Here is a 136614-nt window from a genome sequence, read left to right on the forward strand (position 1 = left end):
GGGCCCACAGAGCGTCTGAGAGTTCAAGGACTTCCTTACCATATTTTATGTCCTTTCCTCCCGAGTTTGTCAGACCCTTCTCCTTGTATAAGGCCCCAGGTACGTGGAGGGTGGTGAAGGCATATTTAGAGTCTGTGTATATATTAACACGTATCCCTGCTGCCAGTTGGAGGGCTCGGGTTAGACCAATGAGCTCTGCCTTTTGTGCCGAAGTCCCCTTCGGCAGGGGCTCCGCTTCAATGACAGAGTTCAGGGTCACCACGGAATAACCTGCAAGATGCTCTCCCCTCTTTACAAAACTGCTACCATCAGTGAAATATTCAGTGTTGGGGTCTTTGAGGGGCTGATCCCTCAAGTCTGGTCGGCTGGAGAACACCTCATCCATGACTTCAATACAGTCATGGTCTGGCTGGCCTGGCCCAACAGGAAATAGGGTTGCAGAGTTCAGGGCCCGCAGTACTTCCGGGTTCTCACATCACATTCCCTGATATCTGACCATCCTGGCGTTGGTTAGCCAGTATTGTCCCTTGTGCTCCATTAACGTCAATACTGAATGTGGCAACCGGACTGTCAATTCCTGTCCCATAGTTAACTTGTCAGCCTCAGACACTAAGAGGGCTGTGGCTGCCAGCGCCCAGAGGCAGGGGGACCAATCTTGGGCCACAGAGTCAAGTCGCTTGGAGAGATATGCCACCCGGTGATGCCAGGATCCCAACATCTGAGTTAGGACTCCCACTGCAATACCACTGCGCTCATGGACATACTGAAAGAAAGGCTTGGTCATGTCTGGGAGCCCTAACCCAGGCGCATTAGTAACGGCTCGCTTTATTTCCTCGAAGGCCTTTTGCTATACTGAGTCCCACCTCAAGGGTTCTCTCTCTCCCTGCTTTGTAGTCTTATAGAGGGGTTTTGCCAGGACTGAAAAGTTAGGTATCCAGATCCCACAGAAACCTGCAGCCCCGAGAAACTCTCGAACCTGGCGTCGGGTTGTTGGGCCGGGATTGAACAAACAGCCTGCTTCCTCTCTGGGCTGAGTTGGCGCTGCCCGTGGGACAGGTGGAAGCTGAGATAACCTTTTCCTGACAGAATTGGGCCTTTCTCCTGGAGAACTTGTAACCGGTTTTCCATGGGAGGGTAAGGAGCTGCTGAGTCCCTTCCATGCAGCCCTTCTGGGACCTCCCAGCCAGCACCAAAGTATCCACATACTGAAGCAGGACACAGCGGTACTGATCCCCTGGGAAGGCTTTTAAGTCAGAGGCTAATGCAGTGCCAAAAATGGCTGGGGAGTTTTTGAACTCCCGAGGCAACCTGGTCCAAGTTAATTGGCCCTTGTCACCATTTTCAGGATTCTCCCAGTGGAAGGCAAAGATAAATTAGCTCTGGGGGCCAGAGAGATGCAGAAAAAGGCATCCTGAAGGTCCCAACAGGTGAAGCAGGTGGCTTCAGCAGGAATGAGCCCCCAAAGTGTATAGGGGTTTGGGACCACCGGGTATATGATGACAGTTACCTGGTTTACTGCTCACAGATCCTGAACCGGCTGGTAGTTGTCTATGTCAGGCTTATGGACAAGCAAGAGGGGCATGTTCCAAGGCCACTGGCACGGCTGGAGGATCCCATACTTTAAAAGTCTCTCCAGGTGGGGCACCTGGGTGGCTCAGTCGGTTAAACGTCCAGCTTCAGCTCAGGTCGTGATCTCGCGGTCTGTGAGTTCTAGCCCCGCGTCGGGCTCTGTGGTGACAGCTCAGAGCCTGGAGCCTGTTTCGGATTCTGTGTCTCCCTCTCTCTCTGCCCCTCCCCCGTTCATGCTCTGTCTCTCTCTGTCTCAAAAATAAATAAACGTTAAAAAAAAATTTTTTTTAATAAAAATTAAAAAAAATAATAAAAGTCTCTCCAGGTGTTTTTGGATCCTGACCTATGCCTTGCAACGGATGAAGTATCGTCTCTGGCAGGTGGGCTAATGCCCGGACTTTAATTCCACAACCACTGGAGGTATGTTTTGGACTGACTCCTGGTGGGTTGTCTTCAGCCCACGATCCTGGGACCTTAAAGGGAAGCTCGGGCACCGGCTGTGGTTTTGCCTTGAGACTACAGAGACACTCCTTCCCTTGGGGAATCGTGAGAGTCAAAATCTTTGCATCTGGTTTCAGTAGGGTCAGAGCAGTCTGTCCCCGAGAGCTGAAAGCTACCTGGGCCTGCAGCTTTTCCCAATAGGTCACGGCCCATTAGAGCCATGGGGCAGTCAGGGAGGTACAGGAATTCATGATGACTTCATGGCCATGTAAATTGCATTGCCGAGGCAACAGGAAGGGACGGCATGTCGGACTGCCTGTGGCCCCCACGATGGTGGCTGTCTCTGTGAGAGGGGGCCCACGGGTCGGGTCACTACTGAGTGTTCTGCTCCAGTATCTACCATAAAGTCAATGGGTCGGCCCCCCACATTCATTTGGACCATGGGCTCCTGGGGGCCTAACCAAATAGAGCCCGGTCTGTCCTAGTCCTCCTCGTTGTCCTCTATGGCGGCTATCCTCACAAAATCATCTTTGGGGGCCCCATGAGGCCATGATGCTGGTTGGTACCAGCCCTAGACCACAGGGGCTTTTTTTTTTTCTGCCTGGGGCCTTGCTGAGAATTACCAGGTCGCTGGGGGCACTCACTGTTCCAGTGGCCCTCCTGACAGCAGGAAGCACACTGATTCCACCCTGATTTTCGTCCGGGGCAAGACCCTCCTCCTTGCCGCTCCCCTTTCTGGCCTTGGCCCTTTTCCCTGTGGGGAACTCTTCCGGGGGTGTTTCAACTGCCCCATCAAGGGGCAGCTAACAAGTCTGCCTGTTTTTGCATCCTTCCGCGTTCTTTCTTCCGTGCCACCTGGTCACAGTTAACAAACAACTGGGTTGCTACTTCTAGCAACTGACAGATATTCATGCCAGTGAAGCCTTCTGGTTTTTGCAGCTTGCGCCGAATGTCCCCCTGGGCCTGACCGACGAAAGCCACATTAATCATCTGCTGGTTGGCAGGTGCTTCTGGATCGAAGGGAGTATAGAGACGAAATGCCTCACATAGTCTCTCATAAAACTGGCTCAGGCTTTCCTCGGGTCCCTGGAGCACTTCTGATGTTTTACTCATATTTATGGCCTTCCCCCACCCACCCCTGCCCCGCCTTCTTTTTGCCATTTAGAAAGGCTTCTTGATATCATTCAGTCCTTGCAAACGCTCTACCTATACTTGAGTCATTTGGGTCCCTGGGTCCCTCCCCAGGGAAGTGAGCCCAAGCGTAGGCCTGGGGGTCTAGTGTCCCAGCCGGGGCATTCTCCTCTAACCATTTTAGGGCTGCCTGAGTAATTCAGCGACCGTCCTCAGTGTTGAAGAGGGTCAGAAGAAGTTGGTGGCAGTCCTTTCAGGTAGGTTTGTGGGTTTGAATTATGGACTGCATTAGGTCCATCATGGCCTGGGGCTTTGTATAAGAGGGGGTATGGTGCTTCCATTTTAGGAGATCCGTAGTGATACAGGGTGGGTACATAAAAACACGTTAGCCTCCTTGGATCTGGCCTTCCTGATCATAATAGATGGGTCCTCTGGTTTCCCTCATTGGCATCTGTAGGGCTCTCCGGTGTGGCTGCAGGGAGGGGCTGCCTCCAACAGTCTGATTCTCTAGTCGTCGTTCAGGAGTCATATACGGGGTTAAGACTGGCGGTCCAGGGGAAGTCGGTCACATTCAGGGGGGCTGGTGGTGCTGGGGGTGGTGAGGCCTCGGGGCTGGGGGCAGACTCTGATGAGGTTTCTGTAGTTAGGGCTGCTGGAGGCACAGGTGGCAGTAAGGGGTGCAGTGGGACATATGGTGTTTCTTCAGGTTCTCCCAACAGTATGGGCTTTTTAATCTCTGGCCAGTATTTGGAGGAAGCCATGATGTGAACCATCATAACTTTACAGCTCTCTCAACAGAGACTTTTTAGCCAAGGCGGCCGGGATAGGACCAGGTCTTGCCAACAGTCAATGTAAGGAAATTGGTCAGGGTGGCCTGGATCCCCCGGGGGATGACCCTGAACACTCGCCAACTAGTTCCTTATCAAGTGAACCCTGGGAGGGCCAGGCCACCCCAAATGATGGCCAATCAATTTCACAGAATGCCTGGAGCTTTTCACGAGTTAATTTCACACCATAATTTCCTGAATATCCCTTTTTGCAGTTTCTCAACATAAACTCTAGGAGAGGCGCTTTACTCTGCTTTCCACCCATTTCCTGCCCCTAACAGACGACTTTCACGCACACGAGGTGGGGGGGGGGGGGAAGGAAGGAGGGGGACTAGTTTGGAGAGGATGCACACTCACTTTGTCCGTTTCCCGCCCGCTCTCCTCTCGAAGATATTTCAGGCACCTCTTAGCATTGGCGGGTTCAGTTTCAATCCCCGACCAAGATCAGACTCCCGAGGAAGTCTGACACTGCCTTAAGCCTCACCACAGAACCTCGGACCAGGACTCAACACCCGCTTCGGCCCTTGGCCAGGTCGGAACCTTCCCGTTGTCATCTCATTCACACACATCCATACAACGACTCCAACCCACCGCCCTACATTCAGCACCTTTGAGTTACAGCTGCATTCCTCGACCCTTGTGGAGAGTTACTAGGGCAACTCTGAGAGGTGATCAGGCTCCCCTCTGCCTCTTAGGGGCAGGTCTGCCAAAACGAACCGGGTTCTTACCAGTCTGACGGGCGGCACTCGTTAAGCTGGTTCCTGGGCCTCACAGGTTTTGTTAGCCCACACGGGGTCCTCGCCCCTGCACCCCGGCACCCCGGGATAGGTTAATCTCCTACGGGTGAAAGGGTCCGCTGGCACCAGGCGAGGTGGCTTCTCCTGGGGCTCTGAGGCTGTACCCCAGTGGCAAAAGAGGTAGAAACGCACCATCTCCAAATCCCCGATGTGAGCCCCCAAGCAATGTAGCAAGATTCTCGCACAGAGACACCAAGGCTTTTTAATTTCCAGGAAGCAACTTTATTCATGCCGGCACCGCTCCGTTGGGTTCATACCCGAAGAACTGAGCACCGCGTGTCACATGGCATAGTTTTTTTTATACATTTTCTATTTCTTTGTCTCCCATATATGATATATGATATCATATAATATCATATGATATATGATAACACACACAAACATGTAGTCTGATTAAGTAGTCTGTCTACAAGGTCATGAGGGATGTCACGTAGGCACATAGCCAGGTTACCTTGAAGTTTTCTCTCTCTTTTTCTCGTTCCTTAGGGAGGGGACCCGACCACAGGTTAAACGTCCAACTCTTGATTTCAGCTCAGGTCATGACCTTGTGGTTCCACGGATTGGAGCCTCACATCGGGCTCCGTGCTCACTGTTCGAAACCGGCTTGGGATTCTCTCTCTCTCTTCCTCTCTTTCTGCCTCTCTCTCTCTCTCTCTCAAATAAATAAGCTTGATTTTTTTTTAAAGCGTCTAATTCTTGATCTTGGCTCAGGTCACGATCCTGCGTTTCATGAGATGGAGCCCCAAGTCGGGCTCTGCACTGACACCATGAAGCCTGCTTAGGATTCTCTCTCTCCCTCTCTCTGCCCCTCCCCAGCTCGTGCTCTCTCTCTCTCTCAAAACAAAACAAAACAAAACAAAACAAAAGGTTAAAATGGCAATAAACTCCAGACTTGAAATGCACAACTAGAGGAGCACCTGACTGGCTCAGTCAGTGGAGAGTGTGACTCTTGGTCTCAGGGCTGTAAGTTGAAGCCCCATGTTGGGTGCAGAGATTACTTAAAAATAAAATCTTAAAAATCACTACAGGGGCTCAACAACAGATTTGACATGACAGATGACAGATGACAGAATCTATGTCCATGAAGAAAGATCAACAGAAACTATCCAATCTGAAGAACTCAGATTCTTGCTTCAAAAGGCAAGAAAAAAATGAATCTTTACGCAGAGATCTATGGAACAACATCAGGTGTACGAACATAAACATAACAGGAGTCCCAGTAGGAAAGGAAAAGAGAGAAAAGAGCAGAAAGATTTGAAGAAAGAATCACAGAGCGTCCAAGCTGAGTCGCACCAGAGGCCACATACTGGGATGGTAGCACACCCCACTTTCATAGAGAAGCTCCTGAACTTGGGACCCCAAGCTCCAGGACCCCACCCTATGTACTTCTTCATCTGGCCGTTCATGTTGTCATCTGTATCCCTTATCATATCCTTTATAATAAGGTGGTAAACATAAAATAAGACTGTGGGGTGCTTGGGTGGCTCAGTCGGTTAAGCATCCGACTTCGGCTCAGGTCGTGATCTCGCGGTGGGTGGGTTCGAGCCCCACGTTGGGCTCTGTGTCGACAGCTCGGACGAAGCCTGAAGCCTGCTTCAGATTCTGTGTCTTCCTCTCTCTCTGCCCCTCCCCTGCTCACACTCTGTCTCCCTCTCAAAAATAAAGAAACATTTTTAAAATTTTTTTAAAGACTCAAAGCAATGAAGTGACTTGTCTGGGTTTACACAACTAATAACTGGCAGAGCTGGAATTCAAACCTGGGACACTGACTACAACACCAAAATCTTAAACATTTTGTCACAGAGTATGTCAGCACAGAAACTCATAGAGTACTGCATCAGGGAAAAGGAGGGAAGAAAAGGGAAACAATGGCCCAGAACTTCCAAATTTGTTGAAAAATTAATCTACACATCCAAGAAGCTCAGTGAATACGAGGTAGGATCAATGGAAAGGGATTCACAGTTAGACCCATCATAGCCAACCATTGAAAGACAAAAAGGGGGCGCCTGGTGGCTCAGGTCATGATCTCACATGATCTGTGAGTTCAAGCCCTACGGCGGGCTCTGTGCTGTCAGTTCGGAGCCTGGAGCCCGCTTCTGATTCTGTCTCCCTCTTTCTCTGCCCCTCCCCCACTCACACTCTGTCCCTATCAAAAAATGAATAAACATTAAAAAAATTCTTTTTAAAGAAAGACAAAGAGGGGCGCCTGGGTGGCGCAGTCGGTTAAGCGTCCGACTTCAGCCAGGTCACGATCTCGCGGTCCGGGAGTTCGAGCCCCGCGTCGGGCTCTGGGCTGATGGCTCAGAGCCTGGAGCCTGTTTCCGATTCTGTGTCTCCCTCTCTCTCTGCCCCTCCCCCGTTCATGCTCTGTCTCTCTCTGTCCCAAAAATAAATAAACGTTGAAAAAAAAATTAAAAAAAAAAAGAAAGACAAAGAGAAAATAATAAAAGCAGCAATGAAAAAGACTCACCATGTGCAGAGAGCATCAACACTGATCTACACAAACTTTTCATCCGAAACAATGGAGGCCAGAAGTCAGTGAGTAGAATGACATATTCAAAGTGCAACAGACCAAAAATGAAATTAAGGAAGTAATTCCGCGAACGACTTTGTGCCAGCAAATTCAATCACATGGATGAAATGGAAAAATTCCTTAAAACTAACAAACTGTCAAAGCACACTCAAGAAGAAACGGAAAACTTAAATAGCCTCACATATAATTAACGAAATTGAATTTCTAGTTAAATCTTCCCATAACGTTCATTGGAGCTCTGTGCCTAAAATAAAAACATTCTCTTTGGAACCAGCACAGACTTCTAGGTACTGAGAGACAAGGTTTTTCTCTTTCAATCCCAGAAATACTTTCTCATCATACAACTTTTTTTTCTTTTAGATTTTATTTATTTATTTTTAACTAAACTCTACATCCAACATGGGGTTTGAACTCATGACCCTGAGATCAAGAGTTGCACGCTCTACCCACTGAACCAGCCAGGCATCCCCATACAATGGTTTTGTTATTTTTCAGGAGTCAGCTTTCAAAATATTTGGAAGCCGAAAGGATTCACTCTCGGGTTTCGCATTGTTGCTTTGCTGGTGAACTTGATAAAACCAATTGAATTCCTTCATGGTCCCCATAAACTGGAGATAATACCTGAAAAAATTCAGGGGAAAAACAATTTCCCACAAAGAAAATTCCAGATACAGATGGCTCCTTTGGTAAATTCCACCAAACATTTAATGAAGAAATAATATCAATTCTACATAGATTTAACATTAGTCCCTTCAAATCCCAACCAGGTTTTTTGGGAAATTGACAAGCTGATTTGAAAATTTATTTAGAAATGCCAAGGACAGGGGCACCTGGGTGGCTCAGTCGATTAAGCATCTGACTTCAGCTCAGGTCATGATCTCACAGTTTGTGATTTCGAACCCCACATTGGGCTCTGTGCTAACAGCTTGGAGCTTGGAACCTGCTTCAGATTCTGTCTCCCTCTCTCTCTGCCCCCTCCCCCCCACTCACACTCTGTCTTTCAAAAATGAATAAAACATTAAAAGAAAGAAAGAAAGAAAGAAAGAAAGAAAGAAAGAAAGAAAGATGCCAAGGACATAGACTAGCCAAAACAATCTTTAAAGAGAAAAAAGAGGATGTTCACTACTTGATGTCAAGATTCACCATAAAGTTACAGTTACTGGGACACCTGGGTGGCTCAGTCGGTTAAGCATCCAACTCTTGATTTCAGCTCAGGTGATGATCCCAGGGTTGTGAGATCGAGCCCTGCAACAGGCTCCGCACTGACAGTGTAGTGCAGAGCCTGTTCGGGATTCTCTCTCTCTCTGCCAGCATGAGCACACGTGCATTCTCTCTCTCTCTCTCTCAAAATAAATAAATAAACTTTAAAAAAAAAAAAAGCTACAGTTATCAAGACAGTATGGTACTGAGGCGCACCTGGATGGCTTAGTCAATGGGACATGCAACTCTTCATAGCAGGGTCATGAGTTCAAGCCCCTTGATGGTCTGGCTTAAAGATTACTTTTTTTAAAAAATGAGAAAAAAAAAAGACAGTATAGTATTGGTATAGAGATAAACATAGAAACCAATGGAACAAAATATGTAATTCAGAAATAGATGAACATATATGTGGACAATTGATGTTCTGGAAAGGGGGCAAGGCAATTTTTCAACAGTGGAAAGGAGAATCTTCTCAACAAACGTGCTCACGTGACTGGCTAGCCATACACAAAAAAAGTGAAGTGTATACAAAAGTCAACACAAAGATATCATAGACCTAAATGTTAAAGCTGAAACTATAAGACTTCTAGAAGAATCAGAAAAGGTTGGTGACTCTGAATTTGATGAAGATTTCTTAGATAGGACACAAAAAGGCACAAACTATAAGGGCAAAAAATCCAAAATTGAACTTCATCAAAATTTAAAATTTCCACTCTTCAAAAGATACTGATTAAAAAGAAGTTAAAAACAAGCCACAGACCAAGAGGAATATTTGCAAAAGATATATCTGACAAAAGACTTGTATCTGGGATATGTAACTGTCTGCTACAAACTCAATAATAATAAGACAAATAACCCAATTTTATCATAGACAAAAAATAGGAACAGGGGCGCCTGGCTGGCTCAGTCAGTGGAGCATGTGACTCTTGATCTTGGGGTTGTGAGTTCGAGCCCCAGGTTGAATATAGAGATTACTTAAAACTAACATCTTAAAAAAAAATAGGAGCAGACATTTCACCAAATATTCTGGCTGGACTTCAGGATCACACACACCGGGTTCAAAGGCCGGCTTTACCACTTTCAGGCTGTGCGGCATGAGATAGATCACTTCACCTCTATGAGCCTCGCTTTTCTCATCAGCAAAATGGAGGACATTCGTAACTGAATAGTAGGTAGTCAGAAAGACTACACATAATATTCCTAACTTATTTAAATACTTAAGAAATGCCAGGGGCACCTGGGTGGCTCAGTCGGTTGAGCATCTGACTCTTGATTTCAACCGAGGTTGTGATCTCGTGGCTGACGTTGGCGCGGGGCCTGCTTTGGGATTCTCTCTCTCCCTCTCTGTCTGCGCTCCCCCCACCACCAAATAAATAAATAAACATTAGAAATGAAAAGAAAAAGAAAAAGAAAAGAAATGCCAGATGCCCTTTCAAATGCAGACAGGTTTAGTACCACATTTTAAGCCTGGGAAAAGCCGACATTGTATTTAAGCAAGTTGAAGAGTTGAGACAGAGAAATGTGTCCAAAACAGGGTAGTGGAGCTGACGCCCCTGGAGCTGCGGGGCAGAGATGCGTAGCGTAGTCAGTGGAGACAGGAAAACGAGGGCAAGAACAATAGCATCAGAACAGGAAAACCAGAGGCTACCCAAGCAAGTCTCAGGCAGCGCCAGCATCTACAGTGGGTTGTACAGGCTTGTCACGTGTGGTGTCTCCACAGATAGGTGGGGTCTTATCTACAGGGCAGACTGAGCCAGACAAGCTTCCTGGAGAACAAGGGAGACTGGTGGGGACAGGGTGAGCAGACCCCACTTGGCCAGAGGGAGATGTGTGCTGGGATGGCCCCCCGGAGGGGGCAAAAGGAGGTCTGGTGGCCGCTTGAACCGACCACAGAACGGCATACCCTTGAACCCGGGGAATGGCCAGAAAGGACCAAGGGGCAAGCCTGGCCTCCATGTGGAGTTCGGAAGAAACATCATCCACCCTTGGGCCTCGTGCAAAACATCCGCTTCCAAATCCGCCCTTGAAAGAAACTCCCCTTGGGTCTCAGTGTCAGGAAGAGCTGGGCATCTCCAGGGCTTCCACTTGGCCCTGGCTGGGAGCAGAATGGAAGGCAAGCCGCTCAGTCTCAGGCCTCCCCACTGCCTGGGAGCCTGGCTTTAGTGGCCCTGCAAAGAGGCATCAAACCAGCCAGGTGGGTCTGGAAGGGGTGACAGATGTGTCAAAGGCATTAAGGGACCCCCAAACTCCGTGGGCTTTGTGGAGCTTGACTCTTTGCCAATTTTAACTCCTTTTTGAAGTCCTCCTCCATCCTTGTCTCCCCAAGGACCCCACCAGATGCCCAGGGGAGGGTGTGACAGCCTGAGCCTGGACTCGCCTTCTCCCACTCTTGCCAGTCTTCTGGAAAATGGCCTGCCACAGACAAAAGGCTCTGGTGTCCCAGATACAGGGATGACATCTGCAGCTTTGACCTTGAGCCCCCCTGTAAATTTGCCCATGGCCTCAGTAAAAATGACCCTACTGATCCTTCAGCCCTGCTCCCTGAGAGACTATTGGGTCTAGACACCTGTACACTGCCCATCCAGGTCACACCTCACCCCTTCTGGGACAGCAAGGACAAAGAGTCCCACCGGGAAAGACTTGGTTCATCCCCTAGTCATTCATCAGCACTGAACCCCTGTCTCAGACCAACTGGTGGAGACAGGCCAGCAAAAACTGCTCTGGGTATGGGGCCAGACATCTGTGCTATTGGGCACAGTGGAAGAAACAATGAGCAACCAGGGGGGTGGGGAGTGGATTATTAGGAAGCCTGTAGGAAAGGGAGGCCTAGGGGTGCCTGGGTGGCTCAGTTGGTCAAGTGTCCAACTTCGGCTCAGGTCATGATCTCGTGGTTCACGAGATCGAGCCCCACATCGGGCTCTGTGCTGACAGCTTAGAGCCTGCAGCCTGCTTTGGTTTCTGTGGCTCCCTCTTGCTCTCTGCCCCTCCCCCCCCCCCCCCCCCCCCGCGCACGCGCGCTCTCTCTCTCTCTCTCTCTCTCTCTCTCTCAAAATAAGAAAATAAACATTAAAAAAAAAAAAGGAGACCTAGAATTAAGTACAACAGATCTATTAATTGGTCTTTCCCAGATAGATAGAGAAGAGAAAGGCATCACTGGCCAGGCCTGGAGAAATCAAATTGCCCTGTTCTGGGATAAGGCTGGAGCCTGGAATCAGGGAAGAAAATGGAGAAGGAAAGAAAGCAAAGGCAGATGTGGAGCTGGAGGGGCTGCATCGAGCGAGGCCCTGGAAGACCTTCTCAGTCACCTTCAAGCTTTTGAACTTTATCTCGAGGGAAATGAAGCCATTATAAGTTTCCAGTAAAAGGTTAGGGACTTCACCTCCATGGTCTCCCTCCCCAAAACCATAACTCAAATCCAATCACGAGAAAAATCCCAGACCAAAAAAAGCACCCAAATTTGAGGAATATTTTACAAAATACCTAACCAATTCTCCTCAAAACTGTCAAAAGTCAGCAAAAACAACTCTGGGGAATTGTCAGACCAGAAGTTAAGGAGACATGATCACTGAACGTAAAGAGGTGTCCCAGAAGATATTCTGGAACAGACAAGGGACAGAAGAGAAAAATTAGTAAAACTCAAAGAAAGTGTGAGGTTTAGTTAATGGTAATATACCATACCTTCATATGGTGGAATAGTCAACAATAAAAAAGATTACTATTGCATATTACATGGCTTAATCTCAAAAACTGGCTAAGTAGACACAGAAGACACAAAAGACCACAAATTGTAGGAGTCCGTTTGTACGAAATGGCCAGAATAGGCAACTCTACAGAGACAGGAAGTAGATTAGTGGTTACCAGGGACTGGAGGACGAGGAGGGTGGGGAGTAAGAGGGGCGGTTTCTTCTACAGTTGACAGAAATGTTCTAAAATTGTGGTGATGGCTGCACAACCCTGTGAATGTTCTAAAAAAAAAAAAAAACCTCCTGAACTGTGTACACTTCAAATGGGTGCATTACATCTCAGTAAAGCTCTTGGTAAAAAATAGTAATTTTATGTAAACACCTAACAGTTTTAGGAAAGGCAAAGGATTAAAGTGCTGATAGGGGCTTGCAGCAGGGCCACAGCCAAAGGGAAGAGAACTCCAGTGATGCTCGTGGAAGGGGAGAGGCATTTAGCTAGGTGGGGTATGTGTTAGTTTCCTATCAGGGCTGTAACAAATAACCACAAGTTGTGGCTTGAAATAACACAACTTTATTAGGATTCTGGAGGTCAGAAGTCCACAATGCTTTTCACTGGGTTCAAATCCTCAGTGGGGCTGTCTTTTTTTTTTTTTTTTTTTTTTTTTGGTAGCAGCCCAGGAAGGACTGTTCTCTTGCCTTCTCCAGCTTCTCCAGGCCACTGCATTCCTTGGCATATGGCCTGGTCTTACGTCTTCGAAGCCAGCAGCTGTTTGACCCTCCGCTCTTTTACTTTATAGGCCCTTTGTGATGACATTGGGCCCACCCACCTCTATAATCCAGGATAGCACGCCCCCCTGCCCACCTCAGTCATTAATCACATCTGCAAAGTCTCTTTTGCCACGTAGGGTCCCATATTCAGATTTTGTTGAGGACATGGACATCGCCGGGGAACCATTATTCTGCCTACACAGCCTGACATCAGGAAGGTGATCACAGGAGGACACTGTGAGGGGTAGATGGGGTGACATCTGGATGTGTGGAGCCTGAGGTGCCAGTGGTACATCCAAGGGAACCGCCCCCTTGGCTTTCATCTATTCACCCAACAGTAAACACCTCCCATGAGTCAGTCAGTCATTGGGGTTATAAAGGTGACCAGCTGTATTGCTTTTCACTTCTGAAATCCAGATGCACCTTTTAATCAAGGACATCTTACAAATGCAATTGGCAGGGTTTTCTTAATGACACATAAACACTTCTTACAACTGAAGGCATTTTGGAATCAGTGACCACTAAGTCTGGACTGGCACCGGCATGGACCCAATTTAATACAGAAGTTGGAGGCCTCATAGAGCATCAAGTATCCCCAACCTGCTGTCTTTCCTACTTCCAAGCCTGGATCCTTCCACCTGGGGTCCTGGTGCTCAGCAATCCTGTTTCAGACCAGCAGAACCCTGGCCACACCTGCTCAGCTCTGCCACCACAGCAGGACCTGGGAAGTGGCCCCTCTGGGTGTAACCTCAGTCCTGAGTCATGCCCAGTGGCTCTCCACCTGTCCACACGTTGGAAAACACCTGGGAGCTTTCAAAAAGCCCCACCCACTGAGCCACTATCTAGACTAATTCGTTTAGAATTTGAGGAGTAATTTTACAGCTCCCCTGAGACTCCAATGGACAACCAAGGTAGAAAAGTGGAGGGTTCAACCTAGTTTGGTACAAGAAAGAGGCAGAAGGCAGCACTGGCAAGAGGTGGGAGGTGCTAGGTCCAGACAATACAATTATACCAATCTCCCTCCCAACCACACCCCCCAGAATCTGAATTCCTGGAAGAGGACTAACCCAGTTATCTCAGCTCCTTCACCGCACTTGCCCACGCACACTGGGAGCTCAGGAAATGTAAACCTCACAGGACTTCAAGGGTGCGAAGAAAGGGCTGGGAAAAGAAACCCACTGGGGCTGGGCCAGCTCTCTGATTTGCTGTGTGAGCTCCAGGGAGGCACTGGCCCTCTTTGTGCCAGTTCAGGGGTTGGCCCAGGTGGCCTTGAAGGGGCTTTCAAGTGCCAACACTGAGTATGCACTTCCCCTACGAAGTCTAATACAGTGGAGTCAGTGGATACCAGGCTTCCTACTCCCCCCAAACAGATGTCCCAACCCCCAAGGCCTAAAATCTCCACTTCTGGTGCTCTACCTTACACCGGCTACAAAGACAGAGACTCTGAGGTTCTGAAGGCCAAAGACCTAACAACTGCAAAATAGGAGTCCCCTCTGAGGATACCGGAGGATAGCATGTGAGTGAAAGGGATTTTTAGATGGTGAGGAAACTCCAGAGGCCACCTGACAGCCCTGGTTCTGCCCCCAGAGTGACAAAGGTGAAGTGGTTCAAATAACTAGAAACTCCCAAGAAGGAACTTCATGAGAAAACACTCATGAGGCGAGTCCAAAGGGGTCCTTGGCTTCTGGCCATCAGCACAGCCAAGGCCCTAATATGTAACCAAAGGCTTTTATTGGGAAAGGGAAATTGACTGAAAAGTGGCCCCTCAAGTCCTCACTGCCTGAGGCAGCTGGGGCCTCCTCCAGAGAGTTCAGGAAAGAAGGGGCCACCAAACCGGGCCCTCTGCAGGCTCAGGTATAGAGGTCAAAGTCAATGCGTTTGGAGTTGTAGAACTGTCCACCAGGAGGGTCCAGCTTCCGGCAATAAACACCATCTGCGAAGTAGCCTTCGTTCACCCAGGTCTGCAGGAAAAGAGAGCAAGAGCTGAGAAAGGACTGGTATGGGCGGTGGGGGAGGAGAGACGTGGCAGAAAGAAGTAGAAAGGGGCTTACCTGCATCTGGGTGCTGGTGAAGGGCCCATACAGCTCAGCATCCCCTGTGTTCTCCCACTTATATTCCCACATCACGTCCACCAGACCATCTCCTGGCAACTCTGCTTCTAAAACAACAGACAAGGCCATCTGGGCCTCAAGTTCCCTGGCCCCTGCCCCTGCCCCCAGCATTCCTCCTCTGCCCTCCAGTCTTACCGCCCTTCTGCGTAGGAGTTGGGGTCTCCAGCTCCCCCTCTGCCACTTCTTCAGCAAACATGTCCAGAGACGGAGGGGGTGTGGGCTCAGGGGGTCCCTGGGTCCGGGACCCCAACCCCTTCAGCCGCATGGCTAATCGTTCCCTTGTCTCCTGATACACGCCAAGGTTGCCCCGGGCCACCATCTGGTCAGCCAACCCAGAGAGCCGATCCAAGCGCTGGGGGGAACTGGGCCGCCCACCCCCTTTGCTGCCCCCTTTGCCTCCTCCTCTGGCCCCCAGACGCCTCAGTGCGCCAGCTACGGTCTCTCTTGGCAACAGCAGCTCCAGAAGGCCCTCCAGAAGGGCTTGGGCACTCATTGGTGTCTGGCCCAGGCTGTCCTCTTCCTCTGAGTCGGACGGTGGGCGCTGATCAGGTGGCCGCTCCCTGATTTTCACCTGTGATGTGAAAACAGGGGTGGAGGTGGTTATCTCCTACAAACCGTGAGCAGGGCCCAAGCCCAGCACTGGCTGCCTCCAGGCCCCCACCACATCAGCCCCTGGGCCACACCCAGTCAATGTTGTCTAGCCAGCTGTCTCGGATCTGAGCATCCCGGTTCAGGAAGTAGTTGCCATCAGCATCAAAGTGGCCTTCCTCCATCTCCTCCTGCAGGTTGAAGGGTGTGATCCGCACACCTCCCTCACTGGGGAGCGTGGCTGCTTCCTGACCTGCATGAAAGACACAGGCATCCCGTGCTGGGTGCACACACGCGCACACGCACACACACACACACACGTGCACGCGCGCGCGCCCTTGTCACCCCCCCATCCCCAAAAGCTCTATCTGTTCCTCCAGCAGAATCAATTCTTGGGTTTAGCTCACCTTCCACATCCTCCGAAGCCAAGATATCATATTTGCTGGACCCCTCCTCTTCATCATCATCCTCCTCATCACTGTCCAAAGAGTGTTTGCCTTTGAAGCGGCTCCCAGGACCTCCTACCCCAGCCACAGGATCCACTGGCTGTGAGGAAGGGCCAGCAAGTTGAGAGACGCAGGTTACTGGCTATTCCTCAAAATACTCCAGGTAGATTTTTCTTCAAAACCTTCCCCAACTGGAAATTCTCCAAACCCATTTCCCAGAGAACATGGAAAAGCTAGCCCCCTCTCTGCTTTCTTTGCCCCCCGCCCCCTTCTTTCTCTTCTGGCTTCTAGTTCTTTCTCTCCCTTCACTCCTCCTAAGAATGCAGGAGTCTGGCCCCCTCACCTTCTTCTTGGGAACACTGATTTCATCCTCATCATCCTCATCTCCCACACCTTGGAAGGTCACTTTCCTCTTTGGCATGACTGGACTGAAGAGCCTTCCCTGGGCTGAGCTGAGAGAAAGGATGCAGATAAAGGGAAGTGGGCGAGGCTACTCACCGCGGAAGAGCCCCAGCACAACAAATAATCACCCGGTGCGCACTAGATCCAGCTCGCACTAGATCCAGCTCGAGAGGAGAGGGAGCACAGAATGAGGGGCCGAAAGGGAAGCTGGCCGCCAGGAGGCCCCCAGGACTTGGTTCGGCATCCAAAAGAGTTGCTGGAGCGGGGGCGGAGGGGCGGTGGCGCAGACGGGCTCCCCACGGGCAACCCCCACCCTTGACGAAAAAAGGCAGGCTCCCCCACATACCCCCCCCAATCCCTAGCCCCCGCAGTCCTGGGTGCGACGGGGATCCGCGGGCTGACACCCTCTCCTCCACCCCCAGCTCCCTCAGAGCCCGCGGGGCCTGGAAGGACCCACCCCCTCCGCCCCGCGCTGAACTCCCAGCTCCGCGGGGTGACCCCCAACTGTCCCGGGCTAAGTGTACAAGCCTAAGTGTACAAAGAGAGGCGGCAGAGCCGCGGGGATTCGAGCAGCCCCACCGGCTCGCGCTCACCTCAGGATCCACGGGAGGCCGTGGGGGAAGAAAAAGAGAGACTTTCACCAGGGCTACATCCGGGGCGCCGGGCGCCATCACCCGGAAGAGAACTGCGGAAGGCGCCAGAGAAGGCCGGAAGTGGCTTCACTCCGATTAGATGACTAACTGGAAAAGCGGGCGGAAGTACGCCAAGAGCGGGGAAGACAACCCCGCCCTCCCCAGGGTGACGTGAGCAGTTTGGGGACGACAACGGCGAGAACAGGCCACAAATGAACGCCTAAACCCTGATCAGACGATAGGGGTGGCCGGATGCGGTTTAGATTCCCTCCTACAGCAGTTAGAGACTCTGGGGAGAAAGTGAAGCACACTACTTAAAGGGGCGCCCAGCATCATGGAGGGGCGAAGTGGGACAGTGGGTTTCGGCCCGGTTCCCTTTACAGAGTTGAGTCACCTTTCCCCAGGGTTGGCCAAGGGCTTTGTGCCCCTCACCGTCTCCATAGGAATCCTGCTTTCCCAGTCAGCGTCCAGTTCTGTCCTCTCCTAGTCCGAGGTGCGGCCTTGCTCTTCTCCCTGAGGAGAGACCGAGTTCCCACGATGGCCCGCCTGGAGCCCCCAGCTGGCTTTGGGGGCACTTTCCGAACCCAGCTCTCTTTAGGACCCAGGGGAAGTCATTTACCCCACGCCTGTCCCCTGGTTGAGTTCCTGGTTTCAGAGGTGGGAAGAGCCATCACCGTACAGGTGACATTGGTTCCTGTGTCCAGAATCCAGGCTAGAAGCCTCTTGTGCCCCGATCTCAGGTAGGCCTGGAAAGAGGCAACAATGCCTCTCTCTCAGACCACAGCCTCAGGATAAAGCCCCACTGCTGGCAAGTAGGACCCCAGCGGCCCCAGCCCAGAATCTGTAAGCTGGCCCAAGGGGGGGATGGGGGGTGGGTATGGGTCCCTGTGCTGTGGGGACAAGACCTCTAGCTCTTTAGGACAGTCCTGAATCCCACTAGACTAAGGCTATGCCCAGGAAGAACCTACTGGAGCCCCAGGAGGGCAGCATGGGGTACCCATGATAATAAGGAGACCACCCCTCCTCTCTCCTGCCCCCAGGGTTAACTCCCAGATTGAACTACCATGAAACTGCACCGAAAGTCCGTGCTCAGTTTCTTCCACGGATACAGAACACAGGCTCCAGACCGGGAGGGCATCTTGCTAAAGAAGGGAGCCCGAAATATCAGCTATCAACGCCGCTGGTTTGTCCTCCAGGGAAACCTCCTCTTCTACCTGGAGCACCAGGCAGACCGCACACCCCTGGGCCTCATCCTCTTAGAAAACTGCCAGGTGGAGCCACGCCTCGGGGCCACAGAACCCTATGCCTTTACCATCTTGACCCCCTGGGTTGAGGGCACAGAAGGTGGGCGGACCTACAAGCTGGCAGCAGAAAACCAGGGAGAGCTGGCAGCATGGCTGTGGGCACTGGCTGGGGTGAGCTGGAGGCGGCTGGTGGCGCTACTACCCCCACTGGAGGCCCAGTACCGGGAGCTGTGCCAGGCAGCTGGCCAAGAACCCAGCGCACCCCCAGAGGACTGTGGCTTCCTAGCCACCCTCAGTCCCCCCTCCAGCTTCCAGGAGTTGCACGAGCACTTTGGGAAAGAGATCCGGGTGCTGCAGGTGGTGCGTAGAGGACTCCAGTCCAGTGACAACAGAGGCAGCAGATCCCAGGCAAAGAGGGAGCAGGAGCTCAACAGTTGTTGATGAGTGACTGAAAGATGGACCAAAGGCCAAAAGGTCCCTTCCTGCCAAGACCAGCTGAGTGCTTCAGCAGACACCCAGATCCTGGCCTGCTCCATTGTTTCCTCCCCACCCCCACCCCACCTAGTTCTTATTCTAACTCCCTTTATCAAATAACAAGGCAGGAGACAGGCCCAGGTACAACAGCAGGTTCTTTTCTGATTCCTCGAAGCGCCGCACAGGGTGGGAGCAGAGACAAGAGAATGTAAACATTGGGTTCCGCCCCCCGGAGCTCAGGGGAAGACCCCTTACCCAGATAGGGGCTGGAGGGGAAACAAGGTGGAAGGCAGGGGCCCTGGTAAGACAAAGCAGGAGAGGCCTGAGAACACAGAGGAGGGTGGGTGAAAGAGAACAAGGAGAATGGTAGGTGGGGAAAGGGGGGACATTTCCTGTGCCAGTGCATGTCCCCTTAAATAAACGAGTGCAAGAACATTATGGAAGGAGAACCAAAGGATAGAAGACAGAGCAAGCACCCCCACCCTGGGCCGACCAGCTGCTCTGTACCTAATTACAATAGAGATGTCCAGAAGTAGAGCAAGGAGAGCCGTGGCCCCCAGCCAGGAAGTGGGGGAGACCAGCAGGGCTGAAGAAGGGAAAAAGGAACCCAGCTCCACTCATGGATAAGGGGAGCAACTGGAGTGTAAGAATCTGAAAACTGCTGATTCCCATTGCCAAGTCACCCCTGAGGTGACAAAAGGCCAATCAGGACTGCACCTGGGAAAGAACCCCAAAGGAAATCGGGGCAGGAGTGCCAGAGACCCCAGCAGGACCTAACTGGAGGTGAAGGGGCTCCAGACTTGTTCACACCTGCCCCGAGGAAAGGCAGCTGCCCCATGCACTGTCACTGTCCCAGCTGTGTAGGGATCAGCAGCTGGCAAGGAGATGGGAAATCAAACCACTTTCCCCAGAAGGACAGTCTGCCCAGGAAGCTCGGGGCAGCACCCCAGGCCAGGCCTGCTCCTGACTGAGGGGAAAACAAGGGAGGCCATGCAGTCCAGCCCCGGGGACAGAGGTCAGAAGTAAGCATCCTGCCGGGCCTCAGATGCGGAGGACCTGTCCCCACCATCCTGGGGGCCTGGGGGTCCATCTGCCTTTCGACGCAGTGAGAGCTTCCTGCCTTGGGCCTTCTTTTCCTGCTTCTGCCGTTCCTTTTCCTGCTTCTGTTGCTCCTTCTCCTGCTCTTTTTCCCATTTCTGCCGCTCCTTCTCCTGCTTCTCCCGTTCTTTCTCCTGTTTCTGCCGCTCCTTCTCACGTTCCTTTTCCTGTTTCTGCCGCTCCTTCTCCTGCCTCCGAGTCTCCTTGGTGGGACCCAGTGGGGTGCTGTTGCCGGTAGGCGAAGGAAGGGATGGATGCAGTCCCTCAGCGGTGACCACAGGTCCTGGGGCAGGCCCAGCACTGGCCCTGCGGACAGGAGGGGGTGGGGAGGGGGCCCCTCCAGCTGCCCGGGAGCCTCGGCTCTTGAGGCCAGGGAGGCTAAGAAGGCTGGAGGAGGGGCCCAGGGGTGGCTGCTGCCGCCGACGCTCCTCATGGATGGCCCGGGAGCCATGTAGTCGCCGAGAGGGCCGATACTGCAGCTCCCCCCGGGTTTCTCGCCACTTCTTGAGCTGGGCTGCGTTCTCTCGCTCAATCAGTGCTTCTGTCACTGGGAGGTTGGTCACCTAGACGGAGAAGAAACGGGTACCGCAGTGAAGGTGAGGATGGGGATGGGCTGAAGCAGGTGTGGGTGTGCTAAGGCCACGGCCTACCTCGTGCACCAGGAAGTCCTCCTGCATGCACTGCTGGGGCAGGTTGCGCAGCTGCTCCATGGTCTCATACATGCCTTGGCAGGAGCGCAGCTTCTCCACTGAGCCCAACGTGTGACGCAGCAGCACCAGGGCCACGCGGAAGATGATCTTGACGCCTGCAAGGTCAGAAAGAAGAGAGCGTGGGTGATCAGGGCTGGGACCTCAGTGTGTCCCAGTCAGAAGGGACTCAACAGGCCCCATCCCTGTCTACTGCCAACCGTACAGATGAGGAAACTGAGGTCCCACGAAGGGAAATGAGCTGCCATGGGTTTCGAGTTCCTGAGAGGAACAGTAGGTTCTGGACTGATAGCAGAGCCAAGACTAGGCCCCAGTTTCTCCAGCCCCCAGACTGCTTACAGGGAAGCCTAGGTCCCAGAGGTAACTTCGGGCAGCAGGCCACTCTCTGGCAGCCACCATGGAAACCCCGGCCCCCTCATGGCCTGAACGGCTACAGAAGTACCTTCACAGAAGAACATATCCCAGACACGCAGCACTGAAGCCCAGGGCAGGGTGCGGGCAAAGATGCACATGAACCATTCTGTCATGTAGAGCACGGGGTCAATGCGTTGCCGCCGCAGGTGTCGGTGTGCCAGCGGGGAGGCCCGGCGCAACAGTGCAAAAAAGATTTCTCCGTCCAGCTGAATGGCCTCCTGGAAGTGGGATGAGCCATGAGAAGAGGCCTACTGTGGCTCCCGTGGGGTAGGACTGTCCCTAGTGGGGGATCCTCACCTCAGTGGGAGAGGCCCAGAACAGAGGGACAAAAGGACAAAATGGGGGGGGGGGGGAGAGGGAGGAGGCAGGACAAGAACCTCCCTGCAGCCTCAGGAGAAAGTCACAACCTTGGGTGCACCCAGCCCCCAGACACTCACCAGCCCTGCACTGTAGTAACCGGGGAGGTACTTGTCACAGATCTGCACCAGGCACCAAAAAGCTTGCTGAGAAGAGCGAGAACAAGGAAGGAGGGAGGGGCCTGAGAAACAGGGAGCAGAGAGCTCCCCCATCACCACTGTAGGCCAAGGTCCTCCCAGTCCCTCCCCAACCAGGACCAGCGTATGCTGACCTCAGCAGGCATGTGCATGAGCAGCACGGCGGCCACTGGGGCCTGGGCCTGGCAGTAGCCCTCATCGGGCCGGTAGATAGTGTAAGCCTTCAGGATTCGATACAGGTCCTGTTGCCTGTGGGTATTGGGAAAGACCATGAGGGCAATCACAGGAGTTGGGGGCTCTCTGCCCCAAACTAAGCCTGCCCCCCACAACCAGCCCCAGCCCAGACCCCTCCTAGATCCAGTTCCAGATTAACCTCAGAGGTTCACCACCACGCACCTCCACCAACCTTCCTAGCACTGTTATCAAGGTTAAGCCAACGACCGAGACCATCATCAAAGCATTCCAGGCTCCAGCCTTCCACCCTTGCCTCCACATCCTATGTGCTCCCTACCCGTTCCCCAGCACAGGATGTGCTCTCTCTCCATCCTTCATCTGCCACCACCCCATAGACCTTCAAGGTCACCTTCTTCAGAAAGCTTCCACTGTCCACAGCATCAGACCTCCCGTAGCACTGTCTGAATTCTTTGATCATCCCAGAGCAGGGCCTGCCCTATCTGCCTCAGTGGATTTCATCAGTTCTCTGCCGGCATGTCCATTGGGCCCTGGTTCTTGGTGAAGGCTTGAGAAGCCAGCTGTGCCTCAGACCTTTCTCGTGTCTCTGTATCCCAAAGAATAAAATCTCTGCCCTAGACCTGTCCTCTTGAGGGTGCCCATCGCTGTGTCTGAGAATTCCATTCACTTAGCCCCATGTTGGAAAAGAGAGCCCTACATCACTCCCTGTGGCTAATCAAGTCTTATTAACACTACATGTTGAGTTTCATTCATGCCTGTTCCTTCTCTCTACCTCCACAGCCATTCCATAGCTCAGACTTTCATTTCTTACCCAGAAAAAGGTAAAAAGTAATAACCTCTTACATCCCCAAATTCAGTCATTGAAGTGTGATCTTGTGTTTTACCTGCATACCTCCCCAGTACTATTTACTTAATATTTTTTCTCCACTTAGCAATAGCATCCATGAAATGACAGGTTTGATGTACTAGTTATTTTACCTAATACCTATTAAACATGTAACTCCCACAAGCTCCCATGCTATTTTTACCCACCTACCTGCATCTGTGTCCCTGCTTTCTCCCTGTTTCTGTGGGTGAACTGTCTGTGGTCCTGGCCAAACACAGCTTTTCCACTTGGGTACTGTGTCCCATCCCCTCTCACCTACACAGTCCATCACTCCAGCAAGCCTCCCACCTCTCCTGCATCATCAGTTTTTCTCTCCCTACTAGATCATTCCCAGTGGCATACCAGTATCTGTTATTTCCTCTATGTTACAAAAAAAGTCTCTTGACTACCCCCCTTCCCCTCCAAACATTACATCATTTCTCTCTTTACCTAGTCAGCAAAACTTCAGAATACAGACTTGCTGTCTTTAATCTCTTTCCTCCCATTCTCCAGTCAGGCTCTACACTACTGCCCTGTGCAAACTGCCTTTATCAAGGTCACTAATGACCTCTACTGTGCTGAGTCCAGAGGTCAATTTGCAGACTTGACTTTACTTGACCCATCAGCAGCATTCCATACAACTGGTCCCAAAACCCCTCTTCGATTTGCTTCCAGCAATCACACTGCCCTGGTTCTCCTTCTACCTCTCTAGTTTCTCCTTCCTGTGCTGGTTCGTTCTTATCTTCCCATTCTTGAAATGTTAGAGCTGCAGGGCTCAATCTCTGAGTTTCCTTTTGTATCTACACTTGCTGCCTTGATGAGCTCGTCCAATCCCACAGGTGAAATTTAGTCCCATCTAGAGGCCAATAACTCTCAATCTCCAGCTTACCTCCAGTTTAAACTGCTCCCCAAATTCCAGACTTATACAGGTCATGCATCCAACTTTCTCGACATCTCCATCTGGATGTCCAATTAGCATTTCAAACTTCACATTCCTAAACTGAGCTCTTAACATACCGCCTAACCTCCTTTTCTCATCCACACCAATATATGGACAACTCCATTTGTCTAGTTTCTCAGGCCCAAAACCTTCAGAGTCGGCCTTAATTCCAATCTCTCTCTCTCTCTCTCTCTGTCTCTCTCTCATACAGTCCACATCTAATCTATTGGCAAATCCTTTTGGCTCTACTTTCAAAATATAGACAGAACCCAACCACTTTTCCCCATAGTTCATGGCTACCATTCTGATATATCTATCATACTCTCTCTCCTGGATTATGGAAATAGTCTTCTAACAAGTCTCTCTGCTTCTGTCCTTGTCTCCTTATACTATTCTCAGCACAGCAGCCAGAATGATCCTTTTAAAACACAAGTCAGATCATTATAACCACAGCTCCATTCACATTCTCTATTCCCCTTTCTTGCTTTAAACTCCTCTTTAATACTTACCACCCTTTCACATACAACATACTTTCCTTCTTTGTCTTATTTACTTATTGTCTATCCTCACTAAAATGTAATAAGCCCCATAAGGGCAGGAGTTTTTGTCTTGTTAACTGCTATCATCTGTGACTAGACCAGTTCCTGGCAGATAGCAGGTGTTCAGTTAAATATTTGCTGAAAAGATGAACCAACTGATGAAAAATGTGCATCTGAGAGTCACCTAATACCATCTTGCATACTACTAAGGAGTGATATATATACATCTTGGGGAAGTCTAGCATATAGAACAAAAGTACAAGTGCCTCAGAACAATTTTTAAGGCCCTCTGGTGATCTGACCCGAAACTGCTTTTCCAGCCTCAGCTCCACTCAACCCCACATCCCAGAGACAGCTTATATAAACCCCCAGCCAGGAAAAACCTGCCCCTGGCTCTGCTCCCATCTAACCTTCAAAATCCAACTCAAATGCAACCTCTTCAATAAGTCCTTGTTGTGCCTCTCCATCTCCCCTCCAACAACCCCCCAGCCCCGAGTCAGAATCTCCTTCCCAGGACAGTTCCCTCAATATGGCTTGACACTCAATACATTAAGGACCACTTTCCTAGAAGCCCTGGAGGGCAAGAACAGCTTTCAACCCAGCCCTGTATCCACCTGGAGCCTTCTACAGACTGACCCACGTGATCAGGCCATCTTACCCATGCCCTCCTCGAGCGGCAAACATCTCATGGAAAGGGAATTGGCGGTGCAGGTCCTTCTCGATCACATCCAGCCACTTGGGGTCCCCAGGAGCCCGTTCCAGCTCCTGCAGTGGGACATCAGGGATTATCTCAGGATCTAGGGGGACTGATGATACCCTTCACACAGTATCACATGTCCCCATACCCTGGACACACCTCAAACTTGCCAGGGTTCTGCTCCAGGAGTTCCTTGCTATTGGACAGGTACTGCCAGGCCTTGGCTCTGAGGGAGGAGGGGATCCCCTTCCGGCAGCGCAGCTTCACCTAAGGCAGAGTGGCAGGCAGGGTGACAGCTTCAGGGGCTGGCATAGCCTCCAGGCTTTCCCCAGCAGTCCTCAGGCTTTCTGGGACAGCCCTCCCACATCTCATTGGCTTGACTCCACTGGACCTGGCCTGGCCTTCTATCTTTAAAACTACTCCTCCCCCCAGGCCCAAGAACCACCCATCCCCAATGTGGTCTAGAGAACAAATACTATCATGGCTTCCCTGGAGTATATGAGCTCTCCCTAACCCCCTCCCAACTTGTCCATTGCCCTGCCCACCAGTCAGCCTTCCAAACCTTCTGGAAACGCCGTGACAGCCACTTATCCCAGTTACTGAACATCTCCAGCCATTTGAGTTCCCGCTGCCGAGCCACATCTACAGGAATGGAGCTCTCTCTGCAGGATGAAGAAAGCATGGAAAGGGTCAATAGCAGTGGTATAAAACATGGATTGCTGGAGGAACTGAAGCAAGCCACCCACCTCCCCAGGCTCAAATGAGAGACTGGATGTAAAAGCATTTTGTGAGCTACCAAATATCAGGGTATCTGGCCACTTAGCCATCGAAGGGCCTAGTTCACCACACTGAAAGGACTTCTTCCCTTGGAAGGAATCTCTGTACAGAGATGGTGTTCTCATGTTAGATCTCTGTACATGTTGGGTGTGTTCAAATCCTGCTTATGGCACATACAAGTTTGGGGAGAGGGTACAGAATATTTAAAAGCCACAGTTTGCATTAGACCTGGGTCCAAGTTCTAGCTTTGCCACTTACTCATTGTGTGACCTTGGGCAAGTCATAGAATTCCTCTAAGCCTCGATTTCCTCATTTGTAAGGTGGAGAAAAAAATAGGATCTACTTGAGAGGTTATATAATAGCAAGTGCTCAGTAAGAGCAATTGTTATCCATAAAACAGAATACAGAACAAATATAAATATACTTCTCTGCTTCCTTAGAAGCAACTGAGTTTCCTCCTATCAGACTCTTGAGATCCCCTGGGCCACCTGCAATTCCCTCTACCTCCTTCCTGAAGTCACCCGAGATTCTCAAGCAAATGAAGCTTTCCTTGCACTGTTTGCCCATTGTTCTGTCACAGCTTCCCACTCAAGATACCCCAGGAGTCTTGAAACAGTTACTTGTAGGAGCCAGTACCAGGAAATGAGTGGAATGGAAGAAAGCGCTTGAATTTCCAGACCAACCTGACCTCAAATCCCAGTTCTGTCCATTAGAAATTGGGAAATCTTGGCAAGTGATAACCTGAATCTCTTCCTCATCTGTCAAAAAGGGATGCCACCATCTACATCACAAAGGTATGAGAGAACTACTGAGAAACTGTACATAAAGGACTGGCAAATGGATGGGCTCATTAACCATTAGTTTCTTTTGTCTTAGAACCACTTAATCATTGCTCATTAATATTTTAAAAATATTTATTATGTATTTTTGAGAGAGAGAGACAGAGCGTGAGCAGGGAAGGGGCAGAGAGAGAGGGAGACACAGAATCTGAAGCAGGCTCCAGGCTCCAAGCTGTCAGCAGAGAGCCTGACACAGGGCTCAAACTCACAAACCTCAAGATCATGACCTGAGCCAAAGTCAGACGCTTAACCAACTGAGCTACCCAGGCGCCCATCATTGCTCATTAATTTCTATCATAAGTTGGTTCCAAACCCTACTAAGGATCAGGAAGAATTAGGTAATATCTTTCCTGCCCTCAAGAAGGTCACAAGCTTGCAGGGGAGATAACTGCAATGTGGTGTGGGAAATGCAATAACAAAAACGCACAGGAGAGGCACTGACTGGAGTAGGGGCAGTGGATATCAGGAAAGGCTTCCTAGAGGAGGAGACATCTTCATTATAAGCCAGGAGGGACTGAGTAGAACATACCAAGACAAGAAGGAGGAGAAAGGCATTCCTGGCAGGTGGAACAGCCTGAGTATGAAGGGGGAGAGACTACAATCAGTTCAACAGGACCACAGTATTAAGTGCATGGTGAGAAGTGGTGGGAGAGAAGACCAGAAAGACTGGCAAAGGCAGAAAATAAGGAGTCCATCTGCAGAATAAAGCACATGGGACTTTATCCTGTGGCCAGGGGAGAGCTACCATAAGTTTTTAAGGTAACATGTGCCCCAGTCAGCCTGGCCTCAGAAGTATGTTCTTCCAGCATGGAAGATAGATTTTAGAGGGACAAAATTACAAAGCAGAGAAACATAATCGAGCAACGTGCCTGGCACACAAGAGGGGCTCACTGAAATCCAATTCAATCCAAGTTCCTCAGGGCAGCAGAGTATTGAGGAGAAAGCCACTGGTCACACAGATCCAGGTGTGAGTGGGGCAATTCACTCAACTGCTCTAATCCTGTTTCTTCATCTATACATTGGGTACAACAGTGCATCCCTCCAGCATGGGAAAACACCAAGGTCAAACTTCAGTTGCCTTCCTAGGACCATGAATGTTGGTGCTCAATCAAAGGTTTTCTGTTTTTTGTTGGATTATAAAACACCTAGAATACCTTCCCACAGTGTTTTCCCCAACTCCAGGCAGGTGCCCCCCACCCCAACACACATAACACGATTAGACTAAATCCTACTCATTCTTCAGGATTTGGAACAGACTCAGTTGAATTCTGAGTGGGCAAAAGGTCCCTTCCCTAGTACTCACAAAATCCTGTGAGGATCTCTAGGCTAAACCTAAAATACATTGACATCAATTGTTTAAGTATTTGTTTCTCCCTTTTGACAACGAGTGCCTTGAAACAACTATTTTATCCCTAGTACCTAGCACAGGGCCTGGCACCTGGGTGCTCAGGTGATGCTGTAGGTTGAACTGACCAGCAGGTTAAAGCGGTACATGAACAATGGGCAGGATCCTTCCCAGAGAGAGGGAAGGAAGAAGTCAGAGGCAATCACACCCCCACATCAGGAGTGACTCAGGCCCCTGGAGGGAACTAGGAAAGAGTAAGCCCGGCTGGGGAGATGAGGAAATGGGGAAGAGGCCTCCCCCAACCCCTTCCTTCAGTAAAAACACAAGATTGCCCTTCTCTGTTTCGCAGAGGAGCCTTACCCTCACGGTCTCCCCTCTACCGACCAGGCCTCCCCCAGCTCATCATCCCATCAGACCTAGGGCTATGGGGGAGGGAAGATGACTGCATCCCTCCCAGACTCCTTCCCTTTCAGGGACCAAATATCTCTACCAGAATCCCTGCCCAGCCAACCCTCCAGAATATCTGACCCACAGCTGGAGTTTTTCACATCAAGGAGCTGGGACGACCTTAAGTATCACCTCATTCAACCTTTCACTATATAGAGATGGAAACTGAGACACAGAAATAGGGAAAACACTAGCTCAAGGGCACACAACACACTAAGAGCAAAGCTCAAACCCAGAAGTCCTGACACCTAGCCTGAAACTCTAACATGCAAGTGCCACCAAAACCTCAGGATGCTCTAGGCAGGACAGGGATCACCAAGTAGCTCACTCCTGCTGGAGCCACTCCCCTGGAGCCTTGGAGGAGGCTGAGCTGCCAGGATCTGGGCAAGGTGTATCATTTCCTCCTCCCCAACCTCTGCTTCCCTGAAGCCCCACGGGGTGCCCACTGGGTACTCACAGACTGCCCGAATACTGGCTGCCCCCAAGGAAGCCATACTTGTCCGTCTTGCGAAGGGCCAGCCCATTTATCTCCGAGTCTGAGCCCATGGAGCTCACATCATCTGCCAAGGACTCCAAGGTCCCAGACATGAGGCTTACAGAGTCCAAGTAGCTCAGAGTGTCCGGGGCCTGCCCTCGAGGCCCAGAGATGCCAGGTCCCAGGCTGGACGTGGAGCCTAGGTCCTGAGAGTTTTCAGCAGACTCCGGAGCTGGGGTGACCGTCACGACAGTTACCAGAGCCTCACAAGTTCCTGAAGGGCCTGTGCCAGACCCTGAGGGGTCCTCTGGAGCCTGTGCAGTTGATGCTGATGTTGCTGCTGCAGCTGCATGTCCACTTGTCACCTGTCCTGCTGTCACTGCTGCAACCCGCGCGGTCACTCCTGAGGCAGCTGTGGTTCCCGGCTTGGGGGCAAGCGGGGGTTTGGCGGTCAGAACCCCAGGAACTGTTCTGGAAGGGGTCCTGGTGGGGGTACCTGGTCCAGGGGCGGGTGAGGTTCTAGCCTCCTCCGTCTTCGGAGAATCTGTCCCCGGGCCCAAAGCCATGGACATCTCGGCTCCTGCCACTGCCGCGGGAACCAGGGGGTCTGGGTCAGCGGAGACTTGCGCCCTCGGGGCTTCGGATGAGGCCTCCAGAGTCAGCACCACCACTGTGCTGCCTGTGACGGTCGAGGCCGGGGCCGAAGTCTGGGTGGGCCCAGGGACCCAGGCGGGCTTCGCCTCCCCGGGGGCCACCAGGGTGACGGGGGCCGAAGTGGCCGTGGTCACTGGCGGCCCCGGAGCCACCACCACGACAGGCCCGGCCCGGGACCCGCGGGGCGGCGGCGAGGGGGCCGCGGGGGCGCCATGACGGCGCGGCGGGGCCACCAGGGGCGCCGGGCCCGTCTCCATGGCCGCGGGCCACCCCTCACATCACCCCGCCGGGGCGGACGCAGAAGGCGCCGCCCCTCAGGCCGCTCCGCGCCGCCCGCCAAGGAAGAGGAGAAGGCGAAGGGCGCGGCCCGGCGCGCGTCGCAGATGAGGGCGGCGCGCGGGCCGCCGCCGGGCGCCCGGAGGCGTGGCAAGGGTCCTGGGGCGCCAGGCGCCGGGGTCTCGCTCGCGCCCTCTCACCCCTGGCGCTCTCTCGCCGCCGCCCCCTCCCTCCTGCTCCGGGCGAGCGGCCGACCTCGCGCCTGCGCACACGCCTCAGTGCCGGCTAAGCGGCCAGCATTTCGGCGTTTCACGCCTGCGCGCGGGCAGAGCCGTCGCGCTCCTTTTTTCTCCCTCCTCGTCAGAGTGTTTGGGCGAATAATAGGAGAGAGGGAACTGGGTTTCTGCCAATCGTTGGAAGGGTGGGTGGGGCTGGAGGTGGGAAGGGGCTGGGTAATTTGGGAAGAGGAAATGGAGAAGAAGAAGGGCTGGAAGACCAATGAGAAGGGGGGTGAAGGCAGGAGGAGGTGGGACGAAAGAAGTAACTAACAGAAAAGCGCGAGGCTGAACGCCCTGGCCAATAAAAATGGCTAAAGAGTGAATGACCGCGGAAGGAGGCGGGTGCTGTGCGAGAAGAGGCTAGCCTGGCCAATAGGAATACTAAAAAGGGAGCCAATGAAAAGGGCGACTAGGTGGAGGGCAAGTTGACAGACAGTGGTGTCTATTTGGGCAGTGACAGACGGCATCCGCAGTCAATAGGAAGGGCTGAGGAATTCTTAAAGTCTCCCAAGAAGGTCACAAAAGAATGACAGCTGGGGGGGGGGGGGGCGGGCCAAATTTGCAATTAATTTGCACTGTCAGCCAATAAACGCATTCCCTCGCTTAAGCAATTGGGAGGAAGATAGACGGCTGTCTCAGCCAATGGAAGCATCCAAAGTGTAGGGGTGCTGCCAGCAGGCGGTGCCAGCCCAGGGATATCGGTGACAACCGGAGACAAGCGCAGAAGGGGGGTGACAGTTGGGGATAGCACTGTGAGGGGGTGGGGGCCAGGCACATTACTGCAGCCCTTAGCCAATAAGAGCATGGCGCTGCTTTGTTTGAGTCCTTTCTGGGCCCCCATTCTGTCTGTCTCTCTCCTTTTTAAGTAGGCTCCACACCCAACGTGCGGCTTCAACTCACGACCCCGAGATCAAGAGTCGCATGCTCTACCAACTGAGCCAGTCAAGCGCCTCCTAGGTTCCCCTTCTCCATCCAGCTTCAGAGCCACCTCACTCTCGTGGTCTGTGAGACCCTACCACAGATCCAATGCCTTGATCAAGTCCTCTCAACCTCCACTCCGTCTCTAGTTCTCATCTCGGTCTCACAACCAACTTCAATACTCCAAAGCCCAGGCGACTATAACCAGAGCCTCCAAATCCTCTAAGCGATCCATTTCTCTAGATCCTCCCAAGCCCTTAAGTCCTTCTCCTAGCTCCCCAGCTATCTGAGCTCCTCCCCAGAATCCAGGCTCTAATTCCTTGGACCTCATCCTCTGAGTGCCGCCCCCCCCCCAGCATTCTAGTAGGCATCCTAGACCCAAACTATGAATTCCCAGTAACAGGAACTCCCATATCTGTATTCTTATTCTTTTGGGTATCCAGGACCTATCCCATCAACTCCTCTCCCCTCACTGCCACACCTCTTTATACTCCTCATTTGCTAAGAAACCAGACCCCAATCTCCTGAGCCCCCCCGCCCTTGCTACCCTAGACCACAAACACAAAGCCCTGACTTTACAAGCCTCTCCTTTCTCTGACCCACATCCCTCTGAGCCTCAGGGTTAGAGGGCCCAAATTTCCATACAGAGTCCACCATCCTGAAATTTCAGTCAGACCTAGCTCCCAATGCCCAGGTCCTCCTTTGTTTCTGAGTTCTCTTAGGCTACTCACTCCCAGCTCAGACCCAGATCCTGTGTATTCTCATTCAGTGTCTGAATTAGATGTACAGCTCCTGATCTCCTCCTCAACTTCCCCACTTTTCATTTGGCCCAAGCTACCTGAGCACTTTCCCTTTTCCCCTCTTTGGAGTTTTCCTCCCCTCCCAGAATCCAGGAATAAGGCTCCTCCCTGGGCCTAGACCCCCATGGTAACCTTATAAGGTGAGACAGCTGTCCACTGAAGTAGGGAGGGGCCAGTGCAGGAGGCCGAGGGCAGCTGCTAAGTCTAGGGTGGCTCCTTCTCTCTTCTTAGAGACAACAGGTGGCTGGGCCCCAGTGCCCAGAAAAGAAAATGTCTTAGAGGCATTGGCATGAGGCTGGAGGAGGGAGACGGAGGAGGCATCTTCCTCAGGACACTGGGTCCTAAAGGAAGCAGATGAAGGAGGAGATGGGTGTCCTCGCCAATCGTGGCCTCCTGGGGTTTCCTCAGCCACCAGGAGAGGGCACCTCAAAGTCATACAGTCAGCCAAACTTGTTCTTGCCCAGAATGGAGAAAGGGGCCACTGGCCAACCCAGCCCCCCCGGCGGAGGTGACCAAGTAGCAGTCCTCTTGGGGTCTTTGACTCCCCTCCGCTCGGTTCCAACTTTCATAATAGGACCCAAAGAAATGATTACAGACTCACATTCCATTATGTTCTCCTGTTTCAAACCTTTCCAAGGCTGCCAAGTTCTCAACCCTCAGCCTGGCATGGAAGCCCCTCCAGTCTCTGGTCTCCAGCCCCTTGCACCCTCTGCTCAAGCCCCATTACCATTCTGGCAACCTGATCTTTCACTTCTCCAGGCCTTTGCCCGTCTGTGCTCTCTGCTTAGCACACCTGCCCCTCCACTTCCACCTGACCCACTTCTCCTGGCCTTCATAAAGTCATCCCCATACTCCCAGACACGGCTGCTATGCTCTCTACTTCTGTACTCCTGACCAAATGCTGTGAATCATTCTCTGCATTTATCCTGTCTCCACAGCTAGACTCTAAGTCCACCAAGACAGGGCCTAACTATTCATTGTAATGATTATATTTCACTAAACTGTTCCCAAATGGTGTTCATATCCACAAGTTCTGTGGGATGGGAATTAATACCCATTTTATAGAGGGTGGAAACAAGACCCAGGGAGTTGAAGCACGAAGCCCAAACTCACAGAGCAGGCTTTCTGTCTAGTCTCTAGCCCCTGGTCATTCTATGCTTGGCGTTTTTTTTTCTTGAAACACCCTCCCCTCCACCATGAAGGGGAGGTAGAAGACTTTCCTATTCTCCAGCTTTCCCAGACAGCTGTCTCCCTTTCAACTCTGCCACTACCCCACAGGCATACATACACTTGACTGTGAACTCCACAATGGGAGTTGAGGGATTGTGCTTGCCAAAATGCACCCATGAAGCACAGCCCAGTGCCTGGCACAGTGTAAGTGCTCAATAATTTTACTGGGTTTAAATCTGGAGGGGTGCCTGGCTGGCTCAGTTGGTAGAGCATGCGACTCTTGATCTCTGGGTTAAATTTGAGCCCAACATCGGGTGTAGAGATTACTTAAAAATAAAAAATATATATATTTAAAAAAATAAGTAAAACCATAAAAAATTAATTTCAAAATAAGGAATGTTTCAAAAGTAAATAAATAAATCTGGACCCACCCACTCAGGGGTACAGGGGCCTGGTTCATCTCTCCCCCAGTACTGTCCCTCAGGTTGGGTCCTCTCTGAACTCTGGCACATTCCAGCCCGCTTTTGGGAAAGAGAACATCCCTTTCTGCCCAGGTCCCAGTGAGACATGCATCCCAAGACCCACTCCCTCCTCCCTCCCTGGGCTCCAGCTGCTGCTTGGCCCTCCAAGAAAGGAGAGGCCCTCAGCTGGGCTATTTTGGTATCTGGGGTGGGCACCGAAAGGGCTAAGGTTACCTTGGAATGTTGAGGGCTCCCTGGGGCAGGACTATATAACCCCAGAGGGACTGCCCCAGGCTGACTCTGCTCCTTTCCAGCCAGAGCCACTGCCTTGCCCCCAGGAGACCGAAGACATGGTGAGTGAGAATCCCCCAGACCCCTCAGACCTCAGGGCATCTTCACTTTTGAAAAGAACATAGCCGATTCCCAGTCCAGTAAGAGAAAAAAAGATGAATCCTCCCTTTCTTGGCATTACTAATGGGGATCGTACAGAATGATGGCTTAAAGGACCCAACCAAGGATAATCTGCCCAGACTCTCCACTCACAGACCTGTCCCTCTGAAAGCATCCTCTGCACCTTTCTGCACTCCCTCTTCCCCAAACCCTCTGGGACCAGCCAGGCAAGAAGTCCAACTCCCACTTTATAAATGAGGAAGTAGAGGTTCAGACAGGGTGAATGAGTAGGTTAGGTCACACAACAAGTCTGGGACTCAGAGGAGACAGGCTCAGGGCACAGAGAAGGGGACTTGTTGAGAAGTCCCACTTGTTTGGTAGGATGAAGGACAGGAATTTAGGGATACAGATTTAAGCAAGTCCCCTCAGCAGAGGTCATAAGGAAGGGGAAGCCTAGAGCCAGAACAGTTGCTTTAGAAAAATGACCCAAAGAACCCTGAATCTAATCCACTGCCTCCAGAAAGGAGTAGGGATTGGCCCATAGACCCCTTTGCCCATCCCTCACCCCCCAGGCACCCAAGAAGGCCAGGAGAAGGGCGGCAGCAGAGGGCGGAAGCTCCAGTGTCTTCTCCATGTTTGACCAGACTCAGATCCAAGAGTTCAAGGAGGTGAGAGGAGAAGGGAGACTGAAGGCTGACCAAAGGCACCCCCTGCTGTTCCTCCCCCCTCCTACCCCTCCCTGGAATGTGCACCTGTTTGGGGGGGGGGAGGGGAAGGGTTTAGAATTCCTTGCTCCCCTCCCTGCTTGGCATGTAAGAAGACAGCTGGCTGGGGGCCAGAATCTGATCTGCCTGGGATAGGGATGCTGAAGCCCGGCCATAAGGGACCTAACCCCTCCCTGCCCCTACCTTGCGCAGGCCTTCACGGTAATTGACCAGAACCGTGATGGCATTATCGACAAGGAAGATCTGCGGGACACCTTCGCAGCCATGGGTGAGCCCCTTATCCCACCCATAAAGACTCAAGACTGAGGAAGTACTGGGAATATGGAAGCCTTGGGTTTCAGCCCTGCTAGCCCCACCTTGGGCCTCAGCCTGCCCAGGCAAAAAGTGGGTGGGATGATCTGAAATTATGGGAAGGATCAACCCTTGGCCCCAGGACCCCACTCCAGCTCCCCCCACCCTGCTCCAGGGCGCCTCAATGTGAAGAATGAGGAGCTAGATGCCATGATGAAGGAAGCCAGTGGTCCCATCAACTTCACCGTCTTCCTGACCATGTTTGGAGAGAAGCTTAAAGGTGAATGAAGTGTCTTGGGTCTAAGCCCCCAACCGCTCCTCCCCAGACCTTTCAAGGACAGACCGTTCAGGGACTCTTCCGCTTCACATGCCCTCTGACCCTGCAGGTGCTGATCCTGAGGACGTGATCACTGGAGCCTTCAAGGTCCTGGATCATGAGGGGAAGGGCACCATCAAGAAGCAGTTGTAAGTGACCCTCTCCAGCTGCTCACACACAGAAAGCCTCCTTAAATTCTTACCAAGGGTTAGGTATAAGGGAGGGAATAAGGGAAAAATTAGAACTGTGGAAATGGGCAATAGGAGTACATTTTGATAGCACATTCGGGAGGGGAAGAGCAAAAGCAGGGAGGCCAGACTGGGAGACCAGTGAGGGATCTACAGTGACTTCGGTTTTGAAGATGATACCAGGAATGACAACAAGGATGAGGTGGGAGGGAGTGGAAAGGAACCACGAAGCCCAGTCTCAACTCCCCATATGTCACCTCTCTCCAGCCTGGAGGAGCTGCTTACCACGCAGTGCGACCGCTTCTCCCCGGAAGAGGTGAGTTGGGGAGGGGCCCGGGAGACGCAGAGGGAGGGGTGAGGGGAGCGTACGCAACCGGTAGAAGACGCCCCTGAATCTTTTCCCAGATCAGGAACATGTGGGCAGCGTTCCCCCCAGACGTGGGAGGCAATGTAGACTACAAGAACATCTGCTACGTCATCACGCATGGCGACGCCAAGGACCAGGAGTAGGGGACCCTCTTAGGCTTCTGCTGGCCAATGCCTCCTGCCAGTCCGACCCCCCACCCCGACTCCTAATAAAACTCAACTGGTCTTTGTTTATTAGCTGCGGCGCCTTCGGTGCATTTGTGGGAAAGGGGCTCAGGTGGGATGCCCGGCTGAAACACTGCCTGGCACCAAGGCAGCTCCCAACAAATGAATGAGTAAAGAGTGGCCCGGAGGCCTGGGTGGGGCGGTTTCACCCGCTACTTATTCCCGCTGGGAAAGCGAAGACGCGAGTGGCTTCAGGGAAACTTTTTATTGAAGTCACAACTTGGGGGAAGAGGAGCGGAGATGGGAGTCAGGGGGCGGGGTGGGAAGCGCGGGGCGGGGAGGGGCGGGGCCAAAGTCGGAGCTACAAACTCTGGCATTGCGGGAACCTGTTAGCCCGAGAACCCAGCGCCGGGGCGGACTTCTCAGTTTGGGGCTCTGGGATTAAGCGCCCGGCAGCCAGAGGCTCGGGGATTGGACAAAAGACGGACTGAAGGCGGAGCCGAGGTAAAGCAGGGCCGGGGCGGGGGCCTCAGAGTGCGTCCGACTGCTCGCCCTGAGTCTGGCTCTGCTGCATCTGGGCCTGCATCTTCTCCAGCATCTCCTGCATGCGGCGCAGCTGCGCGGGGCAAGATTGCAGGCGGTGGGACCGGGCGAGGCCAGAAAGGGACTTCGCAGAGGACTTGGGTTCTTGGTCGGGGAGGGGGGGTGGGAAGCGAGGTACTTGCTCACCTCTTCATCTTTCTCGCGGATCAACTTCTCGGTCTCGGCCAGAGGCAGCATGGGCAGCGGGATCTCTGTAGCGCTCTGGCGGGAAAGCTTACTAGAGGGCGGGGGGGTGGGGGGGAGGACAGGGAATCAAGGACGGGACCCTTGGTTGTGGGTCACAGCCGCGAGGCAGGGCGTGGGGCGAGGTTGGGGTCTAGGAGGCGGGGCCTTGTCCTTCCAATGCCGTCAGCAAAGTGGGTGGGGAAAGATTCTGGGGGATCGGTCTGGATGGTGAAGGCGGGGTCCGGGGTAGTGAGGGCCGGGCCTTGGGAGCATCTAGGACTGAGCTCGGGCTCTCACCTGCGGCTGGCTCGATCACGCGCCCCAGGCCGGGCCAGGCTTTGTAGGCAGCTGGCCCGGTAGCCCTCATAGAGAATATCGTGGGTCACCTCCTTCAGGTCCTGTAGGTGTGTCTGCACCAGCATCCGTCGCAGGTTCAGGAAATCGCAGTGATGTGGGTTCTCCACTGAGGGGCGGACCGGCGAGCGTCAGGGAGCTTTTTGGCCGGGTCAAGTCTGCCCGGAGTCCTGCCCCCACTCTAGGTGAGGGTCTGCAGTCCAAGGACCCCTCTTTTGATTCTTAAGATCCCCGGGAGATCGTCCCAACTTCATATGTTGGGTGCTGTTAACTCAGAGGCGTTCTGGGCTCCCTGTTGGCCTCAGAACGCGTGCCCCACCTTACTCACCCTCCACAGTACCCCAGGAGTAGCGGCGTCCCCTCACTGGACGGGTCCCACCGTCCCTCACTACCTCGCAGGAACCGACGACTGCGAAAGGGATGCTTTCCTGGAGGGCAGAAGTCAGGGAATCACCGTTGGCCCCTCCTCGCCAGAAACCTCTTTGTCAGCTTCCACCAACACCTCCTCCTCCCCTGCTTCTCTGCCCCTTCCTCCTTTTGCCTCTGCACCTTCATCTCTGCATCCTGCCTCTTGAAGTCTTCATCCTCATCAGAGTCACAATCGGGAAACTGGTAGATGTTGATCTCCTCCTCCTTCAACTGGTCCCGGATCTGGGAGCAGACACAGAGAGAAACACAGAGGCTGTGAGCAGCAGACATTGCCTGGTGGGAGACAGTGAGATACAGGTCCCAGGTGGTCAGAGACAGAGAGAAAGACATGAAAGACAGAGATGGTGAGAGATGGACATATAGGATACCCCAAACCAAAATCTCAAAGGGGTTCCTGGCTGGCTCAGTCCGTGGAGCATGTGACTCTTGATCTTGGGGATTGTGAGTTTCAGCCCCATGTAGAGATTACTTAAGTCATTGGAGTGGGGGTCATTATCCTGGGGCTGGAGGGCTATCAAGAGTGATCATATCTTTGCTGTCACTCTCAGGCCTTAGCAAAGCATCCAGCCCAGGGGTTCCATTCTGAGCCTCCAGAGACACAGCTCCTTCAGTCAGCTTACTCCCCATCTTCCTCAGGAATTTTCTCCCACAGACTAGCCTGACACATCATGCTTCCAAAAGGCTAGCCCAAGATCAACGAAGTCAAAGCTGAGTTCAGGTTTGATGGCGACTTTTGGTTTCATGTAGGGCCAAAGGTCAGAGGTCACCAGACCTACCCTCTGCTTGAGGGCCTGGGTTTCCTTAGGCATCAGGGCATCTGCTTTGGCAATGACTGGGATGATGTTGACCTTTTCGTGCACTGCCCGGAGAAAGGCCACATCTAGGGGACGGAGCCTGCACCGAGGGATTTGGTCAGGGTTCAGTCTTAAGCCACTGAGACCCTCCCCCACCCCTCCCCAAACACCCCAGCCCCCCAGGGTATCCCCCCAGACCCTCGGCCAAAGGGTGAGATGAAGTAGAGGCAGCAGTGGACACGGGAGTCCTGAATGTTCTTCCGGTTCAGGCCACTCTCATCCCTAAGATACTGCTCAAATTGCTCCTCAATAAAGCGCACTACAGGCAGCCAGCTAGGGTATGGGAGGAGAGAGTACAGTCAGAGATGAGGGGCCACAGCATAGGGAAGGGGCCAAGGCTAGCCAGGACTTGGGGGGGGGGAGGGGGGCTTGTTTCTTTGGCTCCAACTAAAGACATCAGAGGAGATTGGCAGGGTGTCAGGAAACACTGGGCACTTTGGCTGCATGGACACCAGAAACAGACCCCACCTTTTGGGGAGGGCAAGGGCAGAGCAGACCAGCCCTGTAACTGATCCCTTAGTCTTCATAGAGTAGCCATACCGGGAAGCTTAGCCCCCGCTCCTTCCCCTGCTCCTCACCAGTCTGAGCAATCCACTGAGTCCCCAAAGCCAGGTGTGTCCACCAGGGTCAGCTTCACCTTTATACCCCCCTCCTCGATCTCCACGCCCCGGCGCTCAATGGTCAGCGTTTGTGTCAAGCGAGCTGTGAGGACAGAGAGAGGACAGGGAGGACAGGGAGCTGGGTAGGGGCCTGAGACAGGACTGATCTCCATTCTCAGAATCACAGTTGCCCCCAGCCATTTTTCAGGGGAGTCTCAAGAAAGCAGCGAGCTGCCTGAGTCCCCCAGAAAGTCATGGGAGACCCAGATGAAAAGAAAGAGAGTGCAGCCTGGGGATGGGAGAGACAGAGAACCTGGAGAGGACGGGAGGATCTTACCACTGGCCTCTGGCAGGTGCCGGTCCTCATAGAGATTGGTGAGAAACAGGCTGTTGATGAGGGTGGATTTTCCCAGGCCTGACTCCCCTGTAGACAGGACAGGTCCTCCTGGTCAGGTGAGGAGACAGCCAGAGTGGCTTGAGGACCCCCTCCCCCCACCGGTCCCCTATACAAAACCCATCAGACCTGCCACCATGAGTGTGAAGTCAAAGCCTTTCTTGACGGACTTGCGGTGCAGCTGGTTGGGGAGGGCGGCGAAACCCACATACTCCTTGTCCTGTTGGTGGGGGGTAGACAGTATGAGGCTGCTGGGGGCAGCAGGAAGGGCCCTCCGGTATAACCTGACCTCAGGAGCGAGAAGTCAGCCTACTGTGGGTTGGTAGGATCTGGCTACTCTGGGGGCTGGGGGCTGAAGGCAGAGATGCCTGTATTCCTGGGCATAAGGACTCACCATGGTCCTGCTAGCTGTCGCTGCACCTGCTGTCTCTCCCCACTTCCTCTGGTGAGGCAGGAAGTTGAGTGTGGCAAAAAAAAAAAAAGGGGGGGGGGCGGGCAATGTAGGAAGCTGAGATGCTCAAACTGGGCCGGAGAGGTGGGGAAAGCCAAGACCAAGAATACCTGGAGTTCTCACTTACGGGATCCCTTTGGCAACCCCCCCCCACCCCCCACCATGGGAAGCTTCAACCCCTCGGTTCTCTACACACCTTTTTCCCAAGCCCCCACTGTAGCCCCATCACCCTGGTGGGAGGTGGGTGTAGGCAGAGAGGAAGGAAGCAAGTTAGTATCTCTAGTAAGTGAGATGAAGGCTTTGACTGGGATGGTTAAAATTTTTTAAAGTTCCCACGGTCTACGTGGACCAAAAGTCATAACAAGGTTAGAGGTGGGAGGGGCCATCAATTTTCCTTACCAGCTCCACTGATTCTTAAAAGGACTTCAAGTCTTTGGACACCCCTGGCAGAGATACCTTACTTTAGAATCCTGGCCAAGGCACTCACCTGCTCTAGCCCCTTCAGGGGCTTCCCAGTGGCCTCAGAATTAAGTCTGAGTTCTGGCCTGGTAGTCAGAGCCTTCCACATCTGGACTCATCACCCCTTCTCTCACTTGCCCTTGGAGAGTGCCCACATCCTTTGTTCTGCCCACATTGAGTTTTTTCTTCTGGTACTCTTGATCTTTCAAGGGTTTGATTCAAAGATCTTCCTCTAAGAAATCTTGTGCAACTACCCCAGGCAGAGTCATTTTCCCTCCTCCAGACCCTAACACCTTTCACAAGCCTCTCCAATGCTCTCATTTGTTTATCTGGCTATCTTTTCTACTGGCTGAGCTTTCTGAGGGCAGGGACCATGTTCTCTTCATTTCTATGTCTTCGGTGTCTTGCACAGGGCCTGGCACAGAGAAGGTGCCAATAAATAATATACTCGATGAATGAGTGCGTAAAATAACAAGTGAATGAAGTTGGTCAGGGCCAAAGGCTGGGAGGCTGCGGAACATATAAAAGGAGCCTTGCTTTGGAGGCAGAAAGAACTCTGCAAACCTCAGTTCTACCACTTACTACGTGACCTGGGCAAGTCATTTGACTTCTCTAAACTCCATTTTCCTCATGGTAAAATGAAATACATGCATTTCCACTTAGTTATCAGGACTCAAGCAGTTTCAGATGACATGTGCTTTGGACTCAATCAGCTACATACACAAACCCTGGCGTTAGACTTTACGAAGTGAGTGACCTCTCTGAGCCTTTACAGATGATCCCCTTCCTATGGCCTATTGGGCCCTGCTTGATCTGGATCCTGTCTACTGCTCCAACCTCATTTTCTTTTCCCATTCCTTGTGGTTCTATTTATTACTTCCCTGTTAACCCCTGTTGCAAACTCAACTGTGTCCCCCCGACCCCAAAATCATGTGATGGAGCCCTAACCCGCAATGTGATTGTATTTGGAGATAGGGCCTTTAAGAAGGTAATTGAGGTTAAATGAAGTCGTAAGGGACTTCAATCCAGTAATAGGTCTGGGGTCCTTATAAGAAAAGACACCTGTGATCTCTGCGCAGGCCCAGAGGAGGGGCCATGTGACCATGTGAGGACACAGAAGGTGGCTCTCTGCGACCCAAGGAAACCAGAAATCAACCTCGCCAGAAACCAACTCTGCTAGCACCTTGATGTTGGACTTCCGGTCTCCAGAACTATGAGAAAGTTGATGTCTTTTGTTTAAGATTCCTAGTCCGTGGTATTCTGTTATGGCAGCTGAAGCAGACTAAGGTAGCCTCATAGCTCACTCCTATCCCTCGCCCTAAGGCAACCACCCTAATGTGCTTTGTGTGTAATTTTTTGCTTTGTATACATTTTGAAAAATGTGTAGTATGCAGTGCATGTTGACGCAAACGGTTATATATCTATGAATATGTATTTGTTAACTTTTTCATTCATCACTATTTAAAAAAAAATTTTTTTTTTACTTTTTTGTTTAACATTTATTTATTTTTGAGACAGAGAGAGACAGAGCATGAACAAGGGAGGGTCAGAGAGAGAGGGAGACACAGAATCCGAAACAGGCTCCAGGCTCTGAGCTCTCAGCACAGAGCCCGGGGCTTGAACTCACGGACCGTGAGATCATGACCTGAGCTGAAGTCAGACGCTTAACCGACTGAGCCACCCAGGCATCCCAAGACAGAGTAAAAATTTTTAAAGTTTTGTTTTCATAATCCCTACATCCAACATGGGGCTCGAACCCATGACCCCAAGATCAAGACTCGCACGCTCTTCTGACTGAGCCGGCCAGGCGCCCCCATTCAGCATTATTTTTTAAGATTCATCCATGTTGCCATGTGTCTATCTTACCCTTACTTCACACTCATTTCTATTACTGTCCCCTTCATGTAACCTTGGAGAAAACCTCTCTGAGCTTTACTTTCTTTATCTATCAGATAGGATTGGAATCTCCTGCCACACAAAACTCCAATGTTGTGCGACAGTCCTAGGATTATGGAGACATTGTGATTAAGAAATGTGTGATCGTGGCCATCTGACTTTAACTTCTCTGTGACTTAGTTTCTTTATCTGTTAAATGTTAATAATTCTACCTCTTAGGGTCACAGTGGGGATTCTATGGCCTAATCCACATTAAGCTCTTAGTTGCGTACCCAGCATATGAGATGAGCTCACGCAGAATGCTAGTTATTGCTAGCATAACTCGAGCCGAGGGGTGTGACATGTCATCATCTCAAATCTGCTCCTTGCTGAGGATCCAGACAGTGAATCAGTCAGGGTTTCGGCCCTCTGGGGAGACAGAGACAGCCACAAGTAAGTGTGTCACAGAGCACTGGTGCTAAAAATGTAGTGTAACAAGAAGATAAACAGAGTACTTTGAGAAGCCAAGGGAAGGGCTAATTATACCCCTCCTCATGCCACCACAGCTCTTCCTCCAGCGTTTGTTATCTCCCCGAGCAGCCTTAAGGTCTTAATTAAAACTCTGAGCTCCTGCCCGCTGGTCTCCACAAGTGCAGTTGACCCTTGAACAACACGGGTTTAAACTGTGCAGGGCCATCTATATGCAGATTTTTTTCTTTCTTTTTTTTTTTTTTTTTAGTGTTTATTCATCCTTGAGAGAGAGAGAGAGAACACAAGCAGCGGAGGGGCAGAGAGAGGAGACAGAATCCCAAGCAGGCTCCAGGCTCTGAGCTATCAGCACAGAGACCCATGTGGGGCTCGAACCCACGAAGCATGAGATCATGACGCTAGCCAACGTCAGACGCCCAACCGACTGAGCCACTTAGGTGCCCCTATGAAGATTTTTTTTTTCTCAATAAATACAGTACAGTACTATAAAGGTATTTTCTCTTATGATTTTCTTTTTTCTTTTTTTATTTTGAAGAGAGAAAGAGAGCATGTGGGGGTGAGGGAGGGGGCAGAGGGAAAGAGAGAGAATCCCAAGCAGACTCTATGCCCAGCGTGGAGTGTGATGGGGGGCTTGATCTCACGACCTCGGGATCATGACCTGAGCCAATATCGAGTCAGAAGCTCAACCGACTGAGCCACCCAGGAGCCCCTCTTAAGCTTTTCTTAATAATATTTTCTTTTCTCCAACTTACTTTATTGTAAAAACACAGTATATATACACAATATGGGTTAACTGTTTATCTTGTTGAGGCTTCTGGTCAACAGTATTTCATTAGTAGTTAAGTTTTGGAGAAGTCAAAAGTTGTACGTGCATTTTCAAACTGTGCAGAAGGTTGGCGTCCCTAATCCCTGCATTGTTCAAGGGTCAATTGAATATCCACTTGGTTTCCAGGACCTTCCTATCAGAAATAATTGGCCTCCTTCTCTTTACACCTTCCACCCCCTTGCATCTGCCCTGGGTTCAAACTGATCAGGTCTTCCCTGAGTTATTGAAGAGCCTTTAAGAAAATAACATGTATATTCATTTATTTGCTGTATAATCAACACATTCTTACAGAAAAAATAGAAAATGCAAATGGAATAGAAATGTGTGCATCTAGGGGCACCTGAGTGGCTCAGTTGGTTAAGCATCCAACTTTGGTTCAGGTTATGATCTCACAGTTTTTGAGTTGCAGCCCAGCGTTGGGCTCTGTGCTGACAGCTCAGAGCCTGAAGCCTGCTTCGGATTCTGTGTCCCCCTCTCTCTACTGCTCATTTGCTCTCTCTCAAAAGTAAACATTTAAAAACAATTTTTAAAATGATATATACATCCAGTATCACTACCATGGTATAACCCTATTTTGATGTTTATCCTTCTAGATTCTCTCCTAGCTCTATAAATGTGAATAAACATATTTACAAAACTAGGATCATACTATAACTTTGTTTGGAATCCTGTTTTTGTCACTTCATATGTTTTGTACACTGTTCTATAGTGAATACACATCTATATATTATTTTTTGACATGTTCATTTATTTATTTATTAAAAAAAATTTTTTTTAACATTTATTTATTTTTGAGACAGAGAGAGACAGAGCATGAACGGGGGAGGGGCAGAGAGAGAGGGAGACACAGAATCAGAAGCAGGCTCCAGGCTCTGAGCCATCAGCCCAGAGCCCGACGCGGGGCTCGAACTCACGGACCGCGAGATCGTGACCTGAGCCGAAGTCGAACGCTCAACCGACTGAGCCACCCAGGCGCCCCTGTTCATTTATTTTTAGGAAAATGACATTTAACAATTTGATAAGAGTGCTTTTTTTAAAGTTGTTATTTTAATTCCACTCAGTTAACACACAGTGCTATATTACTTTCAGGTGTACATTATAATGATTCAACAGTTCTACACATCACCCAGTGCTCATCACGACAGGTGCACTCCTTCATCCCCATCACCTATTTAGTCAATCTCTCCACCCTCCTCCCCTCTGGTAATCCCATCAATTTGTTCTCCATAATTAAGAGTCTGTTTCTTGGTTTGTCTCTTCCCCCTCCCACCCCCGCTTTGTTAATTTGTTTCCTAAATTCCACATGTGAGTCAAATCATATAGTATTTATCTTTTTCTGATTGACTTACTTCATTTAGCATCATATTCTAGCTCCATTCATGTCATTGCAAATGGCAAGATTTCATTCTTTTTTATACTTGAATAACATTCCATTGCATATACATATCACATCTTTATCCATTCATCAGTTGATGGACATTTGGGCTCTTTCCATAGTTTGGCTATTGTTGATAATGCTGCTATAAACACTGGGGTGCATATATCCCTTTGAATTAGTGTTTTTTTAATTCTTTGAGTAAATACCCAGTAGTGCGATTGCAGCATCATATTTCTATTTTTAACTTTTTGAGGAAACTCCATTTTTTTGTTTCCCACAGTGGCTGCACCCGTTTGGATTCCCACCAACAGTGCACAGGAACTCCTTTTTCCCTATATCTTAGCCTACACCTGTTGTTTCTTGTGTTGTTGATTTTAAACTTTTTTTTCTTTTAAGTTTATTTTTGAGAGAGAGAGAGTGAGCAGGGGAGAGGCAGAAGAAAAGGGAGAGAATCCTAAGCAGGCTCCACACTGTCAGTGTGGAGCCTGATGCAGGGCTCAAACTCACAAACTTCAAGATTATTACCTGAGCCAAAATCAAGAGTCAGATGCTTAACCGACTGAGCCACCCAGGTGCCTCTGATTTTAGACATTGACAGGTGTGAGGTGAAATCTCATTGTAGTTTTGATTTGCATTTCCCTGATGATCAGTGGTGTTGAACATCTTTTCATGTGTCTATTCATAGATATTTGGCATTTAGATTGATTCCCATCCTCCCAGTGATAAACAATGCTGAAATGGGTTGGGCCTGTTTGTGGTGCCATCATTGTGTACTTGTCCCATTTCCTTAGGGGAAGGGGAATTACTGAATCAAAGGAAGTCATGTATCTAAGGCATTTGTGCATATTAACAAATTGTCCTGCAGAAAAGGCTCTCAGTTTGTCTAGTATAGAGATGACATGAATTACTAGTGACATAATATTCATTAACATGCTTATTATTCAAACAAATGTGTCCAGCCATTCATGTTATAAGGTTTGGGGCCTGTTCAGAGAAAGGAAGATCCTGTCTTGACATTCCTACGGGCAATATATGGTGGACAGTTTTCTCATTTAATTATCTAGATTCGTTCTTTTTCATCTTGCCATCAAACCTGCATAGCTACCTAAGGCCCCACCTGGTGACCCTAGAAGGGCTTCTGTATCTTTAGACCGGAGTTCAGGTTCGGACTTAGTGACTCCAGGCTTTCTCTTCTCAAAGTCAAAGCTAGCTCCAAGAGTGAGTATGGTGTGTGGGCTGGCCGCCTTTCAGGGGAGGGTTCCTCCGAGAGGGGCTAGCTCTTTGCCATTTGGTACCCTCTTACCTCTGTTTGCCGGTACAAGTGCCTGACACATGGGGGACCCCCAGGAAATGTTTGTGGAGCAAATGAATAAACATACCACTCTAGCTTCCACTGCTTTCCTATTATGTAAACTCATGACATCGTGACACATTAAAACAGAACTATTCTCTATTTTCCTCTTTGAGGGTAGGTCTTAGCCATCTTTGGATCTCAAGCTTCTAGCACATAGTAGGTTTTCGATTAGTGTGTAGGCAACTGTTGATGTGGGGACACCTCTCTTCATTCAGCCCCCACCTCAGCCAGCTCTGGACTTTGTCGAAATCTTAGTTCTGTCAGGATTAGCTCAAAAATGCCACCTTCTTTCTTGGTTACTCTAGCCAAAAGAGTAAAAGCTGATATTTTTTGGCTCAGTGTTTTATACATATTACACATATTAATCCTCAACCATTCAAATTTGGTATTATCATCCCCATTTTACAGTTTAGGAAACAGAACTAATTTCCGCAGTGTCAAACAGTAGTTAAGTGACAAGGTCAGGAATCAGACTGCATAAATGGCCTTAAAGACAGAGTCCACAGCCACTAAACTCTACAGAAGGTATCTCTCTGCACTACATTCCTATTATATTTTGTTCGTCAGATTGGTATAGATCTGTCTCATCGTCGCCACATCTCCATATTCTACTGGATCAAGAGCTCCCTGGAGAGTTTCTTTGTAAGTCCAGGGAGTAGACAGTGTCTAGATATTGGTTCGTGATGCTTAAGTATGTACTGATTGATTTGTGGTCCTAGTTTCTGTGTCTAATACCCATGAATAGGAGGCATCGAGAACCATGCAGACTCACTCCCAATTTAGAATTCTTCCTGCTCTCGCACAGTATCTTGAACTGGTCCATGTAACTCACACCCTTACAATTCTTTTTCATGGTTTGTGTACTTGCCCCTTAAAACTGGTAGCATCCAAGGATATATCTTACATGTCTTTCACCTCCTTATCCCAAACTCTTGGCTTAGCACTGAGGTGCTAATAAATTGTGAATTGATATACAAACCTCTGTCACCCCTCACTTATCAGATAATAAACACTTCCAAGCACTCCCCCCTTCCCCAAAGGCAAGCTTGCTGAGTACAGATACTGGGGATCACGCCCCAGGGTCCACTGGAACGGCCCACCAAGCTGGGAACGATAGTTTAATGTTTCAGCCTCTCCCTGGGTGTGGCCTTTGTAGGGTTGTCGACCTGTCCCGAGTCTCCCTGTGGCCTATTTCTTTGTGTCTCTATCTCTTTGTCTCTGCCAGTTTCTCTGTCTTTTGTTTCTCTGCCTCTGGGCCTGTTTTCTCTGCAGATTCCCTTCCTTTTCTTATAGCTCTTCCGACTGTGCTCCAATGATTTCATCTATCTCTTATGTTTCTACATCTCTTTGTCTCTGGAGGCCAATCTTTTGCTCCTGTATTTTTGGTTCGCCGCTCTCTCGGTCTCTCTCGGCTTTTGCGTTCTGACTGGGGGTTCTTAGGTTACGACTTTGTGTCTGGCTCAGGGTCTCCGCCCCGGGCCTGATTTCAAAGGCTGACTCTCCCCAGCATTTCCCAGGCGTCTGCCTCTAGCCTCAAGCTGCTGCTCAGGCTTCGGTCTCCCCCAGCCCAGCCCCCATCCCCACCCCACCCCACCCCCGGCCCCAGGCCTCTCGGACCCGCCGCGCTTTGTTTCCTGTGTCTGGGCGCCCCGCCCCCGCCCCGTCTGGGGTCTCCGCCGCCCTTTGTTTGCCTGGGTCTCTCCCCCACCCTTTTCCCTGGGTCAGTCTTCGATCTCTCTTTGTCTCTCCGGGCCAGGGTGGCTGGCGCAGTCGGCCAGCCCCGGGGGTCGGCGCAGGTGGCCCGACACAGCGACAATTAGGAAGAGTCTTCGGCCCTCATCACCCGGCTCCGGCCCAGGAGGTACACGGTTAATACCACCGAGTTCGGGCAACTGTCCTCGGCTTAGAGTAGCCCTCTCCGCGGCACGCGGCCTTCCGCCGGCCACCGAGCGCCGACAGACGCGGGCGGCCTCCACAGGCTTGCAGCTCCTCCCAGTTCCTAGAGCGGCTTGGTGCGGCCTGGCGCTTCCGCTTCCCGTCCCCGCCCCCGGCGCCCGCCCCCGGGACGCCTGGGTCCGAGCCCCCTCCCCATTTGGCGCGGAGCCCGCATACCCCGGCCGCCGGCGGCTCCGGCAGCGAAACCCCGCCAAGGAGCTCGTGAGGGCGCCGGTGTGGCACAGCCAGAGGCGGCTGGGAGGAGAAGGGGGCGCTGCGGGCCGGAAGGAGCAGCAGGTGCAGGGACGGCCGGCGGCGCGGGCGGGGGTCACCGGGAGCCGCACCCCGCACCTCGGACCCGGCCGCTGCCCGGTGCCCGCGCTGGCCGGCAGAGGGCAGCGACAGGGTGCCGCGGGCCGCACATGGCTGTGTGACCGTGGGATTGTGTCTGTCCCCTTGCTCAGGGCGGCGTGCGGGCGATGGAGCGCGCGGTGGAGCCCTGGGGCCCGGATCTCCAGGGCGCAGAGGAGAGGGAGCAGCTGAGAGGCGCCCGCACAGGTGAGGGCCGGGGCAGTGCCCCGCCACGGGCAGGTAAAGGCTGGGTGGGGACTCCGGTGCCGGGCTGTGTCTGGCCGAAGCCCAGAAAAATCGGACGTGAACTGTGCTTCCAGGGGGAGGGGGAGGGGAGCAAAAACCGAGGGAGGGAGCCAACGTTTCTGAGCACCTACTGTGCGTCAGGCCGTGAAGGGGCATCATCGCAAGGACTCTCCCCACTCCTGGAGACTCATCAGCAGCCTCACAGCCTCTGCCCTACTTCAGGCCTCGTTCTGTCTCGTCTTGACAATTGCAAAAACCTCCCCACAGCCCTTTCTCTTCAGTGATGCACTCAGCAGCCACATTGATCCAAGTCCAGATGTAATCCTGTTTGCCTTCTCAAAAACCTTCCCTAGTTCCCTTCTGCCTGCTAATTAAAAGCCTTAATGTAGTGTTCGATCTAGGCCTTACATGCCTAGTCTAGTCCCAACATCCCTTTCCAGCTTTATCTTCCATTCCTCTCCATGGTTTACTCTTTTCTGTGCTGTGAAAGCTTCGCCCTATCTCCTTATTTCCTCTTTCTCTTGTGACCGCAGTTTTTCTGAGCCCATAATTATAATTATTTGTGCTTGATCTTACCTCTCCTAAGCATTTTGAGGGACAGGTGTGGGTCTGGGTCCTCTCAGGTATATGCAAGATAATTGAAGTAATACATTACACAATGGGCTAATATAAGAAGATATAATAGAAATAGTAAATAGTAGGTGTTCTATATAGAGACAGTATAATGTAGTGGTTAACACAGGCCTGGAAATCAGACAGACCCGAGTGAGAAACATGGCTTTAATACTTCCTAACCCCATCGCTGCTTGGCCTTTTGGCCAAGTGTAGTATCTGTTCTTACCAGCGTGATGCTTTATAACCTTAAGCAAGTGGCTTAAGTTCTTGGAATCTCCATGTCTGTAAAATGGGAGTAGTAGTAGCATTGTATCATAGGATTGTTTGCAAGGATTCAGTGATGGGTAGTTCAGTGACCGGCACGTATTAAGGGCACGTTGACAGGAAGTTACCATTGTTGATGAGAGGCAGCAATAATAAGTATTTCAGAAGTTCAGAGGAGAGAGGGAGAGACATCCTTGTGACTACAGATCACCAAGGAAGCCTTCCTGGGGAAGGTGCCATCAAAGATAGGAGCTGAGCCAAAGGGCAGGGTCTACTACTCCCTTTTGTCTCCCCAGGTTTAGGGAGTGAGAATGTGGAGATTTCTCAGCCGGATGAGTTTGAACATCCCCCCCAGGAGGATGACTTGGGGTTCAAGGAAGAGGAAGATCCGGCTCCAGGTCATGAAGTAGGAAATGCCTCTCTCAAACCTGAAGGCATCCAGACCTGGGATGACTTGTGGGTCCAGAGAGAGGGACCGGGAAAACCTCAGGCTCAGGACAGAGGTCCCCGGCTCCTGGGAGAGCCACGCTGGGGCCAGGCTAGCGATCGGGCTGCCGTGTGTGGTGAGTGTGGCAAGAGCTTTCGGCAGATGTCAGATCTGGTGAAACACCAGCGGACCCACACAGGGGAGAAACCCTACAAGTGTGGGGTCTGCGGCAAGGGCTTTGGGGATAGCTCTGCCCGTATCAAACACCAGCGAACTCATAGTGGTGAAAAGCCCTACAGAGCCCGACCACCAGCCCAGGGTCCCCCAAAGATTCCTCGGTCCAGGATCCCGGCTGGTGAGCGCCCCACTATCTGCGGTGAATGTGGCAAGAGCTTCCGGCAGAGTTCTGACCTGGTGAAACACCAGCGGACACACACGGGTGAGAAGCCCTACAAATGTGGCATCTGCGGCAAGGGCTTTGGTGACAGTTCTGCTCGTATAAAGCACCAGCGGACACACCGGGGGGAGCAGCCACCCCAGCCCGTGGTGCCCAGACGGCAGCCTTCTCGAGCAGCCACGGCAGCCCCACAGGGACCCAAGGCCCAGGACAAGCCATATATCTGCACCGATTGTGGCAAAAGATTTGTGCTCAGCTGCAGCCTTCTGAGCCACCAGCGCAGTCACCTGGGGCCCAAACCTTTTGGCTGTGATGTGTGTGGAAAGGAGTTTGCCCGGGGCTCAGACCTGGTGAAGCACCTGCGGGTGCACACAGGAGAGAAGCCCTACCTGTGCCCTGAGTGTGGCAAGGGCTTTGCCGACAGCTCTGCCCGGGTCAAACACCTCCGCACCCACAGTGGGGAGAGGCCTCATGCCTGTCCGGAATGTGACCGCACCTTCAGCCTCAGCTCCACCCTCCTCCGCCACCGCCTCACTCACATGGAGCCCCAGGACTTCAGCTTCCCAGGCTACCCTTTGGCCCCCCTGATCCCCAGCCCACCCCCCAGCTCAAGCCCACCCCCACCTCCTCTTGGCACAAGCCCCCCACTGACACCTCGAAGCCCTTCACACTCAGGTGATGGGCCTTTTGGCCTGCCTGGCTTGGAGCCAGAGCCCGGGGGCCCACAGGCTGGGGAGCCACCCCCACCACTGGCAGGTGACAAGCCCCACAAGTGCCCTGAGTGTGGCAAGGGCTTCCGCCGAAGCTCGGACCTGGTGAAACACCATCGTGTGCACACAGGGGAGAAACCCTACCTCTGCCCTGAATGCGGCAAGGGTTTTGCTGACAGCTCGGCCCGAGTCAAGCACCTCCGCACCCACCGAGGTGAACGGGCTCGGCCACCACCACCATCCACTCTCCTGAGGCCACATAACCCCCCTGGCCCAGCACCCATGGCCCCTCGACCCCGAGTCCGAGCCCAGCCCTCTGGACCCAGCCAGCCCCATGTGTGTGGCTTCTGTGGGAAGGAGTTTCCCCGGAGCTCAGATCTGGTCAAACATAGGCGAACACACACTGGGGAGAAGCCATATAAGTGTGCAGAGTGTGGCAAAGGTTTTGGTGACAGTTCTGCCCGAATCAAGCACCAGCGTGGGCACTTGGTCCTGAGGCCCTTTGGGACAGGGGATGGTCGGGCAAGGCCCCTCAAAGAGGAGCCGCCAACAGGACTGGAATGATGGGGTCCAGGGAAGGTGGAGGCCCAGGAGACCAAAGGGAGGGTATCGGCTGCTTAAGCAGAGAAGAAAGGGCCGGGGAGGTGGTGGGAGGGAGAAGAAGGGGAAGAAATGGGAGAAAGGAGTGAATAGATAGAAATAGAGATTGGAGACAATGACCTTGAAGCTCAGGAAACTGTCCTGGCTGGGCTCAGTCAGGATCTTGACAGTGTGGTCTATACCCCCAGCTTCTAGAACACTGCCTTGTACTCTGAATAGTGTAGGCACTCAATAAGTACTTGCTGAATGAATAAACTGGCCTTAGCCTGCTGCCTCTTAACCTGTTAAGGATTGCTCCTACCCAGCCTTGCCCTTAGGAGACCAGCACCCTGGCCAGCACCAAACAGGGTTTGACCTGTGTTTACAACAGTGAGACTTCAGGAGTTTGGGGTGGTAGAGAGGCAGGAGCATCTTGAACCTTCTGATGGGGAGAGTGTTGCTGTGTGGACTCCAGTACGCAGGCTCAGGCCCCTGGACATGGCCTTAGCCAGGAAGGGTGCTCTTGGACAGCCCAGACCCATCTGCCCTGGAGAACCCCAACCTGCCCTGACACCTGGACACTGGCAGAATAGACCAGAGACAGCAGAAGGAGCACTCCTACACTCGATGCCAAGCCCAGGTCCTGGTGGACGTCAGCAGAGACAAACTGGCTGGGAGAAGGGCAGGACTGGAGTGAGGAGAGGCCAGGGAAGCTCCAAGGCAGGACAGCCACATTTCCATGTATCTCCTTGCCAATAAACTTTCTTGTCTGAAGCTTGGACTCTGTGCTTGTGTGTGTGCGCAGGGTGAGGGGTGGAAAAGATGTCAAAGCCCCACCACAGGTGAAGCCATGTGTAACCCTGTGAGGGTCTCTTGTCTTCTTTGAGCCCAGCAAATGAAGTTGGAATAGTCTGCCGCTATCTAGGTGTGACATCTGGTTGAAAAAACAGCCACCAGGTTTGTCAGCTGATGCTCCTGACTGACTTCTGGCTGTCCACGGGCGCCACCTACACCACAACGTCGAGCGCGGCCCCTAAAAGAAAAACTCGGCGCCACAGGGCGGGCTGGGGTGGGGGTGAGCGGTCCGTGAGCGCCGTTGCTATGGCGACAGGTACCCGGGGAAAGGTGGCCTTCCGTCTAGTACAGGCACAGAAGTCCCCGACACTGATGCTGGGCCTACTGGGAAACCCCACCTCCCTGAAGCCCTTTTTTATTTATCGGCAAACAGGTCGTTTGACTGCATAGTCCAAAGAGAGGGCAAAGGGGATGCCTCTTTAGTCCCTGGAAAAAAAACAACCTTATATTCTCAGCGACCCATGCGTCATTAGGAGCAGGACTACAATTCCTAGCTTTTTCCGAGGAGGGCGCCAATGGGGAGGAAAAGAGGAACTGACCTGATTGGCCAGGGACAAAGAAGACGAGGGCAGTTAACCCATCTGAGAAATGAAGTACAAGACCTCTTAGCAACTTCGCGAGTTGGGCGTCTCCGCTATTCTGCGTGGGGGGAATGGTCCCCGGATAGACGCTCTCGCGAGATCGTAACCATCCGCCGGGCTTCCCTAGAAACCAACGAAAGCTTGCTAGAGCGCCCTTCCTCCGGGTCTTCCCACTTCTGCCAAGTTGTTAAATACACTCTCGAAACCCTAGAATGCTGCATTCAAGCCTGGGGTTCTTGGAGACTTCGGTCCTTAAGTGCACACACACCCACAGACCTGAATGGAGGTCTCCGGGGGCGTTTGGAAGATCGCCCCTGCTGGGTTCCGTGTTTCCCCTCCCAACCAGTCGACCTCCAAGCCAGCCTCCAGCGAACTTTGTAAAATTACATCTGACTGTGTCGCTCCCCTATTAAAAACCCTGCCGTGTTTCCACATTTCTCTGTAAAACGTAACTCCTTGGCATTCAAGTTGGCATTCAAGGTCTTCCATTTGTGTGGTTTCCGCCCTGTGCCTCTCAAATATTGCTCCGTTTACATGGAATGCTCATCCCCATCCCCACTCCCTCCCCCTTGTTAACCTCTCCAAGTCAGAACACTTCAAGCATTACTTTCCCCCACAAGCCTTCCCTGAACCTCCAGCCTGGGTTAGAATCTACTTATTCTCAATACTTAACACCTGCAGAACTTCTTGAGGCTAATTAGTCACTCAACAGCATTACCTACTGTGTGCTGGGTATGGGGGATAGGAGGATGAATAAGACAAAGTCTCTGCCCTCGGTTTCTATGCAGAAGATGGACGTTGGCCAAATAATTCCAAGTGTAGTAAGGACTCTACAGGAAGCAAACACACAGAAGAGAATCCTGCCCGATTCAAAGGCCTCGCCAAAGAAGTGGCAACTAGAAGCTAAGAAAAGGAGTGGGGGATAGGATAGGAGCTGGAGTCTTCTAGGCAGGAAGAAGAGTATGCACCAAGTCTTTGGGCACCCAAGAATTGAAGTAAAGTTCTAGTGAGTCTGAAGGCAAATAGTGAAATGGAGAGGGGTGAGGTGTAAGATGAAGCCTTTTCCAAATTCAACTTTCTACCCCACCCTCCCCCACCCCCGCCCCGACCTAACAGCAGCCTGGCACACAATAGGCCTCACTGAATACTTCGGTGAACGGTGTCCTTGAAACATGATGGGCCCTTCATAGGAGTTTACAATCCCATAAACTGCTACTTCCTTGTCAATATGGCAAACTCCCACTCATCTTTGAAGGTCCTTCACATTTTTCTCTTCAGCGAGGGCTGCACCCAATAACCACTCCCTTCCAAGGGGGTTATTCAGTTATTCACTCATCTTACTATGCTGCCGGAACACTTATATACCTATTGTTTTCCCTTTCATATATGTATATGTATACGTATTCATATATATATATCACAATCTTTTTTTACTAGACTCTAAGATTCTCAAGCACAGAAACTAGATCTGAGTCCTGGTATATGCTTGTACACATTTGTAGAGCAAATGGACAGAAGCCCTCTTTTTCCTTTTTCGCAAGCATCTATTCCAAAGCCTTCCCACAGCAGGAGACCCTGCCAGTGGTGACTTTCACTGTTCCCAGTGGAGTCTCCTCACTGACTGAATCAGGGTAAGCAGGCCTTGCCTTTTGCTAGAAGTGGGGTTCCAGCCATAACCTGGCCCCTCCCTACCTCTTCTCCATCACTCATGTTAGATTTACCCTTTTGCTAACTCACTTGGCTCCAGTCACATAAACCTCTTTCTGTTCCTCAGATATGCCAAGCTTATTCTCACCTTAGGCCTCTACAGTTCTGTCTTGAACACTTTTCCTCCAGATTTTCAAATGGCTAATCCTTTCTCCCCATTCAAGATTCATCTCAAGTATTATTTCCTCAGAGATGCTCCCCCTATCCACATGAAAGAAACCCCCAATCACAGCCACACTCTCTACTAAATTATCTTGTTGACTTACTTGCTTACCATTTTTACACTCTTAAAAGCTCCATAGCAGCCAAGATTTTTGTCCGTTTTGTTCACTACTACATTTCCAATACCCAGAATGGTGCCAGGCATGTAATAGAGCCCAAGAAATACTTGATAAGAGAATGAACACAACCAAAGTGGGTCTTGGTGATCTTGAGTGTGAGTATCCAGGCACACTTTCTCTGAGGAAGAACAAAAGTTTACCAGATGAAATCCCAACTTCCAAATTATGCCCTGGCCTCTGAAGACTGAGACTCAGGTTTGAGTCCTAGCTCTGCCACCAGCTTCCCCACATAACTTCATTTCTGAAAGATAATTTGGTGAAATCGAAAGGACGTGAGCTTCGGAATCTGGTACTTACCAGCTATGTGACTTTGAGTAAATCATTTAAGTTCTCTAAGCTTTTGTTCTTTCGTTTGTCAGAGGGAGACATTATTATTGATTCCCACTGGACTGATATATAAAGAGACATAAGGATTATAAGCAATTACTGAATGTTAGTTCTCTTTTCTTTCCTTTCTGAATCTTAGTTCCCCCGTTCGTAGAATGGGAGAATTAAGTATCTTTTTCAGAAGTGGGACATACAGCTCTTCATACAAAATATCTTAGTTTTTAAAATTTTTATTTATTTTTGTATGTAGGCTTCACACCCAGCAGAGAGCTTGAATCGAGACCTTGAGAAGCTGAGATCAAGAGTTGGAGGCCTAACCAACTGAGCCACCCAGGTGCCCCCATAAAATATCTCAATTCTTAAATGTGGCAAATTAAAATGTGTAAAAGACCTGTATTTTTTAAAACTATTTTTTTTTTTTAAAGTAAAAACACCCTGAGAGTCAGACAAGATACTTCTGTGGACTGGGTTTGACCCGTGGGACTACTAATTTCCCACTTAGGCTATTACTTGTCAGGGACGCTATGCGAATTCTTACTGTATAACTTGCGCAAATCGGTTTTATCTCCCTCAAGTTCTGATAGCTGATCTGTAAAATGGACCCACCGTTGTGCAGATCAAAGATCATGTGTGTAAAACACTTAGCATAATGCTGGCGCATAGTAGGCACGCCACACCCTAAGTGGCTGCGGTAGCTTGGGTGGCTGTTGATTTGCGAAGTACATATTCAAGGGGCAAGACATCCCAGACACCAGGAGACTGGGAGGGCGACGCCGGGAAAGAAGAAAAAAGAGGAGAGGAGGAAAAAAGAGGGAAGGGAAGAGGTGAGCAGGCAACCGGGTCCGCCCTCCAGGCGGGGCGCCAGCGAGAGGCCCAGGCCGGGGCGGGAGCGCACGTGGCCTATTTTGGGCGGAGCAGACGCGCTTGGCCGCAGCGGAGATCTCCGAGGCGGCCACAGGAGACGATCCTTGAAGGTAGGTAACAACTGGACTGCGAAGACCTTGGACGCCGGGATGGGGTGGCCAGGGGTTCCTGGGAGTTGGGGTACAGCGGAGGGCGCCAGATCTGGGCTCGCCACCCTCCCGGGGCAGTTCTGGCCGGACGCCTGGGTCCTCTGGGCCCCTCCTCCTCGTGGGCGGGGTTAGGTGACCTGACCAATGACTGGCCGTCTGCGAGGCCCCGCCCCACCCCGCCCCCGGAGCCGCGGCCTCGCAGAGTGCCCAACCGCCCGGCGCCCTGGCCAGGGGCTGTGAGAGCGCCGAATCTGCGGCTGGTGAGTGCGCACCCCACCGGGGTCTCCGCCCCGATCCCGCCCCCAGACCATGCCCTAGAGCTCAGGGCCTCTGGCCCAGACGCGGGGGAGTGACTCAGCGTGGGGAGGGTGCCGACTTGCTGGGGCTGGAGATTCGTACTGCACAGGGCCTTGAATGCCGGGATGAGTGGGGAGAACGAGTGTCTTCGGAGCTGGTCCTGGGGCGTGGGGCTGGGCTGGGCTGGGTGGAGGGAAGAGGGCAGACCCAGAGACCAGGGCAGAGCGGGAGAAGCCCAGGCTTCACCGACTTGCTGGGGTCAGGGCCACGGGGCGGGGTGGGAGTGGGTGCAAGTCCTGAGCTTTTGACCCAGCCCCTCACCCCAGAACACCAAGATGCCTGGTGAACAGCAGACAGAGGAGGAGGAAGAGGAAGAGATGCAAGAGGAGATGGTGCTGCTGGTGAAGGGTGAGGAAGATGAGGGAGAGGAGAAATATGAGGTGGTGAAACTCAAGATCCCCATGGACAACAAGGAGGTACGTGTCCCACACCAGGGGGCCTGGTTTCTCTTATGTCTGGTCGGGTCCAGCCACCCTCAGACAAACCATCAATCCAGCCTAAACTTTTCTCTGCATCTTAGACCTAGAATCTCAAGTTGGTGGCCCATCCTTCTGCTCTTTTGCCCATGCTGCCATCATACAGATGTCACACTTGCTCTGCCAGGCTCTGTGCTGGGTGCTGGACAGGGAATGCTCTCCTTGGTTCCCCCGGTTCCCCGTGGAGCTCGAGGACGAGACGGATTAAACTGACAAGTAACCACACAGCTACAATCCCGTGTGATGGGTGCAGGCACAGGAGGTGTGGAAGTCCAGAGCTGGGAACTTAATGCACACTTAGGGGTGAGGAGGGGGTCGTTAGGTAGGCAACAGCATTAGGAACACCTGACTCTTAGTAGCATTTGCTATGCACCAGACACTGTTCTAAGTACCGCAAATCTGTACCGTAGTTAGGATTTGTTCCATTTCACAGGTGAGGAAACTGAGGCCCAGGAAACTGGACGGTTTGGTGACTGGCCCAAGGTCTCAAAGTTAGGAAAGGGATGGCTTAGCTGAGGCCAGTGGGGGTCTGAGATTTAAAAGGAATGGCCCCTTACGTGGCCCAGGGGAGTGGGTGGGGCACTGGGAGAAGGGAAGGCACTGGGAGAAGTAGTTCAATCAGGCTGTAGCATGGATGAGAGTAGAGTGGCTGGCAGCCTGGGGCGGGGGAACCTCTGGTTTTACCCTGAGGGTTTTGAAGGTTTAAAGAAAGGAATTTTTAGGAGATCTCAATATGAGTTAGATTTCCCCACTGGAGATCCTAACTGCCACCAGGTATATATTTCCACTTCCAGAACCCTAGAACTCTCACCCCAAGCCAGAGGAGCCCTGAGTCCAACTGGAGGGCTCCTGTTGGGCGGGGTTTCTGGGCCCAGGCTCCCTCTCATTTCGTTCTGCTAGGGGCCAGTTCTCTGGGAAAGACAGTTCTGCTGCCCCCTAGTGGGTGTGGTGGGCCTTAGGGGGCGGGGGCTGGCTGCTTTGGCAACTGCTTCCAGTGAAAATAACTGTTTAGTTCCGTTTTCCTCAGGCCTCCTTTGGCCTGTCATCCTAGTTCAGCCTGTGTCTCTGGCTCTGTGGATGCCCTCATCTCCACCTTTGGCCTATAATTTAAGACCCCAGACTCCAGGGCTTGGTGTAGACTTCCAACTCTATCACTTTCCAGCTGTGTGACCTTGGGCAAGCTTCTTAACCTCTTTGTGGCTCAGTTTCCTCATTTGTAAAAGGGAGATCATAACAGCACTCACTTCCTGAGGTTGTGGGGACTAAGTGAGTTAATACATGTAAAGAGTCAGAACTGTGTCTGGTGCATAATAAACACGACGTAAGTATATGCTGCTGACCTTCATTCTTCTCCCTGGGGTTCAGGACCGGACACTAGGTAATCCTTTTGGAGATGTTTCAAGTCCTTTCTATCAAAGAACTTTGTGGGCTGAAACCTGGGGCTGGCAGTGGACAGAGAAGCCAACGGAGGCCTAGACAGAGGACGGAGAGCAGACAACTCAAGGCAATGGGGAAGGCTTCAGGGAGATGACTTGGTCCTTCAAGACTTGGTGATTGGAGGAGGAGAAAGGCCTCCCAGAAGGAAATAGCAAACGCAAAGGCTCAGAGGAGAGGAGGCCAGAGAAGTAGGCGGAGCCAAAGTGTAAAAGGCATTGGAAGCCAACATAGAAATTTAGACATAGTCTCAAATCGGAGGAGGGACATGAGTGATTTTCTCTTTAGAAGAAACACTGGCTGCCGTGGGGTACCAAGCCAGGTAAGGCTGGTAGCCTAGTCTAAGGTTTTGACAGCAATGGGGAAAAGAGGGAGAGACGGGGACATTTGTGAATCCTGATTGGACTGGCTGGAGGTAAGGATGAGAATATGGGGAGTGGGCATGTCTAGTCATCAAAGGTATGTAGGGCTAGACTCTAAATGGTATCATGTAGCAGTGAAAAGCATTGGTTCCAATCCTAACTGCCAGTCACCAGCTTTGCCTTGGCTTTCTCGTCTGTATAGAGGAGTCATGAGAGTTAAAATCCTTGACTGCCCACCTGAAAGGTATCATCTGGGTTACTGGATTTGGGGGGGTGGCGGGGGTTGGGATTGAGGATGACACACAGACATCCCACGAACTGTGCCCGCAGCATAGCTCATTAACTTGCTGTGTGGTCTCCCTGAGTCTCAGTTTCTATGAAATAGTGACCTCAAAAGCTCTTCCCAGTGCTAACATTCTGTGACTCTTAGCTATCACCCAGGCTCATGGCCAGTCATTGTCCAAAATGGGCCTTAATTATGCTGCACTCAGGGTCTGGAGTATCCTGTCACTGCCCATCAAAATCCAATCTATCTTTAATGAATAGAAAAGATTTTCTCAGAGGGCTCTATGCACATCCAATCCTCTCTCTCTTTGCTTAAACCCTTGAGTGGTTTTCTGTTTCCTTCACGATAAAGTCTCAGCTCCCTAAGCCTGGCATTCAGAGCTCCTCACCATCTGACCTCATGTCCTGGCTTATCTCTAATCACTCAGCTCCTATCCCAAGCCCTGACTTCAAACACACCTGACCCTTTCTCATCTCTAAGACTTTAAGTAGAGATTACTTAAAAAAAAGAAAAGAAAAGAAAAGCCCATATGGTCTTTCAGCCTGTAAACCCCTCTTCACCTTTTCTACCTGTTTTCTTCGGGAGCTGCTCTTGTCTCTTCTAGATCAGATTTCTTAACTTTTAACATGCATACAAATCACCTGGTGATCTTGTTAAAATGGAGATTTTGATTCTGCAGGTCTGGGGTGGGACTTGAGAGTCTGCATTTCCTTCTTTCTTGTTCTTTTTTTTTTTTAATATATTATTTTTTAACGTTTATTCACTTTTGAGAGAGACAGAGACAGAGACAGAGTGAGAGCAGGCCAAGGGCAGAGAGAGGGGGTCACAGAGTCCAAAGCAGGCTCCAGACTCTGAGCTGTCAGCCCAAAGCCTGATGTGGGGCTCGAACCCAGGAACTGTGAGATCATGACCTGAGCTGAAGTCAGACACCCAACTGATTGAGCCACCCAGGCACCCCATCTTTTTTTTTTTTTTTTTACTCTTTATTTTCGAGAAAGAGACAGACAGAGCATGAGTGGGGGAGGGGCAGAAAGGGAGACACAGAATCCGAAGCAGGCTCCAGGTTCTGAGCTGTCAGCAGAGCCCGACGCAGGGCTCCAACTCAGGATATGTAAGATCATGACCTGAGCCTAAGTCGGGCGCTTAACCACCGAGCCACCCAGAGGCCCCAAGATTCTGCATTTCTAACAAATTCCTAGTGATGCTGATGTTGATCTGTAGACCACAGTTCCTGTAGCTAGGAGCAAGAGGATAGGGTCTTGTTTTATACTTTGTACCAAAAAGAGGGGAGATTCTGATTGCTAAAAGAGTCCAGGGGAGGGAGACAAGCTGTGCAGATGATCTCAAACTTGTCAGTGAGATAGAATGGCATCATGGCAGAGAAGAGGTATTTTGGATGATGACAGACTTTCAGTTCAGATCCTGGCTCTGCCATTGATTAGCCATGTGGCCTCGGGTAATCACTTTACTGCCGAGTCTTATTTCCTTACTCAGAAACGGAGCAGATGATACCTAACCCAAAAGGTTGTGAGAGTTTAAAATGAGAACATGGATGAAAAGCACTTAGCACAGTTCCTGGCACATAGTGAACGCTCAGTGAATGGTAGTAGTAGTTGTTGTTGTTGTTGTTGTTAATTAGGAAAGTAAAGGCTGAGGAGAATATGAATTTTAAAAAGTGATTACAAAAAATACTTAAGCAAGGGGGCGCCTGGTGGCTCCGTCAGTTAAGCATCTGACCTCGGCTCAGGTCATGATCTCGCGGCTTGTGGGTTCAAGCCCCACATCGGGTTCTCGGAGCCTGGAGCCTGCTTCGGGTTCTGTGTCTCCCTCTCTTTCTCTGCCCCTCCCCTGCTCACACTCTGTCTCTCTCTCAAAAAATAAATAAACATATTAAAAGTTTAAAAAAAAATACTTAAGCAGGAAGACAAAAATCACAAACTTCAGCTACCTGGATTTTCATATTATTATATTTGTCTCCTCATAGTACCCTCTTGTTAGAGTGCAAATGCCATTCTAATGTCTAAGTCTAATGTCTAAGTCTACTAGTTGCAGAATTAAAGGCATGGAAGGACCTTTAATGATCCCCTAGTCTGGTACTGGCCAAGCCTCAGTGACCTGTGTGTCGCTCACCTGTTGTGCTCGTTTATGTTCTCTTTTCTTCCGATAGATTCACATCATTTTGTTAAATAAATCTGCCTTCATCTAAACAATAATGCTGATGGAATCGTGGATTTCATGTGATCTACTGTTTTTCTAATGTCCATGAAAATAAATACACAATGGTTATAAGATAGTTTCCCTACATAACACCTAGAGTACTCTTGCATGTACGGGGTGTGCATCCCTCAAGTTGGGAAATTTTTATCTCACCTAGCCTATCCCGCCTTCCTTGGGACACTGAGGCAGGGGAAGGAAGTGACTTGCTTGGGGTCTTAATGAGCTAGACCCTACCTGTCTTACCAAGATTCTTCCTGGAGGGCTCCTGGCTGGCTCTGTCAGTAGAGCATGTGACTCTTGATCTCAGGGTCATGAGTTTGAGGCCCCCGTTGGATGTAGAGATTACTTAAAAAAAAGAAAAGAAAAAAAATTCTTTCTGGGGCCCTGAGTCCTTAAGCTGGCGATACTAAGGTTACTCATGTGAAGATTTCCTTTCACCTGAGTCAGTGAGCCCAGCATAAGAAAGCCCTCAGGCTGGTCAGTCATCTTATAGAAGGGTGCCAAAGAAAAAATGGGCCCCAAAAATGTAAATATAATGAGAAAAATTCTCTCCACAATGGCCGACATGTTTAAACAAACACAACAGATGTCAAAACCAGGGCAAGACTGGTATGACCTTGAATTCAGACTGTGCCAAATCTGCTGTGCGGAGTTTCTTGATTTAAAGTATCAAGTTGTATTTTAACCTCGAATCCCTCTTGGAGAGCACCAGAGGCTTGGAGTCCAGCCTCTGTCACGTCTTGGCTGTTCTAGTACAGGGAAGCAATGTAGCCTGGTTAAGGGCGAGTGCTCTACAGTCAGTCCTGACTCCCTCTGGCTTTGTGAATCTGATCTCAATGAGCCTCTGTTTTCTCAACTATCAAGAGATAACACCCAATTCAAGGGGATGACAGGAAGACTTAATACAATAATGTACATAAAGTAGCACTGTCAAAGCCTTAACTGTATCGCTATCACTGTTATCATTATATGTACGTTTAAACCAGAATTCCCATGGCTGATCATTAATTTCCAAACTGCCTTGTTTTCCAGTTTCTGAGTTGGTTACAGAAAAGCCACTGACTATTTACAAAGGATCTTGAAGGACCTGAAGTTGCTATCCTTGCACTTCAGAAAGAAAAGAGCCTCACTGTTCTTGTCACTCACCCTTTTAAGAGAGTTTCTTTATCTATAAAGTGAGAATAGTAGTAACTACTTTGTGGAGATTGAATATGGGGAGCAGCTAACACTTTCTTGTCCTTAATATGTGCCAGGTATTTCATTTGGTCATGAATTAATGTGCCTGTTTGGTTCATGGTAGGTGCTCAATACCACTTCTGCTGGGGTGAGCATTCTCTTTTTCTTTTTTAATTTTTTTTAATGTTTTAATTATTTTTGAGACAGAGACAGAGCATGAGCAGGGGAGGGGCACAGAGAGAGGGAGACACAGAATCTGAAGCAGGCTCCAGGCTCCGAGCTGTCACCACAGGGCCCGACGCGGGGCTCAAACTCACAAGCTGCGAGATCATGACCTGACCCGAAGTCGGACGCTTAACCGACTGAGCCACCCAGGTGCCCCACATTCTCTTTTCTAAGGAGGAAATAATGTGCCCCCAGTATTCCCCTTCACTCTGCTGTTAGTAAAAAGTTTTCTCTTCACCTGCCTCTTACAAAGCATTTCTTCTGATTTTATCTCTGGAGGCTCAGACCTCATGAAACTGGCTCATTTTCAAAACTTTCCATTTCAGGCCTTGCCTTCACAACTTAAAAAATGATAGGTGCTTGCTCTGAAAAGTTTATTAAAGAGCCTGGACTTGGTCCTGGCCTGGCTTCTAAGACACCATACCATGCCTTCCTGGCTCTCCTGCCTCACTGACTGCTCCCGTTCAGCCTTCTTTGCTAGCTGATCACCTTGCTGCCCCAGGTTCTCTCTCCCCATTCCTGGGGTGATCTCATCCAGACTCAGCTTTAAAAACCATCTGTAGGCTGCCGGCTTCCCAATTAACATCTCCAAGCATAGGCTTCTTTCTTGAGCTCCAGATGTGTCCAGGAGAACCACAGATATGCTCCAGAACAGATTTCACCTACCGCCTTGCTCCTACCGCCCTCATCTCTGTAGATGGCCATCCCACTTTTGCAGTGGCCAAACTCAAAATCTGGGCGGAGTCATTTTGACCCCTCTCTTTCATTATACCTCAGAGCCACTCTATTGTCAAATCTGTGGTCTTCAACTACACGATATACCCAGAAGCAGGCCACTTCCACTTTCCACCTGTCACCTGGGTGTGAGCCACCATCTTCAGAGACGGCTGCAGTATAGCGGTCTCCTCTCTGGGCTCCTGCTTCTGCCCTCTCCCTTCCTTGCTTCTGTTCTCAACCCCAGCAACCTGAGTCTGATCTGTTCAGGTCCCTGCTCCCAATCATCTGACATCTCCTCTTTTGGTTCCCCATCTCATTCATATCACTTGACCCTAAGCTGAGAGAGTCCCAGCAAGACCATCCCATTCATCACTCTCCCCCTCAAGCATTCTGCCCTAGGCACTTTTTCTTGCCCTTCGTGGAACTCAACAGGCAGACCCCCTGCAGGGCCTTGCTTCCTTGTGTAGCCTGTTCTCTCACCTTCTTTAGGTCCCTCTGCTCACGTTTTATCAGTAAGGTTTCTTAACAATCCTATTTAAATGAAGCCTCCCCCTCCCTGCCCCAATGCCAGCAACTTCTTATCTATCCTCCCTGTAGCGGGACTTTTTAAATTTTAATGTTGAATCCCCAGTGCCTAAACATAGTCCGGCATATCTTGCGCACTCAATAAATATTTGTCGAATTAATAACAAAGAGCTTGAGTATCACTAGGCCTTGTGATACGTGCGTTAACATACTGTCTCATTTAAAGCGCACAACCGTCCCGAGGCGGGCACCGTTGCTTTTTCAGTTTTACAACGGGGAACTGAAAGGCTGCGGCTTGCGGAGACCCGGGTCTCCGGCTCCCGCCGCCCGCAGTCAGGGCTGACGTCTCCCCCCCCCCCCCCCGCCTTCTCCCCGCAGGTCCCGAGCGAGGCGCCAGCGCCGTCGGCCGACCCGGCGCGCCCACACGCGTGCCCGGACTGCGGCCGCGCCTTCGCGCGCCGCTCCACGCTGGCGAAGCACGCACGCACGCACACGGGCGAGCGGCCCTTCGCGTGCACCGAGTGCGGCCGGCGCTTCTCACAGAAGTCGGCACTGACCAAACACGGCCGCACGCACACGGGCGAGCGGCCCTACGAGTGCCCCGAGTGCGACAAGCGCTTCTCGGCCGCCTCGAACCTGCGGCAGCATCGGCGGCGCCACACCGGCGAGAAGCCGTACGCATGCGCGCACTGCGGACGCCGCTTCGCGCAGAGCTCCAACTACGCACAGCACCTGCGCGTGCACACGGGCGAGAAGCCGTACGCGTGCCCGGACTGCGGACGCGCCTTCGGCGGCAGCTCGTGCCTGGCGCGCCACCGACGCACGCACACGGGCGAGAGGCCGTACGCCTGCGCCGACTGCGGCACGCGCTTCGCTCAGAGTTCGGCTCTGGCCAAGCACCGACGCGTGCACACCGGCGAGAAGCCGCACCGGTGCGCCGTCTGCGGCCGCCGCTTCGGCCACCGCTCCAACCTGGCGGAGCATGCGCGCACGCACACAGGGGAGCGGCCCTACCCGTGCGCCGAATGCGGCCGGCGCTTCCGCCTCAGCTCGCACTTCATCCGTCACCGTCGCGCGCACATGCGGCGTCGTCTCTATATCTGCGCTGGTTGCGGCCGGGACTTCAAGCTACCCCCTGGCGCCACGGCCGCCACTGCCACCGAGCGCTGCCCAGACTGCGAGGGCAGCTGAGCCGCCGTTCTCGTCCCTGTGGGGCCGCTAGCGTCCGGCTGGGGGCAGGGACACGCTGGGACCCCTACCTGGGGCTGCATTACCCTGGATCTCCCCGCCCCACTGGGAAAGGGGTGGGACAGCAGGCCTGACTGCCTTGGAACTGGGAGGCCGGGAGAACGCCCTACTGCGGTATCAGGAAGCAGTGCCCACTCCCTCTCACTACAACCCCTTGGCCCGTGTTAGTGAATAAAGTATTAAATCCTCACCCCACCCGTGCCTGTGAGTGAGGTGAGGGAGGGGAGGAGGAAAGTTGGGGTTTTCCCCAGGCTTGAGTGATATGAATGAGTTACCATGGAGCCAAGTGAGGCTATAAGCCCAAAAGGATTTCTTGCACCGGCTTTACGTGGGGGGATTGGCCCTTGATTGTCCTCGTAACTTCAGGTCTGGAAGGTTGCACAAATCCTGCACATTCTGATCAAACAGCCACTGCATTCATTGGTGAGCAGGCATGAGCTTCAGTCTAGGAGAGATCGGCTGATTTCATTTCTTAGCTTGGATGACGGGCAGAGTCAGAGATGAGGGCACAGGATGAGGAGCAGGGCAGGAATTGTGGTGACAATGGTTACGCCCCAGTCTGGACATGTTGAGGGTGAAGTGAACGCATAGGGGTCAGAGAGGTGATTGGAAATAGTAGTTTGGGGATATCAGGTCTGGAGTGGATGAGAGGGTACCCAAGAAGAGTTCATGAAAGGGCAGCCACAGCTAGAAAGAAAACCAGAAGTGTCTCGTCTGGAAAATCTAGAGGAAAGTGTTTCATGGAGGGAGTGGTCAGCTCTCTTAGATGCTGTATTTGTAGCTCCGGGAAAGTGGTGAGAAGACGCGTGGGGGTGAAAGCCATCCTTGAGTGGGTTAGAGTATAAATAGGAGAATGAGGAAGCCCAGCGGATGGGTGTAGACAATCCATTTTAAGAGGCTTGGCTGTGAAAAGCAAGAGCGCAGTGGCTGGAGATTTGTTGGGGGTTTGTCAGTAGGAAAGAGACTCGATGATGCTTTATATCTGCTAGTGGAAAGGAAGGGAAGTTGCTTACATAGAGGAGATAGGAGAGAACTCACCATGGAGAGGGTATGTGATAAGAGATCAATCAGTAAGGATGAGAGTCCTGCTGTCACTGGTAGGGAGGAAAGGTGGGTTTGGGAACACAAAGCTGAAGCGGTTCCAATCTGGATTGTGTTTTACCTGGCAAGTAAGAGGTCACTGGTTAAAGGAGTGAGGTCATCAGTAAAAGGAATGCCTTATTTTGCTGATGTGGAAATGGCTCGTAGGGGCAGCAAAAATAGTTTAAAAGTTTTTTTTCCCCAGCATTACTCTGCACTGTGAGGGAGACAGGCTGTGGGTATCCCAGAAAGGGAAGTGATGTGCCCGAGGTCACACAATGGGTAAATCATACACACCCAACACTATCTTTAGGTATACAAGTGGAAATTGGCCTTAGGAGGATGGGAGGAGGCAAGAGACCCTCTCCAAGAGGAGGGGGATCCCTGTGATGGGGGCCCACAAAGAGGGGCATTCGGCTCTCACAGGGTTGGGGTCCTGATGGACAGGGATGGGTTTTAGGCCCAGCTCCAACTTAACTGTTGACATTTCCTGCTCTGGGGGCCTGAAAATTCTGAGTTGAAAAAGCAAACAGGTAACTGCAGACTTGGAAAGTCCCTGCTATGTGCCAGGCACTGTCCTAAGCACTCTACTTAAAATAGCTTACTTAAACCTTACAGCATGATGAGATAGATCTCATTATTTTCATTTTAGATGAGGAAACCAAGGTGCAGAAAGATGAAGTACTTTGATGAATGTCATCCAGCTCATAACTATCAAAGATGGCATCTGAACCCAGACAGCCTAGCTCCAGAATCTGGGCTCTTAACCAACTCTACATACAGCCTCCAATCCCCTTTAGATGCCCAGACAGGGTCAGGGAATTGCATGACATCAGTGATCTTGGTAGAAAGCAGATCTTTCTGCCCTATAGGTGGGAGGTACACTAAAGAAACATGGGAGCTGGGCTCAGAGACATCCCTGGTGCCCTTCTCCAGTACTTGCTGGGATAGAGCCTTCCCAGTTATTCCAGAAAGAATCTAGAAGTTGCTAACCAAAACTTTTATTGAGAGAGAAAATTCCAGGAGGCTGTCTTCTGGAGGTTCTCGGGCCTCAGGCCTTAGGAAGTAGGGCCCCTTGGCCCATGACCTATTAGGAAAGGACTAGAAAAAGTTCCGTGACCAGGTCACTCTCTGCTTCTCAGATGCCATGCCGAGTTGCAGGTCCTGTGCGCATGGTTCTAGGTTGAGGCCTGGCCTGTGGACTCACAGGCAAGGTCTGCAGGCCCCCCAGCTTGGTCTTCAGAGGTGGCCCCATGGGGTAAGTCTGTATACTTGAGGGCAGAGCCACGGGACAGATGTGCTGGGTAGCGCTGTCGGTTGATGTCCATCTTGGAGAGCACCGCTTGGGGCAGATCCACATGGCAGCGTGCTGCTAGTGCCACCAGGTAGATGAGGACATCACTAAGCTCCTCTTGAAGGGCTGCCCGTTCCCTGGGGGGCCAGGCTTGGGGGCCAGGCTCCTCATCAGGTTTCCACTGACTGGAGGCAGAACACACAGGCACAAACACAGATGCTAAGACCACAGACTCCACCTCTCTTGGGAGCAGCCTAGTCCTTGCAGCAAGGAAGGCCCACCTCTTAGGAAGTTCCTTCAAGGACAACTCAACCCACCTGCACCCTAGGCAGAGTCAGGGTGGGGAAGAGACCCCGATAGATGACTCATCCAGACCTGTGTGCCCCAACCCAAGCCAAGGAGTGGTCAAGAGAACATTTCACTTGCTAAGACCCAATTGTACTCTCTCCAGCCCTAGCCACTGCCACTCCAGACTAATTCTCAGACCTGTGAAAGCTTGCTAGCTCATCTCCTACTCTTGCTCAGTACCATCTTTCATAAGCAGAAATTACACTTTGTCCCTCCCCTGCTACAATTTCCTCCAACCGGGCTTAAAATAAAATCCAAACGCCTGACCATGCCCTTTAGATCCTGTATGAGCTGTCTCCTGCCTCTTCCAAAGTCATTATCCACCACTCTCCCTCCTGCCCCCCACCTAAAGCCACTCTGGCCCGTCCTGTCTGGCAAACCGGCCATATTGTCACAGGGCCTTTGCACTTACTGCCTCCTCTGCGTTAAATGCTCTTCTCCCTGCTCCCCCACCAGATTCTTCCTGTGGCTGGCTCCTTCCTGAGGTCTCAGCACAGATGTCATCTGCTCAGAAAAGCCTTCTCCTTGTTACTTTCTTTTTCATCACTTTGGGTTGTTTTCCCCATAGAACTTTATCACAATTCCTGGTCTTTTAAAATTAGTTTGCTTATTTATTGTTAGTCTCCTTGCACTCTGAAGACAGGAACCATGTCTATTTTTTTTTTTTTTTTTTTTTTTGTTAATCCCCAAGATTTTAAGTCATCTCTATATCCAACATTGGGCTTGAACTCACAACCCTGAGATCAAGAGTTGCATGCTCCACTGACTGAGGCACCCAGGCACCCCAGGAACCATGTCTGTCTTGTTGAAGGCTATATCTCTTAATTCTAGAAGACCTAGCACATAGCTGATGCTCACAAAACCGCAATAAATGAATGGTTTGCCCTTACATCTCTGTGCTCTCGTTTCTCCATTCCCAAAGTTCAGGCCTTGATTTAGGCCTTCCCACCTCTTTGAGGGATCTGTATCAGCCTCCTCACAGGTCTCCCCTGCCCTGATTCTCTTGGTGACCCAATCCACCCTGCAGACACCGTGATCTTTCTACCCTTCAAATCTGTCAGGTCTTCTGTTCAAACTCCATCACTTCCTAACTCCAACTTTGTCACTCTGGGTTCATACGCCACCTCTCTCTTCCACGGCCCGCCACTCATTCTGTTATGTGTGAGGCACTCGGGACATACTAGACAACGAAACAGATACAAAATCCTGCTCTCTCTTGAAAAGCTTACCCTGGAGGAGTCTCAGGATCTTCCTGAATGGGGTGCCTGGGTGGTTCAGTCAGTTGAGCATCTGACTCTTGATTGGCTCAGGTCATGATCCAAGGGTCGTGGAATCAATCCCTGTGTCCAACTCTGCACTGAGCATGGAGCCTGCTTAAGACTCTCCCTCTCCCTCTCTCTCTCTCTGTCTCCTCCTCTGCCCCTCTCCCCTGCTTGAGCTCTCTTTAAAACAACAACAAAACAAAAAACTCCCTTAATTTAACTTGCCCTTTCCCACTCACTACCTTGGGAAAGGATTCTTCGGTCTGGAAGGCCACAGGCAGGTCTCCTAAAGAATACTCTCCTTTCCACCCCAGAGGCAGAGGTCAAGGTAGGCTGTCACCATCCCTTCTTAAGACCTGGACCTGCCTTGCTGTTTCCACACCTTTCTTTCCCAGAAGAATGGATGCCCCAAGAGGGCAGGGACAGGTGAGTCATTTCTGTATCCCCAGACACAGCCTGGCATGGATATTTAATGATCAGATAAATGTTCCCCTCCCCCACAACACAGACTCTTCCAAAAAGACTTCCATCTACTCACAAGAGCTCTGCCAGCTCCCCCACTTCCCCCACCAAGGCCAGTAGGAGGTTCCGAGGCTGGTGGAACTGGCCCCAGTCTCGTTCAGCAGCAAATTCAGCATGGAGGCGGCGGCTGGAACAGAAGAAAGGAGTAGAAGCCCAGGTCCCAGGGTTAGAGAATGCGGACGACCAGGCAGGTATCTCAGTGATACCTAGTGGGGGCATTAGTTCCGCACCTAATTCTTTGGATGGCCTTAAGCAAACCGTTTCTTCTCTATGGGACTTGGACTCCGCATCTCTAAAGTGGGTGCGCCCTACTCAGACCCTGAACTCTATCAAAACCTAACAATAGTGTCTTTTCCATTATTCCACCTCTTGATGCTGCTTCCGCTGATTTTACAAAGTGCAGCTCCAGGAACATTTCCCCTAAGAAGCCCTCCTTGATTTCCTCTAGTAAAAAATAATGTCACCCACCTCTCAGCACTGCTTTTGCCCCCATCCTACCACCCACTCCTGGAGGGCAGGGGCCGGGCGGAAGCAGCACCGGAATAGCCATATTTCCCCAAGGCTGGTTCTAATATCACTCACCGGGCATCACCATTTCCCCTGCCTCAGGTGTGCATCACTAAGCCCATTTCGCAGATAAGGAGGTTAACATGGCTCGCCCAGGACAGCCAGCCGATCTGGGCCCCCCAGCATAGCCTTCTTCCAGACCACGTGGAGTGACCCGTCCCAATAGGAGGGAAAAAGGGGGAGACCTCCCCAGGCTGGGGCAAGGACGGCTTACATGTCCTCAAGCGTGGGCTCCGGGCTGAAGCTGAAGGGGCCGGCAGCAGCAGTGCCGTCTCCCCCCGTGTCCCCACGCGCGACCCCATTTGGCCGAGACATGCCACCCACCACACAGCAGCCGGGATGCGCTGGAAAACACCGCGCCAAGCTCAGAACCTGCCTCCAGGACCCCCGACCAATCACAGGCGTTCACGACTACTTCCCGGGGCGGAGCCACGAGAAAGACCAATTACTTGTGTGGAATTTACACTCGCCTCTTGCCCCAGTCCCTAGATTCCTGCGACTTGGCCTGGCATCTTAAAGGTATAGGGGCCAGATTTGCCCGGGAAGAGACAACGGTCAGAAGGCGAGGAGAGCGCAGGCGCGTCATTTCTCTCGTGGGCGCCAGATGGCGCCAAAGAGAAAGGATGGGGCCGAGGTGAGGCTGGGACGCCCAGGGGAAAACCCCAGAAATGGAGAGTTTAAACAAGAAAGGGAAATTTATTATAAGGATACAAGAATGTCACCAGGATACAGGAACTAGGTAGGGTAGCCGTTCTAAGCATTTTACATATTTAATCTTCATAACAACCTTATAAGGTAATAGCATCGTCATCCCCATTTTACAGGTAAAGAAACAGAAATTAATTTTTTAAAGTTTATTTTTGAGAAAGAGAGAGAGCACAAACAGGGGAGGGGCAGAGAGAGAGGGGAGGCAGAGAATCCCAAGCAGGCTCCGCACACTGACAGTGCAGAGCCCCATCCAGGACTCAAACCTATTAACCGTGAGATTGTGACCTGAAACGAAATTAAGAGTCCCAGGCTTAACCCACTGAGCCACCCAGGTGCCCGGAGAGATGGAGTAATTTAACTCCGCAGCTAATAATGTGGTAGCCAGGTTCCAAATCCAGGCAAATTGGTTTTAGAGTCTGTTTTATTAACCTCTACACTATATTGCCTCAAATGATAAGTACTATGAAAAATAAAAGTGTTGGGGCGCCTGGGTGGCTCAGTCAGTTAAAAGTCCGACTTCAGCTCACAGTCCGTGAGTTCGAGCCCCGCATCGGGCTCTGTGCTGACAGCTCAGAGCCTGGAGCCTGCTTCAGATTCTGTGTCTCCCTCTCTTTCTGCCCCTCCCCTGCTCATGCTCTGCCTCTCTCTGTCTCAAAAATAAATAAAAACATTTTTAAAAGCTATTAAAAAAATAAGAAGAAAAGTATTTAAACACTATGGAAGTGGGAGTAACTTTAGATTGCATGGTCCAGGGATGAGGCGGTAAGCGCTGTTGGTTACCAGCTCAATTTCACTTTCCCCTTCTCCATGCTTGCACAACTGTGGTTTTATTCTCGGGTTCACCCTCCTCTACTTGATTGATCGTGTCCCATTGCCCTGGCCTGATCAGTTTATGGGTGAGCATGTGGCCTAGATCTTGACAATGAGAAGTTAGAGCAAGTCTGCTGGAGACTCCTGGGAAAGATTCTCAGTTCTTTTGTTTAAAAAAGCACAGGATGTTTCTGCCTTTAGATGTTAGTATGTGAAGGAATCTTTGTGTGGAGAGCTAGCCCACAAACGGGGATTGGCAGATAGGAAGATAGAAAGGACCTGGATCCTTGATAAAATTGTGGGGACACTTATTTTTACAAGTTCCAGAAAAGTCCTAATTCAGGACGCTGGTTATATAAGAAAATAAATCATTTTATTAATCAAACCACTTTTAGTTGGGTTTTCTGTTACTTGTCATTAAGAAAGTGACTTTTAATCTGAGTAAAAATCAAGGGGAATAGAGTTCTAGATAGAGGGAACACCAATGCTTAAAGCAGAAAAATCTTTGCATGTTCTAAAGACAAAAAGAATTCCAGTGTAGCAGGAATGTGGTGAGCAAGGAAGAGTGGTTGGATATGGTATTAGGGAAGTGACAAGAGGCTAGATCAGATCAACCAACCATGAATTTTATCCTATATTTGATTTGGAATTTTAAGTATTATGGAAACCCTTTGGAGGGTTTTGGCAGGGGGGTTATATGATGTTGACTCTGGGCCAGGTTGATAGTGAGTCAAGATGGAGAGAAGTGGATGTATTGGGGAGATATTTTTTGGAGGTAGATCTATAGCCTTTGTTGATTTTGAATTAAGAGTCATGGGAGAAAGGGTAGAGGCAAGTGTGGCTTACAGGTTTTGAGTGTTGAGCAACATGGTGGATGGACGGTGACTCATACTGGGATGAGGAAGGTAAGGAACACATGTGGCATCAGGAGTTTGGTTTAAAGCAAAGCAAGGGGAAGCTACATATCAATTTGACAGGTGGATTTGTGAGCCTAAGTTTTAGAGGAGAGATCAGGGCTCAGACTCAGATTTGGTAGTCTCAGTCATTAGATAGCACTTAAAGTCATGGGCCTGAAGAGGAATAATTAATACAAGAGTCTAGATAGACAAGACTGAGATTTGGGGTACTTCTGCATTTAGCAGTTGGGCAAAAGAGAAAAAGCAGGTGAGACAGGAGGAAAATCAAGAGAGTGTGGTGTTAGGGAGGCCAAGAGGGGAGAGTGTTCCAGAATGAGTAAATATCTGATTTGGATGCTACTAAGCCGCTGGATAAGATGAGAGCACAGAAGTTGCTGATAGATGAGGCAACACAGAAGTTGGATATGGGAGCTGGGAGGAAAGAGGAAGTTCTGGGTTACTCCTGGGTTTCTGGCTTGAGTAAATAGATGGTTAGTTTTGCCGTTTGCTGGAATGAGGACACAGAAGACCCAGGAGTTGGGGTGGAAAGGAAGATAATGAAATCAGTTTGGAGCATGTTCGGGTCAAGATGGCTCTAGAACATCGGGATGATGTCCAGTAGGCAGGTGGCCATACAGGTCTGAAGTTCAGAACATTGAGCTGCCTATGGACCTGGGAACTGAAAGTACCTTCCCTAGCACCTACCCTTATGTTCGCTAAGCTTCTCTGCACAAGAACCCAAAGTCTTTTACTGGAATATAAAACATAGCTTTCTTAGGAGTCCTCTGCATCTCAGATTTTTGAAGAATCAGGGACCAGAACCTCTAGAGCTCACAGGTCAGATGGTCCTTGGTGATTGACAGGAAGGAGGAGGCACTTTTTGTGGGAGGCACAGTGTTGGAGGGGTGGGGAAGGCCCTCATGCAGGAGAGGGAACAGACGCGAACATATCATTGGTCCCCTGATCTGGACCCCTCATCGAAACTCTTTCTGCACCCTCACCCCCATGTTAATTCACCTTTCTCCATTCTCCTCCGACACATCTTAGCAACCCAACCTCCCTGCTTTCATCAGGGCCTCAGTGTGCGTGGTCTTGGCTTTTGGTTCATGTTTGTGATTAGCCTTTCATGAGCCTATCTCTCCAGGGACTGGGTGCCCTAGTCTTCAAACCAAAGGTGTTTTCTCAGTGTAGGCCAATAAATGTTTGATGACAGGATGGGCAGGCTGGGACAAGCAAGCATTCACATGCACATGCCGCCCTTCTGCTACTCAAGAGTTTGGCCGCCTTCCCCACTACAGCCAAGCCGGTGCAACTGGTCCCAGTAAGGCTTTTGAGAAACCCTGGAGTGGAGGAGATGACAGTGACTGGAGAACAAAATAGCAGAGACCCATGGTGGTGTTGGGGTGGGGGAAACTGGACTACTGAGGTCCCAGAGACAATAGAGTATCATGGCAAACCAAGAGTCAGGTGATTGGGAAGATTGTTTCTCTTCTCTGAGCTTCGATTTCTCTACCTATGTAATGGGGCTCTGGCCTAGGGGGCCTCCAAGGACCCTTCACGTGTGTGCTGGGAGGACAGGGACAATGTGTTTTTCTGTCTGTACCGCAGTGCTGTTCTTATTGGAAGTAGAGCCATAGACCTTGTTGGTTTTGAACTGGGGGGTGGCAGTGCTGCTACAAGTATTTGCTCTTATTAAAATTTTCAGCGGGGAGTCATGACAGAGGCTTTGAGAAATCTGTAGACTAGCCCATTCAGGCCAAGGAATCCCCACCACCTTCAGAAGTCCTTCCTGGAGCATCTGGCTGGTTCAGTTGGTAGAGCATGTGACTCCTGCTCTAAGGGTAATGAGTTCAATTGATTTTGGGGTGATGGATGTCCCTGTTCTAGATCTCCTTTTAGACTGAGTCTCCTGGAGAACAGAAGCATTGTCAGGCTTTTATTTCTCCAGGGCCTGGTACTTGAATAGATCTAATAAACACTAATTCACAGGAGCACATCTTATGGGATCTCCTCCATGACTTCCTCGCTGTAGGTGGATATGGCTATGCCTATTTTACAGGTGAAGAGACTGAGGCCCAGAGACTTATCTAAGATCACCCAGGAAGGTGAAGGCTGAAATTCACCAGCATCACCCCGCCCCAGCGCTTCTTAGCAGGTGAAGGTAGTCTCCCTACCCCCCTGCAAGGGAGTAAAAGAGGCAGCTCCATATGCTTGGTATGTGCTGAGGTCACCTTGCCTTTTCTTCTGCCCTTCTGTCCTATCTTTTCATCTTCTTTCTTTTCTTCTAGCTTCAACTTCTTCTCCTTTTTTTTTTTTTTTTGCGTTGGTTTCCTTTCTCTTTTCTTCCATACCCCTTTTCTTTTCTTCCTTACCTCTGTACCTGTGATTCCGTTATGATTTCTCTCCAAGGCCCTGTCCCCCACCCCACCTGCTGCCCAGCTCCTCCCCAAGGAGAAGTTGGATGCCTATCTTGCTCTCCACCCCTAACCCTTTCTAGGTTAACTAAGAGAACTCAGGCCAGGGAAGCACCCAATCAGTTTCCTCCTTTTGTACCGCCCACTCCAACCTGTTGGAAGAGCTGTGTATGAGAACAAACAGAACTAAGGTCTGAATTCGTCCTCCAAAACCTGGTCTTAAGAGCTTGGTGGTACCAGCCTCCACCACTAGGAGACACCAAGAGCAAGGAAAGTGTGGACATAGAGGGTGCTAGGGTCCCCAGTGTGTACCCCTCACTCACTCACTCACTCATTCATTTATTCAATATATTCTGAGCACTGACTACAGACCAGACAGTGATCTAGGTACTGGGGATACAGAATATACCCTGCCATTGTGGAGCTCACATACTGGCCAAAAGGGACACTTATAAAGTAAACGAACACATTCTCAAGATAATTACACATAATTACATATTAGGTTGGGAGCTATGAAGCCAATAAACAAGGTGATGAGTTGGAGAGTAGCCAGGTGTTGGTTGACGTCAGAGAAAGCTTTTCTGAGGTTTTATTTTATTTATTTTATGAGGTAAGCCTGAGAGGTGAGGTTCTAGACAGAGGGAACTGCAAATAAAAAGGATCCTGATTTGTTTGGACCTACACAGAAAGGCTAATGGGCTAGAGTTTAGTGAGAGAGGGAGGGAGAGTGCCATGAGATGAAGTTGGAGATACATAGCAGGGATTTTATGGAAGCGATGTAAGAGCTTTGGGCAAGAGAAAAACGGATTGAATTTTTTTAATTGATTAATTGTTGTAGTTAGTAGGCTTTTAGTTCTCCAGGGCCTGGTACTTGAGTAATCTAATAAATACTAATTCATAGGAGCATGTCTTATGGGATCCCCTCTATGACTTCCTCGCTGTAGGTGGATATGGCTATGCCTATTTTACAGGTGAAGACTGAGGCCCAGAGACTTATCTGAGATCACCCAGGAAGGTGAAGGCTGAAATTCACCAGCACCCCCCCCCCCCCACCAGTGCTCTTAGCAAGGTAGTGAAGGTAGACTTCCTTCATACTATATATGATTACATCTCATTGATCACACAAGGTTCCATTTTTCATTGGCGTCCTTTTATTTTCCTCCTTTTATTTTCATTTGCTAATTTTCTATATAATTAGCATTGATCCACTTTACATCTTCCATTAACCTTCCGATTTTCCACAAAATTAAATGTATCAATACTCTTATCAGGTCCATGTTCCTTTTTCTGGGAGCCTTCAGGCTCCTGTTCCCGTGTGCTGTGTCTGTTTCAGACTGGTTGGTGTCTAGGCCTGCTGTAGAGCCATTACCTTGAGACCTCCCTTCACCTTCTCTGTGCTGGCTTGGGTTTTTCTCTTTCCTGGTTTGCCCCCATGTTTTCCTGGAGCACATCTTCCAGTGGTTTCTTGAGAGAGTCCCTGGGATTAAACCACTTTGACACCTTGCATGTCTAAAAATACCTTTATTCTACTTGTTTGAAAAATGTGGCTAGGTATAGAATTATACAGTGAAAATCATTTACCCTCAGAATTTTGAAGGCATTACTTCATTGTCTTTTAGCTTCCAATTCCCTGTTGAGAAGTCTGATACCATTCTTATCCCCAGAACTTTTTTTTTTAAGTTGTATTTATTCATTTTTGAGAGAGAAAGAGAGAGAGAGAGTGAGCAAGCAGGGGAGAGGGAGAGAGAATCCCAAGCACGCTCCACACTGCCAGTCTGATGTGGGGCTCAAACCCATGAACCGTGAGATCATGACCTGAGTCAAAATCAAGAGTCAGACGCTCAACTGACTGAGCCACCCAGACACCCATCCCCAGACCTTTCTATGTGTTCTTCCCCTCCCTAGAAGAATGGGCTCTGGAGTCACACTGCCTAGCAGATGGCTTGTGCAACCTTGGACAAATTTCTTAATGTCTCTGCATCTCAGCTTCCTTGTTTGCAAAATGGGATTGTTCGCAGTTCAAATGAATTAATATATATGAAACAGTTCTCTTTACCACTGGCATTTTAAAGTTTAATACAATTAGTGTACGTCATTTTTCACTCACTATGCTGGAAAGTCAAAAGATGTGTGATATTTACAACCTTTTAAATTTTAGAAAACTTTTTTATTTTATATAATTTTTTCTTCCATTTGCTTTATTACCTCTTTTTGGAATTCCTTCTAGATGTTGAACCTCCTGACTTACCTCTAATCTCCATCACATTTTTTTCTTCTATTGTACATCTTTTTGTTGTTATTCTACTTTCTGATAAACTTACTCAATTTTAAGTTAATATTGTTTTTTAATGTTTATTTTGAGAGAGACAGAATGCGAGCGAGGGAGTGGCAGAGAGAGGGAGACACAGAATCCAAAGCAGGCTTGAGGCTCTAAGCTGTCAACACAGAGCCAGGTGCAGGGCTCGAACCCATGAACGGCGAGATCGTGACCTGCGCCAAAGTCAGATGCTCAACCGACTGAGCCACTAAACTTCCCCAACTTTATCGAGAGTCTTCTACTGATTTTTTAAATTTTAGTAACATTTTATATTCTAAGTGCTTTGTTCTCATATCTTTTTATGGACACTTTATATTCTTTTACCTTTTTGTTTTTCTTCTGCTCCCTGTATTGTCTCTTTATTTTCTTTTTGCTTTGACTTCTTTCACGTTAGAGGCTTGCCTCAAATGTCTGGTGATCCTTAACTGCTTATATTTAAGAATGAGGCATCGAAAAGAACGTGCTTGGGTGAAACTGTCCATATGAGAGTCTTCCTGATATAGGGATTTTCACCGGGGGCTCCCTAAATACTTATAGGGTTTTTTTCTGGGCACATTCTTTTTCTCCAGAGGAGCAAAAAGTGGTATAAGCTTCCTGGACGGTGTTTTTAGTAGCTAGGGGAGGGGGCTGGGACAGTCTCATTTTTGTCTTTATTCTTGTTTTTGGTAAGGCCTCTGTTCTCTACTGCGGTGTCTCTGACTATGCAGTATTTTTAAAACTCATTCCTCAGAAAGTAAACCTCCCTTTACCTACAGAGGTGAGAGGCAGTCATCTGGCTATGTGACATGGGGGAAAGGTTTGAGAACTTCAAAGATCTCATTGTAATTATGCTGTATATAAACTTTCAAAAAGTAGCTGTCTTTATCCCTCCCCTTAACCCCTTAGTACCCTCAGAGCCTAGCTCCTTGCTTCCTATTTGTATTCCCCAACTCTGAAAGCATTTACTTTGGCTTCCCCTATTCTGCTAAGTCAGTTGTTACCCTTCTCCCGCCTATTTCCAATGTTTAAAGAATTGTTGATACCTTTCTTTTGCGATTTCCTTTCCCACCCTCTAGTCCTTGGGCTTTCTGCCTTTTGAGTCCTTTGCTATCAACTGAGGGGGAGGGCACAAAACTAAATCTAGGTGTTAAATGCTCTGGTCCAGGATCAGGGAAAACATTTTCACTCCCAACTTGCCAGAGTCCAAATGTATCAATTGGCTCATTTTATAAGACTGTAAAAGATTCAGAACTCCCCAGAATCCAAATAGTAGTCAGAAGAATTTTTCAACAAAGTCCCTTTTATTTATTTCACTAGAAATTACTTTATTGATTAAATCACCAGAAATTTTCAGTGCAAGATTTAACATCTCAATGACCATCAAGGCTTGGGCTCTGGGGCTTGCTCTGCCTCCCCCAGTCCTTAAAGGGGTTTAGAGGGAGAGACGTCATTAACAGAGACCAAATCAGATGGCCGCAGGTCCTCCTTTCCCAGTCATTGGACAAGCTGCTCAATTCTTGCCCAGAGCAGGAAAGAGCCAGTGTTTCTGAAAACAAATCTAATAAAGAATTTGACATTGCAATGTAAGATCGCTCTTAACAATTTAGTTCTATCAACAGTATTGGTCCAAACTTATTTGCTTCTGATCTAAATCATTTTGCAATTTACCTTTTTTGGTATGTATGTCATTTCAATAACCTCACCCCCTGTGCAGACATGAATCAACCCAATGCTAAGAAAAATCCCTCAAACCAGAAGAGCCTCATCTTGTTCTTGGAAAGAAGTAACAGAGGTTTTTCTGCTTCTCTTCCATGTAAGAGATGAACAAACCCCGCCTTGAAGTCCAAAATGTTACTTCTGGCCTTGGAATGTGCAGCTTGTGATGAGCCGATTCAAATCACCGAGAAAGGGCAGCCGGAACTACTATGCAGGCAGCCTTCTTTGGAAATTTCTTCTTAAAATAAAGTTTTGAGAATCGTCCATGATTGTGTACAAAGACTCTAAGGTCCACACAACTTCTGCTATTCCGTCTCAGGAGCTAGGTTCAGAGGCAGCATTGGAATTGTCAGGAACGAGAGCAGTAGCAGTGGCCCCGCGAGGTAGGACCTCAATAACTCGAGGCTTGTCAATGATCCGAGCTGTCCGGTTTCCCTTTTCCACAATACCGACGATCCATGCTTGGTGACCCTCTCCATACTTGGAAGATTTGATTTCAGAACAAAAACGAGCTGCCTGTTCTCTCGGCAGACAAATCAGTAATCCCCCAGAAGTTTCTGCTGAGGTTCCTTGAAGGAGCCCAAAGCGCCCACTGGCCTTGCTGATGGCAGCCATCTTGGCAATGATTGGCAGATTATGAATGACAAATGACACCTCATTTCTTTGTTGTTTTGCAAGGTTCTGAGAGTGTCCTAGAATGCCAAAGCCTGTGATATCTGTGGCTGCGTGTGCATTAAACGTGTGCATTAGTCCAGCAGCAGTTCTGTTTAGGGTAGCCATATTGAACATGGCTTCCTGATAAGCTAGCTCTACCTCTTCTCTGGAGACCACCATATTTATTTTATTCCATCTTTCAGGATTATCCAGCCATTGGTGGGCATTGACAGCAACTTGGGTTCCTAAGGGTTTGGTTAACACGAGCACATCCCCAACAACTGCGCTGTCCGGCATGATGAATTCATTTGGCTGACATACCACAGTGGCAACCCCTCCGACGATAATCCAGGGGTTTACTACTGTCTGTCCACCAGTCACTGCAGTCCCTCCTTCCTCAGCAGCGTCGCGAAAGCCTTTGATCATGAGCGGTGTTATCTTTTCTCGTTCCTCCTCAGTCATACTCTGGCTGACGCTGAGTAACATCAACATGTTGTCACATTCAGTAATACCCATGGCGTAGAGGTCACTCAGCACGTTGGCACACGCTATGCGCCCCATCATGTAGGGATCTTCCACTAGGGGGTAAAAGAAGTCCGTGGTCTGCACCAGTGACAGGCCCCCGTGCCTCAGGGGTATGACGCAGGAGTCCATCCCAATGCCCAGGGCTGGAAAGGTTGGGTTGGGTTCCGCCCCGGCCTGGACGCCGCCTTCCTGGGCCGCCTCTTCATGGCTTCCGACCAGGCCCAGACCCGACGGGGGCCGAACGTCTGGCCGCGTCAGTCCCGCCAGGAGTTTGAGCAGCGTCTCCTGGGGGACTTTGCAGCCTCAGCCCTTCATGCCGGAGAAGCCCGTCAGCCGCCAGCTCGGGCTGAGGCCCAGCGCCTGGGGCTCGAAGGGCCGGTAGCTCGAGAAGCCGCGGCCCAGAGACAAGCCGGCGGAGCCCGAGCCTTCCGCCGCCGCCACCGCCACCTCTCCGCCGGCGCCCGTCGCCGCCGCTTCCGCCATCGCGCCTGCCCGGCAGGGAGGGGAAAAGAGGAGAGGAGCGCTCGCTTTTATTTTCTACTCCAGTTAATATGGATTAACAGATATTACCGCAGAGAGTCTCCTCCGCACGACTCGCGCAGCCCGACTCACCCCACACCGCGCGCTCCTGGCCTTCCTGGGGGAGGGGCCGCCGGCCTCCCGTACTTATAGTCCTGGTGATTGACAGCCGTGCCATCCAATGACGATTTCGCAACCGAGGGCGGGCTTCCTTTCATCTAAGAGATGAATTACAAATCAACCAGCAGTTTGCGAAACTGGTGTGGACTAGGTTACCCGTTTGCTATTTGGTTCGCTCCGCTAGTTGTAATTTAAACGATCTCTTGGGAGAGGCTGGCGCGACTTTGCTCCCTAGAGGCAGTTGACCAAGTGCTGCATTTTCGGAGATGAGGAATTTGGGGGTCACTTGGTAGATCTATTACAGGTCAGAGAGGTCCAAGGGTCACATGACAGCGCACGTGAGCAATCCAGGTTAGGAAAATAGCCCAGGGAAAAATTCGGAACGAATAATGAAAAATTAGATATTAAGTTACTACCATTAAGCAAGCAAACTGTAGCATCAAAATAATGAAATGTTAAAATGAGCTCCAAAAAATTGTAAGATTCAGGGGCGCCTGGCGGGCTCAGACGGAAGAGCATGCGACTTTTGCTCTCCCCGTCATGAGTTCAAGCCCCACATTGGGAGTAAAGATTACATTAAAAAAATAAACAATAAAAATAAAATAAAAATCTTTTAAGGCTTTTAAGGGCAGACACCTGCTTGGGTTCTGGTGCTGTTTCCGCCACTAACTGCCGGTATGAGTCACTTTCCCTCTCTTGCATCAGTGGTATATCTATCTGGACAACAAAGTAGCTTACCTTCTTTTGCCCTCAGGTTTCTGTATGTCTTTAAGTTAGTATATATGAGAATCTGTGATGTAACCCTGAAGAGCAATTTGCCAATATCCATTAAGGTTATAAATGCATATAATACCTTTGGCCCAGCAGTTCCAATTCTAGGACTTTATTCTACAGATGTACCCGTGAGCTGTGAGTGGGAAATGGTAGGGATGTTTTGTTTTCTGTGCTGTTTGTAATATCAACATACTGGAAACAACCTAAATGTTTATCAATTATGATTAAAATAAATTGTGGTACGTTTATATAATAGACTATCCATCCAAGCAACTGTAAAACAGAACGAGAGAACATTGATGTAATTCTATTGATAATGGTTACAGTTCTAATAGGCACAGTCCTAAATGCTTTATGTATGTTAACTTAGTCCTTATAAAACTCTTTGAGTTACGATTCTTTCCACATTTTACAGAAAAGGAATATAACACACAGAGAGATTAAATGCCCTATTCAAGGTCATAGCCAGTTTAGAATGGAGCTGGATATGAATCCAAGCAATCTGTTCCAAAGACTACCAGGCTATACTGCGGATGATGTTTGTTAAGAGAAACAAGCAAGCTTCAGAGCAGTATTTATACAATACTACTATTTGTTGTAAAAGGGGGAAATATATGCAATAGCATATTTCTGGGAGTATAATCACCAGAAACTGGTAAATTGATTGCCTCTGGGGAGAGAATGAGGTGGTTGGGGATGGGAGATTCTTCAACAAAAAACTGGAAACAACCCATGCATCTGTTAACAGGGAATGCATAAACAAATTGTGGTATAATCACACGTGGAATATTATTTATCTGTGAAAATGAATGATAGGTATAGGTATCATCAATATGGATAATCTCAAAAACAAAATGTTGGGAGTAAAAAGCAAGTTGCAGAAGTGTACCTAAACTAAGATGCTATTCATATAATAAAATTCAGCACCAGGCAATGCAATAATATATTGATAAGATATGCAAAATGGTAAACACTTTTTTAAAAGGTAAGAGAGTGGATGATTAACAAAATTTAGCATAGGGATTACTCCTGGGGTAGGGTGCATAAGGGACCCCTGGGCTCCGTTTCCTTCTGTTTCTTGGGCTGGGTTATAGTTACATAATGTTCTTGAAACTGCACACATCTATTTCCCCACACTCTTTGTAAGTTATATCTCAACATTAAAAAAAAAGAGAAAGCGTGCTATATTTCAGAATTAAAAATACAAAAAGAAAAACAAAATAGTCAAAAAGCAATAGATGTGGAAGCAACAGACATCTGGATTTTGTCTCACCTTTGGACTTGTCAATGAGCTGTCTAGCCTTGAAGAACTGATGTAAACTGTCTATGCCTTAGTTTCCACTTTTGTAAAATGAAGGTTATAATCTCTGCTTAGGATCTGGCATAAGGATCATATGAAAATCTCAACTATGAAGATTTCTTTGCAAAGTATTCAGTACATTGTACATGTGAAGGATCTTCCTATCACTAAGGGAAAAATGAAAACATCCCAGTACATCTGTAGTCACCTCATCTGGGTTAAAAAGTGACTAGATCAGGTGCCCCTGGTTATACGCTCTCTTTGTTCTTTGGACTTTTTCCTCTAGGCATTTAGAACAATTTGTAATTCTTTATTCATTTGATAATCATGTGATTATGCCATGACTATCTGCCCCACTAGGCTGTAAGCTCCACAGTCAGGAGCTGCCCTGTTTCGTCCACCCTGATTTCCGTAGCACCTTACATGGCAATGACATTTGATGAATGAATATATCATCTTATGAAATACAGTTTGCTGGGCTCATGTGATGACTGGTGCTGAGCATCTTGTACTCATTCATCTCTTTTATTGTTTTAAAAAAAAGTTTATTTATTTATTTTGAGAGGGAGATAGAGAGAACAGGGGAGGGACAGAGGGGTGGGGGGAGATAGACAATCCCAAGCAGGCTCTGCGCTGCCAGTGTGACAGTGCAGAGCCCGACTCGGGGCTTGAACTCATGAACCAAGAGATCATGACCTGAGCAGAAAACAAGAGTTGGATGCTTAACCAACTGAGCCACCCAGGTGCCCCCATCTCCTCTTTTAATCCTCATAGCAGCCCCAGGAAATCAGCAGTATTATCCATTTTAGGGATGAGGAAACTGAGGTCCCCGATAAGTCAGGAGTGGTGCACAGGGTCACCAGCTGGAATCAACCTAGGGAGAATACAAACTTAGGTCTGTTTTGACCTGAAGGCTGGTGTTCTATCCCTCATCCTGGGGCTTCCCCTTGAGAATACTAACAACCCCCAACATGCCCCTGGAAAAAGCAGGACTCTGAAGGGAAGGTTTCATCCCTATAGTTCCCTGTTGCTTCTGTTTGGACAAAATGTTCGCTCAGGTCAAAAAAGTCATGAATTTGCCTTGGTCAGTGACCAACCCACTAGGCTTAGAACAAGTTCATGTGCCTTCGTGCAGGTGATCCGCATGAGTCACAAGGGTGATCCTTATGACTGTATCATGAGCATTTGAAAGCATCCTTTTTATCTTTTTCTTGTTTCTCGCCGAAAGATCCATTGAATCACATTTACCACTTGGGTGAAAACATATGGGTCAAAGATTGCAAGAGTGAAAACCTGGAGGTGGGGTTGGAAAAGCAGGCAAAGAAGAAGAGGTGGTTTTTGTTTATTTGTATGTTTTTTTTATTTTTTTAATGTTTATTTTTGAGAGAGAGAGAGAGAGAGAGAGAGAGAGAGAGCAGGAAGGGGCAGAGAGAGAGGGAGACATAGAATTGGAAGCAGGCTCCAGGCTCTGAGCTGTCAGGACAAAGCCAGACATGGGGCTCAAACTCACAGACCGCGAAATCATGACCTGAGCTGTTGTCACAGACCTCACGATCATGACCTGAGCTGTTGTCACAGACCTCGAGATCATGACCTGAGCTGTTGTCACAGACCTCGAGATCATGACCTGAGCTGTTGTCACAGACCTCGAGATCATGACCTGAGCTGTTGTCACAGACCTCGAGATCATGACCTGAGCTGTTGTCGGCCGCCCAACTGACTGAGCCACCCAGGCGCCCCATGTTTGTGTTTTAAGTAGGCTTCAAAACCTACCATGGGGTTTGAACTCGTGACTCTGAGATCAAGACCAAAGCTGCCCCTCATTTGCTTTTCACATACAACAAAAACACTGAGGCTGGTGCTAGTTTTTCACATTATGATAATGTAGAGTTATAACACTACACTTAAAGGTTTAGGACACTTTATTTTTTAATTTAAAAAAAATTTTTAAGATTTGATTTTAAGTAATCTCCACACCCAACGTGGGGCTCACACCCATAACCCCAAGATCAAGAGTTGCACTTCCACCGACAGAGCCAGCCAGGGGCCCCAGGTTCGGCACATTTTAAAGAAGTCTTTTCAATTGTGGTACATATACACTCAGTATATTTCTAGTATACTGAGAATATTTCAGTAAGTTTAGCACCCTTTAAAAAAAAAGTTTTTTTGGGTTTCTTTTTGAGAGAGACAGAGCACGAGCAGGGGAGAAGCAGAGAGAAAAAGGCACACAGAATCGGAAGCAGGCTCCAGGCTCCCAGCTGTCAGCACAGAGCCTGACGCGGGGCTCGAACTCACGAGCTGCAAGATCATGACCTGAGCAAAGTCAGAAGGTTAACCGACTGAGCCACCCAGGTGCCCTTAATACGTTTGTTGTTTTGTTTTGTTTTTTTTTAAAGATTTTATTTTGGGGCACCTGGGTGGCTCAGTTGGTTAAGCATCCGACCTTGGCTTAGGTCATGAACTCGCGGTTCATGAGTTCGAGCCCCACATCGGGCTTTGTGCTGACAGCTTGAAGCCTACTTCAGATTCTGTGTGTGTCTCTCTCTGCCCCTGCTCATGCTCTGTCTCCTCTCTCTCTCTCTCTCTCTCTCTCTCTCTCTCAAAAATAAACGTTAAAAATAAATAAAGATTTTATTTTTTTATTTTTTATTTTATTTTATTTTATTTTTTAATAAAGATTTTATTTTTAAGTAATCTCTACACCCAATGTGGGGCTTGAGCTCACAACCCCCAGGTCAAGAGTTGCATGCTCTACTGACTGAGCCAGTAAACTCATCACAAAATTATTCTGTTGTCCCTGGAGGAAAATCACAAAATGCAGCTTAGTGAGAAGGAAGAAAGTTAAAAGAACTTGAAATCCCTCTTCCCAGAGAGAAGTACTAGTCATAGCTTCACAGAGTGAATTTTAGACAATTTGCTCTACGCACAAGGAGGGCCATCACCTCACACTGAACTCCAGGCGGCGCCCTGTCACTTCCTCCAGGCCACATGGACCAGTGTGCTGTGTGTTCTGTGTATTTGCATATATTTTTAATTTTTTAAAACAAAAAAGGGATCATTCCGAGTGTTTCTAGTAAGAAATAACATAATGGATGGAAATAATCCGGCATGTGATAGGCGCTCAGCACTCCTGCTGGGTTCCTTCATCAATATTTGTCGAAAAATTCTGTGCACTGGACACTAAAGCTATGGCAATGAATGCCAGACAAAAATCCCTGTCCTCGTGGAGCTGACGTACTAATGGGAAGAGATAGCGATAGGTAAGATCAATCACTTGTTAATTAGGGATAGATGTTGAGGAGGGAGGAATGAAGTCTAGAGAGAGGGGGGATAAGAAGTCTGATATGTGTTTTACGTAACTGTCACCAGGGAAGGCCTCCCTGAAAAGGTGACTTTGAAGTAAAAGCCTGAATAAAGAGAAGAATAGTGTGCAGATATCTGGAAAAGAGTGTTTCAGGGAGGGAACGGCCCAAGTGCAAAGGCTCTGCGTCAGGAATGTACCTGGGGTGTTCTAGGAGCAAAAGACAGCCACGATGACTGGTACGTAGTGAGTGGAAAGACCCATAAGAAATGAAGTCAGACAGATGCGTCACAGTGTTGGTGAAGACGACGCAGGACTTAGGGCATCACAGGACTGATGTAATCTGACTTTGCTATAGCTTTGAATCTGCATTCAAACCCCACAGGTCCAAAACATTCCCCATTGGTCTGAGCCCCCCCACTCTGGCCCCGACATCCAGGTCAGCATCCCCATTGCTAGTCCCTGAACCTGAGCCTGACCCAGGCAAGACACAACCTCTCCCGGGTTTGCCCCCTGAGGCTTCCAGCAATAGGCTCTAGAAACGAGACCTATGCCCGTAGCCCCTCACACTCTTAACCACCTAACAACAGCCTGTATGGCGGGAAGTTTCATCTTTGTATCTGAGGTAAATGTGAGAAGCCCTAATGAGTCATCGCTTGCCATAAGAATGAGAAAGAGAGACACAGCACAGAAAGAGAGACTCAGAGTGATGGCAGAACTCAGAATGGAGGGTCAGGAGACAGAGATAAAGAGTGAGAAGGTGGCTTAGGAGGTGCTGAGGGAGGGAGTCACAGGATAACTTGGGGGAACAGCATTCCGGCAGAAAAACACTTGTGGCAAAGGGCCCAAAATGAGCAAGCTCCATGTGTTGGAGGCACAGTAAGGCGGCCATTGTGGCTGGTGAGGGAGGGAGCAGGAGGAAGTGATGCCAGAGAGGCAAGGAAGGGCCAGATGTGCGGGGCTCATGGGCTTTGGGCTTTGGCACAGCCTTTGGATTTGGCTCTGGGTAAGATGGGGGCCATGGGGCAGTTTAGACCAGAGGAGTGACATGGCCACTCTGACTGAAGTGAGGGTAGACAGGGTTGGGAAAGTGGATGCGGAGAGACAGTGCGAAGGCTCTGGCAGAAATCCAGGGGAGAGACGATGGTGACTTGGTTACACTGGAGATGGTGACAGGTGGTCGCAGTCTGGATATTTTTTGAAGGTGGAGCCAACAGACTTCCTGATGGATTAGATACAAGATCTGATGGGCCATGTGAAAGAATTTTGGACTTTCTGTCCTCAGAGAAAAAGGAAGTCACAGGATTGGTTTTAAGCAGGGAGATGACATGGCTGCATTTGTGATTTTGAAAGATCACTCTGTGGGGAGTGAAAGAACACACTGGAGGGGAAGGATGCAGCAGAGGACCACTACTGTCTTCAAGACTTCAGGAAGTTCCTCCCCTGTGATCCCATGACCCCAGAACTTCCTTGTTCTAACAGTTATCATCTAGATTTTCTCTGACTTCTGTGAGCTCCTTACAGCTTGGACCACACCTCACTGGGTTCCATCTGTTCAGGGCCCAGCATGAGCTCTGACACAGAGAAGCCCTTAGAGAGAGCATTTGTTGAATGAATAAATGCAAAGAATGTGAATGAAGTAAGAGATCAGCACCCTGCTATTTGGGGCTCACTAAAGCATTTTTAAAATCCCTTATTATTGTTGTTTTTCTGGTTAAAACAGTTATCGGTACCTTTTATTAAAAAGCCAAACACGACATAATAATAAAAGATCTCTAAAACCTCATCCTCTATACTCTAGAAATAACTCAGGACATCTCTAGAATCTAGGAATAACTATGTAGAGTTCATTAAATATCCTCCCCCCAATTTTCTAAAAAGTTTATTTACTTAAGTAATCTCTACACCCAACGCGGGCCTTGAACTCCCAACCTGGAGATTCAGAGTCACATGCTCTTCTGACTGAGCCAGGCAGGCGCCCCTCCTCCCCCCAATTTTTTAAATGTCTACACCAAACAATGAAGTGTTTAAGAGGTAGAGATGTGGGAGAGAGACAGGATGAGAAAGGCAGACCTCCTTCCTAGCAGGCAAGTGAGGTGTAACACACGGTATTTTGTAATTTGCTTTTCTTCTACTTGGATCATCATGACAACCTTTCTATGCTAGTACTTGTAAATCTACCATATTTTGTTAAAGACTGAATACTATTGCATAAAATGGATTTATGTAATTGGTATAACCAACTTCCTATTATTGTTAGATATTCCCCCACGCCCTTTTTTTTTTTTTTTTAATTAAAGGATTTCCTTGAAGATCCTTGTTGCGTTTATTTCTTGGGGCACCAGAATTTTAGGAGGATAGTTGAAACAGGTGTTCGTCCTGGGGCAGTCGGAGGACTTGAGACTTTGCCTCATGGGGACTATTAGGTATAACTGAGGGTGTTCAGCCTGGAAGAGAGACATGTAAGCCTTGTCTGTATTTCTGAAGGGGCTTCCAGATGGGAAAGAGAACAGATTTGTCCCCAGGCATTTCTGCGGGACAGAACCAGGTCTAAGTTATGGATGTCACAAAAAGGCAAACTTGCGTGTCGTAATACAAGAAAGCATTTTCCGGGGCACCTGTGTGGCTCAGTCGGTTAAGTGTCCAGCTCTTCATCTCAGCTTAGGGCGTGATCTCACAGTTGGTGGGATCGAGCCCCACGTGGAGCCCCATGTCTGGCTCTGAGCCTGCTTGAGATTCCCTCTCTCCCTCTCTCTCCCTCTCTCTGCCCCTCCCCTGTGTGCTCTCTCTCTCAATAAATATATAAACTTAAAAAAAAAAAAAAAGAATTTTCCTACAAGAAGAGCTGCCGGAGATGCAGTGGATCTCCTTGGGACAAAGTCATGAGCATCCTGTCTCTGTAGGTGTGTAAGGAGAATGTGATTGAAGATTTAATAGGAGGTATTATATAAGGGACTTTTGCGCAGCAGGCCAAAGTTGAATTAGGTGACATTCAAGAGTCCTTTCAGATCTGAAACTTTATTACTATACTTCTAATCGAAGGTGTCATGAAGGATGACACAAAGAGGTTGGCCGTTTCAAATTCTCCTTCCTAAGAGTGTGGGAATTCAGAGGATGTGTGAAGTGGAGCTGCGGTTGGCCCTGGAGGGCAGCCTTCTCCAAACTTCGTTGAAGAAGTGGGGAAAGGTGGCTTACAGAAAGAGAGAAGGATGGGGAGCATGTGATGCCCTCTTCCAGCCGCCTGCAAGACCTGATCGTATTTGGGTTCTTCTAAGGGTTTTGTGATATCCTTGAGACAAATATATTTGTTTGCATTCAGTAAGCCCACATGGGTGCCCGTGACTTGCCACAGTATGACATCTGGCCCGGACCCTCTAAATTAATAGGGACTCATCCATAGCCCCTGAACGAGCTTCAGGAACATTCAGCTGGAGGAGAAGTGGCGGAAAGGGTTAAAAAGGTGGTGAGACAAGGGAGGAAGCCTTCCTAATCATTTAGATAATCAAGAGAGCTTCTGCTTCCCCCAAACCCTCCACCTTGTTGTACAGAGCAAACACATCATACAATGACAAGTCCTCCAGGTTCTGTTTGGCTTGTTTTCTAGATGGACTCAAGAGACCTGGTCAGAAGACAGGAAATGTTTTCCTGTTTCCCACTGGGGTAGAGCGATGGCAGGGAGTTTGCTTTCCTTGATGTAACAAAGAAGACAGCTTGAGGTTACCAAGATCCCCATTGTAGGCCAAATGTGGGTTTTGGTCATTTTGGAAGTTCAAGAACAAGTGGGCCATGTCTGGAGAACTAATGCGGTTCCTATTCAAGAGGGAGCGTAGGAGTGCCCTGAGTGGGGAGGCTCAGACCAGAATGAACTTGACCCAGGAATGAACGTTTAGCCATTAGATGGGAGTAGTGATCCTTCCTATACATAGTAGCTATTATGCAAGTATGAGTCTGGCTCAGACCCCTGAACATAAATCCCGTGTTTGAGTGAGACAGAGAGAGAGAGAGAGAGAGAGAGAGAGACATAAGTAAAACTTGAAAGAGCTGCCTTACTAGCCTGCACACCCTGGAGCCCAAACAGTTGGAGCTTGGTGTAACTCAAAGCAGGGAGAGAAATTCTTCCCGACTCTACCCCAGTCTTGGTATTTCAATGGCTTGGGCTAATAGCCAAGAAATGTTCTAGCTCCAGTTTTGGTTATAGAACGACAGCCAAGATGTGAAGCCTTGAGCAGCTCACATACCAGGGAGTAGAGCACAGGTGAAATACCTCTAAAGACTTTCTGAAATAGCAGAGACTCTGCAGGAAGCCAGAGACCTTGTACTAGCAGGTGGGGGTAATACGGCAACAACATGGCGGTGGTAACATTAATATGATCTTGTTTGGACTCATAGACTGGTGAGTCCTGCAGAAGCCTGGGATCTGGGTATGGAGGAAGCAACAAAGGCCCAGAGAGGTGAAGAGGGTCATTGGCACAACACGGCAAGACAGTACTGCTCGGAGCTGGTTCCCAGGTTTCTGGTCCTGAATGATGGGCTCTTTCGGCTACAATCAACCATACTCTGAGGGGCTGGAAACAGAGGCCCTGGAGTGAGGTCACCCAGTGACATCAGGGCCCCGTGAACTGCACATGAATACTCAAGAGTGCCATCTGTAAGAAATCCCTACCTGTGGTATGTTCAGGTCAGCCCTTCCTCAGAAAATCCAGGTAGAGTTTCTAGAACTTTAGAATGCTCTGGTGTGCCTAGCCATGAGATCATAAGGGCCTTGCAATAGGGTGGGGGCCTCTGAGCCCCTCTGGGCCTCCCTATCCTCCCCTCCCCTGAGGCCCCCTTCCGGGGGGAGGGCAGTTTCTCCCTCTCCTGGCAGGTGGGAAGAAGGGGAAGGAGCCCTGTGGTGACCCAGATATTTCTGTCAGAACCATCCTGACCAAAGGGGCCCATGTCACTGTACCCAGGAGGAAGTGGTGGGTGGCGAGCCTGGGCTGGGAGGTAGCAGCTGGGCAAGCACACCATTTGCACCAGCAAATCTTCTGTGTGAATCAGAAAAGAGAACTTTGCCCCGATTCATCCTGGGTTTGTAGGCAGTCAGGCCTGGTGGATTGGGGGGTAAAGGGGAGAGGGAGGCACCAGCCTGCTTTTCCAGCTGCCCTCTACATCAGCCAGGCATGCCCCGAGGCTCCCTGCTGCCACACCCTTGCTTATTCAACATGTTATTCATTTAAGCACAGGAGAAAGGGTTCAGTGTGGCCCTACTGTGACTGGAACGAGAGAGGCCATCGGGAATGGAGGTAGCCTTTCAGTTGTCACCGTTCCCTGTTTGTAGACCTCACGAATTCTCTCTCATGACATCTATTTCTCTGCATTTCTGCCCTGTTCTCCCCTCACTTATGACTATCCCCTCTGTGTCCTCCAAGTTTCTGTTCTGGAGGGACCCAACTTCTTTCTAACCTGCCACCAGTGTATCATTTAATTTTATATATTAAATTTTTTTAATGTTTATTTATTTTTGAGAGAGACAGAAACAGAATGCGAGTGGGTTGGGCGCAGAGAGAGAGGGAGGCACAGAATCCGAAGCAGGCTCCAGGCTCTGAGCTGTCAGCACAGAGCCTGATGTGGGGCTCGAACTCACAGACTCTGAGATCATGACCTGATCCGAAGTCAGATGCCCAACCGACTGAGCCACCCAGGTGCCCCTATATTAAATAAATTCCTGACTCTGGGAATTCAGGCCTCTTCTTTCAACTCCTTCAACCTCTTCTTTTCAGACAATACAGCTTTTTGGTCCTAAGAGTCTAGACCCTGGAAAGCTTAATTATCCTTAAGGGCAAGGGAAGCCCCAAGCATTCACTCCTCGGTGAATATTTGCTGACTAAATATTTACCTGCTATGCTCCAGGCACTGTTTTAGGTACTGGGGATACAGCAGTGAATGGCAACAAGAAACAGTATTTCTGCCCTGGTGGAGTTCATATTCTAACAGGTGGACAGTAAACCAGATGGATAAGTAAATTAAATACTATAAGCTGAAGCCCTATAACTGCTAAGGAGAAAAAAAAGTTCAGAGGAGATGATCCAGGAATGAGCCATGAGGCTTTCTTGGGAAACCCAAGCAAGAGAAGAGCAGGTGCAAAGGCCCTGGGGCAAAGGTGTGTTGGACTGAACAAAGAGCCAGGGCAGCAGTGTAGTTGAAAAGGAGTGAGCAAGATGGGGACTAGATTTCAGAAAGATAGTGAGATGTGTCTGACAACTTAAGTCCCTCTAGGCCACAATGAGAACTTTGGCTTGTATTTTGAGTGAAATGGAGAACCACCGAAGGGTTTTGAGCAAGAAAGCAGCATGATCTGACATATATTTTTATTTTATTTTTTTAATGTTTATTTATTTATCTTGAGAGAGAGAAAGAAAGAGCAGGGGAGGGGCAGAGAGAGGAGAGAGAGAATCCCAAGCAGGCTCCTTGCTGTCAGCACAGAGCCCCACATGGGGCTCCATCCCATGAACCATGAGATCATGGCCTGAGATGAAACCAGGAGTCAGACGCTTGACCGACGGAGCCATCCAGGCTCAGCCCCATGACTTGTATATTTAAAGGATCCTCCCGGCTGCTGTACGGAGAACAGACTATAGCAGGGGCAAGACTGGAAGCAGGGGACCAGTTAGGGGACTGCCACCAAATCCTGGCACTAGGTGATGGTGGCTCGGGCCAGGGAATGAGCAGTGATGAAGATGAGAAATGGCTGCACACAAAATCTTGTTTACTCTCCTGCGCGGAGCAAGAGAAGATTCTCTCTCATCGTTTACAGATGGACCTATAGAAAAATAAGACATATTTGGAATCATTTTACCTTACCATGGACACAGAAGAGCTGAGGCATCCAGGCTGCTGGCTTCATCTTAGATGCACAGATCCTGGGTACCCCAGAACTTCCCAGCATAGGGTCTCATTTGTCACTCCTCTGTGACATGATATGCTTGAGTCCATTTTCATGGAACAGTTGGTAAGTGGAGCAACTAAGCCATCCTGAAGAAAGCTGGCATCTTTTGGGTTCAGTCTATCTGAGGCTACCTTGCCCTTGGTTAGCTGTCTCCCTGCCAACACGATCAGTTTCCTTTTCTTTTCTTTTCTCTTCTCTTCTCTTTTCTCTTTTTCTTTCTTTCTTTCTTTCTTTCTTTCTTTCTTTCTTTCTTTCTTTCTTTCTTCTCCTCTTTCTCTTCCTCCTTCTTTTTCTTTTAGTTTTTTTTTTTAATGTTTACTTATTATTGAGAGACAGAGAGACACAGAGAGTGAGTAGGGGAGGGGCAGAGAGAGGGGAAGACACAGAATCCAAAACAGGCTCCAGGCTCTGAGCTGTCAGCACAGAGCCCGACGTGGGGCTCGAACCCACAAACTGTGAGATCATGACTTGAGCCAAAGTCAGTCACCTAACCAACTGAGCCACCCAGGTGCCCCTCCTCCTTCTTCCTTAGAGAGAGAAGGCGCAAGTGAGCGAGGAGCAGATTGAGAGAGACAGAGACAGAGACAGAGACAGAAAGAAGTGGGGCTCACCCAAAGCAGGGCTCATATTCACAGAAGCAGCTCATCTGATGCGTGCCTGATGCGGGGCTCAAGCTCCCGAACCCTGAGATCGTGACCTGAGCCGAAGTCGGATGCTTAACCGACTGAGCCACCCAGGCGTCCCTCTTTCCTATTCTTTTTTAAGATTTTATTTTTAAGTAATCTCTAAAGCCAACATGGGGCTCAAGCTCACAACCCTGAGATCAAGAGTCACATGCTCCCCTGACTGAGCCAGCCAGGCGCCCCTGGCCTGTCAGTTTCATACTGCTCATTTGAGGCAGCCAAGATAACATCAAGCAGAAGGCACCTACTTCAGCTGCTTTCCTCAGAAGTGGGTGACAGTAAGGCCAATGCTTTGAGTTTCATAAAGTCCTCTCTAGATGCTTCATCTGTTTGAACACTGATGAGTCATTTACTAAATTGGAGCACAGAGTCTAGAGAGGCAACAAGGCCCTTGCAAGCCATGCCAACAAGCTTGGAGATGATCGTGTGTATGCAAAAGGAGAATCATCAGAGGTTTTAAAGCCTAAGAGAGACAAGCTCAGGTTTCTCAAGGTTAATATGGACCTTCCCCAGGAGGTGGAACCTTCTCTAGAGGCAGGAGAGTGAAGAAAGGAAGAGCTACAGTGGCAGTAAATTATTCCCATGAGAATTGATGGGCGTTTGGGCAAATGGAATGGAACTGAGAGACCCAACTGAGCCCTCAGAGAACAGACTATTTGAGATATGATAAAGGCCTGTGACTAAGGAAGAACTGTGTGTGTGTGTGTGTGTGTGTGTGTGTGCGCGCGTGCAAGGAACATCCTGTCTCAGGACTTCCCCACGTGGTCCCAGCCTCAGATGTCTGCAACCCAACTCTTCAGGGAGTCATCTGCTCTCTCCAACATGGAACCTCTGATTCCCTAGAATCCTTGGGGCTTCCTTGTACTTTTGAGGCTTCCTCAGATTTATAGCCCTCAAACAGAAGGGGGAAAAAATGTTCTTTTGCTCTTTTAAACTGAAAACCAGGGGCACCTGGGTGTCTCAGTTAGTTGAGTATCCGATTCTTGATTTTGGCTCCGATCATGATCCCAGGGTTGTGGAATCGACTCCTGCATCAGGCTCCATGCTAAGATCCTCTCTCTCTCTCCCTCTCTCTCTCTCTCTCTCTCTCCCCCTGCCCCTCTCCCCCCACTCATTCTTGCTGTCTCTTAATAAATAAATTAAATGAATTAACAAACTGAAAAACAAAATCTGATAAATACGTAAATGAGTATACTTACCTGCTGAAGCATACACATAGACTATAATCCAAGCAGTAGAGACTTTGAGATCATTTCCTGAATTCCTTCCATCCCAGGGGTTGTTACAGATACACTTGAAGTTTCTATAAACATAAGCCCTGATTCAAGAATCTAAATTTTGAAGATGGCCTAGAAGAAAACCTTTACTCTGGTGAGGGCTGATTTGACAATTAATTCTGGGTTAGATGCTCTGTGGGAAGATAATTAGTTTTTCCAAACACGTCCAACCTGTATGGTTAATTATTAGAACTGACATTTTTTTTTTGTCACAAAGAATCTATGGCTCTAAATTATTACCAGTGGTTATTTTTGAGATTTAGGAGTTGGGGTGGATGTTAAAAGAGAGTTTTCTTCCTTTTACTTTACATGCTTCTGTAATGTTTGAATTTTTTTTAATTTTATACTTTTAAAAAATGTTTATTTTTGAGAGAGTGGGGGGGAGGGGCAGAGAGAGAGGGAGACACAGAATCTGAAGTAGACTCCAGGTTCTCAGCTGTCAGCACAGAGCCCAACGTGGGGCTCCAACTCACAAACCGTGAGATCATGACCTGAGCTGAAGTGGGACGCTTCACCGACTGAGCCACCCAGGCGCCCCTGTAATGTTTGAATTTTTAAGTGTGTGTTCTTTTTTGTCATCTCAGAACAATAGAAAAGAATTTGGTCAGATGTAAATCATAACCACTGCACAGAGGACCAAAGGAATCAGTCTGAATAATCTGATTTTAACTGAATTTGAAAAAGACTACCTGATATTATCTAAGTACTAGGAGGCAACTTGTCACATTGTAGCTGCCTAGCAGCAGATTATAGATAATCTGTCTGCAAAAGCCTTCCCCAGGGACAGCTACTGAAAGTGGCTTTGCAAACTGAACAGATTTCTTCACAACAGAGGGAGAATCTGAAGGTCCTTCCCACTTTCCCATAAGCGAAGACAAGTTCCTCAATTCTGTTGTGCTTTTAACTATTTGTATTTTTTTTTTTTAGTTACATAACTTACACATCCTCATTGTAAAAAAAGATCTGACAATACAGAAATGTGTCAACGTTATTCTTCAGAGGTAGCCACTGTTTGGGAGTTCGGTTGTGTGTCTTTTCAGATTTTTTATACACACACACACGCGCAAACAATTTCAACTTCTATTTTTTTATTTTTCCATCTGATTTCTTTCATGACACAGTGATTCACTTTTATGGGTGCTCTCTATAAATTGCCAAATATTATAGATTGAATTCAGCTTTCCTTTTTTTTTTAATTTAATTTTTAATTTTTTTAAATTTATATCCAAATTAGTTAGCATGTAGTGAAACAATGATTTCAGGAGTAGATTCCTTACTGCCCCTTACCCATTTAGCCCATCTCCCCTCCCACAACCCCTCCAGTAACCCTCAGTTTGCTCTCCATATTTATGAGTCTCTTCTGTTTTGTCCCCCTCCCTGTTTTTATATTGTTTCCCTTCCCTTATGTTCATCTGTTTTGTCTCTTTAAGTCCTCATATGAGTGAAGTCATATGATTTTTGTCTTTCTCTGACTAATTTCACTTAGCATAATGCCCTCCAGTGCCATCCACGTAGTTGCAAATGGCAAGATTTCATTCTTTTTGACTGCCGAGTAATACTCCATTGTATATATATGCCACATCTTCTTTATCCATTCATCCATCGATGGACATTTGGGCTCTTTCCATACTTTGGCTATTGTCGATAGTGCTGCTATAAACATAGGGGTACATGTGTCCCTTCGAAACAGCACACCTGTATCCCTTGGATAGATGCCTAGTAGTACCATTGCTGGGTCTAGGGTTGTTCTATTTTTAGTTTTTTGAGGAACCTCCGTGTTGTTTCCCAGAGTGGCTGCACCAGCTTGCGTTCCCATATTTATCATTTTTTAAAGATGGAATTCACATACTGTGAACCTCACCATTTTATTATTTATTTATTTATTTATTTATTTATTTATTTATTTTCTTAATGTTTATTTATTTTTGAGAGAGAGAGAGAGACAGAGGGTAAGCAGGGAGGGGCAGAGAGAGAGGGAGATACAGAATCTGAAGCAGGCTCCAGGATCTGAGCTGTCAGCTGTCAACCTGATGCGGAACTCGAACTCAGGAATCGTGAGATCATGACCTGAGCCAAAGCCGGACGCTTACCAACGAAGCCACCCAGGTGCCCCTTATTTTGGTTTTGATTTGCATTTCCCTAACGACTGATGATACTGAGCATCTTTTCTATGTTAGTGGCTATTTACATGTCATCCTCAGAGAAATGTGTATTTAAACTCTCTGCCCATTTGAAAAGCTGGGTTGTCTTTTTACTGTTGAGTTACAAGAGTTCTTTGTATATTCTGGATACAAGTCCTGTGTTAGATATGTGATTTGCAAATATTTTCTCCCTTTCTGTGGATTTTTTTTTTTTTTGCTTTTTTGTTTTTTAGAAGAAAAATAAGTCACTAACTATACTGTCTGTAACTTGCTCTTTTTCTTCAACAGTGTATTATGGGCATTTTTCAATGTGAAGAGAAAGCTATCTCATTCTTTTTCTTTTTCTTACCTTATTTCTTTCCTTACTCTTTTTTGTTTTTTTTTTTTGGTGGCATCCCATTATGTTTGTACCACAGTTTATTTGACCAGTCCTTTACTGAGCTTTACAGAGTCTTCCGTTTGTGTTGGTGAAAGACAATGGATCAGCAGGCCTTGGGCAGAAGAGGTGGTCATCTACCTACCGTGTTGTCTGCTCCTGGATGATGTGAAAATGCAAGCAGGCACAGGAAATGTCTCTAACCTGGTTACACTTCCTCTCAACTCATGCGGTTTCACAACCCCTACAGGCTCACCCCCACCCAGTGTCACCAGGCTGGCGCCTCTGTGAGAAAGTCCCACTGCAAGAGGCCCTGGGGCATTGTCATTTTCCTCTTTCACCCTGTCTGGGTTGTCAGCGAATCCCCAGGGCTCTCTGAACCTGGAGCCTTCCTTGGTCAGGTCCCTGCGGCCGCTGGAAGGATGAATTCCTGCACCATCGTAGTGAGGCTGCTGCTGTCTGGGCCTCTTTTCTTTGGTAGGCAAGGGAACAGGGAGGGTCGGGGAGGGGACATGTGTCTGTGGCCAGGGGAAGGGCAGGGCTTTGTGGAACTGGAGTACTGAGCAGCGGCTTTAAGGGTGGGAATGGCCTTAGCTGATGTGAGGATCAGGAATCTTGAAGGGAAAAGGGGGAAAGGAAAGAGAGTCCGAAGTAGAGGCAAGGTATGGAGGAAAAGACAGAGAAGGGAGACACAGGCGGCAGTAGAGATGTGGAGTGAGGTCTCAGAAAAAGGCAGATGGCTAATGGGTACCTGGAGCTGGGCTGGGGTCTGGGCCTGCCCTCTCTGGGGGTCAGTCCATTCACCTGAACAAATGGCGGGCAGCATCTCTGCCATTCCAGGATGCTGTGGAAATAAGCCTGGTGCCTGGAAGGAAAGCAGGGCCAGAATGGACAGTTAGGGGCTTGCAGAGGATGCCCAGGCTGCTTGGGGGGTGGGGGGTGGGGGGGTGGCATGGGGGAATCTGAGAGCTAAGGAAGAGACTGGTGCATGGTGGCGTAGGCAGTAAGGGAGCATGAGATGAGAGGCAGCTTCACAGAAATCAGGGGATCCTGAAACTCTGAGTCTGTGGAAGGAGGCCGGAGGCTAATTATCTTGGGCCGGCGGCCCAAGGGAGAAGTGGGTGTGTAGGGAGATGCACCCTGCTATGGGGCAACCGCACGGGCCTGGGGGGCGCCTTCCATCTGCCACTATCTCACGGACCTCCGCCTTCTCATCCTTCCTTCTTTGCAGGGAGGCCAAATGGGCTCTGGGTAGTAGGGAGTCGCTCCTTCCAAATTTCCCCGGGGTCAAGGCAGTCAAAGGGGAAGCCCAAGGGGAAAGGTCCGGCTCCTTCTGGGGCGTAGGCAGCTGGCTGCGGAGGCGGCGGAGGACAGCGCCAGGGTTTTGTGGGTGGACCCACCCACTTAGGGCACGTGGGCGCCGGCCAATGGGCGCCCGTGGCTCTGGGGGCGCGTGCGGGGTCGCTGGCCAGCGGAAGTGGCTGACCGCACCTCCCCCCCTCCCCCCCGCCCTCCCTCCCACCGTCTCCCTCAGCCCAGGTCTACAGCTACAACCTGGAAGTCCGCCACGTGCAAAACTTCTCGTTCCCACACGCCGGGAGGCATTTTGGGTACCGCGTTCTGCAGGTTGGAGACTGGTGAGCTGCCTCCCAGGCCCTCCCTGCCCTGCGGAGTCAGGACAGGCGGCCAGGACCCCAGCCCCCGGTGGGCCAGATGGGGAACCAGCGGGTCCCCAGGGTCTTGCCGTCTCACGGAGTCGGGGTGGGATTTCTCGGAAACAGAAGCGAGGCGGTCAGATAGGACGAGGACAGCCCATCTTTAAAGCTCCACATAAGTGTCTGACGGAAGAGTAAATATCACAGCCCCTAAAAGGCTATGCAACGCTTCCTAGATTTCCCACTGGCGCTCCGACTAGGCAGTGAGCTCCCTGACAGCAGGGATTTCGCTTCTCTTTCCCCCACCTCATCCCTAGCGTATATCCCAGCCTAGCACGTCGTAGATATGCTACTGAATTGATGCTACTGATGAACTGAATTGAATTTGAATTGATGACTGATTGAACGAACTCATAATGTGACATTGTCCCACATCATTCTCTGGACCTCAGTTTTTCTAGGCAATAAATGGAAAAAGATCCTTAACTTTCCAGAATTTTGACGTATTGGCTTATCTTATCTGGGATTCCACAGGGAAGGGGTAGGAGCTGAGGAGCCTCCCTGAAAGGGAGTGGCTGCATTACTTTGAGATTCTTGTGGATCTGAACCCTCAGTGGGTGGGAGTGGGTGGGTAAAAAACGGGACAACTCAATCTCACAGGCGAGATTTCTCATCAGGGTTGTCGTAGGAGCTCCAGGTGAGGGGAACAGCACAGGAAACCTCTATCAGTGCCAGGCAGGCACTGGCCACTGCATCCCAGTCAGCCTGCATGGTGAGTAACTGGTGAGAAAACTGGGAGGAATGGTGTCCCAGGGAAATTGAGGCTGGCCCACCACACCTGGGTTGCCTAAATTCCTCCAGCCCAGTCTCCTGGTGTCTACAGGTTCCAACTATACCTCCAAGTACTTGGGAATGACCCTGGCGACAGACTCCACAAAGGGAAGCCTTTTGGTAAGAATTTTGTACAGTGTGATATGAGAGCCAGTGAAGCTTGACGCTAAGGAGAGATTGAGAAGAAGAAAGGAAAATGGAATAAAGATCCTGTAGAAGATTAAAAGCATCAGAGAGATTCTGATTCAATCAGTGTTTATTAAGAATTGAATATGAGCCAGTTATTTTTGAGACCCAGTATCAGTTTTTTCCAAATATGAAATATCTGTGACCACTGATGTACAGAGATGATTTTTGGTGGTATGCAAGCGTTTAATGTTTTATAGTTGCATTTTTATTTAATGGTTTTTTAGGAAAAATATACAACACATCAAATTCATGATTTCTTGGATTGAATTGCTTGGGATGAGGCTAAAGTTTTAAGAAAGTAAATTTAAAGTAAATAAAATATCAAATAAATAATAATATGCCTGAGACACCCACATGGCAGAAATTGTCCCATGGTACACAAATGCCTGCCGTTTGGGAATCACTGCTTTATCTTTTTTAACCCTTGAGACACTCGGGTAGATAGGGATCAGTATACACATTTTACACATGAAGAAGCAAAACCAAAGAGGTTAAGAGACTTGGCCAAGGTCACATGGTTTTATTTTATTTTATTTTTTATCAAGTTTATTTATCGAGAGAGAGAGAGGGGCAGGGAGAGAGGGAGAATCCCAAGCAGACTCCACACGGTCAACACAGAGCCCGACGTGGGGCTCGAACTCACAAACCACGAGATCATGACCTGAGCTGAAATCAAGAGTCAGATGCTCAACCAACTGAGCCACCCAGGTGCCCCAAGGTCACATGGTTTTAAAGAGGTAGAGCCAGGATTGGAGTCAAATTCCCATTTGATTGTAAGCCCATTGGTCTTTACAGTTCATCCCAGCAGCATCTTCTGACACAGGTATGTGAGAGATAGAAGGCTAGCTGAGTGAAATATTTACCCAGTATTTAATTTGAGCTTGTTTACTTAGCTGTTATTAACATGCCAGCCGATGTGCTGGGTTCTGATGGGGTCAGAGGAGTGAGATACAAAGATGACATGAGCTCTGACTTTCAAGAAAAATTGCAGCTTGGCAGGAGAGATAGTCATAAATGAAAGAAACAACACTGTATATTCCGGGAATAGTGAGTGATTTGGCTTAAACACAGAATGTGTGATTGGGAATGGAAGAAGAAGGGCCTGGAAATGTGGGGTAGTGCTCAACTGTAAACGATATGAATGCCAAACTCAAGAGTTTAGACTCTGTCCTCTAGGCATAACCAGTTGGATGTGGGGAGTGAGGATAGGGGATGATGACTCTGAAGGTTCTTGTTCTTTACTGATGATGCCCAAAAGACACACAGGAAAAGGAAGACCTAACCCTTCTTTTTTTAACCTTTGCTTCCTTCAGGCCTGTGACCCTGGACTGTCTCGGACATGTGACCAGAATGTTTATCTGAGTGGCCTGTGTTACCTTTTCGACCAGAATCTGAAGGGTCCTGTGCTGCAAAGTCATCCTGGTTATCAGGGTAAGGAGCTGGGGATCTAATGGGTAAAAATCTCTCCCAAGTGGTTGCTCATACGAGGGAACCAGCATGGGCAGGCCAACCCATGGAGACACTTCATTAAGTCCCTTTGTGTCTGGCCTCTGTAGAATGTATAAAGGGCAACGTAGACTTGGTATTTCTGTTTGATGGTTCAATGAGCCTGCAGCAAGATGAATTTCAGAAAATTCTGGACTTCATGAAGGATGTGATGAGGAAACTCAGCAACTCTTCCTACCAGGTAAATATATTAATTAGCTTTTCTGTTTGTAGCCAATACATGCCTACTTGAGCTAGCTTAAGGCATAAAAAAAATTTGGCATGAGGTGTCTCCAGAATCTAAAGCCACGGTGTAACTGGACCTCTGGAAGAGTCAAGAACCAGGAAGTAAAAAGCTTGTAGGATTTTCCTTAGTTCTCATTTCTGTTTCTTTTTGGCTTTTGCTTCCCTCTTCTCTCTTGCAGACTAGCTCCCTCAGCTTCTTTGGATCACATGAGACTGTGGAAAGCTCCCAAGTTCACATGTGAAGGTTTCAGGAGGATGGGTTTTTTTTGTTTTTTTTGTTTTTTTTTTTTGCCTCTCAACCAACCCCTCCCTCTGCAAATTCCAAATTCCCAGATAATAGATTCTGACTGGCCTAGCCTCAGTCAACTGGCTCTCTCTCTGTGGCCCAACCAGCTGTAGTCAGTTTAGCAGGGTCATTCAGCACAAATATGGTTACTAGAAGCCATCCCCACTGGTGAGGCAGGCTGACCCAGAGGATAGGAGTTCAGCAGACAGCACGACGTAAGGGATCAGAGGCTTATTTAATTTTATTTCTGTGTTTGTGTATATATTACCTCATTTTCAAAAGAATGCTTTGAGGCAGGGATGTGGAGTTGGGTTCCCCAGGTCTCGGATAAGAAATAGATTGGAGTATTCCTTGGCAATCAAAAAGAATGAAATCTTGCCATTTGCAACGGCGTGTATGGAACTAGAGGGTATTATGCTAAGCAAAATTAGAGAAAGACCAATATCATATGACTTCACTCACATGAGGAATTTAAGATACAAAACAGATGAGCATAAGGGAAGGGAAGCAAAAATAATATAAAAACAGGGACGGGGACAAAACTTAAGAGACTCTTAAATATGGAGAACAAACTGAGGGTTGCTGGAGGGGTTGTGGGAGGGGGGATGGGCTAAATGGGTAAGCGGCACTAAGGAATCTACTCCTGAAATCATTGTTGCACTAGATGCTAACTTGGATGTAAATTAAAATTAATTAGTTAATTAATTAAATAAAAGAAATAGATTGGAACAGACAAGTGGGAAGGGATATGTAATTCCATTTCATTTCTTCTTTTTCTAGTTTGCTGCTGTTCAGTTTTCCACGGAATGCAAAACAGAATTTGATTTCTTGGATTATGTTAGGGTGAAGAACCCTGATGCTCTGCTGGGCAAAGTAAAACATATGCGGCTGTTGACCAATACCTTTCACGCCATCAACTATGTCACGTGAGTCCCCTTGTGCAGGAGAGAGCCCACTCTTTGTTGGCTTCTTCAGGTTTCAGGGTGTAGGAACTCAACAGGTGGGCTCAGCAAGGGGCGGGTTATTGGAAGAATTCAAGTGGAGCTATTTTAGTACAGTTTCTTCTAATTGTAAGTAACAGAAACCTACTTTATACTAACTAAATCCCCCAGGGCAGTTCTTGGGAGGATGCAGGGATAGCTCATAAACCTTTGGGGCAGGGAGTATGGCCAGACCTCATGAGGGACTAGAATTAAGACTTGGAAAGTGATTGTGAACATGGAAGCCATGGTAGAGTCCCATCATAGATGGTGATCGGCTTCTGGAGTCAGTGTGTGAACAAAAATCTCTGATAGTCAAAATTGTCCTTGAAGAATTCCTTGAACTGTTCTAAAATTCGACATATTCAAGTCCACATTGGAAACTAGCATATCCTGATTTCCTAAATCTACTATAGAAGTTTTTTTCCCCCAGAGTTGGACCAAATGGCTTTATTGTTATTGTTGTTGTTGTTTTTGGTGCAAAAAAGGTGGTTTTATTAAAGCACAGGGACAGGACGCACGGACAGAAAGAGATGCCAGATGGCTGTGTTTAAAGTGAGGCCTAGATGAATGTAGCTGGAGTGTGTTGAAGAGCCATATTATGTATTTTATTTATTTTGTTGTTATTGTTAAGGGCAATAAACAAGACATTTACTTTTCATACTCATTTGGGGGAAAGGAGAAAAATCAGTTTGCCCTACCCCATGATGGTCTTTCTGAAGGAGTCACCGTTCATCCCATAGAATTGGATAAGTTGCTTGATCTGAAGGTTTTTGTACTTTTAATTTATGAAGAGAACTTCCTGTGACGAGAGTGATCAAAGGGTGAGTCTTTGTGGATGGCTTTGCTGGTGCACAGCCAGACTCCCTCTCTGAGTGAAGCTTTTCCCACACTGGCCACACAGATAGGGTATCTCTCCTGTGTGTGTTTTGCCTTGCAAGATACGATTCCTCCTGGTGTAGAAACTCTTCCTGCATTGTATGCAGCATAGGGTTTCAGGCCCGTGTGGACTCTGATGTGAACAATTCAGCTTCCTTTCTGACTGAAGGCTTTTCTACACTGATCACATCTATAGGGGTTTTCACTGCTGTGAACTCTTCTTTGAACAGCAAGGTTACTTTGATTCCTGAAGTTTCTCTGACAAATAGCACACTCATAGGGTTTCGGTCCAGTGTGGAGTTTTTCATGAACGGCCAGACTACCTCATTGACTAAAGTTTGTCCCACACTCCTTGCACTGATAGGGCTTCTCTCCTGTGTGTTTTTGCTGATATGTGACAAGATTGCCTTTGCCCCTGAAGCTTTATCCACAGTGGGTCCACTCAAAGGGCTTTTGACCAGTGTGGATTCTCTCACGCAAGGTTAGACTGCCTTTTTGCCTGAAGGATTTTCCACAGCCCTGACACTCACAGACCCTCTGCCTCACTCCAGGTGAATCTTCCTGTAGTGTCTTTGACTCTGGGGATTTTTGTTCCAGCTTCTGTCTTCTGAAAGCATTCTGGCAATCCCTTTCAGAATCCTGCGGCCTCGGAGTGAACATGTTTGTGTTGGGCTTCTGTCCTCACGTGCACTGAAAAATGCTACATTTGGGGCATATCTGCCACGGCAATCCAGCAGGGTAGCTGTTGGAAATCCAAACATGTCCACGCCTGTTGTATGACCTTCCTCACCACCTCTTCAAATGATTCTTCCACGGGCTGTTCTTGAACACCACAGTGGCGCTTGCCCACAGACAGACAGAGGCTAGCACGAGCCAATAGCAGTGCCAGCACAAGCGGACCAAACTACAACTCCCAGGAGCCCGTTTGTTTATTTTATGTATTTATTCATTCATTCATTCGTTCATTCATTTCATTTATTTGTTTTTAAAGTAGGCTCCATACCCATCGTGGGGCTTGAACTAGCAACCCTGAGAATTCAGTTGAGAGTTGCATGCTCTACTAACTGAGCCAGCCACGCTCCCCCATATTGTATATTTAAAAAAATACTTATCTTGGGGGTGCCTGGGTGGCTCAGCCAGTTAAGCGTCTGACTTCGGCTCAGGTCATGAGCTCATGGTTCGTGGGTTTGAGTCCCGTATCAGGCTTCTGTGCTGACACTCAGAGCCTGGGGCCTGCTTCGCATTCTGTGTCTTCCTTTCTTTCTGCCCCTCCCCTGCTCATGCTCTGTCTCTCTCTCTCTCAGAAATAATAAACATTAAAAAAAAAAAATACCTTTCCTGGGGCACCTGGGTGGCTCAGTCAGTTAAACGTCCCACTTTGGCTCAGGTCATGATCTTGCGGATTGTGAGTTCATGCCCCGCATCCGGCTCTGTGCTGACAGCTCGGAGCCTGGAACCTGCTTCAGATTTTGTGTCCCGCTCTCTCTCCCCCTACCCACTCTCACGTTCTGTCTCTCTCTCAAAAATGAAGAAACATTAAGAAAATTTTTAAGACCTATAGTTATTTATTTTGAGAGAAAGAGACGGCAAGAATGGGGGAGGGGCAGAGAGAGGAAGAGATAGAATCCCAAACATGCTCCACACTGCCAGCACAGAGCCCGACACGGGGCTCAAACCCACGAAACCATGAGATCACGACCTGAGCCAAAACCAAGAGTCCGACGCTTAACCGTATGAGCCAGAAATGCCCATCTTTCAACATTAAAGTGGCTATGAAAACTGGAAACGTGGAAACATGGAAGCAATTTGGGGAATAAGAGAATTATATCTTCCATCTCATGCTCCCCTGGGCACACACTCAAATCCATTGAAAGAGCCGCATGGGCCTCCTGTGCTATGATGCTTGTTTTTCACATTTTCATTCCTTTGCTGGGCAGGTATAGTTGAATTTGCATTAGTTACACATGCAAGTGATGCAGGTCCTTAAGACTCTACAGATGTGTTTCCACCTCTTTTCTTCTGGGGCTCACTTGACCTGTCCTGTCTGCTTCATTCTTCCCTGTTCATTCTATGGACAGCTTTGGTGGGTCCGTGGCAAGCCATGTCCATGGAAAAAATAGCAGCCTCAGTTCCTCAGTTCGGATGAGCAACCCAAATTCCAGCTTCCAGGAGAGAAAATCTGATTGGCCGAGCCTGGGTTAGGTGTCCACGGGTCCATCCAGCTCTGCTCTGTGGCATAAAGTCACATAGCACAGATGTGGATTCTGGGGTCCCACCTCTGTGGGAAGGGGGCACTTTCTTAGAGAAAGAGGTCATGATAGGATGGAAAGGTACCCCAAAAGGTGTCAACTGTAGAAGCAAAAAGGAGCAGCCATAGAAATATATTTTATAAATATTTCTTGACTACCTGACTGTGTGCCAGGCAGTATTCAAGGCCAGGACTTGGCTAATTTTTTCTGAAAAGAGTTGGGTAGTATATTTTAGGCTTTCTGGCCACATCTAGTATCTCTTGCATATTCTTCTTTGTTTGTTTTTGTAATTCTTTTAAAAAATAGATAAAAGCCATTTTTTACACATGGACCATACAGAAACAAGCTGTGGGCTGGTTTTGGCCATGTATGCCGAGTTCTAGGTTCTGGGAATAGAGCAGTAATTGAAACAAAAATCTCTACCCTCTCGAGGTTCAACATTGTATTAGGGGAGAGAAATGCAACAGATAGGATAAAGAAGTCAATTTGATAATATAGTAGAAGATGTAAGTTTTATAAAGAAAAATAAAGCAGGGGCGCCTGGGTGGCTCAGTCGGTTAAGCGTCTGACTTTGGCTCAGGTCATGATCTCGCGGTTCGTGGGTTCGAGCCCCGCGTCAGGCTCTGTGCTAACAGCTCGGAGCCTGGAGCCTGCTTTGGATTCTGCGTCTCCCTCTCTCTCTGTTCCTTCCCCTGCTCTCACTTTGTCTCTCTCTCTCTCTCTCTTTCTGTCAAAAATAAATAAAGATTAAAAAAGAAAAAAGAAAAAGCAAGCAATATTCAGTAGGAAGATGAGGGAAGGTTACCTGTGAGCAAAGACTCATTGAAGGTGAGGAAACTGTCCCAGGCAGAGGGAATAGCAAAGGCCATGAGATGGGAATGTGCTTGGGAGGCTCCAAGAACAACCAGGACACCAGTGTGGCTGGAGAGAAGTAAATAGGGGTGGAAGTAGTAGGAGGTGAGGTCAGAGAGAACCTGGGAATCCAAGTACTTAGGGACTTGGAGGCCATAGTGAGGACTTTGGCTTTCCCTCAAAGTGAGAAGACAAGTCCATTGGAGGTTTTGAGCAGAGGGGTGATCATCTGATTTATGTTTTTAAAAGGATCCCTCTGGCTGCTATTAGCCTGTGGAGGGGGCAAGGATGGGAGCAGGGAGGCCAGGTAGGAGGCTACCGCAAAATCCAGATGAGAGGTGATGGTGGTTTAAACCAGGGTGGAAATCAGGGCACCTGGGTGGCCCAGTCGGTTAAGTGTCTGACCTCGGCTTAGGTCATGATCTCATGGTTCGTGAGTTTGAGCCCCCCGTCGGGCTCTGTGCTGACAGCTTAGAGCCTGGAGCCTGCTTTGGATTCTGTGTCTCCCTCTCTCTCTCTTCCCCTCCCCTGCTCACTTACTCACACGTGTGCTTGCTTGCTCTCTCTCTCTCTCTCTCTCTCTCTCTCAAAAATAAATAAACATTTTAAAAAATTTGAAACCTGGGTGGAAATCCATGAACAGCCATGAGAGGCCATGTCCGTGTGGACAGAGTTTGGGGAAACAGTTTGCATCCAAGATAGAACAGGGGTCTCAGCCCTGCCTGTCAGAGCTCCTCCATTCTAAAGCTTCCAGGGGGCTTTCCTGCCCTTCTCTCTGTGTCTCTCCTCCACCTGCCGCTGCAGCCCCTCTGTGTGACTTTGAGCCTCTGCTCCCAAAGCAGGTCATGTCATAAGTCAGGGGTTGTAGACCTGCTACTCTTGGGTTAATTGTCCATCTCTGTTGGCTGTGGGGTGGGGAGGGAAGGATCAGATGGTACACATAGAGCTGCTGTCCCAACAGAAGCCGTGGGCACCCTCTCTTGCTTCAGAAGGAGGCTGTGGACAGGTGGGACTTTGGAGCCTTGGCCTGTCCGACATTCAGTACTCCCGTCCTCCTTTTATGTCACATGCACTGAGTGCCTACTCTGTCAGGAGCCAGGGATACAGAAGCAAATCAGACGTGGTCCTTCCTTGAGGAACTCGCGGTTTGGGGAAAACTGACTTGGAAACAAGTCACTTCAGTCCCCTGGGAGACTTGCTGTAGCAGAGGTCTACAGGTGGCCTGGCGATGGTGGGGGAGGCAGGGTGGATAGGGGGTGCTAGATTAGCTTGCTCTGGAAAAGTGACTTCCCAGTTTTCTCCAGCCGTGGAGCCCGTTTTCCGCACTGAAATCTCACCTGGATCCCCAGCATGTCTAACTGGTGAAAGAGTAGTTGCATGTGGTTGAACTGGAGCGTAGGAAGCCCAGATAGCTCCTCAGAAAGCCTCCCTGTCGCTGCCCATGGGCTGTGGGGACAGCCCCCTGGCCGCCCAGAATTCTGTGGAAGAGCAGGGTCAGGAGGAGAGGTGTGGCAGCAAGGGCGAGGTAGGGTTAGGTAGGCGGTTCAGAAGAGAACTTTGAAGGCTGGGAATACCTGCCTGGGGGATGGGAGAAGGGCTTTTGCATAATCAGCAGGACAGTGACTTAATGAGCGGGATGAGTCAGGGAGACCATGATCTGGAGGAGTCTTTCACATCTCCCGCCTTCCTGGACACAGGGAAAAGGTGTTCCGGCAAGACCGGGGGGCCCGGCCAGATGCCACCAAAGTGCTTATCATCATCACTGACGGGGAAGCCACTGACTCAGATCAGAACATTGACTCAGCCAAAGACATCATCCGCTACATCATTGGGGTACGGGCCCTGGCCCCTGGCTTGTCCCCTCTTTCCTCTCCTGTTCCTGAACCCCCACTCCCCTTTCTCCTTGGGGCCAGGGCTTTGTGAAAATATTAGAAAATTGGTCTGTGATTCTGGGAATGCCAGCTCTCCACTCTTTACTCCCTCACAGATCGGAAAGCATTTTGAAACCAAGGAAAGTCAGGAAACGCTCCACAAGTTTGCCTCAAAACCTGCAAAGGAGTTTGTAAAGATTCTGGCCACGTTCGAGAAGCTTAAAGATCTGTTCACTGAGCTGCAAAAGAAAATCTATGCCATTGAGGGTGAGTGGCTGACCCGGGGAGAGAGAGTCTGGGAAGTTGTTTACAGAAACACTTAGAGACACAGTAATAATAACGCGCGCTTATGGAGTAGCTAATGCTGTGTCAAGAGCTCTCCTGGAATAGGACCTCAGGAGGAAATTTAGGAGAGGATGCTTTAAGGACCAGCCTCTGTTTCCCTCTGAAATTCCATCTTCTTTGGAAAGCTCAGCTTGGTCTGGGGTGGAGCCAGAATTGACCCCTATTTTGCTGGTGTCAACCGAGGGCTCTGGAAAGACTATAATTCCGCCCCCTCCTCTGCCAGCTCCCTCATTTTTACTTATCTTCAAATTACTTAAGACGGGCAAGTGGACAGCGGCTGAGCGCAGGGAGCCCATGGGCCCTATTGGCCCAGAATAAAAGGTTATGACTGTAGCCTCTGGATAGAACACTTGCCTTGGAAGGGTAATTCCCCAGGAATCCTAGTCTGCTGAAAGGTACATGATTCTTTCTGGGAAGGCCCCTTTGCTAGGACACAGGCTTGGTGTTCAGTTCAGTTGAAGAAGCAATGTATATATCGATTTTTAAAATATTTATTTATTTTTGAGAGACAGAGTGAGACAGAGCACGAGCAGGGGAGGGGCAGAGAGAGAAGGAGACACAGAATCTGAAGCAGCCTCCAGGCTCTGAGTAAGGCGTCAGCCCAGAGCCTGACACGAGGCTTGAACCCACAAACCGTGAGATCATGACCTGAGCTGAAGTCGGACGCTCAACCGACTGAGCCACCCAGGCTCCCCGAAGCTATGTATATATAACGGGATTGGGTAGACCACTCAAGAATCCACTCTGTCGGGGGGCCTGGGTGGCTCAGTTAGTTAAGTGTCTGACTCTGGATTTTGACTCAGGTCACGATCATGAGTTTGAGCCCCTCATCAGGCTCCAGGCTAACAGTGTGGAGCCTGCTTCGTATTCTCTCTCTTCCTCTCTCTCTCTCTCTCTCTGCCCCTCCCTACTCTTTCTCTCTCTCTCAAAATAAATAAATAAATAAACTTAAAAAAAAAAAAAAAAAAGAATCCGTTCTGCCTGTGCTGTGTGACCTCAGCCAGGTCAGTTTCTATCCCTGAGGCTCTTTCTCTGCTGAATGGGGATAATACCAATCTCACAGCACTGGAAGGTTTAACTGTTGTTTTAGTTTCCTAGGGCTGCTGTAACAGAGTACCAAAAACTGAGTGGCTTAACGCAACAGAAATTTACCATCTTGCAGTTCTGGAGGCCAGAAGTCAGAAATGAAGTGTTCGGCAGGGGCGTGCTCTTTCTGATGGTTCTAGGAGAGAGTGCTTCCTTGCCTCTCCTAACTTCCAGTGTTCGCCCACAGTCCCTAGCATCCCTTGGCTTGTAGCTGCATCCCTCCTGCCACCTGGCCATCTTCTCTCTGTGTGTGTCTGTCTCTCTGTGTCCAAATTTCCCTTTTTTATAAGGACACCAGTCATATTGGATCAAGGCCTACCCTGATGACTTCATTTTAGTTTAATTACACTGCAAAGACCCTGTTTCCAGACAAGGCCACATTCTGAAGTACTAGGGGTTAGAACGTGAAAATATCTTTTTTTACAGAACACAGTTCAGGCCCTAACCACTGCTTAGCAAAGTGCTTGGTACCTCATAGGCTGTGTACAAATCGAGCTCTGATCCCCTATCCTGGCCTGCCTTTCCTCATGCTCCAGATCATATTTTATTTTATTTTATTTTATTTTATTTATTTTATTTTATTTTATTTTATTTTATTCTATTCTATTCTATTCTATTCTATTCTATCTTATTTTATTATTATTTTTTTTAATCCTAAATCTGTTTGTTGGGATAGTTCCCCACTCATGTTGACTCGGGGCTTTTAGTGCTGCTTCCATCTGAAGGAGCATCCTTCCGTGAGCCTTGCTTGTCCTTCTGTCGGCTGGCACAGGACGGTGGAGCAGCCCCAGACAGCACCACCGTCTGCACGTGGCTGAACATGGTCGTGATTTTGTAGCATCCTGGGCGCTTCACGCCCGTGAAGTAGGAGTTGGGGCTCTGCACCAGGCACTTCTTCTTGGGCTTCCTCTCCTCCTCTTCCGGGGACGGGGGCAGGAGGTCCTTCGCGAGAGGCATGTTCTCTTGGGCAGGTCAGCACTGCCAGAAAGTCTCCAGATCGTATTTCAGATGTCCCTGCCTCTGACAAGCTCTCACTGAACTCGAGTCTAGGTTGGGTGTCGCAGTAATGGCTATGTGTTCCCTATCCTGGCCCCCGAGACTTCCGTTGTATTGAATCATCCGCTCCGTGTCTGCCTCCCACCCCACACTGTGAGGTCTGTCATGGCAAGCATTGTGTCTGCCTTTTGACCGTTGTATCCGTGGCACCAAATATTTAGTTGTTCTAAACATTTATTAAGAGTGAATGAACAAATCTTCACGGTAATCAGTGCGTTTCTTGAAAGCTTACAAGTAATAGACAGTTTATCTATATCATTTAATTCATTGCTCTCAGGAGCCTTGCAAGGCTGGTGGGATGATTTTCATTGTATTAATTCATGCTTGCACAAACCAGGTACCGGGGGCCATGAACAAGGCACTCAGGGGTAGTGTCAACATGGAGCTCGTATTCCGGTTGGATAAAGAAAAAAAAAAACAAACAGGATAATTAGAGATTATGATAAGTGCTATAAAGAAAATGAATAAGTTGGATAGAAAGGTTTATGGGGGAGTGGGGGAAGCCACTATAGATAGGCTTTTCAAGGAAGGCCTTTCTAGATGCCTTTTTGTTTTCTTTAATGGAGATGAAATTCACTCTGAGATGACATTTGAGCCAAGACATGAAAGATGAGAATCAAACAGCCATGTGAGGAATGTGGGCAAAGAGCCTTATCATCAGTTCAGGGGCCCGGCGGTGGGGGATGGGCAGGCAAGCTGGAGGAACAGAAAAAGGTCACGGTGATAGCAGTGTGGTGAGTAAATGAGAGAAGGTTGGAGAGAGAGGCAAGGGCCTTCCATTTCCTCATCAGTAGCTTGGGTTTTAATCCAAAGAGTGATGGCAAGGGTGTCTGGGTGGCTCAGTTGGTTAAGCATCCAACTCTTGATTTCAGCTCAGGTCATGATCTCATGGTTTGTGGGTTTGAGCCCTGAGTTGGGCTCCATGCTGAGAGTGCAGAGCCTGCTTGAAATTCTTTCTCCTTCTGTCTCTCTGCCCCTCCCCACCCCTCTCAAAAATAAATAAACATTTAAAAATATGTTTTTTAAATAAACAACAAAGAGCAATGGCAAGTAATGAAGAGCTTTTTAAGAAAGGGAAATGTGTGGTCTGATATACATTTTTTAAAAAGATTACTCCAGGGGCACCTGGGTGGCTTGGTGGGTTAAGCATCTAACTCTTGGTTTCCACTCGGGTCATGATCTCACAGTTCGTGAGTTCAAGCCCCACATCGGGCTCCTTGCTGTCAGTGCAGAGCCCTCTTGGGATTCTCTCTCCCTCTCTCTCTGGCCCTCCCCCTCGTGTTCTCTCTCTCTCTCTCTCTCAAAATAACTAAATAAATAAACGTTAAAAAGAAAAAAAAGAAAAAAAAGAAAGATTACTCCAGCTTGCTCTGTGGAAAATAGACATGACAAGAAGAAAGAAGTCAGAGACCAAGTAAGTAAGCTGCTGCAGTAGCCAGGCGAGGGAGCAGAGTGGCTTGGACCCTTGTGGTGGCAATACTGACCCTTCAGAGAAGGGGGCAGACGCATTGAAGGTAGAACCATCCTGACTTGGTGATGTGTTGGAGGAAGAACAGGAAGGGGAGAATCAGTCTGGTTCGCCAGGAGGGGTGGGGGCTCCAGCCCTTGCAGCGGGGAAGCCTGAGCGGGAACAGAACTCCAGGGCTCCATCTAGGCCGTGCCGAGTCTGGGGCTTGTGCACTTGTGCCTAAGTCACTGCCCAGTCTGACTGTGATGTGGGCTCTTCCTTCTGTGTCCGAAGGTCGGTCCCATGCTTCTTTCTCAGTCTTTTCTCCAATATCACTGTCCCTGCTGCTCCCTGGGGGTCCACCCATGCTCTTTACCTTGTCCCCCAGGCACGAGCAAACAGGACCTGACATCCTTCAACATGGAGCTGTCCTCCAGTGGGATCAGCGCTGACCTCAGCCAGGTGAGTGGCGGGCCTGAAGCAGGGGGCTGGCGGACGTTATGGGAATGTGGCTGAGCCCGCTCATCTCCTTCCCTGGGCAGGGTCATGGTGTCGTGGGGGCAGTCGGAGCCAAGGATTGGGCTGGGGGCTTTCTAGACATGGATGCCAAACTGCAGGATGATAGATTTGTTGGGAATGAACCGCTGACACCAGAAGCAAGAGCAGGATATTTAGGTAAGTACTTTTCTTTTCTGCTGGGTTCTTTTGATCTTAGGGGCCAGAGTCACTGAGACCAACTTTCAAAATAATAATGAAAGCAATTAATCAACCAGCATGAACAAACTCAGAGTTTAAATATAGCCGTAACATTCTTAATTTTTCCCCTAGTAGCCCCTCTGCTGTGTAGTAATCATGTTTTTATTCTCTGTATTTTATGATGGTTAGACAGCGGGTTTTTTAAAAATTTTTTTAATGTTTATTTATTTTTGCAAGAGAGAGTGAGAATGTGCAAAAGGGGGAGGGGGAGAGAGAGACACAGAATCCAAAGCAGGCTCCAGGCTCTGAGCTGTCAGCACAGAGCCAGACATAGGGCTCAAGCTAAGAAACCGTGAGATCATGACCTGAGCCAAAGTCAGACGCTTAACTGACTGAGCTACCCAGGTGACCGTGATGCTTGGACATCTTGAGGCCTTATGAATCCTGGAGAGACTGCCCCTGCCAGAGCTAGCTAGTTCCCACAGAGAGTAAACAAGTGACCTGTGAGCAGGCTTTCCACATGCCAACCAGCCAGCCCTGAGCCTGTATTCCCAACCACCTCCTTTACCATACCTTTCACACACCAAGCCCATATTCTCCCTGACCTAAATCTCTAGTCAGCCATGGACCAGCTCTATAGACCAGAGCCGGCCAACATTGTTCAAACCATCCCATCCTAAGCTTGCTCAAGCTGGCCTATGCTACCTCACATTCCTTCCTACCAAAAGCACAATAAGGGCTCTGGGCCATTTTCTCCTCTCTCCTTCTGCTTCCTCACTGACCCTGGTGCTTCTGCCACGTGGCCCTGCATGGCCTGTCGTGCCCATGCCTCCTGCTATGGAGAGCTGTGCATAATAAACTTCTTTCAATGGCAGCGAACCTCTCTGTGTCATCTTTGCGTCTTACCCATAAATTAAATCCCGGGTACATTTTTTTTTTTAACATTTACTTCTTATTGAGAGATAGAGACAGACAGAGCATGAGCATTGGAGGGGCAGAGAGAGGGGGAGACACAGAATCCAAAGCAGGCTCCAGACTCTGAGTTGTCAGCACAGAGTCCGATGCGTGGCTCGAACCCACAAACCATGATATCATGGCCTGAGCTGGAATCAGACGCTTAACCGACTGAGCCACCCAGGTGCCCCTTTCATATACCCTTCTGAGGGAGACTGCTCTCCACAATTTTTTCTTTTTTCTTTCGATATTCTTTACTGAGTATTATGTGTCAGGCACTGTTTTCTTGTTTTTTCCTTTTTTTATTTTAGAGAGAGAGAGCGAGTGAGCATGTGAGTCGGGGAGAGGGGCAGAGGGAGAGAAAGAGAATCTTAAGCAGGTTCCATGCTCAGTGCGGCACCTGATGCTGGAATCGTGATCTGAGCCAAAATCAAGAGTTGGGCGCTTGGGGCACCTGGGTGGCTCACTCGGTTAAGCATCCAACTTCTGCTCAGGTCATGATCTCATCGTTCATGAGTTCGAGCCCCACGTCAGACCCTGCGCTAACAGCTCAGAGCCTGGAGCCTGCTTTGGATTCTATGTCTCCCTCTCTTTCAGTCCCTCCCCTGCTCACACTCTGTTGGTCTCTCTCTCTCAAAAATAAATAAACCGTAAAAAAAAAATTTTTTTTTAAGTTGGACACTCAACCAACTGAGCCATCTGCATCAGGGGCATCAGGCATCACACGGGTGCCCCTGCCAGGCACTGTTCTAAGTGCATGGGATGTATTGACATATTTTATCTTAGTTTATCTCATTTTATTCTTATAACAACCCTGCGAGTATTTTTATTACCTTTATTTTATAGATGAAGGAGCTGAGCCCAGGAGAGTTTAAATAACTTGCCCAGGGTCACAAAACTAGTAGGTGGAACCCAGGTAGTGTAGCCCCAAAGTCTGTGCTGGTAACCACCACACTTACCCTATAGCTTCTACCCTAGTGCCTTCAGGGTGCTTTTGTGTCCCCCAGTATACTGCAAGCTAGCTGGCGGTTTCACTCACTGAAGAAGAAATAACCTGAAGTTTAATCTCTAGTTAAGCACCTGTCACATTAGACACACACACATACACACACACACACACTGCATATATACATAATATATATATGGAGAGAGGGAGGGAGGGACAGAGGGATGTGATTATAGATATGTATATGTATAGATACATATATGTATATATGTATGTGTATTTTATATGTATATATAGGTATATGATTGCGTATATATAACTTTGTGCCAACTATACTTCAAAAAGAAAACTTTCAACTCCTGCTAAAAAAATAAAAATAAAAAATAAATATAATCTTGGGTGCCTGTGATGCCACTATCCTTCAGATCTTAGTTTAGATATCACTAGCATAGCACTAAGCATTTTATATCCGTGGTCTTCTTTAATCCTCAAAACCACCTTATGAGGTTCCTATTATCCCATTATTTAGATGAGAAAACTGAGTCTACAGCTATACCACCCTGAACACGCCCGATCTCGTCTGATCTCGGAAGCTAAGCAGGGTCGGGCTTGGTTAGTACTTGGATGGGAGACGAGAAAACTGAGCCTCAGTGGCGAGGCATAATCGATTCAAGATCACACAGCTAGGAAGTATCAGCACAAGGAATAATAACCTCGTCTCTGATTTCAAAGGACAAGTTCCTAACCCCTGTGCTTCAGGAATGTTCACGAATGAATGGGAAAGTGGCTCAGCCTCTTCGCCCTTCCTGTCTGTGCCATATCATCTCGGTTGTCTCTGTTTTCTCACTCACTTGCAACTACTCTAAGCAGAGAAGATGAAATTGAGTCAGTCATCTCTTGAATCAGAGTATTCCTACTAGGTGGATCTTGGCTCAAGCCCAATCCCTGGTCCGGTTTCCTGCAGCATTTCCTCAGACATTCCAGCAACGAAAAAACCTTGCCGCACACACTAGCAATGAAGTAGGAAGATAGCCTGGAGTGATAACTTCAAACAAATTTTTTTCAGGTCTCCTGCTGTATTTTTAATGTCCGCGCAGATTTTGCACTCTTCTTGCTAATATATCTCATTGTATTTTTTGATTTTTAAGAAGTGTAGGGGCGCCTGGGTGGCTCAGTTGGTTAAGCTTTGACTCTTGATCTCAGCGCAGGTCATGATCTCACAGTTCATGAGATGGAGCCCTGTGTCGGGCTCTGCGCTGGTTGGGATTCTCTCTCTTTCTCTCTCTCTCTCTCCCTCTGCCCCTCCTCTGCTCCCGATCTCTCTCTCTCTCTCAAAACAATAAAGTAAAAACAACAACAAGTCAAATGTGTAGTCTCCCTTACCAACCTTCAGGTCAGCTGAGCCTCAGGAAGATGTGCCATGGTTACCCTGTTCTGCATGGCTGCTCTTTCCTTGCATGTTGTCCAGTTTGGCAAATGCAACCTTCGACCAGGATGGCGGGATTTGTGCCACGAGAAGCATGTGGCTGCTCTTCTCAGGAGAAGGTTCTCTGGCTGTTTCAATGTAGCTTTGCTACTAACCCAGTTTTCCAGTCTCTGCCCTGTTTGCCCCTGGGTTTTACCTTTTTGCAGCAGCCATTGTGTTCCTAATTCCAAGCACCAGCCCCCTCCCATTCTCTCATTCTCTCCCCCCACCCCACAGGTTACACTGTGACCTGGCTGCCCTCCGACAAAACGCTCACATCGCTGCTGGCAGTTGGAGCCCCCCGATACCAGCATGTGGGGCGGGTGCTGCTGTTCCAGGAGCTGAAGGGCAGAGGACACTGGAGCCAGGTCCAGAAAATAGACGGGATCCAGGTGAGCACGGCCCTAGGGGATCAGGGACGCATGGGGCACTGGTCATGCTCCCTGCCGTCTGCTAGCAGGCCCTGTGCCAAGCACTGTTAGGTTCGGTCCTCACAAAGCCCTCTGAGGTAAGCTTTGTCACCTCTACTTCCCAGTTGAAGAAACTGAACCTCAGAGAACCCACCTTGTCCTAATTCATACAGGTGCTAGGAGGGGGGAGTCCAGGACTTCAACCTTCATTTGAGGGATTGGAGTAAGATGGACATGGTCCAGCTGAGGGGAGGCAGGTGTCCAGCTCACAGGTGCTTCCTCAAACGTCTTCCTCTCCCTGCAGATTGGCTCTTATTTCGGTGGCGAGCTGTGTGGCGTTGACATGGACCAAGACGGGGAGACAGAGTTGCTGCTGATTGGAGCCCCCCTGTTCTATGGGGAGCAGAGGGGAGGCAGGGTGTTTGTCTACCAGAGAAAACAGGTGGGGACCAGGACCCTGACCTGAAGGGGTGGGAGAAACAGATCCCCCGGCCGATCCAGGTCCCAGCTATTCTGAAAGGCTTTCTCTGTCTGATCATGGTGAATCAGATCTTTAGAACAACCGACAGATAATCGCTGATCCTTGGGTGGGTGGGCTGTGTGCAAGTGTCAAACCTTCTGTTTATAAGAGACCTCATTTGGTCCTCCAAGTCACCTTTTGAGTAGCTCTGAGCTTTCTTTCATAAACGGGAGCCCTGCTGGGTCACTTTCCAAAGCCCCAAGGTCACACAGACAGCAAGGGGTGGAGCTGGGCCCTGAGCCCGGATGAGTCTGCCAGCACCATACCGATTCTTTGAGGGACCATGTCTGACCTTTCTTCAGCGTTCTTCCTGTTCACGGTGCCCCACCCTGCGAATGCTTGCAGAGTGACTGAGTGACCTGTCACTTTGCTCCTTCCCAGCTGGGGTTCGAAGTGGTCTCAGAACTGCAGGGGGATCCTGGCTACCCTCTCGGGCGATTTGGAGCAGCGATCACAGCCCTGACCGACATCAATGGGGATGAGCTGGCGGACGTGGCTGTGGGGGCCCCTCTGGAGGGGCAGGGGGCTGTGTACATCTTCAACGGGCAGCATGGTGGGCTGAGCCCCCAGCCAAGCCAGGTGAGAGGCACCCTGCCCGCCAACCAAAATCTCTTCCCAGGCACCCAGAAGCCTCCAAGCCCAGACCCCACTCCCCAGCCCAACTCTTCCTCCCACTCTGGCCTGTCCTCTCCCTAGCTTAGCATGAATTTTTCTCTTGGTCTCAGCGGATAGAAGGGGCCCAGGTGTTCTCAGGAATTCGGTGGTTTGGACGCTCCATTCATGGGGTGAAAGACCTTGGAGGAGATGGCCTGACAGATGTGGCTGTGGGAGCGGAAGGGCAGGTGATCATACTCAGGTAAGACGGGACTGCTAATCATCCTTGGAGCAGTTACTATGTAGCAGGACTCTTTTGGTCTTCCCCCAACCCTGTCACATAGGTACCCTTCCTATACAGGCTTCATGTCTTACTCCAGTTTATTTATTTATTTATTTTTAATGTTTATTTATTTTTGAGAGAGAGAGACACAGAGCACAAGCTAGGAGGGGCAGAGAGAGAGGGAGACACAGAATCTGAAGCAGGACCCAAGCTCCGAGCTGTCGGCACAGAGCCCGACGTGGGGCTCAAACTCACAAACCGTGAGATCACGACCTGAGCCGAAGTCAGACGCTTAGCCCACCGAGCCACCCAGGCGCCCCTGTCTTACTCCAGTTTAAACAGCTACAATTCAGTGACAGACTGGGATTTGAACCCAGGCCTGTCTGACATTAAAGATCCTGTGATGGCTTTAGAACCTGGTCACCTGGATTCAGGCTGAAGCTCTGCCATTTACTTCTTGGATGATCGCACCCCAGTCACTTAGCTTCTCAGGACCTCAATTTCCTCATCTTTGAACTGGTGAAGACATTTCCTGTCTTGACCATATCTTAGAGTTACTGGAGGCATCATGTAACATCATATAGTGAATAGACATTTACTGAGCACCTGCTGTGGAGGGCCGGGAGAGCGCAAGCGGGAGAGGGGCAGAGAGAGGGGGACAGAGATCCAAAGTGAGCTCTGTGCTGACAGGCTGACAGCAATGAGCCTGATGTGGGGCCCTAACCCACTAGCCACTAGATCATGAGCTGAGCTGAGGTCGGACACTCAACCGACTGAGCTGCCTAGGCACCCTAGCACCTACTGTGTCTTAATACTGAACCAGCCATTGGGTACAGACTGTGTAGGTGGGGAAATATATAATACAAGATTAAACACACAAGTAGGTGATTGCAAATTGTGGTAAGTGCCATGGGGGAAGTGAACAGCGTTCTGTGAGACAGAAGACTAGGGGAGACTTATTCTAGATCGGGTGGCCAAGAAAGGCTTCTCTGAGGAGGTGATATTTGAGCTGGGACTTGAAAGATGAGAAGGAGCCAGGCTTGCAGAAATCTGGGATGAGAGCTTTCTAGGTAGAAAGCGCAGGATGTGCTGAGGCCATAAGGCAGGCAAACGTTTGACTTGGCGGGAACGTCAACCAAGGGAGAGGGTGGGAGGAAATAAGAGTGGAGAGGCAGCCAGTGTGGCATGGATAGTAACAAGTTTGGATTTTATTCTGAATATCATGTAGCATCAGTGAAGGGTTATAAGCATGGAAGTAGCTGCCTATGTTTTCTCTTTCTGAAAGCTCATCCTTCCGTGTGGAAAGCGGATCAGAAGGTTGCTAGAAGAAACCGGGAAGCCCTAGTGAATTATAATTATTATTACCATTTCAAGGAGACAGGGACGTTTCAGGAAGGAGAGTCCTCTGGACTCTGGTGGTTGGAGTCCCAGGTCTGACTGGGGACTGCATTGGAGGCCGAGAGTGAGAGAGCTGGTGGTTTTCTGCCCTGCAGCTCCCGGCCTGTAGTAGATGTCCTCACTCTGATGTCCTTCTCCCCGGCTGAGATCCCAGTGCATGAAGTGGAATGCTCCTATTCAGCCAGTAACAAGAAGAAAGAAGGAGTTAACATCACAGTCTGTTTCCAGGTTAAGCCTATTACCCCCCAATTTCAAGGTCAGTGCCATTCTCCTGCTCCCCAGAGCAGCTGCCCACCCCAGATGCAGGCTTATGGCCCCAGGATCTGCCACCATCCAACTCCTGCCTTTTCACCCTGCCCAGGGCACCTGGTTGCCACCCTCACTTACACTCTGCAGCTGGATGGCCATCGGACCAGAAGCCGGGGGCTGTTCCCAGGAGGTAGACGTGAACTCAGCAGGAACACAGAGGTCACCCAAGACGAGTCCTGCATCAAGTTCTGGTTCCACTTCCCGGTAAGGGAGCCATAGAGCTGCTGTGCGAAGTGAGGGGGCGGCAGAACTGACTGCAGTGACAGGAGACACTGGGTGCAAGGCACAGCTCGGTCACGTCCCATGGGGTCACAGGTCTCTTGGATCTCTCTATACTATCATTTCCTCTACTGTGTAATAGTGGTAATAATACCGTTGCATATTTTCTCTAGTCCTTAATCTATGTACATCGGTGTTTTCAACATAATTACCATTGTAAAATACTTCCCATTTTTCCCCCTTTTCCCACCCATCATATATCAATGCTGCTACCCGGCTTTTCATAATTATTTTAATAGCTGCAGAATATTCAGTCACGTGTGCATCCTTATTTCCCAGGTACATGGTCATTTATTGCTAACATCCATCACAGAAAAAGTTTGTTTTTTTTTAATACCATTTGAACAACTGCCATAATACCCAAATTCTGTTTGCTTCTAACAGTCCTGTGTGAAGTAGGGATGGTGGTAAATTCTTCCAGTCTTTTAAATATTTCATAAGAGACAGAGTGTGGGATTGGTGTATAAGATTTTGAAATTTGTTTTCAATTTTTTGTTGTGGGAAGTTTCAAATCTATAAAAGCAGGAAAAAAATAGCTTAATGAACCCCCAAATACCCATCGCCCAGTGTCAACAATTCTGAGCTCACTTTCTCAGCTCGTTCATAGCTCCACTCAGTTCTCTTCTGCTTCCTTGCACCCCCCACCCACTCAAAGATTTGGAAATTTTCAACATAAATCTTCCAGAGAAGAAGCAGTATGTTATGATGGGAAGACCTTAGGCTTGGGAATTGGATGGACTGGGGCTCACTTCCTAGTGCTAGTCCTTAGGAAACTTGGGTCATCTCTTTTGAGCTCATTCTCCTCATCTCTAATGTGGGAATAATAATGCCTACATCTTCGGGTTGGTAGGAATTCAGGTGAAGATGATTTGAGTGCCTACAAAGTGCCACTGTGAGGGACCAGTAATAACATAAAAGGCCAATCCCCAGCTCTGTTCTTGAGGAACTAGGATATTCTAGTTATTCTAGAATATTCTTTTCTAGTGCATACTTCGATAATGGCTGCCTAGAGCGGCCTGGCAGAGATTCAGGGGCTTTGGTCAGGACTCAGTGGGAAAAGTGGGGTGGTTGGTTGGTGGTGTCTGCCATGGGAATTGGGGCTGAGGGTGACACTCGTGCTGAGAAGTGACCCCGGACATTATAAACACCAGATACTAGAATCTCATCATTTGTAAAGTATAGGCAAGGTGAGCATTTAACTGGAAGGTTAAACTCACAACACAGGTGGTATTCTCATCACCCTCAGGTGTGCATTCAAGACCTCATCTCTCCCATCAACGTCTCCCTAAATTTCTCTCTCCGGGAAGAAGAAGGGACACCAAGGGACCAATGGCTGGTAAGAAGAGATCACCTAGGGGAATTGATAGGAAACTGGGGAGAGGAGAATTTCAGTTTAGCAAGACTGTATCATAGAGGAGTCTTTGGTTTTGAGTAATAGAAACCAAATACAGCTCACTTCAGCAGGAAGGGAACGAATGGGAGCTTGTATTTGGCCATTCAAGACTGGGAAGAAAGGGAGCCAGGGTGGAGGCGCCAGGGGCTCTTGAGGGGAAGGGATAATGGATGGACTCTTCAGGGCACGGCCCCTTCGGTGAATCTGCTCCAGGTCCTTGCCAAGCGTCAGCTTTACACCTCACCAGGCCCCTAGCGCTGCTCAAAGTGTACACTCGAGGGGGGACACGGCACCCTGCCTAGCCTTACTCGTGGGAAGACAGGGCGCCCTGATCCGCCTTCCCACCCGAGCATATCCAGTTGAGAGCAGGTAGTTCCCTCAAAGCCAAATTGGGGTGTTCGTCATGGTGTCAAAGAAGAGGAAAACAGTATCTACCCTCATCTGCCGGACCGCATACTCCCTACCCGGGGCCAAGGCCAGATCTCATGTCCTCAAATCCTTGACACTCAGTGGTTTAGCTTCTGTCTGAAGGCAGCAGGGTCTGGTGGAAAGAGCCTGGGCGCCCCAGCCTGAAGATGTGGATTGGTTTTTCCTGGCATGAGCACATATGAGCAGGTTCCATCCTTCTCTGGGACTGTGTCCCCATCTGTAAAAGAAGTCCCGACCTTATGAGGCCTCTTCAGAGCTGGAGCGCGGTGGCTGCTAAGTGCACTCTTTCTCGTGGCTTTTGGCAGCATGCACTGAGTGCTCCCCCACGCACGCTCACTCTCCTGAGATCTGATGAGGACGGTGACGTGCTCACCAAAATTAAAGCCCTCCCCCCCCCCCCACCAGACGCTCATCATGCACTTAAGGGAAGTTGCTTGAGCACCTGCCTGTGCTAAGCCCTATTCGGGGCACTAGCTCCACTGGAGTAGACAAAACATGGTCCCTCCCCGGAAGGGGTTCACAGTCTGCTCTGGAGGCCAGACGAGTCAACAGACAGTTACAACATGCTGTGATAAGGCTGTGGTAAAGTTAGATACAGGGTGGCGGTACAATCTCACGCCACATGTTTGGGGGATAAGGAAAGTCTTCCCACAAGACGGGATCCTTAACGTCCCCAGCTAGAGAAGGGGGGTGGGCATTCAGCAAGATGGTGTAGTGTGAGCACAGGCAGTAAAGATGCCTGAGCTTGTGGGTTTTGGGAGCACGGCTCACTAGAAAGGGTAGAAGAGCACACCCCTTCCCTTTAAGTCTAGTTCCTGAGGGGTGCCTGGGTGGCTCAGTTGGTTAAGTGTCTGACTTCAACTCAGGTCATAACCTCGTGGTTCGTGGGTTCGAGCCCCACATCAGGCTCTGTGCTGACAGCTCGGAGCCTGGAGCCTATTTCAGATTCTTTGTCTCCCTCTCTCTCTCTGTTCCTCCCCCACTCATGCTCGCTCTCTCTCTCTCTCTCTCCCTCAAAAATAAATAAACAAAAAAAGACTAGTTCCTGGAAATCCACATGATTCTTTCATTTACATCTCATTGGTCAGAAATTGGTCATATGGCCACACCTAACTGCAAGGGAGACGGAGAAACAGAGTCTCCTGTCCAGGTGGCCATATGACCAGATAAAAAGTGGAGGCTCTATTTTAAGGGCAGATAGTGAGGAAGGATGTAAGGAGACAGCCAGCAGTCTCTGCCGTTGACACTAATTTTTTTTAAGTTATATATTTTGAGAGAGCAAGCGAGAGAACTCGAGCACAAGCAGAGAGAAGGAGAGACAGAATGCCGAGCAGATTTCACACCATCAGCCCAGAGTTGATGCGGGGCTTGAACTCATGAACTATGAGATCATGACCCGAGCCGAGATCAACAGCCTGACGCTTAACCAACTGCATCACCCAGGAGCCCCAATTTTTTTTTTAAGCCAAGCTGTGTGGAGTAGGAACTCAGGGTACAAAAGAGACCTGAGCCCAGAGTTGACAAGAAAGGCTTCCTGGGGGGAGCGTCATTGTTTCTGGATCTTTCAGAATGAGTAGCTTTTTGGGTAGGTGGATTGAGGAGAGGCAAAAGGAGCAGCATAAGGAAAGGTACAGTGGTACGTTCAAGGGAAATGCGGAGGTGGGCTTAGCTTCTGGTAGAAGGACAACTGAGCAAGACAGAGACCCAGAATGCCCATTTGGGGACTGGCTGCAGTCTAGTGGGTAGCAGGAATCTGTGTTGAGCGTGGGTGGGAGCAGTCAGCAGAGGCTGCCGGGACTCAGGAGTCTGGTGGTTATTTGGCGGGTGGCCTGCAAGTGGAGGCTGGAGTCCTTCTAGAGCATTCAGCTTATAACTCATAAACACTTCTATGACCCCATTACCCTCAGGATAAAGTCCCAACTTTCAATCGTGGCTTGCAAGGCCCAGGGGAACCTAGACCCTGCTTCCATCTCCTGCCCCCGACACACAGCACAGCGGCTCGTCTGAGCATCTTCTTGTCACGTGCGCAGGCTCAACCTCCTGCCTTGTGCCTTTGTGTGGGGCCGTCCATTCTTGCCCCTCTCCATTCTCTTCATCTGGCTCTCTCCTGCCCATCCTTTAGATTTCAGTTGAGATCTGTTTCTTCAGGAAACTTCCCCGATCCCCATGTCAGGGGTAGGATTCGCTTCTACATGCTCTGAATATACCTGTATCTGTCCCATCAAACACTTGAAGATACCACGTCATTTCTCCCACCAGACTGGGGGCACAGCAGTGCAGTGTGTCTGTTTTGTCCTCTGGTGTATACCTGGTGCCCATAACAGGGCCTGGCCCAGAGCAGAAGCCCTGGAAATGTTGGGGAAAACTGGCCTTGATCTGAGAAGAGATGGAACTTTTCAGCAGGGAGATGGGGTTCGCAGAGGAGAAGCACAGTAAGAGCTAGTCATAGGCAGGCGAGCCCAGGGAAGGAGATGGGCTGGGAGGAGCTTTGGAGCTGCTGTGTCAAGGCCAAGATCTCCTGTTCAGGAGAACGGACACCCTGAGCCTCAGCTTTCCTCGAGGAGCTGCTGCCCGAGGGCTGCACAGGGTGGCCTTGGGCCGAGTCAGAAGGGTGAGGTCCCCCTGGGCAGGCGTTGGCTCCTAGGAGGGGCCAGCCAAGCCAACCCAGCTGAGCCCCAAGCCCTGAGCCCTCCTTCCAGCCCTCCTCCAAGAGTTCTGCTGCCTCGACTAACCTGTCTTATTTCCCGGCCCTCCCACCACTCCGTGCTCAGCAGGGCCAGGACATTCAGCCTATCCTGAGACCCTTACCGCATGCAGAGACCAAGGAGGTAAGCAGGGACAAGGGGCAGCCGGAGAGGCCAGGGTCCCTCCCCAATGGGTCTGGGGCCTGAGCCTCCTAGTCTTTCTTCTTGGCCTTTCAGATCCCTTTTGAGAAGAACTGCGGGGAGGACAAGGAGTGTGAGGCGAACCTGAAGCTGTCCTTCTCCCCTGCAAGGTGAGGCTTCCAACCCCCTGGACCCTCCTGTTCCACCTGGTGTTTTCCTGAGGCAGCTCGTGTGCCAGAAAGGATAGGGGGCTTCGAGTCAGAAGACCCCCATCTGTACTCACTAGATCTGTCCTCTGGGGCTTAGCCCCCTGTCTGAGAAATTCACGTGCCTTGTGCACTCCTGGCAGGATTAGACAAGGCCACACCACTTAAAGCCTGTGCACAAGAGCTGGTTTTTGTGTATTCGTTTTTTCTAGCCTAGCAGATCCCTGCGTTCTGAAAGCCCCTGCCTGTGACCCTGCTTCCTTCACCTTGGCCCCTGTAACTTTTCTCTGGTCTTGCCCCAAGATCCAGAGTCCTACGTCTGACGCCCTCTGCCAGCCTCTCCGTAGAGCTGACGCTGAGTAACTTGAGAGAAGATGCCTACTGGGTCCAGCTCAACCTGAGCTTCCCCCAGGGACTCTCCTTCCGCAAAGTAGAGATACTCGAGGTGAGCACCCACACTGGTCCCTGCAGCTTCTGCTCCCCTCAAGGAGCCTCAGGCGGGCAGACAAGACAGCCTAAAGAGAGGCCAAAGATGGCCTGCAGAAGGTTTAGGGACACACCCAACTTTTCAGCCTGATGACCACCCTCCAGCTGTGTGCCTGTGACACAAGGTTCACCCTCTGTGGGCCTCACATTCCACCATCAGTGAGGCTGGGGACATCCGCAGGGTTAGTGAGGGGGTCACATGGAATGGAAACTGTGACACAGGCTCGTGGATCTAGTGACCAAGAAGGTGTGCATAGATACAGTAAACTCAAAGTCCTTCCCTCCTAAAGGTGACCAAAGTGTTTTTGCAGGATGGCCTGGATCGTTTTATTTTTATTTTATTTTACTTTATTTTATTTTATTTTAGTGTTTATTATTTATTTTAAGAGAGAAAACACAGCGGGGGAGTGGCAGAGAGAGGGAGAGAGGGAATCCCAAGCAGGTTCCACACTGTCAGCACAGAGCCTGACGCGGGGCTCGATCTTATGAACCATGATGTCATGACCTCAGCTGAAACCAAAAGTCAGGAACTTAACCGACTGAGCCACCCAGGCACCTCTTGGCCTGTATTTAAAAGTTGTTTTAGGGGCATCTGGGTGGCTCAGTGGTTAAGCACCTGACTCTTGGTTTTGGCTCAGGGCATGACCTCACAGGTTCGTGAGTTCAAACCCCGTGACGCACTCTGTGCTGGCAGCTTGGAGCCTGCTTGGGATTCTCTCTCTCCCTTTTTCTCTGCCCCTCCCCCACTCGCACTGTCTCTGTCTCTCTCAAAATAAATAAATAAACTTAAAAATTTTTTTAACTTGTTTTAAGCACAATTTTATTTTTTAAATTATTATCATAGAAATAATACATGATCACCACAGAAGGTTGGAAACCACACAGCAGTTTAGAGAAAACAATCACCTATTTTCCTATAACTCAGCACTTACTACTTTTAATATTTCGATGTTTATTCTTCCATGTATCTATACACGTACGTACAAATTACATTGTATATTTATTCACTCTATATTTGTTTTAACTAATTGGCATTTTGTTTTCCATATGGTTATTTTTCCTCCATGTTTAAAAAAAATTACTGTGGTAAAATATATGTAATAGAAAATGTACCATCTTAAGCCTTTTTAAGCATACGAGTCAGTGGCATTAGGCACATTCACAAAGTTGTGCAACCATCATCTGTTTGCAGAACTTTTCTATCATCTCAAACAGAAGCTGTAGACCTGTTAAGCAATAATTCCCCCTTCCCACTCCCTGTCCCTGGTAACCTTTAATCTACTTTCCGTTTCTATGAATTTGCCTGTTCTCATTTTTCACGGAAGTGGAATCATATGGTGTTGTCCTTTTGTGTCTGTTTTCTTCGCTTAGCATAGTGCTTGTGAGTTTCATCCATGTGAAAACATGGGTAAATTTCCTTTCTTTTTAATACTGAACAATATTCCATTGTATGGATAGACCATATTTTGTTTATCCGGTCATCTGTTGGACATTTGAATTATTCTTTATATAGACACATTAAATGCTTCCGGAAGGGTCATCTAGTAGAGTGATTAAGAATTTGAGATCTGGAGTCAGACAGACCTGTGTTCAGATTTCTTCTAGATCTCTGCCCTGTGGTGGGACTTGGGGAAGTCACTGAACTTCCCCAAGTCTCTATTTCCCTGTCTAATTCCATTCCCAATCTGAGGCTGAAATCTGTCCTCACAGATGATGAAGATGACTGGTTTTACGCTGCTTAGCCCAGGAGCAAGCTCATTTTTAAAAAGGTTGCCGACAGGGCACCTGGGGGGCTCGGTTGGTTAAGTGTCTGACTCTCGATTTCCGCTCGGGTCGTGATCCCACAGTTCGTGAGTTGGAGCCCCGTGTCGGACTCTGTGCCACCAGTGTGGAGATTCTCTCTGCCTCTCTCTCTGCCCCTTCCTCTCTCTCTCTCTCTCTCTCTCTCTCTCTCTCTCTCTCTCAAAATAAATAAACATTTAAAAAATAAATAAATAAAAATGGTTGCTGACTGTGTGGATGTAGTAGCGTTTTAACAATCTCACTGTATCCTCTCCTGTGATTGTGCAACACACGGAACCATTCCTATCTCTTTGAACTATTTGATCACTTTTCGTTTTTCATGATTATAAATACTGGTGCAGTGAACATCTTTGAACTAAACTTTGGCCCCACCTCTCTAAGAATGTGCCCTGGTAGGGACACCGCTGGGGACCGTGGCCCCAGAGGGTTGGTGGCCCACTAAGGGTTGGTGGCCTGGCCCACTCAGTTTGTTCTTTCTTTTCTCACATGCAGCCCCACAGCCAGATACCTGTGAGCTGCGAGGAGCTTCCTCAGGAATCCAAGCTTCTGACCAGGACCCTCTCTTGCAACGTGAGCTCTCCGATCTTTAAAGCGGGCACCTTGGTGAGTGCTTCAGGCCCCCAGGAACCAAGCCACCAAGGGGCTGTGAGCTCATGTGGGGAGGGAAGGGTGCAGGTGATGGTAAAGACGGACTCACCCCAGGTCCGACCCCAACGGGAATAACAGCCTGGACTTTGGAATCAGACAAACCTGGGGTTGGGTTACGAATGACCTTACACACGTGACTTAACCGTTTGGAACTTTGTATCCTCATCTGTGCAATGGGGATAAAGCACCATTTTCAGGGGTAACAGTGGTCTCTATTATTACAGCAGTTGGGCGTGGGGGCCGTGAGGTGCTTCATTCCCCTCTCCTCCCCTGCCAGGTTGCCATCCAGGTGATGTTCCACAAGCTGCTGAACAGCTCCTGGGGGGACTTTGTCGAGCTGCACGCCAGTGTGAACTGGTGAGCAGGCCCCCGCCGGACCCCCGCCAGCGTACCTGCCCCGCTCGCTCTCAGACTGCCGCCTGGCCCTGGCCAAGCCCTTTTCCTAACACTGCCCTCTGCCTCGCCCCAACACAGTGACAATGAGGACTCAGACCTCTTGGAGGACAACTCTGCCACCACCAGCATCCCAGTCCTGTACCCCATCAACATCCTCACCAAGGAGTAAGTCCTGAGCAGCCGGCCAGCTCTGTCCTCCCCGCCTCAGCCTCCCAGGGCACTCCCTCAAAGCCCCCTCCTTCTCTAGGGCCCCCCCACCAGGAGTAATTAGAACTGATTCCAGCCACAACCCTGACGGTTTTCAACACCCACAAGAGTGGAGGCCCTTTAAGAGTTCTGAGTCAGATCAGCAGTTTACTGATGGGAGAAAAGGCACAGCGAGTGCTGACCTTATGTCAGATGCTGTGCCGGCTGCGCTGTGCAGCTGGGGCTCCCCCCCCCAACCAAGCTTTCAACACTTTCAACGTGTCATGAGGCAGCCACGCCTCTCTCCACTTTACTGATGAACAAACAGGATCATCAGAGAAGGGAGGAGCTCATCCAGAGGTGTACAGCTAGGAAGCACTGATGAACCCTCTGAACTTGGGCCTGTCCAACTCCAAAACCCTGTGCTGGATGCCCTCCCATCCTGGGGGGTCAGACATGCTGGAAGAGATTAGGACAAGGTGTTCACAGTGGCTCTTGCCCACAGAGAACTCCTAGTCCGGTAGGAGAGGCCAAGCTCGTATGCACACAGAGTCAGTGAGTCTCAGGAGGTTATATATAACAGGAGTGACCCATGGGGATCACTAGTTGGATTTTCTCATTTACAGAAAAGAGAACGAAGCCAGAAAAGCAGAGGAACTTTCTCAGGTTGGCTCAGTGAGAAGGACAGGGACAGTGACCGAGCCAACGTCTCTGGTGCTTTGAACATAAATGCCAAACACAATGATACTGTCTGAGGTGTCGTGTGAAATTAGAGCCAGGAAAGATGATGTGGGTTGAGGAGAGATGGAAGGGTTCGTGGAGGAGGTAGGGGCTTGAACTGGAGTCTGGAGAATGAGGGGATCAGATAAGGGCCAAGGAGGAGAAAGGATGGTCCAGCAGGAAGAAGAGCCCAGGCAAAGGACGCAGCAAGCAGTGGGGTGGATTTGAGGAGTAGGGAGTGTGCAGGCTCAGGGGACGGCAGGTATGCGTGGGGCCTGGTGAGCAGGCAGGCTGGGAAGTGGGCAGGCCTGGACATGGGAGGCTTTGGACCCGACCCTCGTGGGCAGCAGGGAGCCAGTGGCAGATTCTGAGTAGGTGGGTGGCAGGATCAGACAGTGACGTACGAAGGTCCCTGGAAGGATGGGGTGGAGAGGAAGCCAAAGGCTGTGCTGTTACGCAGGAGATGAAGAACCCAGAGGACAGTGGAGACCCTCAAGGGGGGTGGGGAACCCCATGGAGCAGGGAGAATGCAGCTCCAAAGGCACATCCACCTGGGTTCCGGCCCCGTCCCGCTGCCTCAGGACGCGGGGCAACAGACTGACCCCTCCCACCAGCCTTACTTTCCCAAGGGAAACAGCAGAATGCTGGAAGGGTCACGGGGGTCATGCCTATGAGAGCGCTAGCCCAGGGCCTGGTAGCGCAGAGGCTTCCCCTGGCCCGGGGCCCCTGCTTTTCTGGAAACGGGGCTGTCGACATCTCCACTTTCTACTTCTGCTCTTCTCTCTCCACAGCCAGGAAAACTCCACACTGTATGTCAACTTCACCCCCAAGGGTCCCAAGATCCGCCATGCCAAACACATCTACGAGGTAGGAGCCCCCGTGTGAAAAGGCCCTTCTGGGCCACACATTTGTCAGCCCCGCCCTGGGGACCGAGGCTGCAGAGACCAGCGGGACACGGCCCCATCCTCAGCAAACCCAGCGCCCTCCACCTCATCCCATGATCCTTCCGGTAGAGCCTCACACGCTTCCGGTAGCGACACACTCAGCAGCTCCTTTCTGCCGCCACCCGGACGGATGGTCTGTGGGATCGCAGCACTTGGGAGAAGCTCTCTGAGAGAGAACCTAGTTTTTCATTCCCCCCGTTTAATGAGCCACTGTTCTAGTTTAGATACTTTGCTAGGTGCTGGGGCAGCCATAAGTAAATCGGAGCCCCTGACCGCTCACCCAACCCAAGTTCTGGGCCTGGTACTTTATATGTGCGACCCCCCTGTGAGGTAGAGGCGTTGCCACTCGCATTTTACGGATGAGAAATCCACAGCACAGAGAGGTCAAGTAACTTGCCAGGTTACACAGCTCATAAGGAGGAAAGGTCAGATTCGAGCACATGTTTGAATGCCCAAATCCATGTGTTTAACCTCTAAATTAACGATGTGTCGCTTCTCACGCCATATGCTTGGTGCCATGATAACATCTTTGTTGTGGTAACAAAGAAGAGGGAGGCCAGCCGCTGAGTCTAAAGCTCAAGGACTCTAAGGAGGAGTAGGCATTGACCAAACCAAGAGCATTCTTGTTTTTCTGGGGAGGAAACTGAGGCCCCAAAGAGAAACTGTCTCACCCAAGGCCGCACTGGTATCAGGGCAGGCTGGAGCAGGAACCCAGCAGGAAAGGGACCCCAGGCAGGTAGCCCCCTTAGAACAGAGGCTGCAGTCATGTCACCTGGATATGACAACGGAGGAGAGTGGCCCTCAGGGAGGTCAGATGCCCGTTTGCATTGAGAATGGCCAGTTGAGTTGGTTTCTAGTGCTGCTCAGCGGGATGGCTCTGGGTTCCCTACGGAGGTGGGCAGACCAGTCCTTTTACCACCAGAATAGTGGGAAAGACTTGGACAGGCTTGGATCCAAACCCCAACTCTACCACTCGAGCTCTGTGTGACCTTGGGCCAAGGGCTTGTCTATCCATGCCTCTGTTCCCCGCTGTGACAAATGGCGTTTGGAACGAGAACTTCCAGGTGTCGTGAGGTTTAAGTGGGTTGCTTACTCCTCATGGAGTGCTTGGCGTGATGCCTGTTAATAGCTGAGGCAGGTGTTGGGCTGTGGCCTTGACATTCCCAAGCTACTGTGGAAGCCTGCTTCCATTCTTGTGCCATTCCACAGGGAGCCATCTCAAGCCCTTTGAGCTCCCCTCACACATACACACACCCCATTTATCTCTCTGTCGGGGCTAGATGCCTCTGTCCACCTCACCACCCTCAGCATCTTAAACTCTGCATTTGGCTCCCGGATGCCTGACCCACCACGCAGCCCCTCTTGGCACTCTTGCCAAAGCCCCTAACGGTCTCTGTTTTAACTACAACCCAACATGACATGGGACGTTGGTGATCACCCCCTCTTTTTTTCTTACTGTTTGTTTATTTTTGAGAGAGAAGGAGAGAGTGTGGGAGAGGGGCGGAGAGAGAGAGAATCCCAGGCAGACTGCACTGACAGCAGAGAGCCCGATGTGGGCTCAAACTCACAAACTATGAGATGGTGACCTGAGCCAAAGTCAGAGGCTTAATCGTCTGAACCACCCAGGCACCCCGGGGATCATTCTCTCTTGCCTGAAGCTGTCCCATTAGGCCCTTTTTGCCACCAGGTCAGCTCAGGTTTATAGTAAACTGGACAGGCATGGTAATCCAGTGAGAGCTTGACAGCTGGGCCACGGGGTCTTCTTCCTCATGGTCTCCCTCTCCCCTGGCTGGTTAGGAGCATAGGCCTCAGCCAGACCTGAAGTCTTTCTGAAGCTCTGCCATGTAAAGCTGTGTGGCCTTGGGCGGTTTACTTAACCTCTCTGAGTGTCAGGTTTTCAATCTGTAAAATGGGGACGCTAATAGCATCTACTGTATGGGGTCGTTATAAGGAGCAAATAAGAAAAGCCTTGTTAAGTGTCCTGCGTAGCCCTTGACCCACGAGGGACCAGTCAACCGTGGTTGCTGTCGGCATTGTAGTCATCACCGTCATCCAAGGAAGGCGATAGAGCGCGCCAGTTCCAGCCTCTGGAGTCCCAGCCTAGGCTAACATGCCAGCTCTACTATTAACACCACTGTATAATTTTAGAAGATTTTCCTTTTTCCAGAAAGATGCCCTGTCCCCTTTTGCAGTCACTCTTCCCTCCACGCTCCCCCAGCTCCCGGCAACCACAACTTTAGTCTCTGTCCATAGATTGGCCTGTTCTGGGTATTATGTGGAGGAGGAATCATACAGTATGTGGTCTTTTTTATTTTTTTTTATTTTTCTTAACGTTTGTTTATTTTTGAGAGACAGAGCACGAGCAGGGGAGGGACAGAGAGAGAGGGAGACACAGAATCTGAAACAGGCTTCATGCTCTGAGCTGTCAGCACAGAGCCCGACACGGGGCTCGAACCCACGAACCGTGAGACCATGACCTGAGCTGAAGTCAGTTGCTTAACCGACTGAGCCACCCAGTCGCCCCCATTATGTGGTCTTTGGTGACTGGCTTCTTTCAGTTAGCAGACTGTTTTCGAGGTTCATCCACATTGGAGCGTATGTCAGTATTTCATTCATTTTTATTGCCAGATAATATTCCATGGCAAGGTAGGCCGCATTTGATTTATCCACATATCAACCGGTGGATATCTGGGTGGCTTCCACTTTTTGGCTATTACAGACAACGCTGCTTGAACGTTCCTGTACAAGTTTTGATGCAGACGTGTTTCATAAACTCTTGGATATACACCTAGGAGAGCAGTGGTTCCTCTTGATGCTTTGTCTTAACATGTTCTAAACCAAATGTGTCATTTTCTCCTAAGCCAGCATCACCTCCGGTTTGCTGAGAATCCCTCGAAGGCACCCTTTTCCTCAAGCAAAACTTCCAAGCCTGGGGGAATTTCTCCCTCCTCTGTGCCTGGGGCCCCTGCCTCTTCAGCTTCCGTTCTGTATTCTCTTCTCTCTTTTGCCCCCACTACTGCTCGGACTCAGATCCTCGTCTTCTTGCAACTGGACTGTTGGCACAGGCTCCCAGCGTGGATCTCAACCTGCCTTTCCCACTCCTTTCCATTCTGGGCTTGCAGTGAGTGAGTCTCCCTGGAGCCACCCGCCCCCCCTCAGCTGCCTGCCATGACTCCCCATTGCCTAGCCGAGGGTCCCCTGATCTCTCGCCCTTAGGCTTTCCGGGCACACTGTCTCATCCCGAGTCTCCTTTCCAGACGTACCTCCTATCTCTGTCCCCAGGCACCGCACCTCCAGCCGCATCATACTCCCCTGGTGCTGCCCTAACTGCTACATTTTCTCTCTTTGGATGCCCTTCTCTGTCTTTATCCGTTTGACTCCTCTCTACCTTTCACAGTTAAATTCAAACGCTGCCTCTGACATTAGGCCTTTTCAATTTAATTTGACTGATATTTTTCAAGTGTCCACAAATGTTTGTTGAGTGAATAAATGATAGAACCTCTCAAACTGGACATCTGATTCCCTGCTTGACCTCCCTGGGACGTTCACTGGTGCTATCTCTGTGTCACTTTCTTGTCCATATCTGGGTCTTCCAGCCTTAGCACAGATAGCTCTTTCTTTTTTTTTTTAAGTTTGTCTATTGATTTTGAGAGAGAGAGAGAGAGCACGAGTTGGGGAGGGGCAGAGAGAGAGGGGAGAGAATCCCAAGCAGACTCTGTACTGTGCAGTGGAGCCTGACGTGGGGCTCGATCCCATGAGCCACAGAATACGACCTGAGCCAAAACCAAGAGTCAGACGCTTAACCGCCTGAGCCACCCAGGCACCCCGGCTCTTTCATATAAAAGGTACTCAGGAAATGTTTCTTAAACCAAGGCCCTTGGCAAAAGGAGGCTTTCCAACCTGCATCGTGCGAATAATTTTTGCATCTATCCTTGTTAAATGTCATTCATTCAAAAAATGACTTTTTTGGAGGCCTGCTATGCTAGGTAGGGTGTCAAGCAGCAGGGAATTGCAAGCGAAATAAGCCACAGCTGCTGCCCTCAGGAAGCACGCAGTCTAGTGGAGATACACACAGGGGGGAGCCGCCCTGCCGCTGAGGGGATCAGCCAGACCTTCAAAAATGATATTGGAGCAGTACGTTGCTGGATGTGCAAGGGTCTGCCCCGCGGGAGAAAGCACGGAGGCACCCGTAGCCCACGCTGTAAGGCTTTGAGGACAGGGGCCGGGTGAAGCCCGACAGAGGATGGCTTCTCAGGGCTCAGCCCGTGAGAATGGCATCTGGAGTGGCAGTTGGGGGGCGGCTGGCATTTAGGGCTCTGCAGCCCCTCGTCCTCTGTCCTAGGTGAGGATTCAGCCTTCTGCCTATGACCACAACGTGCCCCCCCTGGAGGCCTTGGTCGGGGTACCAGAGTCACACAGCAAGGGGCCCATCAAACATGAGTGGACTGTGCAGATCCTGCCCAGAGGAGGGCAACACACCCAGGTCTGTGGCGGGGAGCTCCTAAAGGGGGACAGATGTGTAGGGTGTGAGGGTGGACGAATCCCATTGGGCTCAGTGAGTTCTGAATCCGCCAAAGAGCCAGTGGGACTGAACTGTGGGAGATGCCACACCCCAGGAGGCTGGGGGAGGGCGGGGGCGGGGGTGGGGGGTGGGGGGAGGAGGGAGCCAGGTTCTTAAGGGGCCGGCGTCCTCTCTCTGCTCTGGACTAACTGAAGACCATTCCTAGGATCCTTCTGTGACCTGCCACCGTGAGGATCCAGAGACGCTGCCCACTGTGGCTGAGGTACAGGGGCACGGGCTCAGAGGTTGGGGCCGGGGCCGGCAGAGTGTAGGTGGGAAGATGGGCCTCTCTGACCGCTGCTCTCTCTATTCCTGGCAGCCTTGTTTGCCCGAAGCCAAGTTCCGCTGCCCACTTACGTTCAAGCAGGAGATCCTCGTCCAAGTGATCGGGACAATGGAGCTGGTGGAGGAGATCAAGGTAGCACCCGCTGGCCGCAGACGCCATGGTCCAGGGGGTGTGGGGGGACCTCGACGGCTCGAGGGTGGGCTTCCTCACCACCTGGTCTTCCTGCCTTTTTCTTTACTACCTTGATGAAAAGCCCTGATATTTACATAGTGGCGGATGAAAGAGAACCATGATTTGTTTGAAACTCGCCCGGCTGTGTTCACGGGCCTGCGGATGGTTCTTCTGGGTTCTCCGTAGGAAAACTTTCCTTCCAGCCGCGCGGAGCGGTCCGTGAGGACGCTATGGTAGAGAGCACGGTGGCCGTGGCGCACCCCACTGGGTCCCGTGCTCCTCAGCTTCTCCACGCTGAGTCGAGGTGGGGTGCGGACGTCGGTGGGTCCCGGCCCTTGTTCTCCCTGGCCTGACCCCTCCCCCACCCTCCCACAGGCCTCCTCCATGCTCAGCCTCTGTAGCTCTCTCTCCATCTCCTTCAACAGCAGCAAGCACTTCCACCTGTATGACGACAGTGCCTCCCT

The 136614-nt window shown here is 49.6% G+C and overlaps 10 protein-coding genes, 1 long non-coding RNA gene, 1 other non-coding gene and 1 pseudogene across 27 annotated transcripts in view; 6 read left to right on the plus strand and 7 right to left on the minus strand.

Moving 5' to 3' along the window:
* Positions 1-14661: 14661 nt before the first annotated feature.
* Positions 14662-17229, minus strand: CD2BP2 (CD2 cytoplasmic tail binding protein 2). 2 transcript variants are annotated; one of them, XM_015065116.3, is made up of 7 exons: positions 17090-17229; positions 16438-16541; positions 16056-16194; positions 15744-15901; positions 15196-15631; positions 15001-15107; positions 14662-14910 (listed from the first exon to the last, which is right to left on the minus strand). In XM_015065116.3, exons 2-7 carry the CDS (start codon positions 16513-16515, stop codon positions 14800-14802), a joined length of 1029 nt encoding a protein of 342 aa, XP_014920602.2. In that variant the 5' UTR covers positions 16516-16541; positions 17090-17229; the 3' UTR covers positions 14662-14799. The 2 variants fall into 2 exon arrangements, with proteins under 2 accessions (XP_014920602.2, XP_026907430.1); XM_027051629.2 differs by having other exon boundaries at positions 14662-14932.
* LOC106968777 (sesquipedalian-1-like) lies at positions 17163-18934 on the plus strand. 5 transcript variants are annotated; one of them, XM_053213802.1, is made up of 2 exons: positions 17163-17299; positions 18169-18934. In XM_053213802.1, exon 2 carries the CDS (start codon positions 18193-18195, stop codon positions 18811-18813), a length of 621 nt encoding a protein of 206 aa, XP_053069777.1. In that variant the 5' UTR covers positions 17163-17299; positions 18169-18192; the 3' UTR covers positions 18814-18934. The 5 variants fall into 5 exon arrangements, with proteins under 5 accessions (XP_053069777.1, XP_026907432.1, XP_014920787.2 ...); XM_027051631.2 differs by having other exon boundaries at positions 17294-17428; XM_015065301.3 differs by lacking the exon at positions 17163-17299 and adding an exon at positions 17300-17512.
* A 49-nt stretch (positions 18935-18983) lies between these two features.
* TBC1D10B (TBC1 domain family member 10B) lies at positions 18984-29961 on the minus strand. Its single transcript, XM_015065013.3, has 9 exons — positions 28658-29961; positions 25355-25454; positions 24952-25059; positions 24754-24860; positions 21694-21808; positions 21503-21568; positions 21094-21283; positions 20595-20749; positions 18984-20507 (listed from the first exon to the last, which is right to left on the minus strand). Exons 1-9 carry the CDS (start codon positions 29584-29586, stop codon positions 19863-19865), a joined length of 2415 nt encoding a protein of 804 aa, XP_014920499.2. The 5' UTR covers positions 29587-29961; the 3' UTR covers positions 18984-19862.
* Positions 29962-33521: 3560 nt separating this feature from the next.
* Positions 33522-35745, plus strand: MYL11 (myosin light chain 11). The gene is made up of 7 exons (XM_015065465.3): positions 33522-33585; positions 34195-34290; positions 34540-34615; positions 34814-34918; positions 35025-35103; positions 35410-35458; positions 35548-35745. The coding sequence occupies exons 1-7, from the start codon at positions 33583-33585 to the stop codon at positions 35650-35652; spliced, it is 513 nt and encodes a 170-aa protein (XP_014920951.2). The 5' UTR covers positions 33522-33582; the 3' UTR covers positions 35653-35745.
* A 178-nt stretch (positions 35746-35923) lies between these two features.
* On the minus strand, positions 35924-40105 carry SEPTIN1 (septin 1). 2 transcript variants are annotated; one of them, XM_027051627.2, is made up of 12 exons: positions 40010-40105; positions 39466-39513; positions 39201-39291; positions 39015-39101; positions 38657-38780; positions 38217-38351; positions 38001-38118; positions 37345-37446; positions 37124-37223; positions 36739-36904; positions 36403-36493; positions 35924-36289 (listed from the first exon to the last, which is right to left on the minus strand). In XM_027051627.2, exons 1-12 carry the CDS (start codon positions 40088-40090, stop codon positions 36203-36205), a joined length of 1230 nt encoding a protein of 409 aa, XP_026907428.1. In that variant the 5' UTR covers positions 40091-40105; the 3' UTR covers positions 35924-36202. The 2 variants fall into 2 exon arrangements, with proteins under 2 accessions (XP_026907428.1, XP_026907429.1); XM_027051628.2 differs by lacking the exon at positions 40010-40105 and adding an exon at positions 39719-39763.
* On the plus strand, positions 36020-51722 carry ZNF48 (zinc finger protein 48). 3 transcript variants are annotated; one of them, XM_027051625.2, is made up of 3 exons: positions 36020-36177; positions 48303-48396; positions 49611-51722. In XM_027051625.2, exons 2-3 carry the CDS (start codon positions 48318-48320, stop codon positions 51410-51412), a joined length of 1881 nt encoding a protein of 626 aa, XP_026907426.2. In that variant the 5' UTR covers positions 36020-36177; positions 48303-48317; the 3' UTR covers positions 51413-51722. The 3 variants fall into 3 exon arrangements, with proteins under 3 accessions (XP_026907426.2, XP_026907427.2, XP_026907424.2); XM_027051626.2 differs by lacking the exon at positions 36020-36177 and adding an exon at positions 44894-47764; XM_027051623.2 differs by lacking the exon at positions 36020-36177 and adding an exon at positions 47826-48135.
* Positions 51723-56015: 4293 nt separating this feature from the next.
* On the plus strand, positions 56016-65465 carry ZNF771 (zinc finger protein 771). Of its 4 annotated transcripts, none has more exons than XM_027051537.2 (3): positions 56016-56212; positions 56862-57024; positions 64405-65465. In XM_027051537.2, the coding sequence occupies exons 2-3, from the start codon at positions 56884-56886 to the stop codon at positions 65215-65217; spliced, it is 954 nt and encodes a 317-aa protein (XP_026907338.1). In that variant the 5' UTR covers positions 56016-56212; positions 56862-56883; the 3' UTR covers positions 65218-65465. The 4 variants fall into 4 exon arrangements, with proteins under 4 accessions (XP_026907338.1, XP_026907336.1, XP_026907337.1 ...); XM_027051535.2 differs by having other exon boundaries at positions 56875-57024; XM_027051536.2 differs by lacking the exon at positions 56016-56212 and adding an exon at positions 56254-56511.
* A 1868-nt stretch (positions 65466-67333) lies between these two features.
* Positions 67334-70736, minus strand: DCTPP1 (dCTP pyrophosphatase 1). Its single transcript, XM_015076914.3, has 3 exons — positions 70562-70736; positions 69797-69907; positions 67334-67833 (listed from the first exon to the last, which is right to left on the minus strand). Exons 1-3 carry the CDS (start codon positions 70660-70662, stop codon positions 67533-67535), a joined length of 513 nt encoding a protein of 170 aa, XP_014932400.1. The 5' UTR covers positions 70663-70736; the 3' UTR covers positions 67334-67532.
* Positions 70737-78751: 8015 nt separating this feature from the next.
* SEPHS2 (selenophosphate synthetase 2) lies at positions 78752-81018 on the minus strand. Its single transcript, XM_015076849.3, has one exon. It carries the CDS (start codon positions 80847-80849, stop codon positions 79503-79505), a length of 1347 nt encoding a protein of 448 aa, XP_014932335.2. The 5' UTR covers positions 80850-81018; the 3' UTR covers positions 78752-79502.
* Positions 81019-92723: 11705 nt separating this feature from the next.
* Positions 92724-99203, minus strand: LOC106979096 (uncharacterized). Its single transcript, XR_001430909.3, has 3 exons — positions 98987-99203; positions 98590-98650; positions 92724-93182 (listed from the first exon to the last, which is right to left on the minus strand). It is a non-coding gene; the product is annotated as an uncharacterized LOC106979096 (long non-coding RNA).
* The window catches only part of ITGAL (integrin subunit alpha L), a 42401-nt gene continuing 3846 nt past the window's right edge, over positions 98060-136614 (plus strand). Inside the window, exons 1-29 of one of the 5 annotated variants that reach the window (XM_027051517.2) lie at positions 98060-98262; positions 99320-99422; positions 100118-100212; positions 100324-100391; positions 101774-101891; positions 102017-102147; positions 103258-103403; positions 109135-109270; positions 109425-109575; positions 113631-113704; positions 113785-113917; positions 117541-117695; positions 118018-118155; positions 118615-118812; positions 118959-119089; positions 120604-120764; positions 120870-121021; positions 122343-122432; positions 125690-125746; positions 125840-125913; positions 126253-126394; positions 128731-128841; positions 129164-129243; positions 129361-129447; positions 130980-131055; positions 135475-135615; positions 135860-135916; positions 136013-136111; positions 136526-136614. The exon at positions 136526-136614 is cut by the window's right edge and continues 7 nt beyond it. In XM_027051517.2, coding sequence (XP_026907318.2) covers positions 98208-98262; positions 99320-99422; positions 100118-100212; positions 100324-100391; positions 101774-101891; positions 102017-102147; positions 103258-103403; positions 109135-109270; positions 109425-109575; positions 113631-113704; positions 113785-113917; positions 117541-117695; positions 118018-118155; positions 118615-118812; positions 118959-119089; positions 120604-120764; positions 120870-121021; positions 122343-122432; positions 125690-125746; positions 125840-125913; positions 126253-126394; positions 128731-128841; positions 129164-129243; positions 129361-129447; positions 130980-131055; positions 135475-135615; positions 135860-135916; positions 136013-136111; positions 136526-136614 — 3248 coding nt within the window. In that variant the 5' untranslated portion in view covers positions 98060-98207. Of the gene's footprint in view, positions 98263-99319; positions 99423-100117; positions 100213-100323; positions 100392-101013; positions 101508-101773; positions 101892-102016; positions 102148-102477; positions 102693-103257; positions 103404-109134; positions 109271-109424; positions 109576-113630; positions 113705-113784; positions 113918-117540; positions 117696-118017; positions 118156-118614; positions 118813-118958; positions 119090-120603; positions 120765-120869; positions 121022-122342; positions 122433-125689; positions 125747-125839; positions 125914-126252; positions 126395-128730; positions 128842-129163; positions 129244-129360; positions 129448-130979; positions 131056-135474; positions 135616-135859; positions 135917-136012; positions 136112-136525 lie in introns of those variants that run through there. The other 4 variants (XM_027051518.2, XM_015076850.3, XM_053213071.1 and 1 more) reach the window with 4 other exon arrangements.
* TRNAQ-UUG (transfer RNA glutamine (anticodon UUG)) lies at positions 107124-107208 on the plus strand. The gene has a single exon. It is a non-coding gene; the product is annotated as a tRNA-Gln (tRNA).
* On the minus strand, positions 111443-111740 carry LOC106979095 (40S ribosomal protein S27-like; annotated as a pseudogene).

Source organism: Acinonyx jubatus, chromosome E3, assembly GCF_027475565.1.
Source record: "Acinonyx jubatus isolate Ajub_Pintada_27869175 chromosome E3, VMU_Ajub_asm_v1.0, whole genome shotgun sequence".
NCBI classification, from domain to species: domain Eukaryota; kingdom Metazoa; phylum Chordata; class Mammalia; order Carnivora; family Felidae; genus Acinonyx; species Acinonyx jubatus.

Coding starts and splice junctions, on each gene's coding strand:
- TBC1D10B (XM_015065013.3), bottom strand. CDS start 29,586: ATGGAGACGGGCCCGGCGCCCCTGGTGGCCCCGCCGCGCCGTCATGGC. Junction 21,284..21,502: donor GTTACTACAGTGCAGGGCTG/GTGAGTGTCTGG, acceptor TCCCACTTCCAG/GAGGCCATTCAGCTGGACGG. Junction 20,508..20,594: donor AGGACTTCCTGGTGCACGAG/GTAGGCCGTGGC, acceptor TTCTCCGTCTAG/GTGACCAACCTCCCAGTGAC.
- ZNF48 (XM_027051625.2), top strand. CDS start 48,318: ATGGAGCGCGCGGTGGAGCCCTGGGGCCCGGATCTCCAGGGCGCAGAG. Junction 48,397..49,610: donor GCTGAGAGGCGCCCGCACAG/GTGAGGGCCGGG, acceptor TTGTCTCCCCAG/GTTTAGGGAGTGAGAATGTG.
- MYL11 (XM_015065465.3), top strand. Junction 34,616..34,813: donor GGACACCTTCGCAGCCATGG/GTGAGCCCCTTA, acceptor ACCCTGCTCCAG/GGCGCCTCAATGTGAAGAAT. Junction 35,459..35,547: donor ACCGCTTCTCCCCGGAAGAG/GTGAGTTGGGGA, acceptor ATCTTTTCCCAG/ATCAGGAACATGTGGGCAGC.
- SEPTIN1 (XM_027051627.2), bottom strand. CDS start 40,090: ATGTGGAAGGCTCTGACTACCAGGCCAGAACTCAGACTTAATTCTGAG. Junction 39,292..39,465: donor CGACAGCTAGCAGGACCATG/GTGAGTCCTTAT, acceptor CCCCACCAACAG/GACAAGGAGTATGTGGGTTT. Junction 36,290..36,402: donor TCCGCGAGAAAGATGAAGAG/GTGAGCAAGTAC, acceptor TGCCCCGCGCAG/CTGCGCCGCATGCAGGAGAT.
- CD2BP2 (XM_027051629.2), bottom strand. CDS start 16,515: ATGCCAAAGAGGAAAGTGACCTTCCAAGGTGTGGGAGATGAGGATGAT. Junction 16,195..16,437: donor TCAGTGTTCCCAAGAAGAAG/GTGAGGGGGCCA, acceptor CCTTCCTCACAG/CCAGTGGATCCTGTGGCTGG. Junction 15,632..15,743: donor GGCTAGACAACATTGACTGG/GTGTGGCCCAGG, acceptor TTCACATCACAG/GTGAAAATCAGGGAGCGGCC.
- LOC106968777 (XM_053213802.1), top strand. CDS start 18,193: ATGAAACTGCACCGAAAGTCCGTGCTCAGTTTCTTCCACGGATACAGA.
- ZNF771 (XM_027051537.2), top strand. CDS start 56,884: ATGCCTGGTGAACAGCAGACAGAGGAGGAGGAAGAGGAAGAGATGCAA. Junction 57,025..64,404: donor TCCCCATGGACAACAAGGAG/GTACGTGTCCCA, acceptor TTCTCCCCGCAG/GTCCCGAGCGAGGCGCCAGC.
- DCTPP1 (XM_015076914.3), bottom strand. CDS start 70,662: ATGTCTCGGCCAAATGGGGTCGCGCGTGGGGACACGGGGGGAGACGGC. Junction 69,908..70,561: donor GAGCCCACGCTTGAGGACAT/GTAAGCCGTCCT, acceptor CTTCTGTTCCAG/CCGCCGCCTCCATGCTGAAT. Junction 67,834..69,796: donor GGGGAGCTGGCAGAGCTCTT/GTGAGTAGATGG, acceptor TTCTGCCTCCAG/TCAGTGGAAACCTGATGAGG.